We start from the raw sequence: 144,179 nt of genomic DNA, 5'->3' as shown, positions 1-144,179 counted from the left end.
GGCCCTAGTATATGTATGTATGAATGTAAGTTAGGGACCTTAGATTGTACACCCCTTGAGGGTTAGGGACTGATGTGAATGTATAATATATATATATATGTGTGTGAAGTGCTGTGTAAAATTGACAGTGCTATATAAGTACATGAAATAAATAAATCTGAGGATCACTACTTCAGCAAAATAGTCCAGGACACAAAAAAGCTACTTGTGATTATCCTCATAAACCTCTCTCCTGTGAAACCTGCTCTCGGTGCAGTCCATGGTAGCTCTGGTAACACAGGTGAAAAGTTGGAGGGATCCCAGGCCTTAGAATGTAGTGGGCCACTGCACTGGAACTAAAGTACTTTGGTAGTTGTTTGGGAGGTGCTTCCCACAGTAGCTGTGTTTACATGTTATTAGGCTCCTGCCCAGCTGAAGTAAAACTGGTTCTGACCGTGGAGGGTCTCTCACCTGGTTTCAGATCACTTTCCTAGCTACCTCTCTCTCTTTAGGTCTGAGAAGCAGAGAAATTCTATCTTCTCTGGGTGTGTCCAGAAATCCAGATAGCTACATGAAAAGCATGTAAATGGAAGCAGGATGCTTCTGTTAGGAGCTGTGTAGGACACCAGAAATGAAACCAGAATTGTCATCACACCAGTGAGGGCCACAATGTGGGGAGGGTGGCTACATGTTTTGGAGCATAACTGCTCCTTTTTCAAGCCTTCCAGTCTTGTGCAGTCCATGCACTCCAAGGTGTCTCCAGGATTTCTGGTTTCGTTTTTGGTGTCCTACACAGTTCCTGACAGCAGCATATGCTTCCTGGCTTCTGAAAACACACTGAGGCCCAACAGCTAAAAGTAACTAATTACTCTAAAAGGTGTGCAAAAACAGCTAACAGCACTGAGTGTATGTCATGCTCTTGTAACCCCCTCCTAGTTTAGCTAGGGGAGAGCTAGATCCTTATGGTCCAGACCTAAATTCAACTGAGAATCTGTGGCAAGACTGTTCACAAATTACTGTTCACAGACGCTCTCCATCCAATCTGACAGAGCTTGAGCTATTTTGCAAAGAAGAATGGGCAAAAATGTCACTGTCTAGATGTGCAAAGCTGGGAAAGACATCCCCAAAAAGACTTGCAGCTGTAATTGCAGAGAAAGGTAGTTCTACAAAGTATTGACTCAGGGGGCTGAATACAAATGCACGCCACACTAAAAACCATTTATCATTTTCCTTCCACTTCACAATTATGTACCATTTTGTGTTGGTCTATCACATAAAATCCTAATAATATACATTTATGTTTTTGGTTGTAACATGAAAAAATTTGAAAAATATCAAGGGGTAGAAATACTTTTTCAAGGCACTGTAGACCTGGTAGAAGCAGCCAACCCAGAAGCGGTACAGCAGAGGATCTAAGTGAGTACACCTGCACCCCCTGGATGGATAGGGGAAGGCGTACTCTGGTGGGAAACCAGATTAGCCCCCTACTAGTGGCTTTCACCTCACTTTAAGAGACAGGAGCCAGATCCCCTGCTCAGGAAAAGTCCTCAGATTGCTGGGTGAAGAGCAGTTCATCTATGGTCTGGGCTGGTACAACTAGGAGATGCTGGCTAGCACTCCAACAGAGACTGTGTTGCAGAAGAAGAAGAAGCTTGTGAATAGCTTCAAGAAGTTTGTCCTCAGTTATCTGTTCCCTTGGGCATCCTATACACCCCTTAACTTATTCCAGTTAAATCCCCTCATTAAATAACAAAACCAAAGCTCAAGGACTGATTTTCTGACTCCGGATGCAATCTTGTGTGGAGAATGTTGATTTCCTGCCTGTGCAGGACTAAAGGGGGACCCAATTCATCAACAACCCTTAAGGGGGTAGTGCTACATGTGGGGGCTCATCCAGGATTCTTCTATAGTTACCTGATGAATAACAGGTGGAGACAGCGCCTCTGGACCAATAGTACACCAAAAGAAAAAAATATATATATCTATAGCTATAAAGCAAGAGATATAGAAGAGCAGCTATCTCACCCCGTGAACAGGGTATAAATGCAAAGACAAAGAAAGAGAGCAGCGCTCTTCAAATTAATATATCTCAAAACAGGTGAAATATGTATCGTGAATAAATAATATACCAGATATAATGTATGTAAATAAATATGTTACATAAATTAATCAAGCTTCAATAATATATATATATGTGAAATAGTGTCCATAATTAAAATATGGTTCCTTCTGCTCCTTAGGACGTCGGATGATGAAACGCATAGGGAGGGGCCTTGGAGGTGACGTCACCACATATGGGTGAGCTGCCTTTGTCTGCTTAGACCAGAGCAATACCTATTATATTGATGCCTTATGCTTGTAATGTGAGTGTTGGCTCTGACACTGACTAATGTGAGTGGTTTTAACACGTTTTTGAGTTGAATAAAGCCTGGATGGTTTTATACTATGTGGATTCCCCTTGACCTATAGTTACCTGCCTGCTGTTACCCTTAGCAACGAATGAGCCAAAAGAAGTACCGTGGAACTTAGTCAGCCATGCTAGGGCACATATAAGAGTCTTTGTGCTGCTCCCCAGGTGGCTCCTAATAAAGACTGTGCCTTGTATGTGCTTTTGAACACATGTAGAATGTTCACTACGCTTTCTCCCCTGCCTGCCATTGAATGGAGCAACCAGGACAGCTTATCAGTCCACATATGTCCCTCTGCTGCTCCCCAAGTGGCTACCAATAGAGACTATATGACTGTATGGGACAGTGGAATGTTTACCGTTCATGTGCTGGTCATTGCCTGGAGCAACTGGGACTGTTTATTGCTTCCTATCAGTCTGTACACTGCTCAACAAGTGGCGATTACAAATGACATTGTCCCTAACAGTAATTTGCAATGACCAATGGATTACAATTGTGTTGCTGTTTTGTATCAATGGACTTTGATGCTAACTTTGCAGGGGAGGGTATGCTTCATGCCCCGCTGTCACCTATGGCAACTGCTGTAAAGCTGCATCATTTCCAACACTTATATTGCCAGTACTACCCAGCTATTCAGCAATGGCTGGAAACCAATATCCAGTGTCAGCCAGAAAACTGTCTAAGCCCTGCCATCAGGATACAGCCATCACTGTGTCTGCAGTTCAGCACCTACATCCCCAGCCAGAACATCAGGGGATTAATCCAGTGGCGGTAAAGTCCCAGTACGGCAGTCTGGCTGCCACCAAGAGACCACGAGAAGGGGCATGGCCATGCCTACCAGCCTGCCTAAACATATGCCCTTAAAACCGCCATCTACACCCACCACGTGACGAGAGAGCCTGGGTGGAGAAAGATGGAGGGCATCTTGCCAGTATACTCGGAAGTCTACCAACCCGAACTGACCTTGGATGACACGGGAATTATCTCGAAGGGGATATTAGCGATAGCAATTATGACTTTAAATAAATATCTGTAATACCCACTGTCACAGTAGACAGGAATATTCAGAGATTTGCAATATAGTAGAGCCCTGCGAAGAGACAGAGATTCTTTATGTTCTGTGTTAACACTTTTCAAAATAATGTAATATAATAGATAAAATGGTGCAAATGAAATATTTACATAAAAAGGGTATTACACTTTCATTTCTCTTTCCTTTCTTTTTCCCTTACTCTTTAATTTCCTTCTTGTTTTCTCTTTCTTTTTCTTCCTTGTTGCTGATCTACCTCAGCTGAAAACAGTACATAAGTAGTTGTACCGCGCTCCAAAATTAATAAATCTAAGTGCTCTAAATAAATAAATAAATATTGTATATAACTAAAAATTCAATAATAATCTATATCCATAATACTTAAATTCATAATTGCATAATACTTGAATCCATAATTGAAGTGAATCAAAAAAATTTCATTAATATTTGTAAATCAATGCAAAAAAACTGCGTGCCTGAAAAACTATTCAAAAGTGAAAAAATATATAATGATATATAATGAAAATATAAAAAATAGTTCAGTTCATACGAATTGAGATGGTAATGTGAATCAATCTGATTGGCGTGGTAAGTCTATGTTCATGACATGAACCTCTCTCTCCTTCCTCCTCTCCTTTCTCCTCAATTCAGCTTTTCTCAATTAGGATTTTCTCCTCTATCTGCTTGGCTTATTCCTCCATGAACGATACATACCTTTTACACTCTCCTTCTTTTTTTGTTTATGTTTTCTTCCTCCTCTGTTTCCCCTCTTTCTGCAATGTTTTGATTTGCTTCTGCAGGATGTTGATTCAACTCTAAAAAAGGGTTTGGTAGAGGTGTGTATGATTCCTCTGATTCTAGTGGAGAATACCTTTCTTGTGTAAAGAAATTATTTTCTCTCTCAAGCCTTATGACGTTTCTCTTCCATGTGGTGCCATTGCTGACAGCATGAAATGGGACTTGCATTTCATGCTGTCAGCAATGGCACCACATGGAAGAGAAACGTCATAAGGCTTGAGAGAGAAAATAATTTCTTTACACAAGAAAGGTATTCTCCACTAGAATCAGAGGAATCATACACACCTCTACCAAACCCTTTTTTAGAGTTGAATCAACATCCTGCAGAAGCAAATCAAAACATTGCAGAAAGAGGGGAAACAGAGGAGGAAGAAAACATAAACAAAAAAAGAAGGAGAGTGTAAAAGGTATGTATCGTTCATGGAGGAATAAGCCAAGCAGATAGAGGAGAAAATCCTAATTGAGAAAAGCTGAATTGAGGAGAAAGGAGAGGAGGAAGGAGAGAGAGGTTCATGTCATGAACATAGACTTACCACGCCAATCAGATTGATTCACATTACCATCTCAATTCGTATGAACTGAACTATTTTTTATATTTTCATTATATATCATTATATATTTTTTCACTTTTGAATAGTTTTTCAGGCACGCAGTTTTTTTGCATTGATTTACAAATATTAATGAAATTTTTTTGATTCACTTCAATTATGGATTCAAGTATTATGCAATTATGAATTTAAGTATTATGGATATAGATTATTATTGAATTTTTAGTTATATACAATATTTATTTATTTATTTAGAGCACTTAGATTTATTAATTTTGGAGCGCGGTACAATATAGATATATGAAATTAACATCCATACACCTGGAGAGGGTGTAAAAAGTACCTGGCGATCTAAATACTTAATTATTTAATCAAGCACGTCAATTGATTTATTAGTCGTTCACTTTATTCATAAATTCAATATTATTAGTATTTTTATACACTGAATTTATTGCTTTATAAGTAAGAAAACTTCTAGTGGCTCACAAGTATTTCATTAATTTGCATTTTTAGTACATAAGTAGGCCACACTTTTGTGTGATATTTCTAGTGAAGAGTTGATTATATTCTTCCTTGGAATTGTCTTTTATGTGCCATTGATGTTCCATTGATTCCCTATGGATAACAGCCTACATGTTGTGTGTCACTATAGTTGTGTTGGGCCCATGCCAAAACTGCTCATTTCAATTTTACTGTGCATTGGACTGTGTACAACTTGTCTTTCTTTTTTTTTGTCATTTCTTGTCATCTTAATCTTTTTAAAATAAAATATTTGAAGCACAAAAAAGAGGGTATAACAAAGGAAAAGGAGACAATAATGCAACAGAAAAACTAAAAGGTTTTAAGAAAGAAAATACTTACCAAGGTCCAGGTTCTGAGCTCAGCAAAGTCTAGTCAATGAGCATAAGGTGGATCAGAGGCTCTCATAAATCTTGGCTTCATATATTGAATACGAAGCAGGTGCTGTAATACTATTGAAAGATAAAAACATTTATTTTGTACCACTTGCATCCAGGAGGTGTAACAAAGCCACAGCTTCATATGCAAACCACTGCTGGTGAAGTGAGGTACCATCTACGTCACCTGTGGCCACCAGGAGAACAAAGGATGTGAGAAAGGATGGACCAGCCAAAAGGAAAAAATGTCAATGGTATATAGTGTGTATTCCAAACCAGGAAGAGCTGCTGACCAGACTGGAAATGACCCCACAGGAAATGATCTTGTAGGACATGACATCTCAACAACCAGAATTCAGGAAGGTAGAAGACATCTAGTCTGCCTCCTGAACATGATAACCTAGTTGTGTGTGATCTTGATCCATTAAATTACAATTTATCCTCATGCGCTGCCACAACCTAACCAAAAAGAAATTAGTTGTTGCAGACACTTAACTGTGTTCCCATAAACAAAAATATGTGAAGTAGAGATGAATGCTGCGCTACAGTATAAAGCACAATAAACACCCAACTGAGTAAAAAAAAATGGGTAAACTAAAAACTCCCAGCTGATCACCTAAAAAACGATAAAATGTGCCTTGTAGATAACCTGCATAGATTAACGCACAAAAAAAAAAATAATAATAATAATAACCGCCTGGCTGAGTGCTGTAATCTCAAATAATATAAGGCAAAGTGGTCTATTAATACATAAGTGTGATGAAATAAATAAATATCAGTGAAAAACACAAATCATAATGATAATACAACAATAGTAAACACCCAGCTGAGTGTCTAGCAAAAATGAAAAATAAAAAATCCCAACTGTTAATAAAACATGAGCCTTAAAAAATACCATTCCACATATAAACAATCGCAAGTAGTGAAAAAATAAGTAAACACCCGGCTGAGCAACACACTCCCAAGTAATAAATAATGAATTGCAAAGTGATGTGAAAAATGCAGAGATGCAGTTAAATTATAAGTGAAAACAGATAAAACATATTCGTGATATTAATAATAAACACCCAGCTGAGTGCTTCACAAATAGCAAGTAATGATCAATTTCAATAGTGCAAAAACAAACAAAACAAATATATCATTAGAATAAATACAACATAGTCTCTTGCTGAAAAAACTTCACACTGAAATCAATCCACCTGTGATCTTCAAGTTAAACAATAAATGTGGTCCTCCACCAGCTGGTGTGCATGCTCACCTCAGGGTTAGACCTATAGGTTTTATAGGTCAGATACGCTTTTGATCAGTGAACCTGTCAGTAAATGTCTCCTATATCACCTCATCTATGGTTCCTTTGGGATCTCCTTCCATCGATACAATACTAAAAATATAAGCAACAAGAGTAATAGGTTCACATTTATTCAGTAAAAGCCAAATGAAAAGCTACTCACATTTTTAAATAGGGTCTACAGTCCCTTACAAGCATGTTTAATGCTAGGTAAAGGACTGGGTGTAACAAAATGGCCGCTGCCATTCGTAACCAGATATGATGTCCCCACTCTTCTTTCCGATGTGTTGCATTACGAATCATGTCACTTCCTCAGGGAAAGGAAGTTTTCACAGATTTGTCTATTCCTTAACCTCAGAACAGCAATATTTTTGTTTCACCACACCGCATCTTTGATTTAGAACAGTGCCACTTCCATTTAGGTCAGCGCATGCTGGAGCTCACAGTGCGCAGAAGTCACCAACTGTCTTCAGAATCGATAGCTAAAGACCTCCAAACTTCGTGTGGCCTTCAGATTAGCACAACAGTGTGTAGAGAGCTTCATGGAATGGGTTTCCATGGCTGAGCAGCTGCATCCAAGCCTTACATCACCAAGTGCAATGCAAAGCTTCGGATGCAGTGGAGTAAAGCACGCCACCACTGGACTCTAGAGCAGTGGAGAAGTGTTCTCTGGAGTGACAAATCACGCTTCTCTGTCTGGCAATCCGATGGACCTGACTGGGTTTGGCGGTTGCCAGAAAAACGGTACTTGCCTGACTGCATTGTGCCAAGTGTAAAGTTTGCTGGAGGGAGGATTATGGTGTGGGGCTGTTTTTCAGGGGTTGGGCTTGGCCCCTTAATTCCAGTGAAGGGAATTCTTAAGGTGTCAGCATACCAAGACATTTTGGACAATTTCATGCTCCCAACTTTGTAGGAACAGTTTGGGGATGGCCCCTTCCTGCTCTAACATGACTGCGCAACAGTGCACAAAGCAAGGTCCATAAAGACAAGTCTGGCAATCCGATGGACCTGTCTGGGTTTGGCAGTTGCCAGAAAAACGGAACTTGCCTGACTGCATTGTGCCAAGTGTAAAGTTTGCTGGAGGGAGGATTATGGTGTGGAGTTGTTTTTCAGGGGTTGGGCTTGGCCCCTTAGTTCCAGTGAAGGGAATTCTTAAGGTGTCAGCATACCAAGATATTTTGGACAATTTCATGCTCCCAAATTTGTGGGAACAGTTTGGGGATGGCCCCTTCCTGTTCCAACATGACTGTGCAACAGTGCACAAAGCAAGGTCCATAAAGACATGGATGAGCGAGTTTGGGGTGGAGGAACTTGACTGAACTGCACCAATAGAACACCTTTGGGATGAATTAGAGCGGAGACTGCGAACCAGGCCTTCTCTTGTTCCGACATCAGTGCCTGACCTCACAAATGCACTTCTGGAAGAATGTTCAAACATTCCCATAGACACACTCCTAAACCTTTTGGACAGCCTTCTCAGAAGAGTTGAAGCTGTTATAGCTACAAAGGGTGGGCCAAATCAATATTGAACCCTATGGACTAAGACTGGGATGCCATTAAAGTTCATGTTTGTTTAAAGCCAGGTATCCCAATACTTTTGGCAATATAGCGTAAATAAGAAAAGATTAATAATAGTACATACATCCAACGTACAAATAGGTATCATTAGCAAAGAACCTAACAGGAGTCCTTGTGATATGTTGTGCATATACCTGGGTGTATATATTGTAGTTAATAATAGGGATGCCTCCAGATAAATGTTGCAGCAAAGACCAGTTTCAGGGACCCCTGAAAATGATCATGATGTGGCATTTGACTTGGTGTTGGACACCTGAAGACAAGATCTGTGGTGATGGAGAGATGCTCCAGCCCTTGTCCAAACAACCTGGAACATAGCTCCTCACAGAGAGAAATCATGGTGTGGCACTGGAAGTCAGAGTCAGCCTATATGCCTCTTGTTGCATTCCTTGTAAATGTGCAATGACAAGGGTGTTCCTTCTTCTTTGTGCTTTTTAAAGTTCTATTTTTTCTATACTAGAATGTAACTACATAGGTTCAAATTTTGTTTGTTTGTGTTTGTGACCCAGTAGAATATGTAGCCACCGTGTCGTAAGCAGGAGTGTCTTGTCACATTTAGACTGCTTGGCAGTAATCAGTCAATGCTAGTTTGTAGTTTGTCTTGGTTCAGTTCCCTATAAATTCAACCTAGCTGTCAGTTCTCTCTTCTGGGCTTGGATTGGGAATATTCAAACCTTTTCCCAGCCAACCACTATGAGTTTTCTTGTCAGTGAAGCATCATGGGAAAGGGTATAAATATTTGGGGTGAGCTGGAGCAAGCTCCCTATCCCCCGGTCTGTGGCCAGGGGATGTGCATGTGATTCTGGGCTGTCTTTTTAGGCTTCATGTACACTAGCAGCTCCTAAATTTGAGTTTAGATACTTTTGCCATTTTTTTGCCAGAGCTCCTAAACTCAAATTACATAAAATCCTATGTGTCCATGTACACACAGGCTTTTAGCAGAGTTCGGAGCTGCCACATTTAGGTGAGGTTAAGCCTCTCGCTCCTGAATGTGGAAGAATCAGTTTCAGGATAACAATGTTTTGACCACATTAAATAACCTAATAATATAAATTTTTAAGCTATAACCTGATTCTACTGCAATTGTATTGGACTGGGTTGATATGCAATTTCTATGCAGTCTAGGTTGAGCCCTACCCCCTGACACTATTCCACTCTCTCTATACCCTGTTCTCCCGTTGATCCTTGCTCTCTATATGGCACAGACTTTTCTGATCCCTCTCAACCCCCCCCCCCCAAGGCCCTAGTTTAAAAGCTCCTCTAATCTTCAAATCATTTATTCCTCTAGCAGAATTCTCCAACCCCCCCCCCCCCCCCTTCTTATACCAATTTCTCAGCCACTTGTCTAGCTCCCTAGACTCCATCTACCTCTCTGGTGTAGCTTGTGGTACAGGATGTATTTCTGAAATTACTACCTTAGAAGTCCTTTTTTTAAACTTTTCTTGTACTAAGTCTTGGAAAACATTTTTTAGGACACTCCATCTTCCTTTAACAGTTTCATCTGTACTAAAGTGTACAATAACAGCTGGGTCTTCTCCAGCCCACCCAACAATTTGACAATCCAATCTGCAATACATTGAGCCCAAGCACCCAGCAAATAGTAATCTGTCAAAATTAGAGTATGATTTAACTGAAGAAAACAGAAATATTGTACTGATTCAATACACAGTATGTAAGTCCTTTTTTGCTAGGCCACATTTTCACAGTTAGAGACCAACCAGGTTTATAATTTGAGTGTATTATTTTGTGGGGGAAAAAATCCAACATTATTGTACTAATTCCATGCACAATATTGAACCCTTTTTTGTTGTATTTTCAGAGGAGGAGATCAAGTAGCCTTTAATCAAAAGTGTGTTATTTCATAGAACAAATTACGGAAATAATGCACTGACCCCATGCACAATAGTTAGGCAACTTTTACTAGGCTGCATTTTCAGAGGGAGACACCAGGCCGTTTTTAAATTGGAAATCAAAATTCAAATGTTCTATTTTACAGAAAACATCCAGTAATATTTACTGACTCCATGAACAATATTTAAGCATTGTTGTTAGGTTTCATTCATACAGTTATAGATGATTAAAAGAAGGTAACTGTCAGGGTTTACATACACTTTAATAAGTTCTATAATAAAATAGATTTCCAATCTGCTTCAACTGACATTAGAAACTGATTAGAAACAACCAACTTGAGGAAAACATTAGGAAAATAATATGACTTACTCTAGGTAGGCAGTAATGGTGCTCACTTATTATCTAAATCATTTTATTGTGAACCCTGAGGCAGCATGATAACACACCACCTGTCGGAGATCACCGCCGCGATGGGCTTGGCGCAGGCGCAGTGCACCGCCCTTGCAGGAATGCGGGAACTGGGACCTGGTCGACCGCAACGAGCGAGTTTGCGCATGCGCAGTAGGGACCGCGGGCGCACGCGTGGCACCAATGACAGCGCAGGGCGGGATATTTAAATGGCCCTGAGCTGTCATTCAGTGCCTTCTGGTCTTCCCTGTATCCTGTATCTGCAAACCTGTGAATTGTAAGTTGCTGACCCAGATTGTGCTCTGACCTTGCTATATTCTCCTGCCCAGACCCTGGCTTTGCCTGACCTCTCTCTATGATGCCCCCTATTGGATCTGACCTGCTGTTGCTGACCTGGCATGTGACCCGACTATTCTCTGCCCGCTGCCTTGTACCGTACCGTCCTCTCTGTTACGGACCCGGCCTGTCTGACTTCGCACCTGCTCAGCCATCCATCCCTCCCAGTGGGGTCTTCAGACCTCCTCATATCAGGCTCTCCCCCATGGGAGCCCTCGGCGTATACTGCTACCACTGACGGGTATACCTAGTAGTCACGACCTGGTCTCAGGGTGCTCCAAGTCCATCCCCACCATCAGGGGCCCTGGTGAACAAGCACCTTGGAACTTAGATTTTGTGCTCTGGGGACGCCTATTGAGTGGAGTGCTAGTGGTACCGCTGGGCAGTCCCTTACAGTACCAGAAGGCCATGACTGAGCCTCGAGGAGGACCCTCCCCGCTGGAGGAAGTTTGTAGACACCTGTCTATCCTGACACAAGCCGTAAACGTATTACAGGACAGATGTTTACAGATTGAAAATCGGCCTGCACTATATCTGTCCCTGCACCACAGGACCCGGTCCCCGCACCCCCGCCCGTAGCGGCCCATGAGCCCGCTTCAGGGGCCCCCGCACCACTTCCTATGGCGGAACCCCGAGTACCCTTACCAGAGCGCTTTCACGGGGACCGCACACGCTTCAGGTCATTCCGTGAGTCCTGCCTTCTTTATTTCGAGTTACAACCTCGCACCTTTTTGACGGAATCAGTGAAGGTGGGGTTTGTCATCTCCCTCCTGCAGGGTGAACCCCAAGACTGGGCCCACCGACTGAGGGGAAACAACGACCCCCACCTAGGTTCGGGTATCGTTTTTTTTGACGCGATGGCCATCTTATACGATGATCCACAGCGGGCAGCCTCGGCCGAAGCAAGTTTGTACACGCTCCGGCAGGGCCGACGAGCGGCAGAGGAATACGCCTCCGATTTTAGGCGTTGGATGGGGGACACACGCTGGAACGAGTTTGCACTAGTGCATCAGTTCCGTATGGGCCTGTCAGAGGCCCTGAAAGACGAGCTCGCCCGGGTGGAGATGCCTGAGGCATTAGAAGACTTAATTGCGCTAACCATTAAGATTGACCGTAGACTGCGGGAACGCAGGTTTGAGAGGTCCGGTCAGGGTCGTGGAAGTACCTGGGGGTCATTCCAGGGTCCCAGCCAATCCACTAGGCCAAATTTCCAGAACCTGCTGCCTGGAGATACTCCTGAACCCATGCAGCTAGGCCTGGCACGGTCTAAGTTATCTCCAAAGGAACGCCAGCTCAGACACTCCCAGAACCTGTGCCTCTACTGTGGTGAAGCTGGTCACATGGTACGATCCTGCCCGCAGAAACTGAGTAAGTGCACCTCTTCTTCCTTGTCTATTGGCGATGTTAGTCCTTCCCAATATTTAGTTGTGCCCCTCTCCTTTCAGCTTCCAGAAAGGACCGTGGAAGTGACGGCCATGATTGACTCGGGGGCATGCAGCTGTTTTGTAGATATTAATTTTGCTCACCAGCAGGGTATTCCCCTCCAACCAAAAGAAAAGGGGTTCAACATATTTTTGGCCGATGGTTCCTGGATAAAATCAGGGGTGGTTAACCAGGAGACCCTTTCCATTGCCACCGCCATTGCCAGCCAACACCAGGAACTCCTCCGCCTGGATGCTATCGCATCACCCCTTTTCCCAGTCATTCTGGGGCTCCCATGGTTATGGGCCCATAACCCCCAGATTGACTGGGAGACCAGGGTAATCTCATTCCCTTCCCCATACTGTCGGGAACACTGCCGCACTTCGGGCCCGGGGGTCCCCCAGGTCCTCATGTGCTCGGAAGGGGATGCCGACTTAAAGCAGGTCATTCCTGCAGCCTATCATGAGTTCCTAGATGTGTTCAGTAAACGGGGAGCAGATACTCTACCCCCCCACCGCCCGTATGACTGTACCATTAACCTGTTACCTGGCTCAGAGATTCCTTTTGGGTGAATCTTCCCCCTTTTGGAGCTCGAATTGGGGGCCCTGAAGGAATACATTGAGGATAGCATCCAGAAGGGATTCATCCGCCCCTCTACTTCTCCGGCAGGGGCGGGAATTTTCTTTGTAGAAAAAAAGGACAAAACCTTGAGACCATGTATTGATTACGGGGAGTTGAATAGAGTCACAATCAAAAATCGTTACCCACTGCCATTGGTACCAGAGTTATTCCAGAGTTTAAAGGCTGCAGTGGTGTTCACAAAGCAGGATTTAAGGGGAGCTTACAACTTGGTTCGCATAAGGGAGGGGGATGAGTGGAAAACAGCATTCCGCACCCGTTTTGGCCATTTTGAATATTTGGTCATGCCTTTCGGGTTGTGCAATGCACCGGCCACTTTTCAACACTTTGTGAACGATATTTTTAGGGACTTCCTGGATGTCTTTGTTATCGTCTACTTAGACGATATTTTGATTTTCTCACCTTCCCTGGGGGAGCACAGAATACATGTAGCAAGGGTGTTGGGGCGGTTGCGGCAGCACGGGTTGTACGCCAAAGCCGATAAATGTTGTTTTGAACAATCCAGCATTACTTTTCTGGGCCTGATTATCTCCACCGCGGGGGTCGCGATGGACCCTCAGAAAATCTCTGCAATTCTGGATTGGCCTGAACCCACGGACAGGAAAGGCGTCCAACGGTTTGTCGGGTTCGCAAACTTTTACCGCAAGTTCATCAAGAACTTCTCGGGTCTGGTCTCCCCCATTACTCAGCTAACCAAGCTTGGAACTCGGTTCAGATGGACGCCAGAGGCTCAGGAAGCTTTTGAAGCATTGAAGAAGCTATTCACCTCGGCACCCATTCTGGGTCACCCAGACGCCGCCTTACCCTACATCTTGGAGGTAGATGCATCGGAGAATGCGGTAGGTTCCATTCTATCCCAGCGAAAGGGCACCAAGGAATTGTTCCATCCTGTAGCTTTTTTCTCACGGAAACTCACCCCGGCGGAGAGAAACTACGATATCGGTGATCGTGAACTACTGGCTATTAAGACAGCGTTAGAGGAATAGAGGTACCTGCTGGAAGGTGCCTCACACCCCATCTTGATATTTACAGATCACAAGAATCTGGAGTACCTGAGGACCGCCAAACGCTTACGCCCACGACAGGCAAGATGGGCATTATTCTTCTCAAGATTTAATTTCCATATTACGTACAGGCCTGGATCAAAGAATACGAAGCCAGATGCGTTATCACGCATGTACGAGGACGCCAAGGAGGTCCCAGTGCCCAACACTATCCTGTCTTCGGGAAACTTCTTGGCACTCCAGACGGACCTTCGTTCCAAGATAATGGAGGCATCCACGGCCGTGTCAATCCCAGTTGGGGTGCCCCTCCAGAACAAGGGGGGACTCCTATGGAAGGAAGATCGGATTATGGTGCCAGTGGAAACCCGAACCCTGGTCTTGGGACATTGCCATGACCACCCGATGGCAGGGCACTTTGGCCCAGCCAAGACCCTAGAGCTCCTATGACGCTCGTTCTGGTGGCCAGACATGGCTAAAGATTGTAAGCACTATGTAAGATCCTGCATCACCTGCCAGAAGAACAAACCATCGAGGAACAAAGCTTGGGGTCTGCTGCAGCCTTTACCGATTCCCGAACGGCCCTGGTAAAAAATTTCGATGGATTTTATAGTCGAGCTTCCACCATCACTAGACCACACAGCAATCCTTGTGGTCGTGGACCGTTTCTCTAAGATGGCCCACTTCATACCATTAAGGAAGACTCCGTCGGCAGCCGAGACCCAGTAGTCACGACCTGGTCTCAGGGTGCTCCAAGTCCATCCCCACCATCAGGGGCCCTGGTGAACAAGCACCTTGGAACTTAGATTCCGTGCTCTGGGGACGCCTATTCAGTGGAGTGCTAGTGGTACCGCCGGGTGGTCCCTTACACCACCAAGGAGTGGCTTGGGCCCATTAAAGTGTTACTAATCCCAGGACCCTGCATCCACTATATCTGGTCTCCCACAGTACACGGAACATGGAAGTGCAATTATATTAGTAAATACAAATTGTTAAATACCTTTTCTCAGCAGCAGTTAGAGCAGTCTTGTGGCTTCTATCTGTGTCCAGCCCAGCATTAGCTAAAGCTTGTAGGAGGAGCTTTCTTTTTGCCCTAGGAGGATGGAAATCCCCTTACCTCTGTCTGGACAATGCTGATTGGCTCTGTGCTGATCACATCTGTGCACTTTCCAAAGAAAAAAAAAACCTCTCTAGCAATATACACCAAACTGAGCACGTGCATGCCTGCTGTTCAGCCTGGAGATAGGTGGTGGTCGCTTGAAAAAGGGGAGGAACAGAAGAAAGGATCAAACAGTGTTTTTACACAATGCAGAGGATTATCCCCTTAGGTTCCACAGTGAGTACAGTCAGGTCCATAAATATTGGGACATCGACACAATTCTAACATTTTTGGCTCTATACACCACCACAATGGATTTGAAATGAACAAGATGCGCTTTAACTGCAGACTGTCAGCTTTAATTTGAGTGTATTTACATAAAAATCAGGTGAACGGTGTAGGAATTGCAACAGTTTGCATATGTGCCTCCCACTTATTAAGGGACCAAAAGTAATGGGACAGAATATTAATCATAAATCAAACTTTCACTTTTTAATACTTGGTTGCAAATCCTTTGCAGTCAATTACAGCCTGAAGTCTGGAACGCATAGACATCACCAGACGCTGGGTTTCATCCCTGGTGATGCTCTGCCAGGCCTCTACTGCAACTGTCTTCAGTTCCTGCTTGTTCTTGGGGCATTTTCCCTTCAGTTTTGTCTTCAGCAAGTGAAATGCATGCTCAAAGGGATTCAGATAAGGTGATTGACTTAGCCATTGCATAACATTCCACTTCTTTCCCTTAAAAAACTCTTTGGTTGCTTTTGCAGTATGCTTTGGGTCATTGTTCATCTGCACTGTGAAGCAGCGTCCAATGAGTTCTGAAGCATTTGGCTGAATATGAGCAGATAATATTGCCCGAAACACTTCAGAATTCATCCTGCTGCTTTTGTCAGCAGTCACATCATCAATAAATTCAAGAGAACCAGTTCCATTGGCAGCCATACATGCCCACGCCATGACACTACCACCACCATGCTTCACTGATGAGGTGGTATGCTTAGGATCATGAGCAGTTCCTTTCCTTCTCCATACTCTTCTCTTCCCATCACTCTTGTACAAGTTGATCTCGGTCTCATCTGTCCATAGGATGTTGTTCCAGAACTGTGAAGGCTTTTTTAGATGTCGTTTGGCAAACTCTAATCTGGCCTTCCTGTTTTTGAGGCTCACCAATGGTTTCCATCTTGTGGTGAACCCTCTGTATTCACTCTGGTGAAGTCTTCTCTTGATTGGTGACTTTGAAACACATACACCTACCTCCTGGAGAGTGTTCTTGATCTGGTCAACTGTTGTGAAGGGTGTTTTTCTTCACCAGGGAAAGAATTCTTCAGTCATCCACCACAGTTGTTTTCCGTGGTCTTTCGGGTCTTTTGGTGTTGCTGAGCTCACTGGTGCGTTCGTTCTTTTTAAGAATGTTCCAAACAGTTGTTTTGGCCACGCCTAATGTTTTTGCTATCTCTCTGATGGGTTTGTTTTGTTTTTTCAGCCTAATGATAGCTTGCTTCACTGATAGTGACAGCTCTTTGTATCTCATCTTGAGAGTTGACAGCAACAGATTCCAAATGCAAATAGCACACTTGAAATTAACTCTGGACCTTTTATCTGCCCATTGTAATTGGGATAATGAGGGAATAACACACCTGGCCATGGAACAGCTGAGAAGCCAATTGTCCCATTACTTTTGGTCCCTTAATAAGTGGGAGGCACATATGCAAACTGTTGTAATTCCTACACCGTTCACCTGATTTAGATGTAAATACCCTCAAATTAAAGCTGACAGTCTGCAGTTAAAGCACATCTTGTTCGTTTCATTTCAAATCCATTGTGGTGGTGTATAGAGCCAAAAATGTTAGAATTGTGTCGATGTCCCAATATTTATGGACCTGACTGTATAACAAGCATGCTTTACTGCATGTACAGACTGGTTTTAGTGTTGTGGGTTTAGTAACACTTTAGAGTTTTGCCTTAAGAAATCAGTCCACCCAAAAGCAATGCTAGTATGGTATACATTCTTTATTCTTGGGGAAGAGTTTTGTTATATCAGCATTTTTGTGTCCTGCTTCCACAACATTAAGAATTGGACTTGCTCTCATTGTTAGATTTTCTTTTTTGCATTATGTAGCATTTAGCAGGAGGATTTAAGACTCCCACTACTGAAACCAAAGAACTGACACTCCAAGGAGCCATGATCTGCTAAGGCAGGTATCAGCAATGGCATTCCAGAGACACAAAAGCCAGCATGCAATGCATTTATGAAAAAAATAAATAAATAAACATGAGATAAAAACCTTGCAGACTATGTAAATTGCATGTGCAAGGGAGTTCCAAAGAAATGATGCAACACATGAGAAATCAAGTAGGTGAAAGTGAAACGTAGTGACCAGCTTTTACTTTGTATTTTGCTCTTCAAAGGGTATAGCTAGAAATGAATAGTTGCTAAAAGCAATGCAATCATTATGCTCCATCATAAGTCAGTCATTATATGTAGATAACAAAGCACCCCATTGTTTTCCTATAAAACACAGAACGGTGACACAGATGTAGCTGCAATAAGAATAAGGACACTATTCTGGAGTGGGCATGTTCAAAATTGACTGGTTTCTGGCAAGAGGTCCGTAGGTTGACTCAAATATTTACTGATTGTTTGATGCCGGACAACCCGGCTTTTTTTCTTCTCCATGTCTCCACCATAGCCGCCAAAGTCTATAAAAAGTCCATTGTCAGATACTTGTTTAACACTGCTAAATCTTGTATTCCTCTTGCATGGAAAAGTACATGACCTCCATCCATCAGATAGTTGCTCATAAAAGTGGAGGATCTGAATCAGATAGACGACTTAGTCCTGACTTCTCAACACAAACAAGAAGTATATTCTAAAACATGGAGTCTGTGGAATACGTGTATCTATCCTGAGGAGGGCAAAGCTCTCTTTGAGATGAGTCCTCCTGAGTAGGTAGACACTCTCCATCCGCCTTTGGATTGAACCAGTTTTTTTCTTTTCTTCGCTTTTATATCTCTTCTTTGTTTCCCATTTAATTCTGCTATATTATATCACCTGGTTTTATGTAATATGTGATAAAAACTGTCAGGAGCAGTACCCTTCTCCCCGTTAGGGGAGTTACAATCAGCTATTCTGTGGATCCGGAGTTACAAGGACCAGGGCACACTTTTTTTATTCCTCTTAGTGACATTTCTGTACATTGTACTTAATTGTTTTCTTCCATTTCCGATATGGGAACTCTAGATGTGAATATTCGACCTGTTTATTCATGTTGCTACTTCTTTTACCCATTTTTAAGACTGAATCCTGCCTTACTATTTGGAATTTGACATATTTTCTGTAATGGATACTGCCTTCTGTTAATAAAAGTAAATTTGAAAAAAAAAAAAAAGAAAGAATAGGGACACTAGGACATCTAAAGCTATCCCTGTAATAAAGAGCAATATGTTTCCAGAACTACTTGGCCATATAAATCAAGGACTGCTACTAGGGCAGACTGGGACTTTTACTCCCTGAACATGCAGTCAAATTACTGATTAGGATTTCAAATTTTGTTTCTAAGAAAAACAAGAAATTAAAGTGGTTGTATACAATAAATACCAGTGGCTGTATACAATAAATAATATTCAATACCTGTTAAATTCAGTAATCTAATTACATGAAGATACGATTGCAAGTCCTTTATCTGATACATATTTACCAGCTGCTCTTCTTGTTCTGTCAATTATGATAGCCACTACCATGCTTTGCAACCTCCTGCCGTATCTGGCACATACTCGTACCCACAGGTCAAGTGCCCACCTTAAACAACATCCACAGCCAATAGTGCCAAATATTCTCCCTCCCCAGCTACAAAAGGGTTAATCACTAAATATTCATGACTGCCCTACATACACCAACACACACCTGACCCCAGGATGAGAGGAGAGTTCCTTCTGCTCATCTTCCCCCCTCCCATCACAGGCAGCTGCCCTTCTGCCAGCTTATGGTGCCAGTGGGATCCTCTGCCTGCAATTTACCCCCAGCGGGCCCTGCAGCTTCTGCCACCAGAAGGCAGAGGGAGAGAGACTGAAGCAGTGATGCAGGAGAAGAAGGAACCAGCTGTGTTACTGTATATACATGTCAGCACTAACTTCCCATATATACATGCTACATTTTTACCATCTATACTGCAAAGGGATTTCTTCCTATGTATTTTATATCAATACCCCATAGCACAATCTTTCATATCATCAAAGTGCTTAACAGCAATCAACAGCAAAAAAAAAAAAAAATAGAAATAGAAAAAGACAATGGTTAAAAACCAATTATTCACTGCAATGAAAGAAGATCTGTAGGCGTCTAAATGCTGTACACATCTAAAGGCGTCTAAATTCACCTATTCAGGCTCACATTTTATGCAGGATCTTCTGCCAGCAAAAGCCTGCATTCCGTGCAGAAAATATGCATATGCCCATGTGAATGAGCCCTAATAAACAAAATTCTGTGATATAGCAACCAATTAGCATTTTTAATTTCCTATAATAACTACAAAGAGAGAAAGACGATTGGCTGCTGATGATTTTGCAGTTTGTTCCCTGTTCTTTGCACTGCCTAATTAATATACTGTAAGTATAATTTTCTATTGCATTCTATCTTAGATTGTAAGCTCCAAGGAGCAGGGTCCTCCTAACCCTCTTGTATTGAACTGTAGTGTTGCTGTATTGTCTCCCGTTATATTGTAAAGTGCTGAGCAAACTGCTGGCGCTATATAAATCCTGTATAATAATAATAATAATATAGTGAAAGGAAGAGCTAGCCTTGGTTCACCCGATGAATCACCTAAGAATTGCACAGGAAAAGCACTGCATTCCTGTGCAATTCACATGTGAATCAGTGCAGTGCGATTTGAGCCCATTTATTCACACCAAAGTCCTGCATGTATCAATTTTTTGGGAAACTCATTGCAACGGGATCACTTGGTCATTTTTTACCATGAGATCAGGAGCAGGAAAATACACTGCTTTTGGAGTGCCGTTAACATTGCACTGACACCTGCTGCAGATCGCAAGGGTAGTGCGATTTGAATGCGATGTGTGAAACGCACATGGATAGGGGGATTCATTCTAGTATGAACTGGGGCTTAGGCTGCTTAAATATTTGAAAAATAAGAAAATTTTAATGTTAACGTAATCCAAAATCAACCAATTTGATTTTACTTTCTGTTTTCCAAAATGAAGTAGATTGCAAGCTGATTGCTGAAATCTAACTGGTTGCTATAAACAATATAATCTGTTTTCAATTAAACACAATTCAGATTTTTGATAAATAGAGGTTGATATATAAGGAGTACCCACAATTCTGCTTTTTTATATAGTGTAGACAGGACTTTTTTTCAGCGGGAACACGGGGGAACGCAGTTCCGGTACATCTGGAGCTAAATGTATGTAATAGCAAGGGGTGCTGGGGTGTGACGGAGGGTCTATTGATGCTGGCTGCTGGGGGATCTATTGTCACTCGAGGGAATCTATTTTTGCTGGGAGGTCAATTGCCAGAAGGGACCTACTGTTGAGGAAGGGGTCTATTGTTGCTTGCTGGTGGGATAGCTGTTGTTGCTGCTAGGGGGTCTATTGTTGCTGGGGTGGTATTTTGTTGTGGGGGGCCATTGTTCCTATGGGAATATATTGTTGCTAGGGGGCTATTGTTGTTGGTTGCAGGGGTTGCATATATTTTACTGATTTTCTAGTTATCCTTAACAAATTCCATGGCTCTGTATTCTCTGAAAGGAGCCATACTGAGAGGTGGGAAGGGGTTGGAACCAAGGGATGGTGCTCGAAGGTGGGCAGGGGACGGAAAGAGAGGGTGACTCAGAAGGGGGAGTTCCTGCACCTATTCTCTGAGAAAAAAAGCCCTGAGAGCAGACGACGTATAAGGAGTAATGACGGGCTGCATGTTCAAGTTGAATGTAAGTTCGACTCGAACGTGGGCCATTCGTGTATTCGGTGAACACACGAATGGTATGGGCATTTGGCCAGCTGTTTGCCCACCGTGCCTCACAATGCACTGCGCCCTGACACCAGCTTTGGCCAATCACAGGGCATGATGACGTCAAAAGGGGGCATGGGTGATCCTGCCCCCTCGTGATGTCATCACCCTATTTAAGAACTGTCATAGCGGCTCAGCTGTCAGATTATGGGAGCCAGCATCGAGAGCTGATTTTTTTTCTTTTTTTGGGTCGGCGGTGGTGGCAGGCATTGTGATTGATGTTGGATCTACTTCGGGGGACATTTTTAAATTTATTTTTTTTTTGTGAATGGGTAGTGTTACCATGTACCCCATACTCATTCACATAGGAGGGGCCCTTCATAAAGAGGATTCCAGGTTCTGATAAGCCCCCACTCGCAGACCCCCACAACCACTAGCCAGGGTTGTGGGGAAAAGCCCCTTGTCTCCATCAACAGGGGTACCCCCTGCCCCAAAGCACCCCCCCATGTTGAGGGCATGTGGCCTGGTATGGTTCAGGAGGGGAGGCGCTCGCTTGTCCCCTGCTTTCCTGACCAGCCAGGCTGCATGCTCGGATAAGGGTCTGGTATGGTTTTGGGGGGGACCCCCATGCAATTTCTTTTTAAATTTTGGCGTGGGATTTTCCCCTCAAAATCCATACCAGACCCGAAGGGCTTGGTATGGATGGGAGGGAGGACTCCATGCCATTTTTTTTTTTTTTAATTGTCGGGCAATGCTGACTATTCTTTTTACATTCAGCTGTCAGTGAATGAATGTTTCACTACTAAAATACCTCATGACTTAATAATATAAATCATGCAGTATTTTAGTAACTGAGTGATATCATACCGCATACTCAGATGTGGTAAGATACCACTCAGTAAACTGTCCCTGTTCAAAGTTCGCAGTCGAACTTTCAGTAGGTTCGAATGTTCGACTGCAAACCGAACAAAGGGGTGTTCAGCCTATCACTAATAAGGAGTGCCAATAATTCTGCTTTTTATACATAGAGAACAATGTATAAGGAGTATCCTATTTGGAAAAAAATGTTGTTGTGTATAGCAACCAATAATTTCACAGCTATCATTTTGGCAGTTCAGGTTTACAAAGGAAACAAGGATTCTGATTGTTTTCTATAGACAGCAAGAAATGTTCCCCTTTGCACACAATAAAATGGTTTATTTATCCAAAACTGGAGGAAATCAATAATGGGACATTTACCCCTAGCAACCAGTCAGGTTTTTACTTCCCTTCTCTAGCCTAGCACACACATACTGGTTGAACTGGATGGACTGGTGTCTTTATTCCACCTTACCAACTATGTAACTTGCACTTTGAAGGAACGAATAGTAGTGTGATGATACACACTTATCTGCTTCAGTCTTATTAAATCAACCTATCGATCTTAAACTTAAATATGAAGGATAGCCAGGGACGAGAAGGTGCAGGATGGTTATGAAAACAGACACAAAGTTAGAGCCATAACAGTCAATTAGCTAGAACCAATTTGGTCCCACATTTAATTATTACACTTAAAAATAAAACAAGGAATCTGGTTAGCGTTTATGTTCAAAAACGTTACTTACACCCCAGTTTCAACCTCTGGGTACAGTTGGCTGTCTTGGTTTGTGCTTCTGCTGTAAAGTTTTACGACAGCACTGGCTGCTTTGATACTTGGGTGGCACAGTATGTGCATATTTGGAAGGTCTCAAGCGAGTGTCATATATGCTGGGGTTGGCACACAGAGCTATGGGCTGCTACGCCTTTCCGGGATGTTAACTGTCTGCTGCACATCCCTGGCACACTGGCAAGCATTGAAAGTGCCATGTGATTGATGACAGAGCCTGCATTTAAGCGCACCCAGTGGTCCAATCCTCGTACCTCTCCCAATTCCTCCCCAACCCCTATTCAGGGATCAAATTGGTCTCATGTCGGTCTCAGGAGCCCCATTAATTAAAAATACATCCAATTAAAAGGCAGGTGAAAACGTGCCACCCCCTCCCTTTCTCTGGCTCAGCTGCTCTTGAAGTAAGAAAAAAAAAGAGAGAGATGCAAGTGCCAAATAACAGTGTGCCAATCTGCCCTAGTGCCCACGCCCCACGGCTGCATTCTGGAATTATTACATCTTCTCAGCTGGGTCCTACTGCTATTAGAAAATCTAACCCCAACCTCATACCAGAGCCTTGCCGTGCCAAGGGGGCATAGTCTGGCTATCAAAAAGACAGCAGGGTCCCAGTGACTCTTCATGGCCAGAACAATAAACGAGGAAAGAATATGTAGAACTAACCTCAGCTTAATATTCATTGCATCACAGTTATGCTACGCCTGTTTTCTTTTCCGCAACATAATGTTTTATAATTGTATTTTGAGAGGCTGACTATAAAAAAACTGCAGTAAAGGGTAAATAAGGTGTTCAAATGCATTCTTCAGCTTATACTAGAAAAATGACAGATGGAACTTGACAGGGTTGCTATAAGCAATGCCTTGCCTTTACATTCCTTTGCTCTAGCTCATCTAAATTGGCCCCCTGTTTTTACTTAGCTTTTTTTTATTGTTGGCATATTATGACACTTATTTTAGCAATTATAAATAAAGGATTTTGGACGTTTTTTCACTGGGGCTTTTTGCCCTAGCTATGGAACCCTTGTCGGCTACCTTGCAAGTGTCATCTGCTGTTCAGGGTATTCAGGTGGGTTAATTGGTGGAGAAGGAGACTTTGCACACAGACAAGGCCCTTCTATTTTTAAATGACCCCTTTTCTTTTCTACAAGCCGTACTCCAGCTGGCGAATGAATTTGATGCCTTCTCTGGGATAGGGATCAAGTCCATTCTTTTCCCCATTGGCTGCTGGCCTTCACCACCTGCCACTATCACCCCCTTGAAGTGAGTTACGTAGTTTAAATATCTTGGGATCTGTATCAGTAGTACTATCCAAACTTATGTGGGTCTTAATTTGTTACCCCTGCTACAATCCCTCTCCCAGAGATGCACCACATGGCGTACTCTCCCACTGTCCTCAATAGGCAGAAATAACCTGTTGAATATTATTATTATTATTATACAGTATTTATAAAGCGCCAATAGTTCACTCAGCGCTGATATGATTTACTTGCCCAAATTCTCTAATTTGTTTTCATAATACTCCTGTCTGCATACCCAAATTATTCTTCAATAGATTGGATGGTATCATTGGCTCATTTGTCTGGGCAGGGAAGACCCCTCGGTTAGCTAAGTCTACATTAAAACTTTCCCTATCTTGAGGGGGTCCTTTCCTTCCAGGCTTTCGCTGATATTATTGGACAGCAGCATCGGTCACTGTACAATGGTGGTTTTCGCAACCCAGAGATAACCCTCCGGATGCTTTGGAGGTGGCTGTTGTAGGTTCTTATGCAACTTTAAGCAACTTAGTCTTTCGAGGTCTTTGTGCCCACCCTGCACTCACTTGTCTGATGAAAACCACCATTATGGTTTGGCAACAGGCGAGGGCGCAGAATTACAAACCTCACATTCTCTCTTCACGTACCTCTCTGTGCTAATTCTATTGCATATGTTACCTGATCCCCACCTATGGGCTTCACGAGGGATAGTGGGCCTCAAACACATCCTATCTAGTCCTATTTCATTTACCCAATAGGATGTTGTTTAGATACCTGCAGCTTAGGCATGTGGTGCTCACGCAATTGCCTGTTAGTGTTACCCTAGTATCTGACCCCCTGGAGCATCTTCTGACATCTAGAGCAATGGGGAAACCCCTGTTATCAATCTATCTTCGACTCTCCATTGTTTACTCTGTGAAATTGTGTAAATTATTCTACAAATGGCAGGCTGATCTGCCGGACCTCCTGGGGCATGTGACTCTGTTTCTACTTTACTATATGTGGAGTTTATTATTGGCATATCTCTGTTGTCCTGGTTTCCTCTCCTCTGTTCCCTCCTCTCCACTCTATTCCTCCCTCCTCCTTCTCCTTTGCACTCCTATGTTTCCTTTTTCTTCTATTCACTCTCCTGGTTCCTCTCATTCCTTCCTTGTGGGCAGTACTGAGGCTGCTTTGCATGTGGCCATCATGTGCAGCTGGCTCACCACCTAACATCCAGGTTCCAGGGCTCCCTGAACTTCTTAGACCAACCTGTTACTGTCCTGTGCCCAGATGGTGACCAGAGGCCAAAGCTCCTCATCCAGGGTAGGGGCAAGGGGGGAAATGAGCCACAGATGTTGAGGGGGCATTCTCTGATGATCTGGTTGGTTGTCCTGCTCCTCACTAACAGGAGTGACTGCAGCATTTCTTCTGTCAGATAGAGCAGCAGCCAATGACTGTTAGAAGGAAGATTCTGTCTTTCTCATCCTTCCAGGCTGCAGGGGGCAGAAGAGAGTCAGCGCTAAGACTGAGAACTCACCTCAGGCTCAGCACGGCACTGATGAGGTCGAGGGAAAACTGCTCTTCCTCTCTCCCCTTGTCATGTCACATATCACATGACAGGAGAGGGGAAAGAGAAGCTGCCTCTTCATTCTAGGTATCTTGCTTGTGCTAAAGACTGCGCTGGACTGACTGGATCAGTCACTTGTCGTAGGTGGGTGGTTGCGTGGGTGGGTAGGGAGAAGTCTCTCTAGTCAGTTGTACCCAGTGGTGGATATCAGCGGTAAACCCTCTTAGGGTTTAGGCTGCTGCCTTTCTGATACGGTCTTTAGGTCATTTCCACACGAATACTTGGAATAGTAGAAAATAAGGCATGCCTGATGTCCAAAAGAATGCACTTTTGATGGTAGATTAGGAGGCATTTATTGAGAGTAATGACAAGTACATCAAGCCAACGTGTTTCGGGAGAAAAGACTCTCTTTTCTTCAGGGCTATTAAACAAATATGAAAAAATATACAGAAAAACAAATATATGAGAAATAAAAAGAAAAAAAAAAATATATATATATATATATATAAAAAATGTGAAGATTATGTTGATTATGTAGAGGCAAAAATACCAAGGTAAAATATGCAATATATTGCAAAAAAATTTTATATACATATATATATATTAAAATACAGTACATATCCAGAGTTCCTGATCATGATCAAAATAATCAGAATAGAAATAATCAAAATAGAAATAATCAAAATAGAAATAAAATCAATAGTAATGATAATAATAGCAATAGTAATTGTAATCACTGACCTGAGAGGAAATCTGCAGATAAACCAGATTATTATTTATCTGCAGATTTCCTCTCAGCTCAATGATTACAATTACTATTGCCATTATTATCATTACTATTGATTTTACTTCTATTTAGAATATTTCTATTCTGCCTATTTTGATCATGATCAAGAACTCTTGATTTATATATATTTTCTTGTAATTTTAATATATATTTTTTTCTTGTAATTATACTTGCAATTTTCTTGTAATTTTAATATATATATATATATATATATATATATATATATATATATATATATATATAGTATTTTTTTGCAATTTTAAGACATATTTTACCTAGGTGTTTTTGCCTCTACATATTTGACATAATGTTCACATTTTTGTTATATATATATAATACACTGCTCAAAACAATTAAAGGAACATTTGAAAACTCATCAGATCTCAATAGGGAAAAATATCATGCTGGATATCTGTACTGATATGGACAGGGTAATGTGTTCGGAACGTAAGGATGCACCATCGTTTGATGGAAATGAAAATGATCAACCTACAGAAGACTGATTTCAAAGACAACCCGAAAATCAAAGTGGAAAAATGATGCAGCAGGCTAGTCCATTTTGCTGAAATTTCATTGCAGCAAATCAAACTGGTACTCAGTAGTTTGTATGGCCCCCACGAGCTTGTATGCATGCCTGACATTAGGGGCATGCTCCTAATGAGATGATGGATGGTGTCCTAAGGTATTTCTTCCCAGATCTGAGGTGCAACATGGTGGTGTCGGATGGACTGAAACATGATATCCCAGAGTTGTTCTATTGGATTTAAGTCAGACGAGCGTGAGGGCCATTCAATGGTATCAGTTGTTGTGCATTGTCATGCACCAGGAGGAACCCAGGACCCAGTGCACCAGTGTAGGGTCTGACATTGGGTCCAAGGATTTCATCCCGATACCTAATGGCAGTCAGGGTGCCATTTTGTTTGTTTTGTGTAAGGTTTTCTCTGTGCAGATCTGGTCAAATCTATTCTGCAGGATACTACTGTAGAACATGGTGTCCTAACATAATGCTGTGGTCAGTAGCCGATTGGCTGCACATTGGATTTATTATTATTATTATTATTATTATTATTATGTACGCATTTGGGGATGTATTTATAAAAAAAATTGTATAGCTGTTAGGCTATCAAAACTACATATAAAATCATTCTGTGCCAATGGGGAAAAATATTCTTGGGCTATATTCTCTGCAATTAGAATGCATGAATGCAGAAAACACCGCATTATGGCCACTTGATGGCGAAGAGGAGCGTACCTATTTCCTATTATAGTTAGTGCCATCTACTGGCAATAATGTGATATTTTCCACATTGCCACATTCGAACTGCACAGATTATAGCCTGAGAACTTTTGTTTATGTCCGTTTCACACAAAACAAATGTAATGAAATTTCAATGTAATGAAATTTCAATGGACGATCAGTATTCTATAAACACAATATGCTATTTTCTTGTTTCAAGATTCACCCAGATGACATTTTTTACTATGGGATGTATTTATAATACATTGCAGAGCTATTCATCCTGTGAAACTGCATGTACATTTGTTTTCTGCAAATGCTATTTTTTCTTCAGGGTGAATGTTACTTATTCATAAGAATAGGGTGAATCAGAAAATGACTGCATTATGCCCACTAGATGGAGCTGGCGATTGTAGTAAATATTTATTTCCTATGATCATCAGTTCCATCTAATTACCATAATGCAGTAGTTTCCTGACACACTCTGTTCTTATGAATGAATAACATCCGACCTGGAGAAAAAATAGCCTAGTAACATTCAATTTTGCTAGCCTTCAGACAGAAAAAATGTACATGCAGTTTTGTGATATATTTTTTGTTACAATGTATGTAGCACACTGCATTAATACTGGTTGTAGGATGTTAATTAAACACAAGATGGCAGTGTTCTGTGGTTCAGTTATCCAGACTCTATTGAAGCAAAACCTTGTTGAACTTGTATGCTGGTAGCAGGACTTCTGCGCTCAGACAAGGAGTGAACAGACTATATTTCCCAGAAGAGCAGGCAAAGAGGTGGGAGCTTATATATTGAGAAGCCCAGGAACTTTACAGGAAGGAAGAATATGGTGAGAGGTGAACGATGGGTGTGTGTGTGTGGATGTATGAAGAAGGCCTTGTGAGGCTCCGGAGATCCGGGCTGAATTGGACCATTTTGTGGAGAAGGAAACAAGGACTGCAGACCACTGGTATCACTGATGAGCAGGACTGTAAATTCTGCGGGCAGGTAGATCGTGGTGTTGTCATTGGCATCACTTCTCAACAGAGGGACCAAAAAGAACATGGGGACCCCCGAACTGAGAGACTACTTTTTACACTGCAAAGGCTACAAATCGTGTGAGAGAGTTCCATATCCCAGATTATCATAAATTGCAAGTGACTGTGTTCATTTCAATTGTTCAGTTCAGTTCACCTTACACCACAGATTAGCACACTAAGACCCAGACTGCCTAGCCCAATCTGTTTTGCAGCCTACTGCTTTAGTGTTTCACTAGAATCCTGAAACTGCAGGACTTTGGTTACAGCACGTGTCCACTGCAGACAGGACTACACTAGTATTTCATTTCAAGCCTCTTTCAGCTTCAAAGGAACTTGCTTCACCAGATTAGTTCACCATCTTTAGGGGTACAACCTCTGTTGAAGTCTGCTTGTGTCCCTTCCTAAAGTTTAGCCAATTCTGGCCTTCATTCTTTGTGTTAAAGAGACCTTATCCAGTTTCAACATCATACAAAGGGGGATTCTTACTTTGACTATACCATCTTGAGTAAATCTTGCTCTTACAGAAGCAAGGATCTAAACCTTAATGTGCACCAACTAGGGCCCCATCAAGAACGCAGATTTGTTACCATCTATTAAAGAGATAGAAAGAGATAGAAAAGGGAACACTACTGCTTATAACAAAAGTATTCATCTCAAGAGTTAACCCAGTTACCGGCAACCGAGAACCCAAAAGTGAGTTAGCCTGACATTTTGATATTTCCTTTCAGCTCACTTGGGGAGAGACATCTCAGAAGCTGGAATTGATGTTTAAATTCTGATCCTGCAGGACATTTGAGTTTGCTTAAAGTGATACTGTCCTTTATTACTTTGTGGAACCTTTTAGAGTGGTTACTTTTTCTTGTATGCACATCTACTGTCACTCTTGTTGTGCTTGCACTCTTTATGTTCTGACCTCAATACAATCAAAATACTTACCTTAAACTGTGTGTTTATTTTATGGTTCAATGCCAGGGAGTCTTCCTGGTCAAAGTTTCAGCAGGAGCTGTACTTTCAAAGCTAGATTGGAACAGAAAGGGAACCCAAAATTACTCAGCCTACCTTTAAGAGGGTAGCTTTGCACGTATAAATACACCTTTTAGCACTGCTTGCAACAGAGGAAAATAAGTTATTACCATCAGATATTACAGGGACAAACTAGTAAATTTCTGCTGGAATGCATTCCTGTTGCTCATACTTGTTGATCAGGGCAGAGTTTCATTTGGTGAATTCAGATGTGCTCTGAGCTTGCTTTACCTGATAACTCTTGTAGCGCTACCCCTGTGGGGGCCGCTGGTTGATGCTTGTCCCCGATTGTTGCCCTAACCTTGCAGGCTTCTCACCCTTCTGACACTCTAGGTTCAGACATGCTTAGACACAGAATTGATGTTCACCAAATTAGAGATTGAGACTATTGGCACAGAGTTTAATGAAAGCAAGAAACACAAATCTATAGTAACCGCTGTGCTGTGTTACTAACGGTCAGCTGACAGCTAGCTAATAAAACTGACAGAAGCAGCGTTGTGTTTCATTCCAAAACTGAATTTACTTCTATGAAAAGTTCTGTAAAACTGCAATGCTATTACATAAACTGAAGTTACAATATGCTTGAATATATGTCTCTCACAAATGCGTACAATGAACACATTTCTTGCAAACAGCTACCTACAAATCACATTAAATACATTTAAATGTGATCTGAATATATACTTGAATTTCACAAACACAATGAATGAACTTACAGGCATATGTGTATCAAAGAGAGAATGGAGGAGACCTTCACTGGTGTTCTTCAGGAAGTTAAAATGGCTATAGTGGTAGATGGGAAATCTTTATTAACACACTCCCTATACTTGTTGAAAGAAAAATTAAAAATAGGTGCAGTAGCAGTGACCACCCAATAGGTGGCTGCCTACTCAACGCAATGATGATATACAAAAAAAAAACACTGTTATACTGAATACTGGTAAGCAAGGACTCATATTAACAGTTGAATAGATCTCAAACAATCATGAAGCATAAAAGATTGGTGGACTCCAGGTATAACACCAATAACACAATAACAATATCTGTATATATCTATAAAAGACAGATTAGATGCAATTAAAGATGACCATCAAAGTGCAACACTGGTTGAAGGGGAAGAGACTTAGAAACTCATCAGCTCATTCTGGACCACTGGCACATTATGTTAATTACCACTAAAATACCCCTTTAGTTTAGTAATAGTATACAGGGGTAGTGTGCTTCCTTAAATGAATATGTAGTTTTCCAGGACCTGTATAGGAGACAGTTCCAGTTTGGGGAGGCAAGTTGTCTTTTGCTAGCAAAGTTGGGGCCTGTAGATGATGTTGGATAATTATAGAACAGTAATGTTAAGCAGGTAAACAACTGAAGTGCTAAAGGAAAGGATTTTTTTTTATAGCTGAAGTATGAAAATGTCTTCATGCAGTGTCTCTAAGTAGTAACAGTTGTCTATTGATCTGCGATAAAGCTATGCAGATCCATCATCTGTAATGTCACTGTAGCCAACTAGGCCGCAAAGGTCCGCTTAGACCTTGTGCTGGACAGCAGCCTACAGCCTGTCTGAAGTCCCAAGCCAGTAGTGGGAGCCCGCCAATCGCAGTCAAATATATAAGCTCTCCCACAGTTCTCCTCTGTAGGTCAACTCTCTGGAAAGTGTAGTTCAAATGATGTTTGAGGGTACAGTGCCAGATGACTACAAAACTACAGGTCTCAAGATCCCCTGCTGTCAACCCTCCTAGTTTGCCAAGAGGAATTGATGTATTAGTCTGGATACTGGGCAGTAAAGGGAAAATATATACTCCATTGTTTCATTTGTCAGTGTCCCCTAGTTTACATAGCTAGCACCCGGCTGCACTCTTTTAGTGATCATTTTTTATTTCCCTTTAGTGTGTCTCAGGCTGTGTCTCTGGTGTGGCTGTTAGAGAATGTTTGTTGAATATTATTCAGTCTATTCACAAGAGGATCTGCAGCATATTATCCATTCCAACAGGGAAATTGCAAGCTGAGTTTTGTTCAACGCCCACCCCAAGCTTGGTCAGACATATTATTCCCAGACATAGCTATTTTACACCAATCCATTTCTGCCTCTAGTCACCAGCCTCGTGTTGATGTCATCGCGCCCTACTACGTGAAAGGATTGTTTGGATGCCAGCCCGGTATTATTATTGCATGTATTGCTTTTACAAGCGAGTGTAATGTGTGGGTTTGATAAAAGCTTTTAAGAGGTTTTTACACTATGGAGAGGTTCTCTCTTTTTTATCCTACATAAAAAATGTGATGTACACCGATTTATATGCTCTTGAATGACACCAGTCCTAAAAGCCATTCTTTCCAGCATTGAAGGGGACTTGGAAGCCCTGAAAGAGCTTATTCAAGCACTTTGTGACCATTCTTTTAATCAACAAGGTTATGGGGAGTTGGTAAGAGACCATCTTATATCACTTTGGGTGTACTCCTTGGTGTTTGGTGGCACAACAATTAAAAAACCTGGAGAAGAAGTCTGTTCTCATTGTTCTTCAATATAAAGAACTCTCCCAGTGTACTAGAGACTCATATCCTGTAAATATACAAAAGTCCATAAGTCCATAATGTCCAGAACTGTATAACCGCTTAGGTGGTAACCATCCCAGAGTAGCGCTGCACTTTATATATATATTTATTTACTTTGGTTGGTAAGGAGTTTTGTGTCAGCAGCTTGGTGAATAGGGCCCCATTCCTAGCGCAGGAAGTTCTTGCATTTGCATCCCAGAGTAAGCCAACTCTATAAGGATATCTCTAGGTATGCTGCCGTCATCCACATCCTGCAGAGATCTGTCTGACTTTGCACATATTAACATTTGTGGCTTATTAAACTGTGTAATACTGCACTTAGAAGGCGCCTCTCTCTTTTTCTTTCCACATATTCTCATGGTTCTTCACATTTCCTTATGGGACTGATTGCGGGCTTTTTTTTAAATATTTGAATGTAATATTGTTCTGTTATGTGATACTTTGTATTTAGTATTTATTTGATCACTTTGTTTTTAGTACAACACAAGTTATTATAATTTATATACACTAGCTAGGATATTATCTAGTTTTTGTGTGCAGCTTACTTTTTTACTTCATTTAGCACTAGTTCCCAGTTTCTTTTTATTTGATATGTTTCTGCACTAGCCTCCAACTAACCAGTGTGTGCCACCACCAGCTTCCATCAAGCCTGTGTTATTGCCAGCCTTCGACCAACCAGCTTACTTTCCCACTCGTGCCCAGCTTGCTTGCCTGCTGACCTTGGTCTCTGATCAACTAATGGTCCAGTTTGCCTGCTTACCAGCTGCTCTAGGTTAGCCTGTCTCTATGTTCTGGTCCAGCCTGACCCCATCCCAGCTGATCCAGGCAAGCCTACCTGTGTGTCAGCAGCTCCACTCCAACTGTTTCAGTGCAGTTGTTCCTGCCCGCACTGTTTCTGAGCTAGCTGCTCAAATTCAGCCTGCTATTCTATTAGCTGTTCTTTTCCAGCCTGTTCCAGTGCCAGATAAACAAGACAAATAGCAAAATAAGAGGGCACAGTATTATAAAAAGCAGTGTCCTTCCTAGGAACTGTAACTCTGAAGAGGGGAGGGCAGCCAGTGGGTACATAAAATCTTGCTGCTCCAATGAACATTTCCAAACAACTACAAGACAGTGTCTTCCCATGATAATTACTATGGCTTTTATGGATAAATATACTTTCACTTTGTATTTTCAATATTATATATATTTATATGTAGTGCCCCTCTAGTTAGCCAGGGGGAGCTAGCTAGGTTTTTAGTTAGAGGCTGGATAGCAGCCTGGTATGAGACAGCTTAGGATGAGTCAGCGAGGTTACTCTGGGTCAGGGCTGAGGGCTCTGCAGGTCAGTTCCCTGATACCTCGCCCTGCTCTAGAAGCTTGAGAAGTTTCTAGAAGGCAGTGGGTTGGGGTGAGGAGGGGCTGATCTGCATACTCAAGGGATTCTGAACAATCCCCAAGCAAGATGCTTGGCATGGGGTCAGGACAACCCTTAAGTATGAGAGAGCCTTACCAGAAAGTGGTAAGTGTTTGATGGAAGATGATGTGAGAAGGCTCTAGTGTGAAGCCTGGGAGGGCGTCCAGGGAAACTTTGTGGTCCAGACATTCACTTCAGACATTCACTTCAGAACTGGTAGTAATATGCAGAAGGAAAGCCCTAGTAGCAGTAATACTCTGAGGGATGAAGGAGTTCTATTTGAGATTCCCTGGGACCCATATGGAATCAGCGTGACTCCAGGTGCAATAGGGAACCTGGGTTGGGTAACTAGCTCCCTGGAAAGACCTTAGTGGCTTTTAATGTTCTAGCAACTAAGCAAGCTATGCAGAAATGGTGTGCCCCCGAATGTTACCTATGCTGTTGAAGGATCTCAGTACAGAATTCTTAAATGAGTCATATTATCCCTGCATTGGGATATGTGCTGCTTTGAAGGACTTGAATGGTCCAGTCAATTGGGAACCAAGTCTGTTGACAGACCTCAGCAGTGGGGACTCAATTTATTGCCAGAACCCCATGACGAAGCATTCACTTTGTTGCCTGACCCTGACAGTGAGATACCCAGCCATGGGGCACCTTTCCTGTTACCCAGCCTGGTGACAGCGAGCCTTCCCAGTGTACATGTTCAAAAGTCCCCAGAAACTTCTGGTATTATGGTATAAGGACTTGGACTATTAGCTTTTTTAATACAAGTAGATTTCAAAGGACTGCCTGTTTGCAGAGCATTATGCAGGAGTGTCAGGGAACAAAACAGATTTTCTTTGCCAAAGCCTAGTGTGGCTTCCTGAGACCGCCCCTTAGAGGGGGACACTGTTAAGAGCAGAAGTACCTGCTGGTGGCACTGTTGTCATGGACCCAAAGGGTGCAGTTCCTATATCTATGAGCAAGTGTCTCCTAGTAACCCCAGGTCCCAGGAATTAGTCTACCTGGTGCTGGCTGCTAGGAGGATATCTAGCTCCACCTCATTTATCTCTCAGGGCCTTCAGTATATCTGTGTGCCCATTTGCTCAGTTTCATTGTTCTCAAATACCAATTATCCTGATCCTGCCTGAACCTGCTCTTCATTCTGACCCACTGTTCCTTGCTCCTCCAGTCTGATCCTGTGCTGCCTAATTCTCCCAGCTGTCTTGTACACCGATCAGCTATAACGCTTTGACCCCTAATAGGGTCATAATCTTGTTAAAATTACATCTGAAAGTCAGTGGGTTATATCAGGCAGCAAGTAAACATGTTGTCCCTGAAGTTAATGTGTTGAAAGGAGAAACAAAGGGCATCGTAGTTTGTTGTTTATGGGCTGTGTAGCCGCAGACCAGTCATGGTGCCCATGCTGATCTGTGTCCACAGCCAAAAGTGCCTACAATGGGCACATGAGCATCAGAACTGGATCACAGAGCAGTGGAAGAAGGTTGCCTGGTCTGATAGATCCCATTTTCTTTTACACATGTGCATGGCTGGGTGTGTGTGCTTCACTTACCTGGGGAAGAGATGGCAAATGGATGTAGTATGGGAAGAAGGCAAGCAAGCAGAGGCAGTGTGATGCTTTGGACAATGTTCTGCTGGGAAACCTTAGGTCCTGCCATTCATGTGGATGTTGCTTGACATGCACCACCTACCTAAACATTGTTGCTAACCCACTTCATGGAAATGGTGTTCCCTGATGGCAGTGGCCTCTTTCATCATGATAATGAACCCTGCCACAGTGTAAAAATGGTTGAAGAATGATTTGAGAAACACAACAAGTTTGAGATGCTGACTTAGCCTTTAAATTCTCCAGATCTCAAATCAATCAAGCATCTGTGGGATGTGTAGGAAAAACAAGTCTAATCCATGGAGGCCCCACCTCGCAACTTACAGGACTTAAAGAATCTGCTACTGACAGCTTGGTTCCAGATACCACAGCATACCTTCAGAAGTCTAATGGCGTCCATGCCTTGACAAGTCAGGACTGTTTTGGCAGCAAAAGGGGCTGCTTTGGTGGCACAAGGGGGACCTACTCAATATTAGGTGGGTGGTCATAAAGTTATATCTGATCAGTATAACATTTAGGGGTTTAAAATGAATTTTCAGGTCTAAAGTGTACATGTTATGCGTGCAAAAAAAAAACATCTTTGGCAGTGTAAGTATTAATAGAGTGTTTCATTATTAAACTTATTTGCATAATGAGTCATTTTCTGAGAGTGTTCTCCTTATAAATTCCTGGAAACCCTTCATGAATTCTATGCCTGTTCCTTACATAAGTTCTCCTTATATACAGGTGAAACTCGAAAAATTAGAATATCGTGCAAAAGTTCATTTATTTCAGTAATGCAACTTAAAAGGTGAAACTAATATATGGGATAGACTCATTACATGCAAAGCAAGATAGTTCAAGCCGTGATTTGTCATAATTGTGATGATTATGGCTTACAGCTCATGAAAACCCCAAATCCACAATCTCAGAAAATTAGAATATTACATGCAATCAATAAAACAAAGATTGTACATAGAACAATATTGGACCTCTGAAAAGTATAAGCATGCATATGTACTCAGTACTTGGTTTGGGCTCCTTTTGTATCAATTACTACCTCAATGCGGCGTGGCATGGAAACTATCAGCCTGTGGCACTGCTGAGGTGTTATGGAAGACCACGATGCTTCAATAGCGGCCTTCAGCTCTTCTGCATTGTTCGGTCTCATGTCTCTGATCGATGCCCCATAGATTCTCTATGGGGTTCAGGTCAGGCGAGTTTGCTGGCCAATCAAGCACAGTAATCCCACGGTCATTGAACCAGGTTTTGGTGCTTTTGGCAGTGTGGGCAGGTGCCAAGTCCTGCTGGAAAATGAAGTCAGCATCCCCATAAAGCTCATCTGTGGAAGGAAGCATGAAGTGCTCCAAAATCTCCTGGTAGACGGTTGCGTTGACCCTGGACTTAATGAAGCACAGTGGACCAACACCAGCAGATGACATGGCTCCCAAAATCAATACAGACTGTGGAAACTTCACACTGGACTTCAAGCATCTTGCAGTGTGTGCCTCTCCATTCTTCCTCCATACTCTGGGTCCTTGGTTTCCAAATGAGATGCAAAAGTTGCACTCATCAGAAAAGAGGACTTTGGACCACTGAGCAACAGACCAGGTCTGTTTTTCTTTAGCCCAGGTAAGACGCTTCTGGCGTTGTTTGTTGTTCAGGAGCTGCTTGAATACAAGGAGGAATACAACATTTGAAGCCCATGTCCAGGATCCGTCTGTGTGTGGTGGCTCTTGATGCACTGACTCCAGCCTCAGTCCATTTCCCTGTGAAAGTCCCCAACACTTTTGAATGGCCTTTTCCTGACAATCCTCTCCAGGCTGCGGTCATCCCTGCTGCTTGTGCACCTTTTTCTTCCACACTTTTCCCTTCCACATAACTTTTTATTAATGTGCTTTGATATAGCACTTTGGGAAGATCCAACTTCTTTTGCAATTACCTCTTGAGGCTTTCCCTCCTTATGGAGGGTGTCAATGATGGACTGATAGACCATTTAAAGGCTCAGGAACCCATTGCAGGGGTTATGGCTTAATTAGCTGATTAGAGTGCGACACTTTGAGCATAGAATATTGCACCTTTTCACAATATTCTAATTTTCTCAGATTGTGGATTTGGGGTTTTCATGAGCTGTAAGCCATAATCATCACAATTATGACAAATCACGGCTTGAACTATCTTGCTTTGCATGTAATGAGTCTATCTCATATATTAATTTAACCTTTTAAGTTGCATTACTGAAATAAATGAACTTTTGCATGATATTCTAATTTTTCGAGTTTCACCTGTACTTTCTATATTCCCTTAGTTTGCTGGCTGCCATTTCATTTATTTTCTGAGGCTCTTTTCTTCTTCTTATTTATTATTGACGCATACATTGTTTATATCCTATTATGTGTAGTCCAGTACTGTACCATTTTTATTTTATACTGTTCATTTAGATCGGGGGGCAGTAATCCATAGATCTACTGGTAGATAGCGGCCAGGGGACTGGTAGATCGCGGCCTGGGCTTGCTGACCTGCCATCCCAGAGCATCAGAGTACAATGCAGAGGGACTATTTGTAAAGTTGGAGCTGTAGTAGGGAGCAAGAGCCACATAAGCTGATGCCTTCTCTGTAGTGCCGGCTCCTGTTCCATGTCCCATACCAACTGCACTCCACCTCTTATCCCGGAGGTCTCCAGAGTGGTGCCAGCAGCAGGAAAGAATATATCTTCAGGTCAATGTGAAGCAATACACTGAGCATAATTCAGTAGCATAGGGATGCTTTCACACTGATAAGCTGAGAGCTACCCACACTGCGGGTGCAGTGCACCTGTGAATTTCCTGCCGGTTTGCTGTGCTTAGCCATAGACTTCTATTATATTCTGTGGGTTTGGTGCGCTTTCAGAATCTATAGAAGTCTATAGCAAAGTGCAGCTAGCCCAGGCAAGTTGCAGATGCACTGCACTGCACCCACCTGTGGTGTCGATAAACCGCAGCACATCAGTGTAAAACAGCCCTATAGGAGGCTCAGAACAGTAAGGGTTCATTTACAGTTTTCAGTTTGGGGGGGTGGTAAGATGTGTTTTACAGGGGTGTACATGTGTCGCAGCCACAGCAGGAGTTACAGAATATGCCCTGTCATGGTTGGTGGGTGTAGCACCAAGCTAGACCCATTCAAGTAAATAATTTCTCTTAAAGTGCAATGCAACCTTCTGCAGTACAGCATACAAGGGATTAAAGCAGGCAGCATTGTATTACTTTCTCACCACCTGCTTTAACCCCTTGGACCCCAGAGAAGCATGCAGTTGTGGGGTGCTTGCAGAGTGGCCCCATTTACTTGAATGGGCCGTGATTGGCAGGCGGTAGCACCCACCAAGCACAACAGGGGGTTGAATTCCTGCTGTGGTATGTATGCACCTTTTGCTGCTGCCTTAGCAGCTAAAGGGGGTAGATACTGGGGGTGGTAAAACAGCGATTAAACTGTAGGGTTTTACACCCCCCCAACTTCATGTGTGAACAAACCCTAAGGGTGTCGCTGCCAAATGCAACTAAGGGCTCATTCACAAGCTGCTCCTCTGAAAACTGATCCGAGCGTGTTTGACAGGTGATCATATCACGACTTGACTACTGCAACGTCCTCCTCACCGGCTTACCCCAACACAGGCTATCCCCGCTTCAGTCTATCCTGAATTCTGCGGCCAGACTCATCCACCTTACCAACCACTCCATATCCACCACCCCCCCTTGTCAATCCCTCCACTGGCTTCCGATTGCCCAACGCATAAAATTCAAAATATTAACATTGACGTACAAAGCTGTTCATAACACTGCCCCAAACTACCTCACCGACCTGATATCCATCTACCACCCAAAACACACTCTCCACTCCTCACAAGACCTCCTACTCTCCAGTTCCCTGGTCTCCTCCTCCCATGCCCGACTGCAGGACTTCTCCAGGGCTTCCCCCATCCTCTGGAACTCATTACCCCAATCCATCAGACTGTCACCTACCCTCCTCACCTTTAGGCACACCCTAAAAACCCATCTCTTTAGAGAAGCCTACCCCACCCTCACCTAATTGCTGATCTCCTCCGCTCTTCCCACCACTCCATCCCCCACAGCTATTTCCTCCTGTACCACTCTCCCCTCCCTCCTAGATTGTAAGCTCCAAGGAGCAGGGCCCTCGAACCCCTCGTGTATTGTATTGTATTGTTACTGTACTGTCTCCCATTATAATGTACAGCGCTGAGCAAACTGTTGGCGCTATATATATACTGTATAATAATAATGAGGAGGCAATTATGTTGCCTCCTCACCACTTGATTTAAACCCATGATTGCCATGCAATGCAACGCAGTTGCGACACAGTCAGTTTGGAATCCTCAACTGACAGCTGAAAATGTCGGGCAGGGTGAAGTCACTGGTTTTTAGAATTAGTGATAGCCTTGATGGTCAAGTCGAACATTAAACGACAGGTCAGGCTGAATGCTTTGGCCAATCACAGCACAATTGGGCAGAGACGTCACCACCCAATTGTTTGCATCTGACCGGCAAATGTCAGATAGGGGCGAGTGTTTGGCGGGCACAAACGGGTCGACAGGCGTCAGGTTTTGTTTTATTTTGGCGAGCCGGCATCTTGGTGACAGTGCTGAACACCATGATTGACAATGAATTACAACGATGGAACCATTTTACTACATCAAAGTGTGCGGCATGACCTGAGCTGAGGTGGAGGGGAGCAGTCACGCAGGCCCAACACAACACTACGGAAGCCAAATACCATGCTTCTGTTAGGACTGCCCCTTCCAGTGGCCATTATTAATCCTGCCACCCGGCACAGGCAGTGCATGCGGAATTTAGGGCCGGGAGATCTCTGAACTACCCACTATCATTCTCGGAGATATTAACATCCCTATTAATGTCAACAACCCGGCTACATCCCAACTCTTCAACTTAACCTCATCTTTTGCATTAGCACAATGTATACAGGCCTCCACTCACTCTGATGGGAATACATTAGACCTTGTTTTCTCCCATCTTTGCACTCCCTACAACCTCACAAACACCACCTTTCCTCTCTCTGATCACAATCTCATCACCTTCACAGTGTCCTCGTCTTCAAACACTTATCCCTCCAAGCAGCAAACAATTACCCGCAGAAACCTTCACAACTTGAACTTTTCTCTTTTCCACTCTGCAACTGACCAACTCTATGACAGAATCTCTCCCCTGTCCTGCCCTGACCTGGCCACTACTGTCTACAACAGTTCACTTTCATCCACATTAGACTCACTTGCTCCTCTAACAACACGAAGCATCAGGCCCTGATCATTACAACGGTGGCAGACTGACAACACCAGAAATCTTAAGCAACATAGTCGTTCGCTGGAGCGATTGTGGCGTAAAACCAAATCTCACCAAGCATTCACCTTATATAAATCTGCTTTCTTAACATACAATTCCTCCCTCCATGCTGCCAAACAAGCCTACTTTGTCACTCTCATCAATAGCTTGTCATCTAGTCCTTGTTGTCTCTTCTCTACTTTTAACTCTCTACTTTCTCTACCTCCACCCAGTACCTCACTCACTGCTCACGAGATTGCAAATCATTTCAATACAAGATTGGCGCAATTCATAGGGTCATCGCCACTGCACAGACATCCATCCCTCTTAGCATACCTTATACTAAACCTCCCTCAACACTTTCCTCTTTTGACCTTGCTACTACCGAAGAGGTCACTAGGGTTTTCTCAGAAGCCCGTCTCACTACCTGCCCCCTGGATCCTGTCCCCTCACAACTACTACGGTCACCCTCTTCTTCCATCCTATACTCCCTCACTCACATCTTTAATCTTTCCCTCTCTACTGGTGCCTTCCCCTCCCCTCTAAAGCATGCACACATCACTCCCATACTTAAAAAGCCCTCCCTGGACCCCACCAACCTGAACAACTTAAGACCCATCTCCCTGCTTCCATTTACCTCTAAACCCCTAGAACGCTTAGTCTACAATCGCCTGAGCTCCCACCTCACCGACAACAACCTTCTTGACCCTTTACAGTCTGGCTTTCGCTCACTACACTGCACTGAAACTGCCCTACTTAAACTCACTAATGATCTACTAACTGCTAAAACCAATGGCCACTACTCCGTACTCTTACTACTTGACCTCTCTGCGGCTTTTGATATGGTTGACCACCCTCTCCTCCTCAAAAAACTACACTCTCTTGGCCTCAGAGACTCTGCTCTCTCCTGGTTCTCCTCCTACCTATCGCAGCGCTCCTTCAGCGTTACCTATAACTCTGCCTCTTCCTCTCCACTTCCTCTTTCTGTAGGGGTCCCTCAAGGTTCTGTCCTTGGACCCCTTCTCTTCTCCATCTACACCTCCTCCCTTGGTCACTTGATAAACTCCCATGGCTTAAAGTACCATCGTTATACTGATGACACACAAATCTATCTTTCTACCCCTCACCTCACCCCTTCAGTCTCCTCTCACATTACTAACCTACTAAGCGACATATCAGCATGGATGTCACTCCACTTCTTCAAACTCAATGTTTCCAAAACTGAGCTCTTAGTATTTCCCCCACTCCGTGCCCCCTCCCCTGACTTCTCCATCAAGATCAATAACACAATAATCAGTCCCTCCCCTCATGCCAGGGTGCTAGGTGTAATCCTAGACTCCCATCTGTCCAATCACTGTCCAAATCTTGTAGACTTCACCTCCGCAACGTCTCCAAGATACCGCCGTTCCTAACCTCGGAAACCACTAAGCAACTTATTCACTCCCTTGTTATATCTTGCCTTGACTATTGTAACTCCCTCCTCATTGGCCTACCTAATCGCAGGCTATCCCCTCTTCAGTCTATCATGAATGCTGCTGTCAGACTCATCCACCTTACTAACTGTTCTGTATCAGCCACCCCTCTCTGCCAATCCCTCCACTGGCTTCCCATTGCCCAACGGATAAAATTTAAAACATTAGCAATAACATATAAAGCCATTTATAACTCTGCCCCAAATTACATCACCGATCTTATCTCTAAATATCACCCAAACCGTACTCTCTGGTCCTCGCACGACCTCCTGCTCTCTAGCTCCCTTGTCTCCTCCTCCCATGCTCGTCTCCAGGACTTCTCCAGAGCTTCCCCCATCCTCTAGAATTCTCTACCCCAATTTATCAGACTATCGCCTACTCTGCTCACTTTTAGGCGATCTCTGAAAACCTCTCTCTTCAGGGAAGCCTATCCTGCCCTCAGCTAATAATGGAATCTTCTACTCTTCCTACCAGTCCATCCCCCACAGTTACTACTTTTTGTACCACTAGCCCCTCTCTCCTAGATTGTAAGCTCCAAGGAGCAGGGCCCTCCTATCCCTCTTGTATTGAACTGTATTGTTGCTGTATTGTCTCCCATTATATTGTAAAGCTGTTGGCGCTATATAAATCCTCTATAATAATAATAATAATAATAATAAAATAAATTGGCCCATTGCTTTTCATGTGCGGCCTGTTCTTTTTGGGCAGCTGGGCATGTATTAAGGTAGGGGTCTGGAGCTGCAGCTCTAATAGCTCCCATGTTAATTCGGCCCTGCCTTCACCTGAAGCTGCGCATTATTGGGCACATATATCCTGGATTCGTAAAGGGTACACAAACATTGCAACAACACCCACTATGTTTAGGAAATCTAGGTTTTTGTGGGAGATGTATGCATAAATAAAAATGGCAACACATCAAGTAAACTAGCTTTTAAAGTACAGTGAGGTGCACATGGAAGGGCTTTGCACAAGAAAAACAAAAACGTTTTTCCTGCACACTTACCAGCTAGTGCCCCCCCACTAGTGCACTGTCTACAAATGCATTTTAAAAACAGATGTTTTAGTTGAACAACATTTGCAAATATACAGTCAGGTCCATAAATATTGGGACATTGACACAATTCTAACATTTTTGGCTCTATACACCCCCACAATGGATTTGAAATGAAACGAACAAGATGTGCTTTAACTGCAGACTGTCAGCTTTAATTTGAGGGTATTTACATCCAAATCAGGTGAACGGTGTAGGAATTACAACAGTTTGCATATGTGCCTCCCACTTGTTAAGGGACCAAAAGTAATGGGACAGAATAATAATCATAAATCAAACTTTCACTTTTTAATACTTGGTTGCAAATCCTTTGCAGTCAATTACAGCCTGAAGTCTGGAACGCATAGACATCACCAGACGCTGGGTTTCATCCCTGGTGATGCTCTGCCAGGCCTCTACTGCAACTGTCTTCAGTTCCTGCTTGTTCTTGGGGCATTTTCCCTTCAGTTTTGTCTTCAGCTAGTGAAATGCATGTTCAATTGGATTCAGGTCAGGTGATTGACTTGTCCATTGCATAACATTCCACTTCTTTCCCTTAAAAAACTCTTTGGTTGCTTTTGCAGTATGCTTTGGGTCATTGTCCATCTGCACTGTGAAGCGGCGTCCAATGAGTTGTGAAGCATTTGGCTGAATATGAGCAGATAATATTGCCTGAAACACTTCAGAATTCATCCTGCTGCTTTTGTCAGCAGTCACATCATCAATAAATACAAGAGAACCAGTTCCATTGGCAGCCATACATGCCCACGCCATGACACTACCACCACCATGCTTCACTGATGAGGTGGTATGCTTAGGATCATGAGCAGTTCCTTTCCTTCTCCATACTCTTCTCTTCCCATCCCTCTGGTACAAGTTGATCTTGGTCTCATCTGTCCATAGGATGTTGTTCCAGAACTGTGAAGGCTTTTTTAGATGTCATTTGGCAAACTATAATCTGGCCTTCCTGTTTTTGAGGCTCACCAATGGTTTACATCTTGTGGTGAACCCTCTGTATTCACTCTGGTGAAGTCTTCTCTTGATTGTTGACTTTGACACACATACACCTACCTCCTGGAGAGTGTTCTTGATCTGGCCAACTGTTGTGAAGGGTGTTTTCTTCACCAGGGAAAGAATTCTTCGGTCATCCACCACAGTTGTTTTCCGTGGTCTTCCGGGTCTTTTGGTGTTGCTGAGCTCACCGGTGCGTTCCTTCTTTTGAAGAATGTTCCAAACCGTTGTTTTGGCCACGCCTAATGTTTTTGCTATCTCTCTGATGGGTTTGTTTTGTTTTTTCAGCCTAATGATGGCTTGCTTCACTGATAGTGACAGCTCTTTGGATCTCATCTTGAGAGTTGACAGCAACAGATTCCAAATGCAAATAGCACACTTGAAATGAACTCTGGACCTTTTATCTGCTCATTGTAATTGGGATAATGAGGGAATAACACACACCTGGCCATGGAAAAGCTGAGAAGCCAATTGTCCCATTACTTTTGGTCCCTTAACAAGTGGGAGGCACGTATGCAAACTGTTGTAATTCCTACACCGTTCACCTGATTTGGATGTAAATACCCTCAAATTAAAGCTGACAGTCTGCAGTTAAAGCACATCTTGTCCGTTTCATTTCAAATCCATTGTGGGGGTGTATAGAGCCAAAAATGTTAGAATTGTGTCGATGTCCCAATATTTATGGACCTGACTGTATGTGTGTTGGGTAGGTGCAGTGTGGTGTTGCAGGCAGTAAGCACACAATTTGCAAAATGTATTGTTAAAGTGCACTGCAAAAATAATTCAACAGCACAACCAGACCTGGTGGGGAGGCTGACCTGTTCAGAAACACTCACAAAACTGCATTGTACAGTGGGGATCGAAAGTTTGGGCACCCCAGCTAAAAATTTGTATTAATGTGCATAAAGAAGCCAAGGAGAGATGGGAAAATCTCCAAAAGGCATCAAATTACAGATTAGACATTCTTATAATATGTCAACAAAAGTTAGATTTTATTTCCATCATTTACACTTTCAAAATAACAGAAAACAAAAAAATGGCGTCTGCAAAAGTTTGGGCACCCTGCAGAATTTATAGCATGCACTGCCCCCTTTGCAAAGCTGAGACCTGCCAGTGTCATGGATTGTTCTCAATCATCGTCTGGGAAGACCAGGTGATGTCAATCTCAAAGGTTTTAAATGCCCAGACTCATCTGACCTTGCCCCAACAATCAGCACCATGGGTTCTTCTAAGCAGTTGTCTAGAAAACTAAAACTGAAAATAGTTGATGCTCACAAAGCTGGAGAAGGCTATAAGAAGATAGCAAAGCGTTTTCAGATGTCAATATCCTCTGTTCGGAATGTAATTAAGAAATGGCAGTCATCAGGAACAGTGGAAGTTAAAGCAAGATCTGGAAGACCAAGAAAAATATCAGACAGAACAGCTCGCAGGATTGTGAGAAAAACAATTCAAAACCCACGTTTGACTGCACGATCCCTCCAGAAAGATCTGGCAGACACTGGAGTTGTGGTACACTATTCCACTATAAAGAGATACTTGTACAAATATGGTCTTCATGGAAGAGTCAGAAGAAAACCTCTTCTACGTCCTCACCACAAAAATCATCGTTTGAACTTTGCAAATGAACATATACACAAGCCTGATGCATTTTGGAAACAAGTTCTGTGGACCGATGAGGTGAAAATTGAACTTTGTGGCCGGAATGAGCAAAGGTACGTTTGGAGAAGAAGGGGCACAGAATTTAATGAAAAGAACCTCTGTCCAACTGTTAAGCATGGGGTTGGATCAATCATGCTTTGGGGTTGTGTTGCAGCCAGTGGCACAGGGAACATCTCACGAGTAGAAGGAAAAATGGATTCAATAAAATTTCAGCAAATTTTGGATGGTAACTTGATGCCATCTGTGAAAAAGCTGAAGTTAAAGAGAGGATGGCTTCTACAAATGGATAATGATCCTAAACACACCTCGAAATCCACGGGGGATTGCATCAAGAGGCGTAAACTGAAGGTTTTGCCATGGCCTTCCCAATCTCCTGACCTCAACATAATTGAAAATCTATGGATAGAGCAGTGCATGACAGACAACCCAGATATCTCAAAGAACTGGAAGACTTTTGTAAGGAAGAATGGGCAAAGATACCTCAAACAAGAATTGAAAGACTCTTGGCTGGCTACAAAAAGCATTTACAAGCTGTGATACTTGCCAAAGGGGGCAGTACAAGATATTAACTCTGCAGGGTGCCCAAACTTTTGCAGACGCCATTTTTTTGTTTTCTGTTATTTTGAAAGTGTAAATGATGGAAATAAAATCTAACTTTTGTTGACATATTATAAGAATGTCTAATCTGTAATTTGATGCCTTTTGGAGATTTTTCCATCTTTCCTTGGCTTCTTTATGCACATTAATACAAATTTTTAGCTGGGGTGCCCAAACTTTTGATCCCCACTGTAGCAACAGCGGTATGTAGACTCTGCTCCAGATTGGAGCAGATTTTAAGACAATTCCAGTACAATCTCCCAATCATTCACCCCCTAAGATCAAATGTATGCTTCCAGCAGCCCATGAAGCCCTTTCCACCAGATCCTTGTACCTGACAGTCACCAGAGCTGGATGAAGGCAGAGTAGCTGTGGGAGACTGAGAGGAGCACAACAGCAGGAGCCTGCTCCTGAGCCCCACAACAGCTTGCTTCTGAGAACCACCACTGCATGTTCCTGAGGCCCACCACTGTCTGCTCCTGAGCCCCACCACTGTCTGCTCCTGAGCCCCACCACTGTCTGCTCCTGAGCCCCACCACTGTCTGCTTCTGAGCCCCACCACTGTCTGCTCCTGAGCCCCACCACTGTCTGCTCCAGAGCCCCATCACTGTCTGCTCCATAGCCCCACCACTCTCTACTCCAGAGCCCCACCACTCTCTACTCCTGAATCCCACCACTGCCTGCTCCTGAGCCCCACCACTCTCTACTCTTGAATCCCACCACTGCCTGTTCCTGAGCACCACCACTGTCTGCTCCTGAGCCCCACCACTGTCTGCTCCTGAGTCCCACCAAACTCTGCTCCAGAATCCCACCACTGCCTGCTGCTGAGCCCCACCACTCTCTGCTCCTGAGTCCCACCACTGTCTGCTTCTGATCCCCACCACTATCTGCTCCTGAGCCCCATCACTGTCTGCTCCTGAATTTCACTACTGTCTGCTCCTCAATCCCACCATTCTCTGCACCTGAGCACCACCACTGTCTGTTCTTGAGCCTCACTATTGCCGATTCCTTTCTCACAACAGTCTGCTCCTGAGCCCCACAACAGCTTGCTTCTGAGCACCACCACTGCCTGCTTCCAAGCCTCACAACAGTCTGCTCCTAAGCCCTACCACTACTTGCTCATCACCCTCCACACTTACATCCCCCCCCCATCTTTCACCAACCAGCACGCCTGCTCCCCTCCTTGTCTCGATAGTTTAGTCCCTTTTCTCACCACCCACCATGCCCACACTACCTCTTTCAGCACTGCATCTGTGCCCTGCCTCTCACCACTGTATCTGTACATACTTACCATAGCCATAGCGCTCTTCCACATAGGTGGTAAAAACAGGTGTCTGAGACACAAATTTACAGTACCCCAACCACCCATCCAATTTATAACATTATAGCCTGAAAGGGCTGTACACACACCGCAGCCTTGATCTTCTGCTTTGCAACCACAACATTTTTATTTCAGGCTACAGAGTTTGACAAGTGGCACCACTTGTTAAACGTGCCCATTGAGATCGATGTCGCAGCACCGCAACCATGAACCAAAAACTTGGCTCACAGTTGCAGCAAAGTCCAGGAATGTAAAATTGCCTTTGCAAACAAAAACAGGCATTATATTATACAAAAATGCAGCGCAATACTATATTCTCAAAAAAAGTTGTATATAATGAATTATATATATGATGAATAAATAAACATAAATCTTGCTGTTTAACAATGTGGTATGCTTAATTGGCCTTATTTGTGCATAATCTGTGCTCCATATACAGTATATAATGTATCACAATATAATAATATCAATGATGCACGATTCTCATATTGCTGCCCATATTAACCATGCGTTATATGAACCATATCCACTGTGCGTTTAATATCTACTGTCAATGACCCAATATAAAATAATAACAATCCTTGGTCAACCGTCCCTTTACAACTCAGTGCTCCAAGTGCTTATGTGCAATCTCTCCACTGCTTATATTCATCCAGTGATTTGTGTGACCCCCAGTGCTTATTCCACCTCTGACACACTTATGCGTTCACCTTGTGGATTGACCTGAACCGTCAGGTCAAACCGCGCCTTTCCCTTTAACCCAAGTGGGCATGCTGGTATACAAATCTCCAACTCCTCCTGCACCTCCAAACTCCAAAATGTACCACTTGAGGATTGACCCGAACCGTCAGGTCAAACCACGCCTTTCCATTTAACCCGAGTGGGTATGCTGGTATATAAATCTCCAACTCCTCCTGCACCTCCAAACTCCAAAACGTACCACTTGAGGATTGACCCGAACCGTCATGTCAAACCGCGCCTTTCCCTTTAACCCGAGTGGGTATGCTGGTATATAAATCTCCAACTCCTCCTGCACCTCCAAACTCCAAAGCGTACCACTTGAGGATTGACCCAAACCGTCAGGTCAAACCGCGCCTTTCCCTTTAACCCAAGTGGGTATGCTGGTATACAAATCTCCAACTCCTCCTGCACCTCCAAACTCCAAAACGTACCACTTGAGGATTGACCCGAACCGTTAGGTCAAAGTGCGCCTTTCCCTTTAACCCGGGTGGGTATGCTGGTATACAAATCTCCAACTCCTCCTGCACCTCCAAACTCCAAAATGCATCACAGATATATGGAAAAAAATGCTCCAAATAGTGAAGTATATCAAAAATAAAAAATATAGTATTGCGCTGCTTTTTTGTATAATATTATTATTTGTATGTGGGAACACTTTACATGTTAGCTGCAATATTTGTTTAATATTGGTTTAGATAGGTCATATTGCGCTGTAGGTTTTCACCTATTACTTAAAAACAGGCATTAGGAAGGGAAGTAGTGCCTCCTGACACCTATCAGCTGACTTCAGCCATCTTCACCTTCTGGGTCTAAGATACTGAAAAGCCTTTCACCTGATGTAGAGTTTTCTCACTGGTAAACCAGCTGTATGTCGTTGTGACCCCAGTCCCTACACAAGGAAGATCTATTCAAAATTGTAAGGAAAAGACACCAGGATGATTACCCTCCAACCGATTTAATGCCAATATGGAAGCCGTGTAGGGATCTTCTGCCCTCTACTGTAATCTGCTAGTTTCACACTGTAATGTATAATTATGTATGTCAATTCCTGCCTCTGGGGTTGTTGAGAAAAGATCCTGGAAGGAGAAAATGGAGAATGAGAAGGTCTTAGCCATATGTCCTGTCCATGCTGCTAATACCAGATGAAAAGAGATGATTATGCAAGTATTTCTATGTTCCAATAGTTTGACTGCAGCTGCTCATAGCTTCTTCAGTGTATTGCTCAATCCTTGTGACAAACACTTACTATTACTATCTCACGTGCTCATTGCCAGATAACTAGGACTGTGTTCTAGGCTGGTTGAGTAACAGTTGGAGGGTCTCCTTCTCACCACAGATCTTGTCTTCAGATCTCTGCCACTAAAACAGAAGCTGCATCATCCTCAGGGACCCTAGCAATGGGACTTTGCTGCAACATTCATCTGAAGGTATCTTTAAAAATAACTACGTATAGCTGGGTATATGTGCACAATTCCATCAGGACTCGCTTTCAACTAAACCTATCTACTACTAGTGTTGGGCATGAAGTTCAACTCGAACATTGGCTATTCATGTGTTTGGCGAACACACGAATGGTTAGGGTGTTCAGCGGCTGATCGCCCACCGCACCCCACAATGCACTTCGCCCTGACAGTGCATTGTGATTGGCCAAAGTGCAATGCTTTGGCCAATCACAGCGCATGATGATGTCACATGGGGACGGGGGTGACCCTGCTCCCCTATGACATCATCACAGTATTGAAGAACTGTCATTCTAGTGCAGTGCCAGCATCGAGAGCGAAGCGTTTTCTTTTTTTTTCTTTTTTAGTGGCAGCAGGCATCGTGATTGACATTCAGTCTACTTTGGGGGACATTTTTTTTTTTTTGTTTTTAATAAAGGACTTTTCACAGACTGTCTCCTGTCATTTTTACACTACACTTTTGTGGTATGTACCCCATACTCATATTCACAAAGGGGGCTTCCATATTCCGATAAGGCTCCCATCCTTAGGCCCCCACAATAACCAGTGACATTGTGGGGAAGAGGCCCTTGCCCCCATCAACATGGGGACAAGGTGCTTTGGGGGGGGGGACTGCCCCAAAGAACACCCCCCCATGTTAAGGGCATGTGGTCTGGTGTGGTTCAGGAGGAAGAAGATAGTAGAATCTAACTGGCCAGATCAGCCTATCTGTGTTGAGTTTGATATTAACTGCTTCCCGTCCACTCAATAGCAGATATACTGCTACAGGGCAGCACAGTGTGCAAAATCACGTATATATAAGTGATTTTGCATTTTCGGGTAGGGGAGCGTGTGCGTCCTACCTGAGCCGCCATTCGCGGCCATGGCTGTCAATCACCGGGCACTTGCCGGTGCCCGGTGATTACCAAGGATCTCCGATGGGGGGGGAGGAGAACTGTTAGTAAACAAAACAGTTCTCCTCCCTGTCAGCTCTTGCACACTGCGTTGCAAAGCAGTGTGCTTACAGTGAAGCACACAGACACAGCCCCTAGTAAAACACACCCAGCACACCCATTGATCGCCCCTCATGTTAACCCCTTCCTTGCCAGTGCCATTAGTATAGTGTCAGTGATTTTTTATTAGCACTGAGCACTGTATTAGTGTCACTAGGGATGTCAGTGGCAGTCAGTCAGTTCCCCCCCCCAGTGTCAGAATGCCTGCCGCGGTTCTGCTATAAGTCGCTGATCGGCGCCATTACTAGTATAAAAAAAAAATTCTAGTATATATACCGCTATTTGTAAACGCTATAACTTTCACGTAAACTAATTCATTTACACGTATTGGGAATTTTTTTTAGCAAAGACATGTAGCAGCAAACATTTTGGCATAAATTTATGACAAAATTAGATTTTTTAAATTTGTTTACTGGACATGTTTATTAGCAAATAGCATTTGGGTGCAGCGTTGCATGATCGCGCAATTGTCAGTTAAAGTAACGCAGCGCCGTAACGCAAAAAATGGCCTGGCCAAGAAGGGGGGTAAATCCTCTGCAGGGCAAGTGGTTAAACCCAAAAGCAAAAATTATTATATTGCAGCTTACTAATTCTTAGATGTGATGGCTGTATTAGTTTTCTTTTTTAGGGTTTCTGTCTTCTTTTTTCATCCAGTAATTCTGTTGTTTTTCAAAAGGACAAGCTCTCCAGCAGAATATGTCAGTTACAGAGATAAGATAAACCATTTAACACTAGCAGGGGTGCTTACAATGATCAGCTTTTATTTATTTATGCAAAAAAAACAAAACTGTTTGCTGGAGCATTAACTGGAGTTTGCCTTCAATTTTTTAGTGTATTTAAATCTGCTAATACATCTAACTCTCTCTTCTAATCTGAGCTGCAATATATTTAATTTTTTTGGTGTTGGGCTTAATACCACTTTAAGAAGTGCAAAGTGGTGCACATTCTCTTTAAAGCGGAGCTCCACTCAAAAGTGGAAGCTCCACTTTTCTGCCTCCTCCCCACCACCACTCACACATCTGGCACCTTTTTGGAGGAGGGGGGAGCAGGTACCTGCTGCCACTTCCAGCTGAGTTCGATGCGGTGAACTGAGCCAGAAGTTTGGCACCCCCCCACTTCCAATGTCCCAGAGAACTGCAGCCCATTCACAAAGCACAGGGGCAGTAGGAAACCGGTTGTGAACAAGCTTCACTGTCGGTTTCCCTTAGTCAAGATGGCAGCAGCAGCATCCAACAGCCGATTGAAGATGCTGGATGCCTGGACAAGTAAGTGCACTACTGTTAAAAGTCAGCAGCCACAGTATTTGTAGCTGCTTACGTTTAATTTTTTATTTTTTTTGGGGGGGTGGCGGGGGCCAGGACTCTGCTTTAAGCTAGTTTAGGTTTTGATTAACATGCACCTCGCTAAAATGAAGCTATAACATTACTTAATCAGGGGATCATATATAGAAATCTAAGGAACATAATAACTACAAACAATCCAGTGGATATGTGGAATTCTGCATGTGAATGACTAGAAACCTTTTGGAATTTGCCTTCTAAAAAGTCATCATGCAAAGATTTTTTTTCTAAAGCCTCTCAAAAAATTCTCTCCCATTCTTCCTTGGGCTTTTTCAACATTTTGTCCCATTTCTAACATTCAGGAATTATTTCAGGTTTTGCTACAGACGAAGAAGTGACTTGATACCTTTAGGAAATATAAATGTTTCTTTCTCTCTTCTTTTGTTTTTGTTTTGTCTTGACAGGAGCCATTCATGTATACAGTATGGACTTGATTATCATGCAATAAGAACGTTGGATGTAGTAAGGGGATTGGGTGGAGGCCTCCACTAATGCCAACAGGTAATGCCAAGTTATGTTACCTTGGTGATCACTCCATCAGGTTATTTTCTTGGGAATGGAGCCTCATGTTTGTTAAGTCACAATCCCTTTCTTCAGATTAAATCAAGGAGTCATATGACTGCTTATTTACTGCTGGCACTAGGTGAAGTCCAACACGTGTCTTCTATTATTGGCTTTAGGTGTCATCTTTTGGAAGCCTGTATCAGATTCAGACACAGGGTTCTCATGAGATGTGCTAAAATAATACAATTTGTGTCACGGAGGGGATCTGGATTGGGAAAGTGTAGGTAGGAACAGCAGCCTGTCTGGTGAGGACAGCAAGGCTTCATACAAGGTTTCACTCCTTCAGTCAGGAGTGGGTTGGAGACCTGGGACCTCAGTACAGCCTATGTGCTGGATTTCCTAAGGGAAGTTTTGACTACCACCTGTGTTGCCAGAAGAGTTTTCCGGTAATTAGAGGAGTTATTGCTGCAAAATGGATAGAGGAGACATTAATGGATAATGTCCAGTGTTATATGCCCATAAGTCCCAAGTCTATGGCTAGTAACCGCTTCAGATGGCAGCCATCCCACAGTAAGCCAACTCTGTATGCAAAATGAAAAAAAAGAAGAGAGGCGCCCTCTGAGTGCAGTATGAAGGAAATATTTAATGAACCACAATCAAAAAACTTGCCTTGTGTCCTCCCTCCAGTTCACCACATCTCTTCCTGTGTGACGTCACGTCCTCCCAGCCTGTGGTTCACGCTGGTCACAGGCACTTCTGGTTCTGGTTGGAAGATGAAGCCTGGGATTCCCTATCACTCCCAGCAGCCCGGGACCCTGTCACCATCCACTATGGGACCGTGAGATCCTCCACCATCTCTGGCAGCCCGGGACCCTGTCACCATCTAAAGCGGCCAGCACCCTACGGGATGGACTCCTGCAGGGCACAGAAATGGTTTTACTGATGGGCTTTTTAAACATCTTCACATTGTGAGTTTTATGATTGTGGTTCATTAACTATTTCCTTCATACTGCACTCAGAAGGCACTTTTCTTCTTCTTTTTCATATTGCTGCATAGTGAACTGCTATATTTAAAAGTTTAAGGAAGGTATGCATTGAATGATCTCACTTATATAAGTATATAAGTTACTTACAGTATTCTGAACTTGTGTCTGTTGTTAAATTTACCCTTCTGTTTCGAAGTGGAATTGCCAGAAGAGCTGTCCAGTAGTTAAAGGGGTTGCTTCACGTGGTCACCTTTACACAAGAAGTGGTTTCTTATTCTGAGCTGTTAATTTACTGCTGGCAAAATTACCTTACTGTTTCAGACATGGAATTGACGAAGCTCAGAGTGTTACTGTATTTTTCAGTGTTTGGGTTAAAGGCTACCTTACAGAAATAGTTGTTTTGCCCTCTTCCCCTGATACCTTTGCAATGGGGATCAAGGTGTTCTCATTAGCATACCAGTTTCTTCCCAATGTTCTTTCTATAGCTCTGCCCAGCTCGCCATTCTCCCAGATGGAACTCTTGTTTCCAGGCTTCCACCTTTACTTACATCAGAGGACTCTGTCTAGGCCTCTAAGGCCTAAAGCACCCCACTGCAGGGCCCACAGAAGAAGATCAAGATAGGTTGACTACAGCTATTTCTTCCATGTTTTGTACCACCTAACCTGGGGCTTCAGCCCTGCAAAGGGCCGTTTAGAGCAATATTGTGGGCTGTTGTTTTGGGAAGGGGGATTTTAAGGCTTCCATTTTTTGTGGGGTATATTAGTTTTATTATATGTTGATAGGACATTTTTTAAGTTTTGGGGTGCTCAAAGCCTAGCATTCAATTGTTGCTGAACAAAATAAAGGATTATAGCTCCCTATCTCTCTTATCCTCCAAAAAAGTAAACAGAAAAGCATACTAATTCTCTGGCACACTGTACATAGTACAGTATTCTAGGTTGGTGAGAGCACAAGTGAGCTGTGATCCTTTGTTACACAAAAAGTGAATGCTGTGCCACTGCATTGTTTGAAAGAAAATAAAGTGCAAACACAATGTGCAACTAAACCAACTCACATTATTTCACTCACATTTACCACAACCTCCATGTCCCATAGTAAAAATAAAAGTTAGGCCTAATAACTGTGAATAGTACTCCTGCTGCTGGACAATCTCATAATTCTTTAGTGAAAACACCTGCCTGTGATCTGTGTCTCTAGTATATTTGGGCTTAGTCCTGCTCATTTAAACTATTCTGCCATTGACCAGATTAGCACTGTTGTATCATCTGTGGTCTTTTACTTTTTAATGAACTTTTGATAGAAATTTCCTTGTGACAGAGCAGTGTGAGAATGTGGACTGCCTTAATAAGCTGCTGGCTGATTTTGATCCACCAATCACAGCAGGTCTAGTAAAGCTAGATGAAAAAGCATGTCACTAATAAAACTACCTGAAAAAAGCCCTTTTTTTGCATTGGTACATGTCTTTCCTGGCAGTGTGATTTTTCCCATATATTTTTTTAATAGCTTACCTATTAGCTTTAAAAAGGCCAGAATTTATTTACAGTAGTGTTTGGAGATGACACAAAGATATGCAGTGGAATAACGTCCTTTCAGGATGTCTCCAACTTACAGGTCGACCTCAATGTATTATTTAGTTGGGCAACTAAGTGGCAAATGAGGTTTAATGTTGATAAATATAAAGTTATGCAGTTGGGAGCTGAAAACATGCATGAATCATATACGCTAGGAGAAGAACAGCTGGGAGAATCAATGGTGGAGAAGGGTCTGAGTGTTCTGGTAGACTTTTCCGCCACTTGGATCATGCTTAATTGTTTTTTTTTTTCTTGCCTTCCTCTCGATCAACTGTGCTTATAGGAGTGTGTATATGGGGGTTTTCTATATCATTTTTTTCTCTGCTGGTTGAACTAGATAGACTGGTGTCTTTTTTAACCTCACTATGTAACTATTCACCATTCATATACCCCAATGGGAACCAACAATAAGTTCAGGTTCTCCAAATTTCACACTTTGACAAATTAATCCCAGACAAATTTGCTCATCCATATGCAGGAAGCTACTTACCTCTACTGTCTGATTTTTTAAATGCCTGTAAATATATTGTGTGCACTAATTGTTTCTGGTTTATGGAATTCCTATGATCTAATGGTTAAACTGCTGCTACTGAGTGTATATCTAAATCCTTATGAAAGACAGAGTATCTCTGCCCTGTCCATGTTATTATATCAGATGCAGAGTGCCAGATCGCTATGTCTGTGCTACTGTATGTATGTAGTAGTAACCTTTCAGTATATTGGTAGGTGAAGAAAAGCAAAAACAGGGCGCACTCTCTTCATGCATTACCGTGGCGAAACACAAGTTTATTTAAAAGCATAAAAGTGCATACTCACAAACCAAGGGGATTAAAACAGAGATAAAGAGTCAGTGGTGATGGTCCAAAGTAACGGTAGAGCCTTAATGAAGTAGGCTAACTCGGTTCGGGAGACGTAATTCCTTCTTCAGGGCTCTGGTTGGTTGTCCTCACATGGGAATCAAAGGAGAGTGTTGCTTAAGATGTTGTCACCACTTTGCTACCTTTCACCATAGTGGGAAATCAGTTGGGGTTCCAACATGGACTTTCTGGTAAATGGACTATTGTACTTTCTCAGCTATCTAAGGTATGGCAACCTCATGTGTCTCAAGGGAGCAACAGGGACATGCTAAAAGGGCACTTAGAGGACTTTGTATAACAATGTGTATGGAAAAAGATGCCGAGAACTGGTCATCTGTTATATTTAACCTCCATGGCGGTATTAACTTTCAGTACCCAAAGCGGTAACCCCGAGCTATACTCGGAATTACCCTGCAGCATTGCTCTGGGATTTCCTGTTTCACTTACCTTGTCCTGCGCTCCCGCGATATCCCCTCTGCAGCGTCCCCAGCCATTTCCTCCGGCCGATGCCGGCATCCGTCTTCTGGGTTCCGGTCCCTGCGAGTGTTGGGACGTACAGGACGTATGGGGGCCGGAACCATAGGGAAATTTAAAGATTTTAAAAAGTGACATTTACTAAATACACTATAATCACATAGTAAAACATTACTGTATCAAACCATTTCACATACATTTTGCCCCTACTGCTTTGTCCTGTGCCCTGCCTGCATTTTTACTGTTCTTTCTGCCTTGAAACTGAGAAAAGTCCATGGCGTCCAAAAAGCATCCCTTTATGTCAAAAGCGGTTTTAGACCAGCTAGAGAACAGTGCAGAATTGAGTGACAATGATTCGTGGGGAAATTCATCATCAGGCACTGAAAAAAATTTTGCGACTAAGCTCAGTGATGTGCAAACTTGGCGCTATATTTCAAATTTCAGTGTTTTTGGTTTGATTATATTATTGAATAAATTATAATTTATGATTTCGTGTTTCAAATTTTATCATACCTGGGATGTTTACTAGACTCTTGTTTGGACAGATTTCAGTGAGTTATTCCTAAAAATTACAGGTCTACAATAAAGAAACAACATATTTCCATGCAAAAAAAGTACCGCTTTGAGCACAGAAATATTGACATAATCATACCGCTAGGGATGATTTTAAATCAATTTGCCCATTCCGAAGTCACCAAAGGGGTGCACATAAGGTGTATCAAAGAACAGGGTGTGGAAGGGGGATGAAGAGATGTCAGTGTGAACACATTACAAGGTTCTAACCTGCAGTAGAAGGAGAAGAGGCTACATTGTCTTTGGCAGGGGCAACAGGAGTTTTGTCAGGAGCTTAACCAGCCAACTGGCAGGAGTTGTAGTCACATGGCAGGGGTGATGGAGCGCACTGGTAGTGAGGGGGTTTGCAAGTTTGGCCCCCTCCCTGGCAACCAGTTCCCTACTTACAGGGACTGATATCTCAGCACAGAGTGCCTAGCCTGAGAGGTCTCGGAAGAGGGGAAGTGAGTGAGAGGCCACAGGAATCAGTCTCAGGAACATGTGAAGACATGATCTCTATGTGTCAGGGAGAAGACTCATAGTGTCACTGGGAGTGAGGTGACATGAATAAGTGGGGTACAAGCTTCATGGTACCCCCTTGGAATTGCTGCATCCATTGGGAGAAGCTAAAGGAAGTGAAACATACACAAAAGATTAACTGTGCAAGAGGAACCCACTCGCTTCTAGGTTAGAGTGCTGGCTTAATGGTGATTTCACGTGACCACAGCCAAAGCCTGTAGTGCAGGCATTGGAGAGAGTTATACTGTGACTGTACTGGGGTCTGGAGAGTTAACCAAATGAGTGGAGTAAAGTGTGCTTTCTTCTAAGTTGGAGCACTGCCTTTACAATGATTTCACCTGTTGACAGCCTCTACCTGTAGTGCAGGCATTAGCAAGCACTACTAGTGAGTCCCGAATTGGGCACAATAAGCTCCGCCCACACCATTGCCACTTCAGGATCATCAGCTTAGAGGTCTGGTTACATGTCAGATTAGAAACTATTAAGGAGGAACTAATGGACGGAATTGATAGGCTGACTCTGAGTTCCAGGGCCACATCACAGTTCCTGCAGGTGAGAAGCTCTGTTCCTGGCTTGATGGACAACAGTTGGAATATCTCCCCATGACTGCAGATCTTGCCTTCTGGTCTCCGAGACAAAGAAACAAAGTTGCATCATCCTCAGGGCCCCTACAACTGAACTTTGCTGCAACATTCATCTGGCTGTATCTCTATCAACAACTATATATACCTGGGTATATATCCACAATTCCACCAGGACTCCTATAAGGCCTTTTGCTGATAATACCTGTTTGTACATTGGATGTACGTCCTGTTATTAATCTCTTCTTATTTTAAGTTTGTATTATTTCTATACTGGTGTCTATCTATATACTTATGGTTAATGTTATATGCTGGTTGCTGTAGTTTCTCTGCTCCTAATTACTGGATAGATTACTGGTTAATTACCACGGAAATCCCTTCTATTCACAGAGGTCCTGTCCTGGGTGGAGGCACTGACAACTTTATTATCAAACCCATTATTCCACTTAGCGAAGGTTCAGGTACTCTTATGTACCTACAGGTTTACTGCCAAATCCTGTTTGGGGAGGGCCATTTCTCATAAGCCCCCCTTCCCCACCCCAAAAAGAAGGCTACACCTATTCACAACTACATGTACACCATCAGCAACTATTCTTCAATAGGAAAATGTGACCCAAATTTAACAAAATAATTATTACAATACCTGCTCATTCACCAGACTTTCCCCAAACATTTTTTAGAAAACATTTGCCAGGCTGAGTTGTCAAATCACTTTATAAATAAAATGCAATTGTTGCCTATGGAGAGCGAGAGTATGCCACTGAGCAGTTTATAAATATTCCCCTTGGCCCGTTTTGTTAAATTAGTCCTTGTGGTGTAGCATGTTTCCAATCTATTAATTAAACTAATGTGACTAATTATTCTGCATGTGTTTCTGGAGGGGTAACATTTAAAATCTAAAACTCTTTCATGCTACTTAAAATTCAAAGTAGCCATCTAAAAGTAAATCTGCTTTTGAGCAGAGTACAAATTTATATATACTGATAAACAGGGCTTTTTTTTCTTGGGGAATAGCTGTAGGTACTCCCTGCTTCTGAGTTACCCCTTGTTTCCGCCCCTATACACCTCTGAGCATCACTACTTGGTTCCACCACCTCTCAGTACGGCCCTTTTAGAGAATACATAACAAAGTTTCATTCTGTGCATTGGTATGGAATTTGTTGTTGACAACAAGAAAAGTAATAAAATAGATCCCCTGCATCCGGCAACAGTAGACCCCCTGGCAACAAAATACCCCCCCCCCCCCTCCAGTAACCATCTAAAAGTAAATTTGCTTTTGAGCAGTGATCAAATTTATTTATATATATATATATATATATATATATATATATATATATATATATATATGATAAGCAGGGATTTTTTTTCTTGGGGAATGAGTACAGGTACTCCCTGCTTCTGAGTCACCCCTTGTTTCTGCCCCCTACCCACCTCTGAACATCACCCCTTGGTTTCACCACCTCTTAGTACGGCTCTTTTAAAGAATACATGACCAAGTATCATTCTGTGTATTTGTATGTAATTTGATGTTGACAGCAAGAAAAGTAATAAACTAGATCCCCTGCAGCCAGCAACAGCAGCAAAATATCCCCCCAAGTAACATTAGATCCAACCCAGCAACAATATATCTCTCAGCAGCCAGCAACAATAGACCCCTCACTTAACAATAGATCCCTCGCCACAACAAATGACTCCCCCAGCAACAATAGATCCCCCACAAGCAACAATAGAGATTCACACTACAATAGACCCCTCACTTAACAATAGATCCCTCCCTGCATCAAATGACCCCCCAGCAACAATAGATCCCTCACAAGCAACAATAGAGATTCACACTACAATAGGTCCCCCAGCAGCCAGCAACAATAAAAACCCTCCAGAATACCCCATCACTCCTTGCCATTACATATTTTCAATGCTGGAGGTGCTGGAGATGCCGGAACTGCATTCCCGCTGAAAAAAAGGAATGCTGATAAAGAAGAATAGTATTTAGTACCTAAAAAGCAATAGTATTTAGTACCTGAAAAGCACATTAGAATTCTTGAACTGTATCTGGGTATTAGGGCCAATGAGGAGTAAAAAAAACATTGAAAGAGGTCATGACAGGCTCAACCACATCCAACACAATAGCTCTGCACATATATATTTTCCAAAATGCTTCAGTCTCAAAAACAGCAAAATCATGGGTTCTACTGCCCTCTTGTGTTCAGAATGTAGAAAGGCTTGTCTGTTATAGATCACACTTGATCTCTGAGAGATCCTTTGAAATTTTAGAGCAGAAGCATAGTATGGGATTTGACCATAGCAGTCGATGAAATCCCAGAAGACTTTCGCAGTAAATGAAAGCTGACATGCTAGTCCATACATACAACACACCTCATCTTCCTCAAAAGAACTAACATACTGTACATGTTTTAGCAATGTGTTCATACACATTTTGAGGTTTTTTTAAACAAAATGTACCCAAAAGTATTTTTTGTGATTTTCATAGGTGATCCTTCACACTACATAAGTGTTGGCACACCTAAAAACAGATTGTATTGTGTGTGACCACCTTAATACAAAAGGTCTAATGGCTTTTGTCCCTCATTTGGAGGAACTGACCCTCTTTTGAGAACTATCTCTTTTTGTAGGTAAAAAAAATGTGCATTTATTATTTTTTACTGTACAACCTGTAAGGCATTGCACAAGCGTTCAGTAGATGGCGGATGCAATGCAAGGATCCTGCAGACACTCAGTATAGTTGTCTGCCAGTACCTTGAATGACAGGAAGGATCAATTAACCAGTTGCCTGCCGCCCTGTAGCAGAAATACTGCTATAGGGTGGTAGGGCTGCACAAACTCACATATATATAGGTGATTTGCATTTCCAGGTAGAGTGCACGCGCTCACGCACCACCCTACCCGTGGGCCGCCATTGGCGCCTACAGATGTCAATCACCGGGTCCCGGCCGGAGATTCTCCACTGGCACCCGGCGATCACTGTGTAACACTGACAGGGGAGAGATCTGTGTGTAAACAACACAGGTCTCTCTCCTGCCAGCAATAACATGCTGCTGTGTATTTCTCTGCACAGCAGAGAAATACACAGCAGCATGTTTCCCAAGTAAAACACATACACAGCACATGTTGTAAAACGCAACGCAGCACACAGTTAACCTTTGATTGCCCCAGATGTTAACCCCTTCCTGCCCAGTGTCATTAGTACAGTGTCAGTGCTTTTTATTAGCTCTGATCACTGTATTAGTGTCACTGGGGATGTCAGTGTCAGAATGCCCGCCACAGTCCCGCTATAAGTTGCTGATCGCCGCCATTACTAGTATTAAAAAAAAATTCCAATATATATACCCACATGGATTTTTTTTAACATAAAAAAGTCATTTTAACATATATTTTTACATATATTTGTAAATGCATTCCAAAAATGTAGATTTGAAATGTATTTTTAAAAATATTTTTCATATATTTTGGAATAAAAACGCATTTCAACATACTGTATATATATATATGTGTATATTTATTGAAATATATTGAATACAGACAAAATTGTAGTATTTCAAATATATGTCAATATATTTGGGAAGAATATTTTTAAAATATATTTCAAATATATTTTTCTTCCATATGGGTACCGCTATTTGTAGATACTTTCACGTAAAAAAATAATACATTTACATGTACTGGGATTTTTTTTTTATCAAAGACATGTAGCAGAATACATTTTGGCCTAAATTTATGAAGAAATTAGATTTTTTTTTAAAAATTGGATGTGTTTTATAACAAAAAGTCAAAAATATTGTTTTTTTTTCTAAACTGTCGATCTTTGTTTATAGCGCAAAAAATAAAAAACGCACAGATGATCAAATATCACTGAAAGAAAGCTCTATTTGTGGGAACAAAAAGAACATAAATTTCACTTGGGTGCAGCATTGCATGACTGCCCAATTGTCAGTTACAGTAACACAGTGCCGTAACACAAAAAATGGCCTGGTCAGGAAGGGGGGTAAATCCTCTGGAGGGCAAGTGGTTAACTATGAGAGTGCTCACTAGCGCCCTCACAGGTCATTGAGAACTGCAAGCTGTCGCCTGCTGAGGCTGATAGTTGATGTAGTTCATTCATTCACAGAACTCTGTGAACGAATGTTGCAGCCGTGTGGGCAGAGCCCCGCATGGCCGTGCTGTTTTTAAATTGTGACAGAGAGTGCGGGAGGAAAATCCCCCGCCCAAATGTCACATGGAGGGGGATCGGGGGGGGAGAGCACGCAGGAGCTGGAATGTTACATGTTCCACCCTAAATATGGGTAGAACATGTATCATGATCCCAAGCTGAACTTATCCTTTAACTCAGTGATGGTGAACCTTTTTGAGCTCAAGTGCCCAAACTGCAACACAAAACCAACTTATTTATTTCAAAGTGCCAACACTGCAATTAGACCTGAATATTGAGGTTTTAGTTTAGAAAAAAACTCATACAGTTGTCTGAACTAATTAACATCTTTTGTCTTAAAAGAAAAATACAATAATGGAGCTTTCAATGATACAGTTTTTTATTGAAAAAAAAACGTAATTTCTATATGTAAATTCAAAACATGGGTGGTATGGATGGTGCCACACCCTATTAGTTACAATCACAGAATCCCAAATTATTTGGGCTTTTAAGGCACCAGATATCAAATAATGACAACTACATAACATACAAATTTTTATTTTTATACAATAAAAATAGAATTATACATAAAACACATAAAAAAGGAATGGTCCAGTGTCTTGCTTTGGGGATGGTGCATGGTTCCAGGGATGTCTTTCCCTCACTGGGCGGTTTTGGGCTGATGGATACGCCTGGATAACCACATGCATCTTGGGTAAGAAAATGATGTGGTAAAGAGAAAATGGGATGTGTATGTGTATCTGTTAGAAATTTTCATTGTACATACTTACTGTTTTTTGTATTATAGATTGTAATAGATTCTAATATGTACTCTCCTGATGAAGCGGCTTGCACCGTGAAACGCATAGAGCTCAACTGTGACCCTCTTTCCTCCCTCTTTGTGTAAATTGTAATTATAGTATTGTACATGGTCCTTCTTTGGACAGAGCAATTGGCTATCTTGATCTACAAGTGTAATATGGTTATAGAGGGTTGGATATTTGTTTTGGGTGCACCTATATTAATGATTCAGAATCTTTTCTCTTTTTCATGTGTTTTATGTATAATTATGTTTTTATTGTGTAAAAATAAAAAATTTTTATGTAGTTGTCATTATTTGATATCTGGTGCCTTAAAAGCCCACATAATTTGGGATTCTGTGATCATTTCTACATGTGAGTGTATTTTTCCAAATGACTTCATCCAGGCCTCTTGGAATGATCTTCCACTATCTGTTTTCAGTTTGGCTTTTTTTGCTGTGCTCATTTTTTGGTGTTCAACACTTGGAGTCTAGAAAAACACAAAAATAACCAAAATGATTTGCTAACCCACCCATATAAGATATGTCTGTAAATGTTTGCAAAATATGGCTATATACAAGTTATACAAAAGCAACTTACATTTTTGTAGACAGATATAGGCATTGCCATAGTCCAAAATGTGGGTAATTTAATGAGTTTGTTTGTCCTAAAATTCACTTTTGTGCAATTTTTACAGAAAGTTTGCGTTTCCTAGACCTTTGCAAAAACACTGTGTGACATAAACAATTGGAACTACTACTATTTTATTCTCTAGGGTGTCTGCTTTCAGAAAATATATAATGTTTGGGGGTTTTGTGTAATGTTCAAGGCCTAAAATAATTTTTTTAAACATGTGTGCAAAAGATGCAAAAACGGCTCTGGCAGCGAAAAGATTAAAGGAAAAGAAAAAAAAGAATCATTGTGTAGGACTAATAAAAAGGGAGCACAGCCTGCCTATATAATGAACAAAAATTGCTGTACCTATTTAAATACAAAGTTATCACACCTTATCCCTAACACAGGTGGTCAGACAACATAGTTGGCTTCTGTGTTCTTCACCTATAGCACCCCCCTTTCCCATAAGGCAATCAGGCCTACGAGTACTCAGTTGTCCCCAGGACTTATACACAATGCTATAGTGCCTGGCCACCATGCTGGAGCAGGTGCGGACTGAGCACAGCAAACAGGTACTAGCGGTTAGCAGACAGAGTAGTTCAGTGACAGTCCAGGTATGAGGCAGCAAGGTTCAGAATAGTCATGGTCAGATCTGTAGTCAAAAGGTAGGCAGACTTCAGAGAGTAGTTGATGTATGATCCAAGGTTGTCAATGAGGGAATCCAAACTAACAGGATAGTCAAACAGGGAGCTTGGAGCACGTATTACAAACACAATATCACAAGCATAAGACTGCAGGCTTGGCTGGCTTAAATCAAGTTTCGTCTGCACCCAGAGACTGGGAAGAAGAAAAAAGCAACTGAATGCATGTACTCCTGCACTGGACAATGGACTCCACAATGTCAATATCCCCACATGAGTAAAAAAGGAATGCAAGCCTTGCTGCCCTCAATGGACCAGGGAAATCCAAAGAGAACTGTATATAGGAAACAAAAAGAGGGCTCACTGGCCTAGTGCATTACCTTTAATGGCCTCTAGGGGAGTCACTGGCTCTGAGGAAGAGGTACAACCTCAAAACACGTCAGCTACCAGCTATCCAGAGGTCTACAGTCCCCCACTAGACCACCGTCAGGGGTTTTTGGACCACATTGCATCCTTTGTGACATGCTTTCCATTTGATTTTATTTCTCTTGTATTTTAGTATTTATAAATAAATCTCATTTTTAAAGGTAATGCACTAGGCCCGTGCGCCCTCTTTTTGTTTCCTATTTACTGAACCCAGAGACTGACCACATCGATCACCTCACAGGTTGACAGACAGACATTGAGAATGTATCACAGCCAAAACCAGGATGCTGGAATGAGACCGGCAGCTGTGATGGAGTAGGATGGCTACAAGCTTCTGACAAAAGTACTTTGAAAAAAAGTATTTAAACCCTTGACTAATTTCCTCTTTTTGTATAAAAAAAAAACATTCACCTAAACCTGGGAAGAAAGGACACCTTTCAGCTCAGAAAGTTTAGGCACGCCTTTTCCACAACCCTGATCATTCATACCATGATGACTGAGAGCAGCATTAAACCCAAAAACAAAAGTGCAATATATGGCAGCCTATCAATCCTTAAAGTAACATTAAACTTTAAAAATAAAAAATTCTATTCAAATATGTATTTTTAGTTTGAAAAAGTACCATCCATTGCTCTAAGCCTCCTTCAAATATCCAAATTTGTTTTTGCCCGTTAGAGGGTGACTATGTCTGTTTTCCATGGTTCTACTGTATACAGAAATGTGGCCACCCTTTCCTGCTCACTCCTAAGATGGACTAGTGATTATGCACTGATATGTAGCGTACATAGGGTAATGTACATGTGCATTGCTCATTTCAAACAAACAGAAATTAAGTGGAAAAGGAGAGATTCGGGAGCTCGCAGAGAACATTACAGGGATGCAGAAAAACACAGTAAGAAACAAGTTCATAAACAATGACATACAGGGCTATTAAATAGTGGATTTGTATGAGTTATTTTTAGAAAATAAGGATGTTGTTTGGTGTCATTCAGTTGTCCCCAACTGAGGTAAATACTGTAGATACCCAACATTCAGAACCTTAAATTTGTGTGCGCCTATGAAATGGAAACAAACTTCAGTACCCTATATTTTCTATAGGCGATGTTTCAAAAGCCCCTTTAGGTCATCAGTTTAGCGTTACAGAGGAGATCTGGTACAAGAATTATTGTTCTCACTCCGTTGTGCATGGTGATATGTAACGTGTTTTGCAACCAATGTTTTCATGTGTAGGCACCTGACATGTGCGTTTACGTTCGTTCCTGCGTATATGTGGGGATGAGGAGGGCCTCAATATTTCTTTGGGATGGAAGGGGGATGTTATGTGCTTGGGTGTAACTATTTTTTTACAAAAAATAAATTTGTTTACTTACCTTCTTTTTTCATCACTAATGTGATTAATTTTTTGGTGACAGGTTCTCTTGATTGAGACATGCAGGGTCTAAAAGACCCCCAACTTGCACACCTACATTCATCCAACGTGAACCAATGCATACCTCCCCAAACTCCCTCATTAGGAGCCAAATCCCTCTGTCCCTCTCTCCTTCTCAGTTGTCCCTCATTTTGGACAGATGCATAGACCTTTATAATAAAAGCTAACTACCAAACGTTTTACACTACACTAATCCTTTCACAAGCCTTTTTATTATCACATCAGTGTTTAAAAAAAACAGTATAAAAGGGCACATTGTGATGAAACAAGCACTTTTGGATTTAGGTAGCAATTTTTTGCTTCCTGGGCCTTCATAATTCTTCATGGGTCACATAACTGGCGGCATTGCAGGGGATGTGTCCTTTGCTTATACACTTTGTTCCTAAAGGGTGTCCCTCCTTCCCATCTCATTACATTGGTATGTCAGTGTAAGTATGTATGTGCCATACCTGCTTTATCCTTGTGGAAGCTGGAAATCACTGTTGTAGGCACCACTATGACAGTGATCACCTGTCTCCCAGATGCCATTCCCAGTGGCTGCCTAATTGCATAGTGAACACAGGTCATCTCTCACTTGGTCATCTAATCCTTTTGGAAGCTGGAAATCACTGTAGCAGTCACGCTACTACAGTGATTTTCACTGCATTCTGGATTTCATGTCGAGCAGCTGCCCTACTGCATAGGAGGTCACTCCCTCAGCAAAGGCGCCCTTCTGAGAACACTTTGCATTTTCTTAATAAACTGATGTGGTTGTAGGAGTTGTAGTGATGGGAGGGGCAGAACTTAATCTTAAATAAAGTGACAACTATTTCTGCGCCAATAAAAAACTACAAAGTCTAAACTTCCGCTGTGCAATGTGAAAAAACACAAATAATACCAAATATACATAAACAGCGCAAAAATAGACCTCTAAATGAAATAAAACTTTTTTACATAAAGTGAACAATACTAATAAATATATCATAAACCATAAATTAATAGTGAATGTCCCCAATAATAATAAACACCAAAAGTCAGTGTATAATGAAAATAGAAATTTCCAAAATTCTTCAAATGTAAAGAAGCTTCCACCTTCCACCCGTGAAAACCAACATCAAATGTACTCACCAGATATTGGTGAATGAGAAGCCTTTAGGAATTTTAAATGGATCCTAAACCCTCTTTAGCATCCACTCTATGGAATTCTTCACCATCAGAATAGGCTCCACCGTTCAACCGAGAGAAAAAAATCTCAAATAGTGTAATATTGCTAATCAACAATATAATTAAAAGCAAAGATTAAGGCCACTCACATGTCAGCAACTTTAAAAAGCACATTTATTGAAACCATGGCCTCCAAATGGAAAATGAGCACTTTACAGCCTCCTAATTCAGGAATCCTACATCACAGCCACAGGATAAAGCAGAGGATCCACACAGAGACCAGCACAGTTCCCAAAGATGGCCGCTGGAACGCACCGCTCAGCATGCACTCCACTCACCGGAAATTACGTCAGACGCAGACCGGAAATACGTCAATGCGTTTCGCCCCTCCCATCGGGCGTTCTCAAGGTCTTGACTCTGTCTGGTAATCTGATGGACATGTCTGAGTTTGGTGGTTGCCAGGAGAATGATACTTGCCTGACTGCATTGTGCCAAGTGTAAAGTTTGGTGGAAGTGGGTGGGGGGTTATGGTGTGGGGTTGTTTTTCAGGGGTTGGACCCGGCCCCTTAATTCCAGTGAAGGTAACTTTTAAGGCATCAGCAAACCAAGACATTTTGGACAATTTCATGCTCCCAACTTTGTGGGAACAGTTTGGGGATGGCCCCTTCTTGTTCCATCATGACTGCGCACCAGTGCACAAAGCAAGGTCCATAAAGACATGGATGAGTGAGTATGAGGTGGAGAAACTTGATTGGTCTGCACAGAGTCCTGACCTGAACCCAATAGAACACCTTTGGGATGAATTAGAGAAGAGACTTCGAGCCAGGCCTTCACGTCCGACATCAGTGCCTGACCTTATAAATGCGCTTCTGGAAAAATGGTCAAACATTCCCATAGACACACTCCTAAACCTTGTGGACAGCCTTCCCAGAAGAGTCAATGCTATTATAGCTGCATAGGGTGGGCCAACTCAATATTGAATCCTATGGACTAAGATTGGGATGCCAATAAAGTTCATGTGCGTGTAAAAGCAGGCGTCCTAATACCTTTGGCAATATATTACAAACTTAAAATACAAGTATCTCCAAGTATATCATATCAGTGATGGATGGAAAAAGAGAGAGTTTCTTCCCAGAGTGTTTCATGCACATGCCACTTCCTCAGGAGATTAATGGGGAATGTCACTCATGTACAGAACAAAAAATGACTGAAAAATTTAAGGGTAATATAAACTAGTTACAGTATAATATTAGAGTTAGCACATTCAACTAAAAAACAAGCAGGCCCACACTGGGACAAAAAATAAACCTGGGCATTTTAAACTGAGCAGTCCAGATTCCCTGCAGCAGCGGGAGGGGAGGGGGGAACCCAGCAGTACTGTGGGGGAGGAGGGAGGCCGGGAGAGAGCACTGGGGGACCAGGAGAGAGGAAAGGGGCCTGGAGGCAGCAGAAAAAAGATAAATAGGAGCAGAGACATAACTAGAACCTTCCTGTCTCTTGTGCAAGAAACCATGAAGGTCTCCCCTGACTTAGGGCCCTTCTCTCTGGGGTCATTTCCACTGATCTCAGGACCCTTTACTCCCAGATGGTGGGAATCGCTGAAGGAGTCGCTCACCACATGGATGGAGGTGAAGACTCTCAGGGTCGCCATCTATGCTGCTCCTCCCAGTCCTCTACTATCTTCAGCAAGAGCAGCCACTTGTGCTTGTAAATGAAGATGACCACACCCTCACCCCACCCACAGCTCAGTCAGCCAGTGGAGGAGCTGCCAGCTGGGAGAGAGACCATTGGGTCTGCCAGCCAGATGAGGCTACACATCTGTGGCTGCACTGCACCCGGGGTAGAAACCAGAGGCAGCTTGTTGCAGAGATAGAGTTGCCTGCATGGGCCTCCTGCAGAATGGCCGGGGCTTCGTTGGGTAGGAGGGGTGGCTGGGTAACCATAGAGGAACCGATCCTTCCATTCCTCTCCTGCCACCTCTGAATGTCTGCAGGAAGGAGAGGAGGAGAAGCGGGCATTCAGTGGTGGCAGCAGAAGAATGGATGGATCAGCTTCTCTGCCCCTCCTGCCCAGGTGTCCCAGCCCACTGAGCAAATGCCCGATGTGCTCTATGGCCAGTATGGGTATGTATACAAGTGATGTATGCCCTAAAGCATGTGCATCCAGCCCATCCAGAGGAAGCCAACAAAGCTTCAAGGGACAGCAAGAGTCCAAAGCATAAACAGGGCACTGGGTTCATATTTTCTAAAGGTCACTGAAACTGTCACTGTGCACACTAACTGCTGTTCGGCAGCACCCCAAAAAAACATGGAGCACCCTTAGGGAAAAGGAAAAGGACCCAGGTTTGAGAATACATACAATTCAATGAGAGCTTGGAAAATTTCAGGAGCGCAGGTTACACCACTGTTAGTAAATTTAGCAAAGGAAAGTAATCAGGTTAACATAAACTACTTATGTAATACAACATCAGAGTTAGGCCAGTCCATTAAAAGCATATACAGGTGAAACTTGAAAAAATTAGAATATAGTGCAAAAGTTCATTTATTTCAGTAATGCAACTTAAAAGGTGAAACTAATATATGAGATAGACTCATTACATGCAAAGCAAGATAGTTCAAGCTGTGATTTGTCATATGTGTGATAATTATGGCTTACAGCTCATGAAAACCCCAAATCCACAATCTCAGAAAATTAGAATATTGTGAAAAGGTGCAATATTCTAGGCTCAAAGTGTCCCACTCTAATCAGCTAATTAAGCCATAACACCTGCAAAGGGTTCCTGAGCCTTTAAATGGTCTCTCAGTCTGGTTCAGTAAGAATCACAATCATGGGAAAGACTGCTGACCTGACAGTGCAGAAAACCATCATTGACACCCTCCATAAGGAGGGAAAGCCTCAAGAGGTAATTGCAAAAGAAGTTGGATGTTCCCAAAGTGCTGTATAAAAGCACATTAATAGAAAGTTATGTGGAAGGAAAAAGTGTGGAAGAAAAAGGTGCACAAGCAGCAGGGATGACTGCAGCCTGGAGAAGATTGTCGGGAAAAGGCCATTCAAAAGTGTTGGGGACTTTCACAAGGAGTGGACTTAGGCTGGAGTCAGTGCATCAAGAGCCACCACACACAGACGGATCCTGGACATGGGCTTCAAATGTCGTATTCCTCTTGTCAAGCCGCTCCTGAACAAGAACAACAAACAACATCAGAAGCGTCTTACCTGGGCTACAGAAAAATAGACCTGGTCTGTTGCTCAGTGGTCCAAAGTCCTATTTTCTGATGAGAGCAACTTTTGCATCTCATTTGGAAACCAAGGACCCAGAGTATGGAGAAAGAATGGAGAGGCACACACTGCAAGATGCTTGAAGTCCAGTGTGAAGTTTCCACAGTCTGTGTTGATTTGGGGATCCCTGTCATCTGCTGGTGTTGGTCCACTGTGCTTCATTAACTCCAGGGTCAACACAGCCGTCTACCAGGAGATTTTGGAGCACTTCATGCTTCCTTCCGCAGATGAGCATTATGGGGATGCTGACTTCATTTTCCAGCAGGACTTGGCACTTGATCTATCTTTGCAGTAATGAGTCTATCTCATATATTAGTTTCACTTTTTAAGTTGCATTACTGAAATAAATGAACTTTTGCACAATATTCTAATTTTTTGAGTTTCACCTGTATATTGCTAAAAGTATCGGGACACCCCTCCAAATCATTGGATTCAGGTGTTCCAATCACCTCCATGGCCACAGGTGTATAGAATCAAGCCCCTAGGCATGCAGACTGCTTCTACAAACATTTGTGAAAGAATGGGTCACTCTCAGGAGCTCAGTGAATTCAAGTGTGGTACAGTGACAGGTTGCCACCTGTGCAATAAGTCCATCCGTGAAATTTCCTTGCTACTAAATATTCCACAGTCAACTGTTAGTGGTATTATAAGAAAGTGGAAGCAACTGGGAACAACAGCAACTCAGCCACTAAGTGGTAGGCCACGGAAAATGCTAGAGCGGGGGCAGCACATGGTGAAGCGTACAGTACGCAGAAGTCACCAACTGTCTGCAAAGGCAATAGCTAAAGACCTCCAAGGTTTGTGTGGCCTTCAGATTAGCACAACAGTCCATAGAGAGCTTCATGGAATGGGTTTCCATGGCCGAGCAGCTGCATCCAAGCCTTACATCACCAAGTGCAATGCAAAGTGTCGGATGCAGTTGTGTAAAGCATGCCACCACTGGACTCTAGGGCAGTGGAGACCTGTTCTCTGGAGTGATGAATCACTCTCTGTCTGGCAATCCAATGGACGTGCCTGGGTTTGGCGGTTGCCAGGAGAATAGTACTTGCCTGACTACATTGTGACAAGTGTAAAGTTTGGTGGAGGGGGAATTATGGTGTGGAGTGGTACCACCAAAAGAAAGCTCTATTTGTGTGAAACAATGATAAAAAAGTCATATGGGTACAATGTTGCATGATCGCGCAATTGTCACTCAAAGTGCGGCAGCAATCTTTGAATGAAAATTGGCCAGGGCAGGAAGGAGCTAAAAGTGCCCAGTAGGCAAGTGGTTAAAATAGCTGTGGGAGGCTGATATGCTTCGGGAATAGATATGATCACTTATAGTTTATGTGAACCTTTATCTTGTAAACAACCCATTCAATTTAAATAGGAATGCAAGGCAAAACTTCAGTGTATATTATATACAGTATTTATGTATTAAAAGCCTTATAACTACAATTTTCTTGTTTTATAAGTGATTCACTTCTTTTTCGCAGCTGCATAAGGGGCTTAGAGAGATGGGGGTGAAGATTGCAGGTGGTGTGTCAGTAGTAGGCAGAGAAACAGCAGTACACTGATCTTCCCAGTAATTAGCTGTGGAGTGGGGGATGTCAGCACAAGCCTGACCATTTGAAGATTGACAAGCAGTGCTTCCAAGTAGAATGCAAAGATGAAAATTGATCATACTGTAAAGCATGTGCTTCCATGCCTGACATGGTCAGTTTGAAATAGTAAAGCAGGGTGACTGGCAGGGATTTCACACAAAGGAAGCAATGCAAAGGGAACAGGATACTTTTTCATACAAGTACATAGTAACACAGACACATATCAGGAGTATGAAATGTTGGGACAACATACATTTTAAAGCTAAGTTCACATTTAATTAGATTGCACAATAGCTATAAAGAAAATAATTCCACTTTGTGTGCATCAAATGCCCTTTCAAACTCAGATATTATCTTTTAAAAGTAGCAATGATATAATCATTGTGCTCAGAACAGAAAGGTGGGAAAGGTGGGGGTGAATACAAGACCAGTTACCCTGAACAGGGAAAGAAAGCTGCAGTGAGAGGTCTTATAAGACAGGAAACTCATGCACGGAGGCAAAGTGGAGTCATTTAATGCGGAAGAATCAGGAAGAAATACACAAAAGATTCCAAAATACACAAAAGTATACTTACAAAATGTATTTTGCCTGGAGTTCAGCTTAAAATAAATACTATACTGTATGCTAGATCATAGATAGTAGTCAGATGTTTTATACAATATATTGCAAAAAGTATTGGGACGCCCCTCCAAATCATTGGATTCAGGTGTTCCAATCACCTCCATGGCCACAGGTGTATAAAAACATGCAGACTGCTTCTATGGTTTTCCATGGCCAAGCAGCTGTATCCAAGCCTTACATCACCAAGTGCAATGCAAAGCGTCGGATGCAGTGGTGTAAAGCAAGTCTCTAGAGCAGTGGAAATATGTTCTCTGGAGTGACCAGTCATGCTTCTCTGTCTGGCAGTGTGTCTGGTTTTGTCAGGAGAACGGCACTTTCCTGACTGCATTGTGCCAAGTGTAAAGTTTGGTGGAGGGGGGATTATGGTGTGGGGTTGTTTTCCAGGGGTTGGGCTTGGCCCCCTACTTTCAGTGAAGGGAACTCTTAAGGCGTCAGCATACCAAGACATTTTGGCCAATTTCATGCTCCCAACTTTGTAAGAACAGTTTGGGGATGTCCCCTTCCTGTTCCAACATGACTAAGCACCAGTGCACAAAGCAAGATCCATAAAGATATGGATGAGCGAGCCTGGGGTGGAGGAACTTGACTGGCCTGCACAGAGTCCTGACCTCAACCCGATAGAACACCTTTGCGATGAATTAGAACAGAGACTGAGAAGCAGGTTTTCCCATACAACATTAGTGCCTGACCTCACAAATGCGCTTCTGGAAAAATGGTCAAACATTCCCATAGACACTCCTAAACCTTGTATACATTTTTACTTTCAAAACAAACATAGTTTTTTTTTTTATATATATAGTTTGTATAGCGGTCATATAGCGATGAAGTCAAAAGGCAACATACATCTATTTAGAATTTTATATTTCTCTTATATCTGTTCCACTTGTCTTGGACTAACAAAATAGTGGTGGCTTCTGTTTACTCTAAATATTACAGAGCTCTCAAAGAAAACATGAAAATATTCCTTTTGGTAGTGATAACTTTGTTGGTAATGGTATGAGATAACTTTATACTTTAGGCTGATCCTTTTTTTATCTCATTATATAAGGGTGTGGTGGACTTTTTTTATATAATTAGTAAAAAAATATTAATAGCCTATTAATATAGTTGGAAATTGGAATACATCTGTGGTACATATTATAGAAATTGCAGGACTCCAAATAAAAGTTTTCTTTCCAATAGTTAAACAACCCCCCTGACAAAGGTGTGGAATACATTGTAATTTAATTAATGTGGGACAATAGCATAGTGATGACAGAAAGAAATTTCTAAAACTATCTAGGTACAATAGAGGGTGTCACCTCAGGTTGGGCAGCAAAATGTGTAAGCACCTGCATTTTAGATTAACATATAAATATACAGACTGTTAATGCAGGGAGGAGAGGGGAGCTATTTAAAACTGTGAGAAAACAAAACAAAGAAAAAAAAGTCAAACTGTTTGGGCTATGTTTCTTCACAAATTCTAATCTTTTCATTTTTAGAACTAATACAAATATAACAAATGAACTAGTAGTAAATAGTAGTAGCAAGTAAGTTGCAAAATATACAAGAACATGATCAGTACATCTTGACTATCAGGAGTTAAGATGTTACCTAGAATAATTAAAAAAATATATAATATTACTAAGATATTAGGTATTACTTGTATAAAGAAACATTGGTGACTAATTTTTCCTGGGACAGCTGAATCATCCATGAAATGCATAGAAAAAGAAGCAGCCACTTTTCAAGTTTAAGAATATAGACCTGTATCCTACCTGATACATGGGAAATGTTTTGCTTGATGGTAATTAAACTTTGAAAAGAACTCATCTGTGGGTAAATTATATGGACTAGTGATATTGGATGTAAAGCACAGTGTATGTATACACCAGTAGTTCTTGACACAAGGCTTTCAGCACAAAAAAATTATATTTGTATAATGCCAGGAAACACCTGGACAATTAATTTAGTCAGCTAACAGTGCCTCCCAATATAAAGATAATTTATAAAACTAATTTAACTAACTTAATTAAAAATTCGGAGTTAATTTTGAGCCAAACAAAATTCATTTTTAAAAACACAAATTTGATCAGTGTAAGATGGACTGAAAATTACTACATACATTAATATTTATTTACAATAAGTCACATACAAACACATTATATAATAGTCTAATTGTGATGCATATAGACACCCAGATAATTTGCATAACAGTACCAAACTTTTCTGACCAAAGATGATATATACAGTATATAATGGATAAGTTTGATAATTAATTTAAATAACCAATAATAACTAATTATCATACAATAGTCTGTGTGTGTTCAATTGTTGTTCCAATGCAGAAGGAATAGGCATCAAACTACACAACACTGTATGCCAATATCGCCTGAGAAAAAAAAATACCCTGCAAGTATCAGATAAACCAAAGATGGTTGCTGATTGATGAGTAGAGTTAAGCTCTCACAAAATGGCATCTAGACAGGCTGGAATTGTGAGTCCTGAGTATGATCAGATATGCAGTCTCCTGGATGGGCAGATGGAGTCAGATGGGTGCAGTCTTATCTTCTCTCTACCTGACTTCCGCTTTTATCTATTGGCACACAATACATTCATAAAATGTAAATAAACCATCCCAGAAGGTGGCCTGGAAGGTAGAACTTTCTTCTTATTGGTAAATTTTTCTAATAACCCAGCCAACATTTTTTTTTGTTATTACCACCATTTTGCCACTGAGTGTCACTCTAAGATAAGTCCTGACTATTTTGAGTTTACTTGGAAACTGAAGTAACTAGTTTGTTAAAGGGAATGATTATTTATTATTGGACTTTGTTAAAACTGTATAAATGCCTTGAAGGGTAGATATGTTATTCCTAATTACTTGTATTCTAGTATTTTAAATGTAAAACCTTAACTGTTGAGAGTTTTAGTTTTATATGTAAAGATTAAAATATTATTTATGTACATAGAGGATATATATATATATATATATATATATATACACACACACACACAGGTGAAACTCAAAAAATTAGCATATCGTGCAAAAGTTCATTTATTTCAGTAATGAAACTTAAAAGATGAAACTAATATATGAGATAGACTCATTACATGCAAAGCAAGATAGTTCAATCCATGATTTGTCATAATTGTGATGATTATGGTGTACAGCTCATGAAAACCCCAAATCCACAATCTCAGAAAATTAGAATATTACATGCAATCAATAAAACAAGGATTGTACACAGAACAATATCGGACCTCTGAAAAGTATAAGCATGCATATGTACTCAGTACTTGGTTTAGGTCCCTTTTGCAGCAATTACTGCCTCAATGCGGCATGGCATGGAAGCTATCAGCCTGTGGCACTGCTGAGGTGTTATGGAAGACCAGGATGCTTCAATAGCGGCCTTCAGCTCTTCTGCATTGTTCGGTCTCATGTCTCTCATCGTTCTCTTGGCAATGCCCCATAGATTCTCTATGGGGTTCAGGTCAGGCGAGTTTGCTGGCCAATCAAGCACAGTAATCTCACGGTCATTGAACCAGGTTTTGGTGCTTTTGCAGTGTGGGCAGGTGCCAAGTCCTGCTGGAAAATGAAGTCAGCATCCCCATAAAGCTTGTCTGCAGAAGGAAGCATGAAGTGCTCCAAAATCTCCCGGTAGACGGCTGCGTTGACCCTAGACTTAATGAAGCACAGTGGACCAACACCAGCAGATGACATGGCTTCCCAAATCAACACAGTCTGTAGAAATTTCACACTGGACTTCAAGCATCTTGCAGTGTGTGCCTCTCCATTCCTCCTCCATACTCTGGGTCCTTGGTTTCCAAATGAGATGCAAAAGTTGTTCTCATCAGAAAATAGGACTTTGGACCACTGAGCAACAGACCAGGTCTGTTTTTCTTAGCCCAGGTAAGACGCATCTGATGTTGTTTGTTGTTTAGGAGTGGCTTGACAAGAGGAATACGACATTTGAAGCCAATGTCCAGGATCCTTCTGTGTGTGGTGGCTCTTGATGCACTGACTCCAGCCTCAGTCCATTCCTTGTGAAAGTCCCCAACACTTTTGAATGGCCTTTTCCTGACAATCTTCTCCAGGCTGCGGTCATCCCTGCTGCTTGTGCACCTTTTTCTTCCACACTTTTCCCTTCCACATAACTTTCTATTAATGTGCTTTTATACAGCACTTTGGGAACATAAAACTTTTTTTGCATTTATCTTTTGAGGCTTTCCCTCCTTATGGAGGGTGTCAATGATGGTTTTCTGCATAACTGTCAGGTCAGCAGTCTTTCCCATGATTGTGATTCCTACTGAACCAGACTGAGAGACCATTTAAAGGCTCAGGAACCCTTTGCAGGTGTTATGGCTTAATTAGCTAATTAAAGTGGGACACTTTGAGCCTAGAATATTGCACCTTTTCACAATATTCTAATTTTCTGAGATTGTGGATTTGGGGTTTTCATGAGCTGTAAGCCATAATCATCACAATTATGACAAATCACGGCTTGAACTATCTTGCTTTGCATGAAATGTAACATTTGACAAGATTGACCTTTGATAGATTTTCATTGTGAGAAACTAAAATGAACTATCTTGCTTTGCATGAAATGTAACATTTGACAGGATTGACCTTTGATAGATTTTCATTGTGAGAAACTAAAATACATTCTTAATTTTATAAAGTTCAGAATAAATGACACCTTATAAGGAACATAAGATGGTGATAGCTAATACAGACAAACCCAGTCATAAAAGTCAAATAAATCACATAAAGTACAGATAAGAAAATCCCTAACAGAAATTAATATTATGCAGGGCAACAGAGATAAATAGAGAACAAACAAAAGCCCTGGAGGCAGAACATAATCTGAGTTCAGAAGAGATTACTTGAGGTGGGAATTCACACTTGAACACTTCTATATTTAAGTCACCTTGGTCTACTGTGGGCATTGGGGCAACTCTTACACCTTTCCAAACTTTCACTCTTACACCTTTCCAAACTTTTTTTAGAGGGAAACTAGATGTTAGAGCAGGCACCCAATTTAGACATAAGTCAGAAAGTCGAGCGCAAATAATCCACTTTAAGGGGTCACTACTTACTGCTGCTGTTGAACACTAAAGGAAGTGAAGCATATTAATCCAAGAAAACAGTGCTGTAAGAATATGACTGAGTAATATTCACCTCCCAAGGAGGTATACCTTTAATTGGTGTATAGTAAATCATAAATGAATGACATGAAAAAGTGGCAACCAGGATGGTGCGGTCTCAGGCAGGGAGAACTCTGTTGCAGTATACAGCTGACTCAGCCGAGGATCGTGGCGATCCGGAAGTGTCGTCACCGCGACAAAGGTGAGGGCGGAAGCTGGATCCTGGCCTTGGAACGTAAACAGAGCTGGTAACCGTGACAACGCATTTCACGTGAATGCCCTTTATCAAGACTTCCGCCCTCACCTTGGTCACGGTGACGTCACTTCCGGATTGCCGTAATGCTCGGCTGACTCAGCCGCATACTGCAACTAAGGTCTTCTCCCTGCTTGAGACTCGTGAGGAGCAGACGGTTCCACCGCACCACCCTGGCTGATTTTTCTAGTCTTTTTTTGAAAAGTGGTCTCTGTCAGCCACAAGGACGCATTCAATATAAAGTTATTAATAATACTGTCTTGTTTATTGCACTTTTCATTGGTATAAACTGGGGAAAAGAATACATTTAATACAGTTACCTTCTCCATATCACTCATGACCAACTTGCACTGATTATCTTTTTGGGTGTCAGTATGTTCTGGCCTTGCCTTTTTACCTTATTATATATTTGAAAAAAATTTCAGCATAAGCACTCCAAATAATATATTCTATACACATTAGATATGCAAAGGTCTTCCCCATTTGACTATACTTCTTCAAGTGCAGTTATTATAGAGCAGAGTTTATATAATTAATGTTATAAGTATTTGCCTATTACACAAGTATAGCTTTTATGGAGGTCATATATAGATGATGTCAGAAGGCAACATACAGTTTCATCTACATCTATTTGGCATTTTAGATTTCTCTTATGTTATCCTTTCCACTGTCTTGCAAAAAAAAATAGTGGGGGTTTCTGTTTACTTTAAATGTTCCAGATCACTCAAAGAATACATGAAAATATACTGAACTACTGTACCTCATTATACAACTGCACCAGGAGATACAATTCCATAAATTCAGTAAAAACCAATATTATAACACTCTAATAATATGATACTATGGTACCCTTCTTTGAAATGTTCAGCGTAGTATTTCGTTTAGTGTTATAAGTATAAGGATTACCTCCTCACTGCTTAGAAATACATATTTTAAGAGTGGGCATTTTGTCCCCTTTTTGTTGTAATTACTTTTTCAGTCACTGGTATGGGATAACAACTTTATGCTGATCCTTTCTTTATGTACCTCATTATATAAGGCTGTGGTGGACTTTTATATATATTTAGATAAATATATATTTCTTGCCTGTTAATATATTTTGGATAAACCAGTGGAATATACTATATGTTCCAGTCGTCAAGGATTACTGTTTCCTTTTTCAATGTTTTATGAAGTAAAGCACCTTACATCAGTAATATATATTATAGAAATAGCAACAGACTCCAAGAAACAGTTTTCTTTGGAATAGTTAAACAATCCTCTTCTTCCCCAGCAGAGTAAAGGTGAGCAATGTATTGTTATTTAATTAGTGTGGGACAATAGCATGGTGGTCATGGAAAGAAATGCCTAGAAATATCTAGATACAATAATAGAGGGTGTCACCCCAGGCTGGGTGGCAAAATATGTAAATATCTGAATTTTAAATTAACATACAAATATAGAGAATGTTAATGCATGGGAGGCCAATTTTAAAAAAGTGAGAAAACCAAAGGAAGAATAAGTTAATCTGCTTGGTCTGTTTGGGCAACTGCCTACTTTTGTTCACAATTTCTAATCTGCTCATCTTTCGAAATAAGGCAAATACAATGTATGAATTAGAAGTAAATAGTAGTAGCAAGCAAGTTGTAAAATATACAAGAAAATACTATTACTATGGCAATTAGGTACTACTTGTATAAAGATACGTTGATGACTATTATCTTCTGAAAAAGCTGATTTATCCATGAAATGCATAGAAAAAGAAGCAGCCATTTTTCAAGTATAAGAAATAGGACACAGTGAATTTCGGTTCCCAGTACCGAGCTTCATTGAGTGGAATGGGGATCACAGTGAAACTTCATCACATTCACTAAGCTCTGGGGCAAACATAAATATGGGAATAGATGCATTATCAATTTTTTTTCCATAATCAATTTTTATTATTGAAAATAAGACTTACATCCGCAAGATCGTCATTACAGCCGATATCATAATCATCAACAATAGAAAAACGCACAATAAAGTATTATTGCAGCAAGAACTAAACCATAAGGCACTCTAGCACCATCTGGACATATCAAATTGAACAAAACATATAGTCAAGGGTTCAACATAAAAATTTTGAACAGTGTGTTCCCAACTATGTAAGAGACATAAACTGTACAAACGCATTGAACCCGTGGGGATTCATTACGGAAAATTTGTCAGGTTGTGTTACATGGCATTATCCTTTTTTATTCTTATAGTAAGATACCAGCAGTAAAATAAATTAAAGTGTGAAATGGGTAGAAGAGGTCACTGCTGGAATGTTCTTAATGCCCTGTGTCTATAAGACACTGAAGATGATGAAGACAAGCTGTTGCAGGATCAAAACCTTGTATAGTATTACTTTTAATAAGGCATGGAAAAAACAGGAATATACTGTATATATAAAATTATTGTTTCTTTTGTTTTTGCAAAATTTGTTTTTCCCAAAGCTGTTTTTTTACTTTGTTTCTATCATCTCTAGTCAACAATCACATAACTTTTGCCATTGCATATTTCTTAAAACGTGAGACATTGATGATGTAAAATGATTTCACTTTATTGGTTTGCAAAGCAAATATTCATCATGTTACATTATTCAGTAAAGTGCTGAAATTTCCAGATTTTCACTGTGCGCATGTTTAATTATTTCTTCCTCACCTATCTCCCTTTACACAATTGTCTGCCAATGTATGAAACTGATTAGGAGCTGCTATTGGTCAGTGAGGACAGTCCCCATATTTACATGTGAAAGAAAAAAAGTTTCTACCCTCATGGACATAAATACCAGCCAGAGGAAAACAACATGCAGACATCTGGAGAGAGCTAAGGCTAAGGTAAGCTAATGGAATTTCTACAATTTATTTTCTCTTGTAAATGTGATACAACCTTGTAAAAGTTTGTGAAGCCTGAACAAATATTTATTTGCTATTGTAAGGGATTTAATCATTTCAAAATTTTAGATTTTCAAAATACATTGTAGTATGCTAATCATTTGTGGCTATATCGGCTGAGGTTCTTTAAAGTGTATTTCTTTTTTTGCAGCTACATTAGGATAACATACTTTATATTTGTTACATGTTCCCATTCACATGACATGGATTAATAGTAATAATAAATAAGTTAAAAAGAAATGTAGTTATTTCATCCCTGAAGGAAATCTGTTTGGCTTTCTTAATAGCTGCTGTTCCTCTCTGATCCCACCAAATGTATTTTCATGCATTTTGCTGGAATTTTATCAGCACAGAAAAAATGTATTGACTCCATAAGGCCAGCCATGTCAATGAAATACTTTGGATCTGCTTCTGCTCTCCTATAGACAATCTGCCCATTTACAAAAGCAGCTAGATAAAAGTTGTTTGACCAAACCAACTGTAAGGTACATTGCCATTTACAAATAGGAGATGTACACACATGTTTTGTGCAGAAATCAACTACAAAAAATGAACTCAGAACTATACCATCCCCAATAAATTCTCATGTTGCCATGGCAAAGAACATAGGAAAGTACCTATTTTGAAAGTCTGTTTCACATCTGAATAAGAGATTCAAATCTGGGAATACAAACGTACTAAAATTTGAATACACTATAATAAGGGTTAAATCTAGGGATGGGCATGACACCTTATGTAAATTAATTTTCATGAGTATCTCAATACACTAGGACTTTCTGATTCTTCACACTGCGGCACTAATGAGGGACCCATTGAAACTTGCCAGTTTATTGTTTATATGTCATCTTTTATTATCCTATTTAAATTTTAACTGTATACTATGCCTCTGATGAGAATATATATATATCATTGGTTATAATGTCATAATACTAGAAGAGGGAGGTTTATACTTTGTTAGACACTAAAAGATATCACTGCCACCTTTTTGCCTTCTATACCTCTGTAAATCCTGTATGCTGTATTTTGGATGTATTAGGCTGTATTTTGCCATTCAAATGAATTGAAATGGAGTCTTTAAAAAAATGCAAAACGACTCCTATGGTCACATGACAATGCCATAAAACATGCCTCCTGGTGTCCATTAGCTCTAACACCAGGTTGGGTCTGTGGAGTATAGAGATACAAACTGTGCATGTGTATATGAAATGTGTTTAAAGTCAGATCTCTCAGCACTCAGACAGTACACAGCTGATCGCAGTCTTATGCATATGACTATTTTACGACCTCCGGAAAGTGTGCTCGTGCACACTTGGTCAAATAACAAGAGCTGGGTTCCAACAAACTTTGTTAAAAGTTTAAAAATGTCAATGTGTTTGTTTCATTTCAGGTAAAAATAGACTATATCACAATAGTGCAAGTCTCCCACTTTGACAATGGTTCCAGAAGTGATGTTCCCCTTCCCCACCTCATCTTCAAGACATGTTTCACCAAACGTCTGGTATCCACCATCACCAAACGTCTGGTTTCCACCATCACAGCACTGGTGCAACAAGAATGGAACACCCCATCAGGGTGGCAGAAACCCTTACAACAACCAATGGCATAGTCCCCAAGGGTACTGGGGTCCACCTAGGCAATGGTCTCCAAACAGATGGGAGCCATCTCGCTATTGTCGCCGTAGTTGGGGACCAAGCCCAAGAGCACACCAAACTTCTCATTTTAAGCACAGTCCAGAGCACATGTCAGTGTATCGTGAAAGGAGGGATGAAAAGACACAGGTAAGAATAATTGCATTTTCACTGTGTTTGCAAAGATGTTTTCACAATGAAATTGGGGGAATAGTGGGGGAACTGGCATTTTCAGAAGGAGATATCAACATTAGTAAGCCCCATATTTCTAAAAAAAAATGGCTTATAGGTTAATTTGCAAACAGTATTGCCCGTTCTCTCTGAATTATAGGCAAGTTAATGAGTTTGAAGGTTTGGTCCTTAAATATTTGTACTTTATTTTCAAAATTGGCCTGCTGTGCCAAAAAATTTCTTTATAGGTTTCAATTACATTAACTGAATCCATAATAATATTAAAGAAGTATGGCTAAAGTTTTTTGGGCCATACTTCTTCTAGGAATCACAGGAGTGCTCTTAGTTCTGTACTCCTGTGTCCTAGATTCAGCCAACAGCGGGCTTTAGTCCAGCCTCTGCACGGATCCTGACAATAAGATCCGCACAGATGCCACATCACTAGTTGGTTCAGCCTCTCAGCAGGCATCGGATTGATGCTGCAGCCATCTAGGCTAGTAAATATGTTTTTTTTTTTTGTCAACCCATACTTCCCTTTTAATTAACATATTGGAAGGAAATTATGGTTAACTGAATATTTAGTGAGTTGTAAAATTAGAAAGAAAGAAAAATAGTTGATTAAACAGACTTACAGTTTTTATATAAGAGGAACTTGTGGAGAACGTAGATGCCCTCATTCAACAGTAAAGTGTTTCTGGAACTTAGCATGAATGTTGGCAAACATTGTTTGAGGCTTTTTCTAATGCTGAAATTATTTTCTTTCCAGGTTTCTTTCAAACAGAAAAGAGGTTATACTAAAGATATCAGTCACTACTACAGCCCATCAATGGTGGAAGACCCCTGGGCAGAACTGCAACCCAAAGACCCTAAATCAACACCACAAAATTCTGCCAGAGTACATCACAGCATTACTGCTGGCTCACAGACACCTAAGTTAAATATTTAGATGGATATTATAAGGTTTGAACATTGTATTATATTTGCATATTTACATGGCTCTTAAAGTCCTACTGTGGCTCTTTTATGTAGATTTAAAAAATTCTTAATAAACATGATGTTTTATTCTATGATACTGTGTTTGTTTGTTTGTCCAGATCTCTCTTGCATATACTGTATATCTCTATATGAAATTAAAGGGGGTACCAAAATATTTAGAAAAGAATATTATAATATCAGCATTAGGGCCCCTATTAGTATACTCTGTACACATAATATTAGTGGTTGAAGATTCTATCCCACTATGGCAGGCTTTCTCAGCCTTTTCAAAACTGAGGAACCCTTGAGATAAGTTTCCACTCTCAGGTAATCCCTGCTAATAATTTTTTTAACTATAACTCACAGTAAATTAGCATGATGGTCAGTGGGAAAATTCCCCACTTATTTATAGCCAAACAGATCATTTATGTCAATGATTACTTATTTTATAGACAGACATTATTCAAAGAAACCTCCGCAGCTTCTGGAGGAACCAAACCGTTCCACAGAAACCTAAACATAAAATGTGTAGTGCAGCGCTATAGGAATCTAAAAACATATATAAGATGCAAACGCCTGAGGCTAAAATTCATAATAAGATTGCTGGTATAGCATAGAATAAAATAGCAAAATGGTGACATATATATATATATATATATATATATATATATATATAATGTCCGTATCCGATGTGAAATAATGTATCCCAACAACCATGCACTATATATAACCAAAATGCAACAATAAATGTCCAATAAGTGTTGGAAGTGATGTTGGTACATGAAAATAATAAGCTGGACAGGTGACTTCTCTACTCCCAGTGACACATGTGATCCGGTGACATGCGGGGAAGAACGGTAAAATTGCACACTCACCAGAGGCACAATGTAAATGCCCATTTACATCAAATAAGCCAGAGGTCCCCTCTGTCCTGGGAAGGATGCAGACTGGAATGGATAACTCTTCTGTGGATAAGGGTGATGGAAAGACACTTCTAGAGGTCCCCTTTAAAGCTGGCTGCGGTGGGGGTCTGCTTTGAGATTTCTCTCCTCTGTGCCCTGGGATGGTCACCTGGGGATACTGGGGGATTAAGTGCTTGTGTGGAGCAAAAATAGTATTCATAGTGTAGTAATTATTCATAGAAAAATGAATTTATTGTTATAGGAATTAAAAATGCAAATAAACACACTTAGGCAAAATAATTCACATGGGTAAAGATTGACAATAATATAATCCTTAGAAAATAGATATATGCAGCATAAAGCTGCTCTGTGCACTGACCAGTATGATGTTATCTTTAAGGGATCAAGTTAAGGTTTGTTTTTTTGTGTTAGTTTAAGAGTTAATGTGAGGCTGAGGATTAAGTGAGGGTCTTCAAACCTTCTAAACAAAGGGCCACTTCACTGTCCTACAAACTTTGGGGGGGCTGACTAGGGCCAGTGAGAGTAAACAATGCCTTATCTTTGGTGTCAGTGGAAGGACTAGTGCCTTGGTGTCAGTGGTAGGAATAATGCCTCATCATTGGAGTTAGTGGGAGGAATAGTGCACTGACTGGCACTGCCTGGCACTGATAGGCGACACTGACTGGCACTGATAGGTGACACTGATTGGCAGCACTGATAGGTGGCACTGATTGGCATTGATAGGTGGCACTGACTGGCACTGATGGGTGATATTGAAAGGCAGCTCAGATGGGCACTGATATATGGCATTGATATACACTGATATGTGGCACTGATGGGCACTGGCACGTGGCACTAATCGGCACTGGCACTGATTAGCACTGACAGGTGGCACTTCTGGGGCCACACTGATCATCAGTGCCCTGATGATCAGTGTACATGTCCCCTCCGTGGAAAGCCGATTACTGGCTCTCCTCTCCCCTCGAACTGTCAGCGTGACAGCTCGAGAGGAGAGAAATGCCGATAACCGGCATTTCCGTGTTTACATGTGATCAGCTGTGATTGGACACAGCTGATCACATGACCGAGCCGACATCTTCGGCTCTTTCCGTGACACAGCGGACCGGCGATCACCACGCTGCGCGCTCCCTGAGCCGCGCATTCGCAGTGAGATTCAGAGGATCGCAGCTATTCTCTGATCATTCACAGTTCATGACACTCAGGAGATCAGCGGAGAACATGTTCAGCCCTTCACTGGAGATCTGTGTTCTCCCTCCAGATTCTCCAGCCCAGAGCAGGAGAATCGGAGGGACCGCAAACTAAGCAGAGATAATTTACCTCTACTTAGTAAACTGATCTTTTACGGTAATCTCGTGAGATTATAGTAAAAGCAGCCGTTTTCCAGCGTATGTAGACCGTTCTCCCTTAGTTCGGAGAACTGATCTACACCGCTTCATAAACGGCATTCACAGGAGAACGGTGTTCTCCGAGAATTCCGGAGAACTGAGCAGCGATCATTTACCGCTGGTTCATAAACGGACACCTAAATTAGTTATTCCAGGTCGACTTCTTGGAACTCAGTGACTCACAAAGTAGTTAAGCAAACTTAAAGTGTATCTAAACTCAAAGACAAAAGTTTAATACTGTATATTACAGTTTACTAATCCTTAGATGTGGTGGCTGCATTAGTTTTCATTTTTAGGCTAAGCACATTTTCAGTAAGTACAAAAATACCTTGTTGATCCAACCAGAAATGTTATAGTGGTCTATTGCTGGCTGATTTCAGCATTGAAGTTGTTGAATCTGCTTTCCTGTCAGCTGATCTAGATCGTATATATGGTCATCACAAACCTAGGCAAATTTCACTATTCTTGCTACTTTGATTCATTGAACCTACCACTGGAAATTAATCCTTAACTACTTAATCCAGTGGTCTCCAAACTGTGGCCCGAGGGCTGGATGTGGCTCGTTGCTTGCCTTTATCTGGCCCTTGAGGCTCTATTCCTCCCACTGGCACCAATGATGTGAAACTTTTCCTCCCACACTGATAACAATGATGGGACACTATTCCTCCAACTCACACCAACAATGGGGCATTATTCCTCCCACTAACATCAAAGAAAGGGCACAATTCCTCCCACTGACAACAACAATGGGGCAGGATTTCTTCCATTGATGCCAACAATTGGGCACTATTTCTCCCACTGATACCAATGATAGGGCACTATTCCTCCCACTAACTCCAATGATGGGGCATTATTCCTTCCACTGACACCAAAGATACGGCATTGTTTACTCTCACTGGACTCCAGGACATTTTCTACTCCCATTGGCCCTAGTCTGCCCCCCCCCCCAAAGTTTGTAGGACAGTGAAGTGGCCCTTTGTTTAGAAGGTTTGAAGACCCTCACTTAATCCTCAGCCTCACATTAACTCTTAAACTAACACAAAAAAACAAACCTTAACTTGATCCCTTAAAGATAACATCATACTGGTCAGTGCACAGAGCAGCTTTATGCTGCATATATCTATTTTCTAAGGATTATATTATCGCCAATCTTTAGCCAGTGTGTTTATTTGCATTTTTAATACCTATAACAATAAATTCATTTTTTATGAATAATTACTACACTATGAATACTATTTTTTGCTCCACACGAGCAGTTAATCCCCCAGGATCCCCAGGTGACCATCCCAGGGCACAGAGGAGAGAAATCTAAAAGCAGACCCCCACCACAGCCAGCTTTAAAGGGGACCTCTAGAAGTGTCTTTCCATCACCCTTATCCATAGAAGAGTTATCCATTCCAGTCTGCATCCTTCCCAGGACAGAGGGGACCTCTGGCTTATTTGATGTAAATGGGCATTTACATTGTGCCTCTGGTGAGTGTGCAATTTTACCATTTTTCCCCGCACGTCACCGGATCACATGTGTCACTGGGAGTAGAGAAGTCACCTGTCCAGCTTATTATTTTCCTCTACCAACATCACTTCCAGCACTTATTGGACATTTATTGTTGCATTTTGGTTATATATAGTGCATGGTTGTTGGGATACATTATTTCACATCGGATACGGACATTATATATATATATATATATATATATATATATATATATATATATGTCACCATTTTGCTATTTTATTATATGCTATACCAGCAATCTTATTATGAATTTTAGCCTCAGGCATTTGCATCTTATATATGTTTTTAGATTCCTATAGCACTGCACTACACATTTTATGTTTAGGGTTCTGTGGAACGCTTTGGTTCCTCCAGAAGCTGCAGAGGTTTCTTTGAATAATGTCTGTCTATAAAATAAGTAATCATTGACATAAATGATCTGTTTGGCTATAAATAAGTGGGGAATTTTCCCACTGACCATCATGCTAATTTACTGTGAGTTATAGTTAAAATAATTATTAGCAGGGATTACCTGAGAGTGGAAACTTATCTCAAGGGTTCCTCAGTTTTGAAAAGGCTGAGAAAGCCTGCCATAGTGGGATAGAATCTTCAACCACTAATATTATGTGTACAGAGTATACTAATAGGGGCCCTAATGCTGATATTATAATGTTCTTTTCTAAATATTTTGGTACCCCCTTTAATTTCATATAGAGATATACAGTATATGCAAGAGAGATCTGGACAAACAAACACAGTATCATAGAATAAAACATCACGATTAATACAAATTTTTTAAATTTACATAAAAGAGCTACAGTAGGACCTTAAGAGCCATGGAAATAGGCAAATAATAATACAATGTTCAAACCTTATAATTCTTATATTGAAAAGAGGCCACAAAATATCCTGTTCACAGGACCACAATGCAAAGATAAATGTGTACAAAACATCCTCATGAAAAGAGCAATCATAGTATGAAAAGTAATTCCCGGCAAAATTATGTGTAAAGTAAAATATAGAGCTTCTCAAGAAGAAATGGAGTCAAATATAAATGGAAGCCGAAGTTCTTCATTTTACTGATACGTGAGCTACTAATATGGATTACTGAGCCATGGTAGATATAGTCACATGTGGGCAGATCAATTGACGATTAACATGGGATGCAGATAAAGCTTATGCAATTATTATAAAGACAAAGCTGATTTTAAGGTCCATCCTGTCTCCTTTCCCTTCAATCATAAGACCACAGACATTGTAAGTCAGCATACAAGCAACTTGAACTTGTTGAAGGTGGCATTTACACCTCACCAGAATCTTGACTTGTTCTGCTGTCTCTAGATTTAATCTCTGTAATAGGGGAAATGTTTACTCTGTGCTGACTTACATGGAGGACAGGATTACTTGCATTTCTTTTCCTGAAAGTTATATTTGTGGTATCCTTAAATGCCATTTATCTTGTCTTCTCTCAAGGTATAATATCCATCTAAATATTTAACTTGGGTGTCTGTGAGCCAGCAGTAATGCTGTGATGTACTCTGGCAGAATTTTGTGGTGTTGATTTAGGTTCTTTGGGTTGCAGTTCTGCCCAGGGGTCTTCCACCATTGATGGGCTGTAGTAGTGACTGATATCTTTAGTATAACCTCTTTTCTGTTTGAAAGAAACCTGGAAAAAAAATAATTTCAGCATTAGAAAAAGCCTTAAACAATGTTTGCAACATTCATGCTAAGTTCCAGAAACACTTTACTGTTGAATGAGGGCATCTATGTTCTCCACAAGTTCCTTTTATATAAAAACTGTAAGTCTGTTTAATCAACTATTTTTCTTTCTTTCTAATTTTACAACTCACTAAATATTCAATTAACCATAATTTCCTTCCAATATGTTAATTAAAAGGGAAGTATAGGTTCACAAAAAAACAAACATGTACTAGCCTAGATGGCTGCAGCATCAATCCGATGCCTGCTGAGAGGCTGAACCAACTACTGATGTGGCATCTGTGCGGATCCTCAAATTATTGTCAGGATCCGTGCAGAGGCTGGACTAAAGCCCGCTGTTGGCTGAATCTAGGACACAGGAGTACAGAACTAAGAGCACTCCTGTGATTCCTAGAAGACGTATGGCCCAAAAGACTTTAGCCATACTTCTTTAATATTATTATGGATTCAGTTAATGTAATTGAAACCTATAAAGAAATTTTTTGGCACAGCAGGCCAATTTTGAAAATGAAGTATAAATATTTAAGGACCAAACCTTCAAACTCATTAACTTGCCTATAATTCAGAGAGAACGGGCAATACTGTTTGCAAATTAACCTATATGGCATTTTTTTTTAGAAATATGGGGCTTACTAATGTTGATATCTCCTTCTGAAAATGCCAGTTCCCCCACTATTTCCCCAATTTCATTGTGAAAACATCTTTGCAAACACAGTGAAAATGCAATTATTCTTACCTGTGTCTTTTCATCCCTCCTTTCACGATACACTGACACGTGCTCTGGACTGTGCTTAAAATGAGAAGTTTGGTGTGCTCTTGGGCTTGGTCCCCAACTACGGCGACAATAGCGAGATGGCTCCCATCTGTTTGCAGACCATTGCCTAGGTGGACCCCAGTACCCTTGGGGACTATGCCATTGGTTGTTGTAAGGGTTTCTGCCAACCTGATGAGGTGTTCTGTTCTTGTTGCACCAGTGCTGTGATGGTGGATACCAGACGTTTGGTGATGGTGGATACCAGACGTTTGGTGAAACATGTCTTGGAGATGAGGTGGGGAAGGGGAACATCACTTCTGGACCCATTGTCAAAGTGGGAGACTTGCACTATTGTGATATAGTCTATTTTTACCTGAAATGAAACAAACACATTGACATTTTTAAACTTTTAACAAAGTTTGCTGGAACCCAGTTCTTGTTATTTGACCAAGTGTGCACGAGCACACTTTGCTGAGGTCCTAAAATAGTCATATGCATAAGATTGCGATCAGCTGTGTACTGTCTGAGTGCTAAGAGATCTAACTTTAAACACATTTTCATATACACATGCACAGTTTGTATCTCTATACTCCACAGACACAACCTGGTGTTAGAGCTAATGGACACCAGGAGGCATGTTTTATGGCATTGTCATGTGACCATAGGAGTTGTTTTGCATTTTTTTAAAGACTCCATTTCAATTCATTTGAATGGCAAAGTACAGCCCAATACATCCAAAATACAGCATACAGGATTTACAGAGGTATAGAAGGCAAAAAGGTGGCAGTGATATATTTTAGTGTCTAACAAAGTATAAACCTCCCTCTTCTAGTATTATGACATTATAACCAATGATATATATAAATATTATTATATCAGCATTAGGGCATTAGGGCTCCTATTAGTATACTCTGTACACATAATATTAGTGGTTGAAGATTCTATCCCACTATGGCAGGCTTTCTCAGCCTTTTTCACTGACCAATAGCAGCTCCTAATCAGTTTCATACATTGGCAGACAATTGTGTAAAGGGAGATAGGAGAGGAGAAATAATTAAACATGCGCACAGTGAAAATCTGGAAATTTCAGCACTTTACTGAATAATGTAACATGATGAATATTTGCTTTGCAAACTAATAAAGTGCAATCATTTTACATCATAAATATCTGACATTTTAAGAAATATGCAATGGCAAAAGTTATGGGATTGTTGACTAGAGTAAATTTCAAAAAGATGATATAAACAAAGTAAAAAAACAGCTTTGGGAAAAACAAATTTTGCACAAACAAAAGACACAATAATTTTATATATACAGTATATTCCTGTTTTTTCCATGCCTTATTAAAAGTAATACTAAACAAGGTTTTGATCCTGCAACAGCTTGTCTTCATCATCCTCAGTGTCTTATAGACACACGCCATTAAAACATTCCAGCAGTGACCTCTTCTACAGATTTCACACTTTCATTTCTTTTACTGCTGGTATCTCACTGTAAGAATAAAAATTGATAATACCATGTAACACAAGTAACCTGATGAATTTTCCATAATGAATCCCCACGGGTTCAATGCGTTGTACTGTTTATGTCTCTTACGTAGTTGGGAACACACTGTTCAAATTTTTTATGTTGAACCCTTGATTATATGTTTTGTTAAATTTGATATGTCCAGATGGTGCTAGAGTGCCTTATGAGGAAATGATTATTTCTATTCTAATATGGTTTGTTCTGCAATAATCCTTTATTGTGTTTTTCTATTGTTGGTGATTATGATATGGGCTGTAATGACGATCTTGCGGATGTAAGTCTTATTTTCAATAATAAAAATTGATTATGGAAAAAAAATTGATAATGCATCTATTCCCATATTTATGTTTGCCCCAGAGCTTAGTGAATGTGATGAAGTTTCACTGTGATCCCCAATCCGCTCAATGAAGCTCGGTACTGGGAACTGAAATCCACGGTGTCCTATTTCTTATACTGGAAAAATGGCTGCTTCTTTTTCTATGCATTTCATGGATAAATCAGCTTTCTCAGAAGAAAATAGTCATCAATGTATCTTTATACAAGTAGTACCTAATAGCCATAGTAATATTTGACTTGTTTCTAAAGATGAGAAGATTAGAAACTATGAACAAAAGTAGGCAGTTGCCCAAACAGACCAAGCAGATTAACCTTTTCTTCCTTTGGTTTTATCACTTTTTTTTTGAATTGGCCTCCCATGCATTAACATTCTCTATATTTGTATGTTAATTTAAAATGCAGATATTTATACATTTTGCCACCCAGCCTGGGGTGACACCCTCTATTATTGTATCTAGATATTTTTAGGCATTTCTTTCCATCACCACCATGCTATTGTCCCACACTAATTAAATAACAATACATTGCTCACCTTTACTCTGCTGGGGAAGAAGGGGATTGTTTAACTATTCCAAAGAAAACTGTTCTTTGGAGTCTGTTGCTATTTCTATAATATATATTACTGATGTAAGGTGCTTTACTTCATAAAACATTGAAAAAGGAAACGGTAATCCTTGATGACTGGAACATATAGTATATTCCACTGATCTATCCAAAATATATTAACAGGAAAGAAATATATATTTATCTAAATATATATAAAAGTCCGCCACAGCCCTATACAATGAGGTACATAAAGAACGGATCAGCATAAAGTTGTTATCCCATACCAGTGTCTGAAAAAGTTATTACAACAAAAAGGGGACAAAATGTCCACTCTTAAAATATGTATTTCTAAGCAGTGAGGAGGTAAGCTTTATACTTAGAAGACTAACCTAAATACTACACTGAATTCTTGGATTAATATGCTTCACTTACTTTAGTGTTCAAAAGCAGCAGTAAGTAGTGACCCCTTAAGGTGGATTATTTGCTCTCGACTTTCTGACATGTCTAAATTGGGTGCCTGCTCTAATATCTATTTTCTCTTCAAAAAATGTGTATTGATCATATGTGTGAAAGTCTGGGAAGTTGTAAGAGTTGCCCCAATGCCCACAGTAGACCAAGGTGACTTAAATATAGAAGTGTTCAAGTGTGAATTCCCACCTTAAGTAATCTCTTCTGATCTCTGATTATGTTCTGCCTCCAGGGCTTTTGTTTGTTCTCTATTTATCTATGTTGCTCTGCATATTATTAATTTTTGTTAGGGATTTCTTATCTGTACTTTATGTGATTTATCTGACTTTTATGACTGGGTTTGTCTGTATTAGCTATCACTATCTTATGTTCCCTATAAGGTATCATTCATTTAGAACTTTCTAAATTTAAGAATGTATTAATTTTAGTTTCTCACAATGAAAATCTATCAAAGGTCAATCATGTTAAAACTACAAGACTACACATTTCCAGATATGTTTCCTATTAATTTTTAATCCATCTTTTACATTTCTAATGTTTGGAAAGATCTGTATTCTAAGTCCCCGAGTGCAAGTGTATGATTTAATACTGTACATCTATTCAAATAAACAATGCTACACTACATTGCTGGAGATCCCACACATGAATGATACAGAGGACCCTTTGGACCTTTATCACCTTGCTGCTCAGAGGTGTTCGCCTAAATAATTATTGCATAAACACTATCTGCGTCCCATACATATGTCCAGTTCAGCCATGTTGACAGTTTTTTGATCTGCCCGCACATGTATATATTGACTAGGGTCCAGCAATCTATATTGGTAGTTCACATTATGGTATTCTGAAATCTTCAGCTTCATTTATATTTAACTGCATTTTAAATGGGTAGAGAATACATGGTGGATGTAAAAAAAATGTTTTTTTAGGGTAAAAACTTTTTGCATTATGGTTGTCATTTTCAAGCAGACTTTTTGTTACATATCATGAGGATGTTGTGTTTTTAACATGTCCTGTGCATAAGCCATGTTGCGACCAGTCCAAAATAATATTCACTATTGGGTAAACATTAGTAAAACATTTAAATATTAACATCCCTGTTGGTGCCCAATAGTATATTTTTATGTAACAGTATTTAGTAATGAATGTTATTATTTCAGCATCTGTGCTCCAAATAATATATTCCATGCACATTCAATACACAAAAGTCATCAACGTTTGACCTCATCAAGTATAGTTAATATGGAGTAAGGACTTATAAAAACTTGTATAAGTTTTTACTTTCAAAATAAATATCATTTTTATAGATATATAAATGGATAAAATCAAAAGGCAACATACAGTTTATAATTTCAAAACAAATCTAATTTTTATAGAGGTCATATAGGCATGAAATCAAAAGACAACATACAATTTCATCTAAGATTTGGAATTTTATATTTCTCTTATGTTGTCTCCTCCGCTTGTCTTGGACTAACAAAATAGTGGTGGCTTCTGTTTACTTTAAATATTACAGATCTCGCAAAGAATGCATGGAAATATACTGAAATAACTCATTATACAACTGTGTCAGGAGATAAATATTCCATCAATCAGTACAAAAAAATGATGGCACTCCAATGATATGATACTATGGTGTCCTTTTAAATATATGAGTGAGTAAAAGGCTTACCTCCTCACAACTTGGGAATATCAATTTTACCAGTCAACATTTTTGTCACCTGGTAGTGATAACTTTGTTGGTACTGCTTTGGGATAAAATAAAACTTTATGCTGATCCTTTCTTTATCCCATTAAACTGTAGAAGGATGTGGCGGACTTTTTTATATAGTTTGTTAAAATATTAGTTGCCCGTTAATATAATTGGAATACACCAATGGTACATATTATAGAAATTGCAATAGACTGCAAATAAAAGTTTTCTTTTGAATATTTAAACAACCCCACCTGACAAAGGTGTGGAATACATTGTAATTTAACTAATGTGGGACAATAGCATGGTGATGACAGAAAGAAAGAAATTGCTGATACTAGCTAGATACAATAATAGAGGGTGTCAACTCAGGCTGGGTGAAAAAAAACATGTAAACACCTACATTTTAAATGAATATATAAATATACAGAAGGTTAATTCATGGGGGGTATTTAACAATGTGAGAAAACAAACAAAGGAAAAAAAGTCAATCTGCTTGGTCTGTTTGGGCAACTGCCTACTTTTCTTTACAATTTCTAATCTTCTCATCTTTAGAATTAATACAAATGCAACAAATGAAGTAGTAGTACACAGTAGTAGCATGTAAGTTGTAAAACATACAAGGAAAATATTATTACTATTTCTATTAGGTTCTACTATTATAAAGATACATTTGCGACTATTTTTTTTATTGGGACATCTGAGTCATCCACGAAATGCATAGAAAAAGAAGCAGCCACTTTTCAAGTTTAAAAATATAAACCTGCATCCTACCTGATCCATGGGACATGTTTTGCTTGATGGTAATTCAACTTTGAAAAGGACTCATCTGTAGGTATATGGACTAGTAATGATATTGGATGTAAAGCACAGTGTATGTATGCACAAGTAGTCCTTGACATGAAGCTTTCAGCACAAAAACAAATGATACTTGTTAAGTTGGGTTAAGTTAGGTATCCCAAGTCAACTTCTTGGAACTCAGTGACTTACCAAGTAGTTAAGCAAGCTTAAAGTGTATCTAAACGCAAAGACAAATGTTTAATACTGTATATTACAGCTTACTAATCCTTAGATGTGGTGGCTACATTAATTTTCATTTTTAGGCTAAGCACATTTTCAGTAAGTACAAAAATACCTTGTTGATCCAACCAGAAATGTTATAGTGGTCTATTGCTGGCTGATTTCAACATTGAAGTTGTTGAATCTGCTTTCCTCTCAGCTGATCTAGACCGTATATATGGTCATCACAAACCTAGGCAAATGTCACTATTCTTGCTACTTTGATTCCTTGAACCTACCACTGAAAATGAATCCTTAACTACTTAATCCAGTGGTCTCCAAACTGTGGCCCGAGGGCCGGATGTGGCTCGTTGCTTGCCTTTATCTGGCCCTTGAGGCTCTATTCCTCCCACTGGCACCAAATATGTGAAACTTTTCCTCCCACATTAGTAACAATGATGGGACACTATTCCTCCAACTCACACCAACAATGGGGCACTATTCCTCCTGCTGACATCAAAGAAAGGGCACAATTCCTCCCACTGACACCAAAAATGGGGCAGGATTTCTTTCATTGATGCCAACAATTGGGCACTATTTCTCCCACTGATACCAGTGATGGGGCAATATTCCTCTCACTGATACCAATGATGGGACACTATTCCTTCTTATAATACCAATGATATGGCACTATTCCTCCCACTAACTCCAATGATGGGGCATTATTCCTTCTTATAATACCAATGATGGGACACTATTCCTTCTTATAATACCAATGATATGGCACTATTCCTCCCACTAACTCCAATGATGGGGCATTATTCCTTCTTATAATACCAATGATGGGACACTATTCCTTCTTATAATACCAATGATATGGCACTATTCCTCCCACTAACTCCAATGATGGGACACTATTCCTTCTTATATTACCAATGATAGGGCACTATTCCTCCCACTAACTCCAATAATGGGGCATTATTCCTACCACTGACACCAAGGCATTAGTCCTTCTGCTGACACCAAAGATAAGGCATTGTTTACTCTCATTGGATTCCAGGACATTTTCTACTCCCACTGGCCCTAGTCTGCCACCCCTAAAGTTTGAAGGACAGTGAACTGGCCCTTTGTTTAGAAAGTTTGAAGACCCCTGACTTAATCCTCAGCCTCACATTAACTCTTAAACTAACACAAAAAAACAAACCTTAACTTGATCCCTTAACGTTAACATCATACTTAACCCCTGTAAACCTATGCATACCTTTTCAGTGCCAAAAAAATTCTCATCAAAAGCTTCCTCTCCTAAATCTTCCAATGCCTGGATCTCCATATTACAACACTGATTTGATAGAAAGGACAAGACGACCAGACATTTTATAACTGTTCAGTGCTGAAATGATTCCATCCAACCTTCCCATACATGGGCACACTCACATCTCATGCATGTGAAGCATGAACCCTTCTTGTGCTACTATTATGTTTGCAGAAAGGGTAAACAATGGATCACCCATTGAAAATGTCCCACTCAGATAAAGGGGGTCTCCTGTGCAAAACTGACAACTTTATTGCAATCTGGTCCTACCAAAAACACACATTTATAATGTCTCTGGCGCCTTTACTTTCATTAAAATGGAGATATTGAGCCAATCAGTGGCGACTTCGGATTGATTTGCTAAAGAGAAAAGGGATGTTCACTTTGCAAGGTAAACTGCACTTTGTGAAGGAATCTGCCCCAGAGCTTAGTGAATGAGGTGAAGCTCTGCAAAACTTCCATCATTCTATGATTTGTAAGTAAAAATGCATTTTTTTTTCATATTCTTTCATTTGATTAAGCATACTTTGCACAGTGAAACTTCACCGCATTCACTAAGCTCCAGGGCAAATTGTCTTGCAATGTGAACAGCAATTTTGACTTTAGTAAATTGAACCATTCAAGTAAAAAAATTGACAGAAATCATAAATATGGGAATATCAGCATTATCAGTTTTTATGCTTAAAGTGAGATACCAGCAGTAAAAGAAATTCAATTAAAATGTGAAATGGATAGAGGAGATCACTCCTGGAATGTAATGAACGGTGTGTGTCTTTAAGATACTGAGGATGTTGAAGACAAGCTGTTGCAAAGGCAAAATGATAAATAGTATTAAGTTTTCGCTCATCCCATCAAGAAAAAAAAACCAGGAATATACAATATATATATGAAATTAATGTGACTTATTAATTACAAAATATGTTTTTCCTGAAGCTGTATATTGTTTCTATTATCTTTTTGAAATTTACTCTAGTCTACAACCAAGTAACTTTTGCCATTGCATATTCCTTTTTGAAATGTGAGACATTTATAATCTATAATGTAAAATGCTTGCACTTTATTTAATAATTTGTCATTTTGCATATTTCAGTAAAGTGCTGACATTTCCAGATTTTCTCCGTGTGCATGTTTAATTATTTGTTCCTCTGTACCTCTTTTTACACAATTGTCTGCTAATGTATGAAACTGCATAGGTGTGGCTATTTGGTCAGTGAAAACAATCCCCACATTTACATGTGAAAGAAAGCAAAAAAAAGTTTCTGCCCTCATGGACATAAATACCAGCCAGAGTAAAACAACATGCAGACATCTGGAGAGAGCTAAGACTAAGGTAAGCCAATTATATTTATTCCCTAGCCAGTGAACAATTGCACAGCCACTTATTTTTTTTTCCTTGCTGTTTTGTCACCTTTCACTTTTGTGTGTGTTTCTCCTCACTAGGATGATGGGTGTGGGTCCTCAGGCCTGCCCCGAAGTCTAGGGGGAGGATGCCTGGCCATTAGGTTCCTTTCTCCCCTGTTCCTGGGGGGGGGTCTCTCTCTTCGAGAGAGATCCTTGACCTAGTACTTCAGCTAGCCACAAGGAAAGGGGTCCACCATGCCTTTTGGCTAGGAGGACCATGTTGGAAACCCTTTGTCCCTGTCAGGAGACTTGCGCCCCGGGGGATCATGGTAGAGGTCCTACCCCTTCGGGGGTGGTCAAAAACTCACCCTTAACTGCACTTTTTTGTGTTTCTGTTTTTGCACCTTTGTATGTTTTTTTGTACACTTATGGGTTTTAGTTTTTTCGCACCTCTGCAGGCAAAAGAATAAAAAAATAATAAATTAAATATCCCTGGATCTCCTTCTGCTATCCTATAGACAATCTTCCAATTTACAAAAGCAGCTAGTCAGATGTGCTTTGACAAAACCAACTGTATATATAACTATATATATATATATATATATATATATTATAGCCTACATTGCCGTTTTCAACATTTCATTGGCCATAATGTCATAATACCTGAAGAGGAAGCTCTGAAAGTTTGTATTTTGTTAGTACTTTTAGTTAGCCACTAAACAATAATCACTTGGACCACTTTTTTGCCTTCTATACCACTGCATTGTTTTGGGGAAAAATCCTGCATGCTGCGTTTTGGATGTGTTGGACTGTACTTTACCATTCAAGGAAATTGAACTGGAATTTAAAAAAAAATGCAATACAACACACATGGTAACATGACAATACCTCATTATAATTCATCTTAAAACATGCCTTCTATTAGCTCTAACGCCTGGTTGTGTCTGCTAAGTATAGAGATGCACACTTGTGCAATACATAAAAACTGTACATGTGTACATAAAAACTTGTTTAAAGTCAGATCTCTCGGCACTCAGACAGTGCACAGGAAAGTGTGCTCGTGCACAAGAGTTACAGGTCTTACTGTCCTATACACATTCATAGGACAGAAAGGTATATGTTCATATGCAAAGTGTGGGGTAGGGGGTTATAAGGAGTCAAGATGTTACCTAGAATTTCTCCATTCTATATTCTGTCAATTACATTATTAATCTGGTAAAAATCAAGAGCTGAGTTGCAACAAAGTTTATTGAAAGTTTAAAAATGTGAATGTGTTTGTTTCATTTCAGGTAAACATAGACTATATCACATCAGTGCAAATCTCCCACTTTGACAATGGGTCCAGAAGTGATGTCCCCATTCCACACCTCATCTTCAAGGCATGTTTCACCAAACGTTTGGTATCCACTATCACAGCCCTGGTGCAAGTATGGAACAACCCCTCAGGGAGGCAGAAACCCTTACTACAACCAATGGCATAATCCCAATGGGTACTGGGGTCCACCTAGGCAATGGTCTCCAAACAGATGGGAGCCATCTCACTATTGTCGCCGTAGTTGGGGACCAAGCCCAAGAGCACACCACACTTCTCATTTTAAGCACAGTCCACAGCATGTGTCAGTGTATCGTGAAAGGAGGGATGAAAAGACACAGGTAAGAATAATTGCATTTTCACTGTGTGTGCAAAGATGTTTTCATAATGAAATAGGGGAAACAGTGGAAGAACTATTAGTAAGACCCATATTTCTCATTTTCTTCAAAAAAATGGCTTGCAGGTTAATTTGCAAATACTATTGCCAGTTCTCTCTGACTTTTAAGCAAGCCAATAAGTTTTGAAGGTTAGGTCTTGAAATATTAGTACTTCATTTTCAAAACTGGCCTGCTGCTTTCATAAATTTCATTTATAGGTTTGAATTACATTAACTGAATCCATAATAATATCAAAGGAGAAGTATAGCCAAAGCCTTTTGGGCCATACTTCTCCTGGGGATCACAGGCGTGCACTTAGTTCTGTACTCCTGTGACCTAGATTCAGCCAACAACGGGCTTTATTACAGCCTCTGCACGGATCCTAACAATAATTTTGGGATCCACACAGATGCCTCACCAGCAGTTGTTTCAGCCTCTCAGCAGGCATCAGATCAATGCTGCAGCCATCTAGGCAAGTATATAAGTTTGTTTATTTGTGAACCCATACTTCCCTTTTAATTAACATATTGGAAGTAAATTATGGCTAACTGAATATTTAGTGAGTTGTAAAATTAGAAATAAGGAAAAATAATTGATTATATAGACTTACAGTTTTTATATAAGAGGAACTTGTGGAGAACGTAGATACCCTCATTCAACAGTAAAGTGTTTCTGGAACTTAGCATGAATGTTGGCATTTTTTTTCTAAAACACTGTTTGAGGCTTTTTCTAATGCTGCATTTTTTTTCCAGGTCTCTTTCAAACAGAAAAGAGGTTATACTAAAGATATCAGTCATTACTACAGCCCAGCGATGGTGGAAGACCCCTGGGCAGAACTGCAAGCCAAAAACCCTAAATCAACACCACAAAATTCTGCCAGAGTACATCACAGCATTACTGCTGGCTCACAGGCACCTAAGTGAAATATTTAGATAGATATAATACCTTGAGAGAAGACAAGATAAATGGCATTTAAGGAAACCACAAATATAACTTTCAGGAAAAGAAATGCAAGTAACTCTTTCCCCCATGTAAGTCAGTACAGAGTAAATATTTCCTCTATTACAGAGCTTAAATACAGAGAGCGCAAAACAAGTCAAGATTCCGGATTCTGGCGACGTGTAAATTCCACCTTCAAAAAGTTCAAGTTGCTTGTATGCTGACTTACAATGTGTGTGGTCTTATGACTAAAGGAAAAGGCGACAGGATGGACCTTAAAATCAGCGTTGTCTTTATAATAATTGCATAAGTCCTATCTGCATCCCATATGCATGTCTAATCCACTCATGTTGATTGTCAATTGATCTGCCCTCATGTGGATTTATCTACCAAGGTCAACTAATCCATATTGGTGTTTCACATATCAGTACAATGAAGAACTTTGGCTTCCATTTATATTTGACTCCATTTCTTCATGAGAGCTCTATATTTTACTCCACACATAACCTTGTGAGAGGACCTGTCTGCATCCCATATGCATGTATAATCCACCCATGTTGATGGTCAATTGATCTGTCCATATGTGGATTTATCTACCATGGTCAAGTAATCCATATTGGTGGTTCACATATCAGTACAATGAAGAACTTCGGCTTCCATTTATATTTGACTCCATTTCTTCATGAGAGCTCTATATTTTACTCCACACATAACCTTGTGAGAGGACATTATATGCACATTGTTTTCCCGGGAATTACTTTTCATACTATGGTTGCTCTTTTCATGAGGATATTTTTGTACACATGTATCTTTGCATTGGGGTCCTGTGAAAAGGATATTTTGTGGCCTCTTTTCAATACAAGAATTATAGTGTAGAACATTGTATTACATTTGCACATTTACATGACTTGAGGCCCTACAGTACATCTTTTATGTAGATTTAAAAAATTCCTATTAAATGTGATGTTTTATTCTATGTGTTTGTTTGTTTGTCCAGATACCACTTGCATATACTGTATTATTATATCAGCATTAGGGCTCCTATTAGTATACTCTGTACACATAACATTAGTGGTTGAAGGTTCTCTCCCACTATGGCAGGCTTTCTCAGCCTTTTTAAAACTGAGGAACCCTTGAGATAAGTTTCCACTCTCAGGTAATCCCTGCTAATAATTATTTTAACTATAACTCACAGTAAATTAGCATGATGGTCAGTGGGAAAATTCCCCACTTATGGATAGGCAAACAGATCATTTATGCCAATGGTTACTTTTTTTATAAACAGACATTACTCAAAGAAACCTCAACAGCCTCTGGAGGAACCAAAGAGTAGAGAAAGCTACTCTAAAAGCTATTGTTGTGTTCTGTAACATTATCTCCATCAAAAAAAATGTTTTTTATCTTCCCTCCCCCTCCAACATTTTTAAATGTACTACAATTTTTTTTCATAATATAAAAACAAGATCGAAAATGGAAATAAAAGGCACAAGCAAGGGACTTGGACTATTAATCAAAATCATCAGGACAATTAGAGACTTAACATCTTTCCAAACATTATCAAAGTAAAAGATTGGTTCAAAATGAATAGGAAAGAAATATGCAATCCTGTATATAGTTACATATAGTTATATAGTTGGTAAGGTTGAATAAAGACACTGGTCCATCCAGTTCAACCTGTGTCGGTGTGGATGTGTGTGTTTATGCCAATACCATTTCACTATGGTTGGTGTCACCTGGTGCAGTAAAACATGGTGTCACCCCTCCCCCACACACCCCCTGCTAGCCTGCCACAGTGTTCTGTCCTGCCACTGTGGAGTGACAGCATGGCCAAAAAAACCCAGAGATGGCATTCCCCTGTGCTGCATTGCTGCTAGGACATTGCTAAGACACTTTCAGCTGTTACTGCTCAACCACACCATCACAAGAGTGAACCCTCAAACTCTGACACATCTGTGGTCCACTATCTTCTCCATGACATCATTGCTGGGCTTAGAGCTGCTGCAACGGGGGGTTACAGCTCATGTGAAGGGGTTTGCATCAGCTGGGAGTGTCTTAGCCGCATTCTAACAACAAGGCAGGAAAGGGGATGGCATCTCTGGAAGTTTTTTGGCCCAGCTTCAGGGTGGTGGTGGTGGGGGGGTGTACGTAAATGGCCTACACCTATAGCAAGGGCATTATTGAACTTTAGTCAGAGCTGCGCAGATTATTTTTTGTCCCCTTATCTGCTTAGACAGTTTTCTGGGCAAAGGTAAACTAACTCTTTAAAATCGTGTTAGTGTTCAATCAGTTGCTAATTTATTTTGGGCTGTTCTATCACTAAAATTATATTTTTTTCACTTTTACGCCCATTTTCTATGGATAACAAAAAAGAAATATCCATATGTAATGGCTGTATGCATGTCTGAGTACCACTCAGTCACTGTTTTCAGCCTCCTATTGATTTTAGCAAGCCACTGACAACTCAAGTTTTACACTGATTGGGCAAATGCATCCATGTGCATGAGCCCCCTTGCAGACAGTGTGAGAGCCTATTCACACCAGCTTCTGCATTGAAACACAATGGCTGGTGTGCAGTGTGATGCAGTGGGATCACTGCACTGCAAATGTGGCGTTCATGGCACATCGCATTGGTCCCTTTTTTTTTTTTTTTTTTTAAACAACTTTGTGAAATTGTCATAAAGTGACATTTCATTAAGTTGTATTGGCTGACACTCTGTGCTAGGCAGTGGATTGCTTCACATTGCGCTATGTCAAAAAGATACGGGCTATCATAGGTTTGTTTTTTTCATCGCACAACACCGCAAAGCAGTAGTGTGAACAGGGCAGATAGTAAACAAGGCAATTTGGCATGTCTTGCTGTGGGACTGTGCTGGAATAGCTGCCAAACATAGTCCCACCATCTGGTGAGAATGGACCCTAAAGGGGCACAGGGGTGATGAAGAAGCACAGGGTGAAGATTATGGAGCAGAGGACTTGTCTTTTCTGTCTATGTAGTCTGCCCCCCCTTACCCCAGGGTTAACCCTCACAATGCTGGCCCATGCACTCATCATACACCGCGGACCCTCCAGTCTCATGCAGAAACCTGAAGCATCTGTTCTTAAAGAGTCAGATGATGAGGATGAGCAGAAAGTTGAACACCAGCAGCTCCAGTGCTCCCTGGTACTGGAAGAGCACTAGAGTCTGGAAAGATGTCGCTGTCCTGTCAGCCTTGCACTTACTCTGGACCATACTTTGGGCTCACTTTCATATAGCCCAGCTCCTAAGAAGTAGCAGTCATAGCCAGCAGTGATAGGCAAACCTGCCTGCTTGTTCAATGACTGGGAAGCTCGTGCTGCATGCTAGGAGTTGTAGCTCTCCACCTGTCAGTGTTCTCTTTCTGTCAGTGTACGCCAGCCTATGAGCATGGACGTGGCTCTCCTACCCTAGCCTGTCACATGCTACTTAATGGTGTCACCCCTCTGGCAGGTTTCACCAGGGTGCAGTCCGCACCCCTATAGCGACATTACTGATACTAAGACGCCCATCTAAGAGTTTTTCTTTAACTATAAATGCTTCCCACTGACACTACTAATTTGTAGAAGGGAGTTCCATATCCTTACCGCTCTGACCCCCTACGCAGTTGAAGGTTAAACCACTTCTCCAATTTAATTGAGCGGTTGCATGTCTTCTTACGCTCCCTGAAACTTAATATTTTTTTCCCCTATGCTACAATCATTAATGAGGCATTTGTACATCACTATCATATCTCCTCTCAAGCGTCTCTTCCCCAGGGAGAATAACTTTAATGCTTGTAGTCGTTCCTTGTAATAGGTAATCCAGTTCCCTTATTACTTTTGTTGCCCTTCTCTGGACTCTCCAGTTCCAGCACTAGGAACACAGCACTGGATGGCATACTCCAGATGTGGCCGGACCAGACTTTTGTAAAGTAGTAAAATTACAGTTTTATCTCTTGAGTAAATACCCTTTTTAATGCATATGAACAGTCTGCTAGCTTTGTTTGCTGCAGCTGTGATCTACTAAGACCCCCAGATCTTTCTCCATCCTGGATTCCCCCACAATTTCTCCCCTAACAAGTAACTTGAATTTATATTTATAGCCCCCAAGTGAATTACTTTACATTTTTCAACATTAAACTTCATTTGCCATGTAGTTGCCACCCCTTTATTTTATTGAGGTCTTCTTGTAAAGTTTCTATATCCTGCTGTGAAGTTATTACCCTGCTTAGCTTTGTATTGTCAGCAAACACTGAAATTGAACTATTTATGCCAACCTCTATATCATTTATGAATAAATTGAACATAAGTGGTCCCAAGACAAAGCCTTGGGGCACCCCATTTACCACTCCAAAACATTCTGAGTACAAGCTATTCATCACCACCCTTTGGACACACCCTCGTAACCAGTTTTATACCCTATGGCCCATGCCAAAAGACCTCAATTTGTAAATTAAGTGTTTATGAGAAACTATATTAAAAGCTTTTGCATAATCCAGATACACCACATCCACAGGCCTTCATATATGTAGATTACAGCTCACTTCTTAGAATGTGAACAGATTGGTCTGGCAAGAACGATCATTCATAAATCTATGCTGATTACTACTAATGATACTGTTTTTATCAGCAAATGATAGTAGTTTCTTCATGATTAATCTTCAATAGATTTTCATAGAGAGAAACTACAATAAATACATCTTGAGTTTTAGAAAGTTCAAAATAAAATGACACTTTATAAAGAACAGGAGATAGTGATAAAGAGAAGTGCTAAAACAGAAGAACCCGGTCATAAAACAGTCCGATAAATCACAATAAGGTACGAATAAAAAATTTCCCTAAAGAAATAAATATTACATGAGGCAACACAGATTAATAGAGAACAAACTAAAGATCAGGAGGTAGAAATTAATCAGAGTATAGCAGTTGAGACTTATAAATGCAGGAGTTCAGACTTCTTTATTTGGGCCATCTTGATTGCATTGTTGAACTCTACCTTTAGTGTTTATTGAATGCCCAAGCAGCAAGGCTCTTTTCAGACAGGCTTACACTACTCAGAATCATTTTCTGGACTCAGATCCCATGCAGCACACAATCCTTTTTTTGGCCAACTGCCTATTTAGTTGTTCTGTCATTGTGCATTATTTGTAATCCTGCACCGGGGAATGATACCCTTTGGACCTTTATTAACTTGCTGCTCAGGGGTGTTTGCCTAAATAATTATTGCATAAACACTATCTGCAGCCCATATATATATATATATATACAGTCATGGCCGAAATTGTTGGCACCCTTGATATTTCTCCAGGAAATCATGTATTTCTCACGAAACGTATTGCATTAACACATGTTTTGCTATACACATGTTTATTCCCTTTGTGTGTATTGGGACAAAACAAAAAAAGGGAGGAAAGAAAGCAAATTCGACATAATGTCACACAAACCTCCAAAAATGGGCTGGACAAAAGTATTGGCACCCTTTCACAACTGCGGATAAATAAGAATGTTACAAGCATGTGATGCTCCTGTAAACTCACCTGGGGCAAGTAACAGGTGTGGGCAATATAGAAATCACACCTGAAAGCAGATAAAAAGGAGAGACGTTCACTTAACCTTTGCATTGTGTGTCTGTCTGTGCCACACTAAGCATGGACAACAGAAAGAGGAGACGAGAACTGTCTGAGGACCTGAGAACCAAAATTGTGGCAAAATATCAACAATCTCAAGGTTACAAGTCCATCTCCAGAGAACTAGATTTGCCTTTGTCCACAGTGCGCAACATTATCAAGAAGTTTGCAACCCATGGCACTGTAGCTAATCTCCCTGGTCGTGGACGGATGAGGAAAATTGATGAAAGATTGCAACGCAGAATAGTCCGGATGGTGGATAAGCAGCCCCAAACATGTTCCAAAGACATTCAAGCTGTCCTGCAGGCTCAGGGAGCATCAGTGTCAGCGCGAACTATCCGTCGACATTTAAATGAAATGAAACGCTATGGCAGGAGACCCAGGAGGACCCCACTGCTGACACAGAGACATAAAAAAGCAAGACTACAGTTTGCCAAAATGTACTTGAGTAAGCCAAAAGCCTTCTGGGAAAACGTCTTGTGGACAGATGAGACCAAGATAGAGCTTTTCGGTAAAGCACATCATTCTACTGTTTACCGAAAACGGAATGAGGCCTACAAAGAACAAAACACAGTACCTACGGTAAAATATGGTGGAGGTTCAATGATGTTTTGGGGTTGTTTTGCTGCCTCTGGCACTGGGTGCCTTGACTGTGTGCAAGGCATCATGAAATCTGAGGATTACCAAAGGATTTTGGGTCGCACTGTAGGGCCCAGTGTCAGAAAGCTGGGTTTGCGTCCAAGATCCTGGGTCTTCCAGCAGGACAATGACCCCAAACATACGTCAAAAAGCACTCAGAAATGGATGGCAAAGAAGCGCTGGAGAGTTCTGAAGTGGCCAGCAATGAGCCCAGATCTAAATCCCATTGAACACCTGTGGAGAGATCTTAAAATTGCTGTTGGGAAAAGGTGTCCTTCCAATAAGAGAGACCTGGAGCTGTTTGCAAAGGAAGAGTGGTCCAAAATTCCGGGTGAGAGGTGTCAGAAGCTTATTGATGGTTATAGGAAGCGACTGATTTCAGTTATGTTTTCCAAAGGGTGTGCAACCAAATATTAACTTAAGGGTGCCAATACTTTTGTCCAGCCCATTTTGGGGGTTTTGTGTGACATTATGTCATATTTGCTTTTCTGCCTCTGTTTTATATTTGTTCCAATACATACAAAGGGAATAAACATGTGTATAGCAAAACATGTGTTAATGCAATACCTTTTTTGTGTGAAATACTTGATTTTCAGGAAAAATATCAAGGGTGCCAACAATTTCGGCCATGACTGTATATATATATACACACATACATATATATGTGTCCAGTTCAGTCACATGAGAGCTGTTTGATCTGCCCGCACATGCATATATTGGCTAGGGTCCAACAATCTATATTGGTAATTCACATTGTGTTCTATTGAAAACCTTCAGCTTACATGTATATTTGACTGCATTTTTATATGGGTAGAGGCTCCATATTTGCTTTTATAAGTAACTTTTCAAGTGGATGTTTTAAAAACATTTTTTGTCAGGAGAAAAACTTTTTACATTATGGATGCCATTTTCAAGCAGACTTTTTGTTACATATCAGGAGGAAATTTTGTGACTAGTCCAAAATAATATTTACTATTTGGTGAATACTAGTAAAACAATTGCATATTAACACATATATATATATATATATATATATATATATATATATATATTCTTTTATATATATATATATATATATATATATATATATATATACACACACACAGTGAGGAACAGAAGTATTTGAACACCCTGCGATTTTACAAGTTCTCCCACTTAGAAATCATGGAGGGGTCTGAAATTCACATAGTAGGTGCATTCCCACTCTGAGAGACAGAATTTAAAAAAAAATTCAGGAAATCACATTGTATGATTTTTAAAGAATTTATTTGTCTTGCACTGCTGAACATAAGTATTTGAACACCTAAGAAACAGCAAGAATTCTGGCTCTCGAAGACCTGTTACTGTGCCTTTAAAAAGTCCACCTCAACTCCACTCATTAATCTATTTTAGTAGCACCTGTCTGAGCTCTTTAAAGACACCTGCCCACTCCACAGTCAGTCAGACACCAACTACTACCATGGGCAAGACCAAAGACAAAATTGTGGACCTCCACAAGGCTGGAAAGGGCTACGGGGCAATTGCCAAGCAGCTTGGTGAAAATAGATCAACTGGTGGAGCAATTGTTAGAAAATGGAAGAGGCTAAAGACGAATGTCAGTCTCCCTCGGACTGGGGCTCCATGCAAGATCTCACCTCGTGGGGTATCACTGATGATAAGAAAGGTGAGGAATCAGCCCAGAACTACAAGGGAGGAGCTGGTCAATGACATGAAGAGAGCTGGGACCACAGTTTCAAAGGTCACTGTCGGTAGAACACTACGCCGTCATGGTTTCAAATCATACATTGCACGGAAGGTTCCCCTGCTCAAGTTATCACATGTCCAGGTCCGTCTGAAATTTGCCAATGACCATCTGGATAATACAGAGGAGGCATGGGAGAAAGTCATGTGGTCAGTGGAACTTTTTGGTCTAAACGTCACTTGTCGTGTTTGGAGGAAAAAGAAGGATGAGTTGCATCCCAAGAACACCATCCCTACTGTGAAGCATGGGGGTGGTAACATCATGCTTTGGGGATGCTTTTCTGCGAAGGGGACAGGACGACTGCACTGTATTAAGGAGAGGATGAATGGGGTCATTTATTGTGAGATTTTGAGCAACAACCTCCTTCCCTCAGTCAGAGCATTGAAGATGGGTCGTGGCTGGGTCTTCCAACATGACAACGACCTGAAACACACAGCCAGGATAACCAAGGAGTGGCTCCGTAAGAAGCATATCAAGGTTCTGGAGTGGCCTAGCCAGTCTCCAGACCTAAATCCAATAGAACATCTTTGAAAGGAACTGAAACTCTGTGTTGCTCAACGACAGCCCCGAAACCTGACAGATCTAGAGGAGATCTGTGTGGAGGAGTGGGCCAAAATCACTGTTGCAGTGTGTGCAAACCTGGTCAAGAACTACAGGAAACGTTTGACTTCTGTAATTCCAAACAAAGGCTTATGTACCAAATATTAACACTGATTTTCTCAGGTGTTCAAATACTTATGTTCAGCAGTGCAAGAGAAATAAATTCTTTAAAAATCATACAATGTGATTTCCTGAATTTTTTTTTTTTAATTCTGTCTCTCAGAGTGGGAATGCACCTATGTGAATTTCAGACCCCTCCATGATTTCTAAGTGGCAAAATCGCAGGGTGTTCAAATACTTCTGTTCCTCACTGTATATATATATATATATATATATATATATATATATACATACAGTGGGGATCGAAAGTTTGTGCACCCCAGCTAAAAAAGTGTATTAATGTGCATAAAGAAGCCAAGGAAACATGGAAAAATCTCCAAAAGGCATCAAATTACAGATTAGACATTCTTATAATATGTCAACAAAAGTTAGATTTTATTTCCATCATTTACACTTTCAAAATAACAGAAAACATAAAAATGGCGTCTGCAAAAGTTTGGGCACCCTGCAGAGTTAATATCTTGTACTGCCCCCTTTGGCAAGTATCACAGCTTGTAAACGCTTTTTGTAGCCAGCCAAGAGTCTTTCAATTATTGTTTGAGGTATCTTTGCCCATTCTTCCTTACAAAAGTCTTCTAGTTCTTTGAGATTTCTGGGCTGTCTGTCACGCAGTGCTTTTTTAAGGTCTATCCATAGATTTTCAATTATGTTGAGGTCAGGAGATTGTGAAGGCCATGGCAAAACCTTCAGTTTATTTCGAGGTGTGTTTAGGATCATTATCCATTTGTAGAAGCCATCCTCTCTTAAACTTCAGCTTTTTCACAGATGGCATCAAGTTACCATCCAAAATTTGCTGAAATTTTATTGAATCCATTTTTCCTTCTACTCGTGAGATGTTCCCTGTGCCACTGGCTGCAACACAACCCCAAAGCATGATTAATCCAACCCCATGCTTAACAGTTGGACAGAAGTTCTTTTCATTAAATTCTGTGCCCCTTCTTCTCCAAACGTACCTTTGCTCATTCCGGCCAAAAAGTTCAATTGTAACCTCATCGGTCCACAGAACTTGTTTCCAAAATTCATCAGGCTTGTCTATATGTTCATTTGCAAAGTTCAAACGATGATTTTTGTGGTGAGGACATAGAAGAGGTTTTCTTCTGATGACTCTTCCATGAAGACCATATTTGTACAAGTATCTCTTTATAGTGGAATAGTGTACCACAATTCCAGTGTCTGCCAGATCTTTCTGGAGGGATCATGCAGTCAAACGTGGGTTTTGAATTGTTTTTCTCACAATCCTGCCTTCTCCAGCTTTGTGAGCGTCAACTATTTTCAGTTTCAGTTTTCTAGACAACTGCTTAGAAGAACCCATGGTGCTGATTGTTGGGGCAAGGACAGATGAGTCTGGGCATTTAAAACCTTTGAGATTGACATCACCTGGTCTTCCCAGACGATGATTGAGAACAATCCATGACACTGGCAGGTCTCAGCTTTGCAAAGGGGGCAGTGCATGCTATAAATTCTGCAGGGTGCCCAAACTTTTGCAGACGCCATATTTTTGTTTTCTGTTATTTTGAAAGTGTAAATGATGGAAATAAAATCTAACTTTTGTTGACATATTATAAGAATGTCTAATCTGTAATTTGATGCCTTTTGGAGATTTTTCCATCTTTCCTTGGCTTCTTTATGCACATTAATACAAATTTTTAGCTGGGGTGCCCAAACTTTCGATCCCCACTGTATATATATATATATACATATTTATTTGAGTGGGTACCAAAGTATTTAGTAAAGAATGTTATTATTTCAGCATGTGTGCTCCAAATAATATATTCCATACACATTTGATACACAAATGTCTTACATATTTCTGGCACTTACAAATATCTGTCATGAGAGGATGGCCTGTGGATGTTCCAAGTATTGATGGGGAAATTTGGCACTCTATTCTAAAACAAGTTCCTTTGGTTCCTATCTCTCCGACCTAGCAACTGTCAGAACATTTTGTTATACATCAGTCTATCTCCCTAGCACACCATTTGCATGTCTTTTGGAAATGCCCAAAACTAGTGCATTACTGCAGTAATCTAGAGCGCCATGGTAGTTTATTGAGAACTAAAAGTTAACAGCCGCTAAGGCTGTCGGCACTTGTAGTTCATTCATTCATGGAACTCAGTGAATGAATTACGCAAAGCTCCACATGGCTGCACTGTTTTTAAATGCTGACAGCTAGTAGGGGGGAACTTCTCCCCGTACTTCTTACACAGGGAGGGGGGGAAGCAGGCAGTGGCTGCAGCACTGGGAACATGCTACGTGTTCCACCCTAAGAAAGGGTGGCACAGTTAACATGTTCCCTAAGGTGGTCTTATCCTTTAACCTTTTACCTCCCTAAATGAGGATTGTGCTAGTACATAATCAGATTACATAAACCGATAAAATCTTCAATAAAAAAAGTTATTTGGGAAAAAAAACTAATAAAATAAACCTTTGATAGATTTTCATAGTGAGAAACTAAAATGAATACATCCTGAAATTTAGGAAGTTCAAAATAAAATGACACCTTATAAGGAACATAAGATTGTGATAACTAACCCAGTCATAAAAGTCAGATAAATCACATAAAGTACACATAAAAAATGCCTAACAGAAATGAATATTACGCATGGGCAACATAGATAAATAGAGAACAAACAAAAGCCCCGGAGGCAGAACATAATCAGAGTTCAGAAGAGATTACTTAATGTGGGAAATCCCATTTGGATACTTCTTTATTTAAGTCACCTTGGTCTACTGTGGGCACTCATATACCTTCCCAGACTTTCACACCTATGACGGATACACTTTTTTTTAGAGGGAAACTGGATGTCACAGCAGGCACCCAATTTAGGCAGTACATAGAAGGGACACACACAGACATTGTAACAAAGGTTGTCATGAAGGAGAATGGGTCAATATTTAACCTCTCGCAAAAAGATATGGGGGGGTTTCAAGTCAATGGTCTTTCAGATGTCCACCTATTTGAAACTAAGGTCCTGAAAAAAAGGTTTAACTGTCTGGTCAAGTAATGGACTTATTGATGATTAAAAACATACATTTGATTGTAAGGAGACTGGATTTACAAATTGGGATTCCTTTCCTCAACATCCTCTTAAAGCGTTGTTTCCATTTTTCCCTTGTCATTTTTCTGTCCCTTTAGTTTACCATTAATCAGTACTTAATTTTGGCTTGCAGTATTATTGGGGGTTTTTCCCTAATTTAGTTGATTTACATAATTGCTCATTATTTTGTTGTACATGACTATATAATTTTAGCCATTAATTTTTTTGTAAAGTAGGATTTATCACGTATGTTTCATCCCACGTTGCTTTACTGTATGAGGTTGCTTTGTTGAACTCTATATACAGTATACTGCTTATTGAATGCCTAAGCAGCAGGGCTATTTACAGAAAGACTGACATTATGTTGAAATTTATTTTGTGCACTCTGGTCCCATGAAGTATACAGTGCTTCTTTTGGCCAACTGCCTATTTACTGTATATGTGCTATCACTATGCCTAAGTTTTCATCCCACACAAGTATGACAATGTGAACCCTTTGGACCTTTATTACCTTTCTGATCAGGGGTCTTTGTCTAAATAATTATTACATAAACACCATCTACATCCCATATATAGGTCTGATTCAGTCATACTGAAGGCTGATCTGCCTGCATGTTCACATATACACCAGGGTCCAGCGATCTTTATGGTAATTCATATTTTAATCCTTTGAAGACCTTCAGCTTTCAAGTATATTTGATATTTTTTAGGGGTAGAAGCTCTATATTTACCTTTATAAGAAGCCTTGCAAATGGATATTACAGAAACATTTTATTGTTTGGAAACTTAAATTGTTACTTTATGCCTATTAATCTATTTTCAAGTAGACCTTTTGTTACATCAAGGGGACATTGAGTTTTTTTAACATGTGCTTTGGGGTCCTGTGCACAGACCATTTTGTGACCAGTCTAAAAAATGTTTTCAATGAAGAAAGTATTGGATGAAAAATTGTAAAACAGTATATATTATTTGTGGGTTTTAGCACATTTTTATAATTATGTCACACAATTTAATGGAGGATATTATATTTGTGTGCCCTCATCTTACTTGCATATAAACTCCTATAGTAATTCTTTTTGAGTGGATACCACAATATTTAGTAAAGAATATTATTTCTGCTATTACATATTTGTACTATTATATTGTTGGTAAGGGTGAATACAGACACTAGTCTATCCAGTTCAAGTTGAAAGTGTGTGTGTCTACTGTTTTCCAAATCCCTGTACATTGTGTTTGCTAAGAAACACATGTAAAGGTTGTTTTAACCCAGTGTTTCTCAATTCCAGTCCTCATGGACCCCCAACAGGTCATGTTTTCAGGATTTCCATTATTTTGCACAGGTGATTTGATCAGTTTCACTGCCTTAGTAATTACCACAGCTGTTTCATCTGAGGGAAATCCTGAAAACATGACCTGTTGGGGGTCCATGAGGACTGGAGTTGAGAAACACTGTTTTAACCTAACTACACTCCCCAGTGATACCATCAACTGTGGAAGGGAGTTCCAAATTTTTACCAACTTAACAGTAAAGTGTCCCTTACGCAGTTTAAGCTTGAACTGTTTCTTATCCAACTTCATTGTTTGACCACATGTCCTCTTTAGAGACCTAAGATTAAAAATGTTCCTTCCAATGTTAGAACCACCATTCAAGGATCTGTATATGTCTATAAAATACCCTCTTAAGTGCCACTTCTCCAGCAAGAAAAAAGTTAATGTTTGTCGTTGTTCAACCCTTATAAGCATTATTACCCTTCGCTTGACTCTCTCTAGTTCAAGGACATTCTTGAGGATTGACAACCAGAACTGGATGGCATAATTAAGATGTGGCTGAACTAGAGTTTTGTAAAGTGTTAAAATTATAGATTTCTCTTGATTACATACCATTTTTAATACATGCAATAGTCTGCTGGCCTTGCATGCTGCAGCTTGCCATTACATTCTATTGCTGAGTCTGTTCCCCCAGTGTGTAACTTGCACACATATTTTTGGCTCCGTAGTGCATTACGTTACATTTTCTTACATGTAACCTCATCTGCCATATATGTACTGTAGCTGTCCACCCCTCTATACTAACTAGGTCTTATTTTAACCACTTGCCCTCCTTCCTGACCAGTCCATTTTTTGCGATACAGCGCTGCGTTACTTTAACTGACAATTGCGCGGTCATGCAATGTTGCACCCAAATTAAATTTACGTTCTTTTTTTCCCACAAACTGAGCTTTCTTGGTATTTGATCGCCTGTGCATTTTTAATTTTTGCACTATAAAAAAAAGAAAAGATGGATAGTCAACAATCACGTAACTTTTGCCATTTCATATTTCTTGAAATGTAAGACATTATAATGTAAAAAAGCTTGCACTTTATTAAATACCCTGGATCTGCTTCTGCTCGCCTATAGACAACCTCCCAATTTACAAAAGCAGCTAGATAAAAGTTGTTTGACCAAACCAACTGTAAGGTACATTGCCATTTACAAATAGGAGATGTAGGACATGCACACACGTTTTGTGCAGAAATCAAATACAAAAATTGAACTCAGAACTATACCATTCCCAATAAATTCTCATGTTGCCACGGCAAAGAACATAGGAAAGCCCCTATTTTGAAAATCTGTTTCACATCTGAGTAAGAGATTCAAATCTGGGGTACAAATGAATTGAAATTTTAATACACTGTAGTAAGGGTTAAATCTAGGGATGGGTATGACACCTTATGTAAATTAATTTTTATGAGTATCTCAATACACTAAGACTTTGATTCTTCACACTGCAGTGCTAATGACCCTTTGAAACTTGCCAGTTTATTGTGTGTACATATATTATATTATTAGTATTTCATTGGTCATAATGTTGTAATACTAGAAAAGGAAGCTTTATATATACTTTTAGGTAAACACTAAAATATATCACTGACCACTTTTTTTGCCTTCTATACCTCTGTAAATCATGTATGCTGTGTTTTGGATGTGTTGGATTGTACTTTGCCATTCAAATGAATTAAAATGGAGTCTTTAAAAAAATGCAAAACAATACATATGGTCACATGACAATGCCATAAAACATTCCTTCTGATGTCCATTAACCACTTCAAGTCTGGATACTTTTACCCCCTTCCTGTCCAGGTCAATTTTCAGCTTTCAGTGCTATCACACTTTGAATGACAATTGCGCGGTCATGCACCACTGTACCCGTATGAATTTAACATTTTTTTTTAGATAAAACTTTATTTTGGTGGTATTTATTCACCACTGGGATTTTAATTTTTTTTGCTATATAAATGAAAAAGTCCAAACATTTTGAAAAAAAAAAGTGTTTTTGTTATACAATTTTGCAAATAAACTTTCTTCATAAATCTTGGCCAAAATGTATTCAGCTATCTTTTTCGTAACAAAAAATAAAATAACCCGGTCGTGCACCACTGTACCCGTATGAATTTAACATTTTTTTTTTAGATAAAACTTTATTTTGGTGGTATTTATTCACCACTGGGATTTTAATTTTTTTGCTATATAAATGAAAAAGTCCAAACATTTTGAAAAAAAAAAGTGTTTTTGTTATACAATTTTGCAAATAAACTTTCTCCATAAATCTTGGCCAAAATGTATTCAGCTATCTTTTTCGTAACAAAAAAAAAAAATAACCCAAATTAGTTTATAACCAAAAATTATAATTTTTCAAAAATTTTATTTACATTTTTATTTAATTTTTTTATATTATTAAATTATGGGGTTTTTTTTTTTACATACTGCCACCCTAGCAGTATGTGGGGGGTGATGAAGATTTTTTTTTTACACTGATTGCTTTTACACCCATAACGGCTGTAAAAGCAATCATTTCTCCTTCTCTCTGGCTGCATTCTTGCAGCCATTGAGAAATACTGTGAGAGCTGTGATTGGTCACAGCTTGGCACATGTTTATTTGTGTCTATTGATGGAACTTATTTATTATTTATATGATTAGCGCTGCACCTTTTTGAGATTTGTTGTTACTACGGAGGTACTGTGGTTACCTTAAGTGCAATAGCTGCTATACATTAAGAGTGCTCACTATATATTTTGTGGTTAAGAGGAGTGATTGCTACGCTGGCTAGTGAGGAACAAATGTGTGCGGTACCTGGGAGAACAATTTGCAAGAGTTTGGTATGTCTGAGGGATGCATTGTGGGATTGTAAGGAAGGCAAACAAGTAGCGGCTGTATTAACGATTGACTTTAAAATAGGGTATGATCGGGTGGCGCATTGGGTTCATGTTTAAAGTGCTGTAGAGAATGGGGGTGCCTGAGAAGATGGCTGGATGGGTGAAATGTCTGTATACGGAGATTGGGAGCAAAGTGCAAGTGAATGGATAGCTGACTGAGGGAGTGGATGCAAGATCAGGGGTAAGGCAGGGGTGTCCCTTGTCCTCTGTATTATTTATTTGCATGATAGAACCTTTGATTAGAATGATTGCGAAGGGCAAGTGTGTTAGTGGGTTGGTGGTGCCTGGGAGTGGTAGCAGACTGTTGAAAGTAATTGGCTATATGGATGATGTGACTGTGATTTGTAGGAATGTGATGAGTGAGACTGTTAATTAATATTTTTTGTATGATGAGTGGTTTTAAAATCAATATGGATAAGAGTGAATGCAAGTTTTTTGGAGAATGGGGAGAGGTTGAGCAGTATGAATGGAGGGTGTGTAGGGGTAGTGTGAGAGTTTTGGGTGTGAGGTTTGAGCGTGACTTATATGGGAGGGAGAGTTGGGAAGAAGTAGTGGGGAAAATAGAAAAAAATAAAAAACTTACCTTTTGGTCTTTAACCTCCCTAGCGGTCTGATTATGTCAGTATTTCTGTGCTCAAAGCGGTACATTTTTTTGCATGGAAATATGTATTTTTTTTATTGTAGGCCTATAATTTTTAGGAATAACTCACTGAAATCTGTCCGAACAAGAATCTAGTAAACATCCCAGGTATGTTAAAATTTGAAACACGAAATCATAAATTATAATTTAATAATCATAAAAAATAATAATATAATAATAAATTTAATTCAATATTATAATCAAACCAAAAACACAGAAATTTTAAATATAGCGCCAAGTTCGCACATCACTGAGCAAAGTCGCAAAATCGTTTTCAGTGTCTGATGACGAATTTCCCCACGAATCATTATCACTCAATTCTGCAAGTGGTTCTAATTTACTATCACTGTTCTCTAGTCGGTCTAAAACCGCTTTTGACCTAAAGGGACGCTTTTTGGACGCCATGGACATTTCTCAGTTTCCAGGCAGAAAGAACGGTAAAAATGCAGGCAGGGCACAGGACAAAGCACTAGGGACAAAATGTATGTGAAATGGTTTGATACAGTAATGTTTCACTATGTGATTTTAGTGTATTTAGTGAATGTCACTTTTTCACATTTTTTAATTTCCTGCCGTTCCATCCCCGTACATCCTGACGTCGCAGGGAACGGAACCCAGAAGGCGGATGCCGGCATCGGCCAGAGAATATTGCCGGGGACACTGCAGGAGGGACATCGTGGGAGCGAAGAACAAGGTAAGTGAAGAAGAGATCCCGGAGCAATGCTGCAAGGTATTCTTGAGTGTAGCTTGGGGTTACCGCTTGTGGCGCTGAAACTTTACCCCGAGCTACACTCAGGAATACCTCCAGGAAGGTTAAGGACTTTGACTTTAGAAGAAAAGAACCTAATCATGAAAGCAGTTGTGATGCCCATCTTGCTGTTTGTATATTATGTTTTTCTAGCTCAGGGCAGGATACTGAGGAAGATAGTCAGGCTGGTCTTCCAGTTTTTCTGGTCATCCAAGTCTGAGAAGCTGAGGAGGGAAAAAATTATAAAAAGAGGATGAATGGGGGAAACGGAATGGTGTGGGTGGAGAGATTTTTGTTTGTGAGGTATGTAGATATGAGTGTAAGGTTGTGTAAGAAAGAGAGTTTGGCAGGATGTATGGCGAGGTACTGTTGTGGGAGTGTGCTGTGTAAGTTTGGATGATGTGATGTGGACCTAAGGAAGCAGGTCTGCTTTAAGGCTCCTTAGTTTTACGTGAGAATAGAAAGAGGTGTGGGAAAAATTTGGTTTGAGTGAGGTAACGAGAGATGTGGGATCATTGTAAGAAGGTGTGTAAGTGGATGGATGAGAAGGAAGAGATGGAGGGGAAAGGTGGATTGAGGACGGTTGAGTGTGCGAAAGTGTGGAAGAACGTGAATTGGACAATAGACAGAGACATCGCATGTATGGGTGTACATAGGTGTTTGCCTGTTAGAGTGTTTTAGAGGAGGTGTGGGATGTGTGATTCAGGGAGATGTCCGAGGGACGGATATATGGGCCTGGAGAGTTTAGAACATATGTTTTGGGAGTGTGGTTTTGATGTGGAAGTATGGGAATGTCTGAAGAGTATGATTGAGGGACTGTCAGGTGTGAAGAATATGTCATATGATATGGTGATGAACGGTGTATGGAATTTGGGAAAGAATGAGGCAAGGGTGTTATGCGTGCTAGTGAATTGTGTGAAAGAGTGCCTGTGGGACGTAAGGAATATTTTAGTTTTCAAGAAGGATGTGTTGAGTGTGCGTGAGTGTGTGGCCATGGTCCGTGGATGGACAGTTACGGGTATTTAGATTGTATAAAGCTGGGAATGGAGGAGGCAAACAAGTTCTGGCAATTTAAATCCTGGAAGAGGTGGACTTTGTAATTTTTGTGTGCGAAGAAGCTCTAATATTTTTTTTTGGCATAATGAAGGATCTTAACCTCCTATTTTTTCAGGTGTCTTGGGACCTGGGTCATAATATGGTTGTTATCTTTGCTTTGTACTAGTACATGAGCATTTCCTTTAAGATACAGAAGTTGTAAAGTTTTTTGTTTTACAATTTATCTCTTGGCTGATGACGATTCTCATTTTTTCCCTGTTATAGGTAGCGTTATGACAGTGGAGGGACAGCATTTTCGAAGGACTGGATAGTTGATCTTTGTCTAGATGTGAGGGAGAGGTGGAGGGACAGTGTTGAGTGAAGATATATATTTATGTGTTTTTTTTCTAGAAAAACCCTTTTTGTGGGGGTTTCATGTGTTGAATTGTAAAATCTTATTGTGTGAAATTTGTGTCAAATGGAAAATTCTTTGATTTTGTGTCAAAATAGACTTAGTTTTTTTTTTAATTAATTTTTCTAACAAAAGAATAAAAAAAAAAGTTATTCTCATCAGTGTCCAGTAGGGGTGCTCTTCTGTCATTCTTGCTTTTTGGCAAGGATGGCTGGCTGTATAGTACCTCTGCTGGTATGATGGGGGCTCTGAAGGTTAGTAGCGGCTGAAGGAAGCAACCACAGGCTGTTGGGGCCCGGGAGTAATTCCACTGGGAAAACTGGAGGGGCCCAGTTCCTCCTGATTTGAATGGGTCTATCTTGTCCGGCCAAGGGTCAGGGAGGCCGAGAGTCCGCGGACCAGTACCCCCTGGGAGTGGTCGCCTTATGGGTGCTCTTAGTAACACAAGGAGGTGGGATTTCCAGTGTGAAACGTGCACATGGTCAATTCTAAACACTTTTTCTGCACTGCACCTTTTAGGGCTAGGCCTTTTGGCTAAGTCCAGGGCAATTTTTTTTTGCTACGGGCCTCAGGGTCTAGCCAGTGCACAATCGCACAGCCACTTATTTATTTTTTCCCTCACTGTTTTGTCACCTTTCACTTTGTATGTGTTTTTTTTTCTCACTAGGATGGAGCTTTGTGGGTCCTCGAGCCTGCCCTGAAGTGTAGGGAGAGGATGCATGGCCATTAGGTTCCTTTCTCCCCTGTTTCTGGGGGGGGTCTCTCTTCTGGAGAGCTCTCTGATCTAGTACTTGGTGGTCAGCTTTGGCTAGCCACAAGGAAGGGATCCGCCAGGCCTTTAGGCTAGGTGGACCATGTTGGAAATTCTTTGCCCCTGTCAGGAGCCTTGCACCCCAGGGGATCAGGGTAGAGGTCCTACCCTTTCGGGGGGTGAACAAAAGTACACCCTTAAATGCACTTTTTTGTGTTTGTGTTCCTGCACTTGCACATTTTTTGTACACTTACAGGTTTTTGTTTTTTCGCACCTCCTTGGACTTAAAAGAAAAAAAAAGGTATTTATTCTATATAGATTCATACTCCGTAACACAAAATGGCAGTTTTCATTTAATAAATTAAATACAACCTTGTAAAAGTTTTTTTAAGCCAATCATTTACTTGCTATTGGAAAGGAATGAAAATAAATAATAAATGTTGAAAATAGCATGTTAATAACTTTGTGTATAACAGAGAATGAATGACTCGAGTCAGGTGATAAAGTTACTGCCAACATCCCACAACATAATGAAAAAAAATACCCTGGGACTTTAGAGGCAGAACCACAAATGGAGTATATCTAAAAGGCAAAATGCCAATTTTTATTGTAGAGAAAGGACATAAAATCATAGGAGACCATGTGTCTTCAGAGACGAAATAGCCATAAGGTTTTTTTTTTTTTACACAGTGTAAATGTACATATACAATGATATACAGTAGTAAATGTATCCCATCCTTTTAAATTACACCCAAAAGATGGTACGATGAAATCAATGTGGGTGAAGAGGACTCCAAGGGTATTCCAACATGTTTCAGAAAAGTATCCTTCTTCAGGAAGGAGTATGAGTATGTCTACAATGTAACAAATCAATTAAATGTAAAAAAAAAAAAAAAAATACACATATTGCTCTAGTATAAAACAGTACATATGTGGAAAAAATAGTCCATGGGTGTTTTATTACATTACAGTATATATGTATGAATTGTACAAAAAATTCTTAATAAGATGGGGCTGCTGTTCATCCAGATGCACTGTGGTCGTTCGTATGATCCCCAAGGAACACACCAAAAGCCACAAGGACCTCCCAATAAACCCAGAAAAATGTATAAAGAATAAAGGCCATACAGGACTATAGTAAAACATGAATCTGTCAGTACAAACACTTCTCACCAGTCCCTTGGGTGTATGTTGACACATAGAGTTGAAAATGTCCAGACAGATCAGTCAACTATTATAGTGGATCCACTTTGGTGAATACCAGTGAATGTGAAAGCCCCCAGGGTGATGTAATAGTGTCGGGCAGCCTGCCAAGTACCGCATGGAGACCGTGCGCTTATATAGGGATGTCCTCTGGTGTCTGTGGCACATGGCGTAACCCCACCCTCCAGCGGAATGACATTATGGCGTCAATGTCCACCAGCGGAATGATGTCATGGTTTGTTTGTTTTTTCATTATGTTAACAGCTTTGTGCTATATCTGCTAAGACTCTTAAGTGTTTCCTCTTTTGCATCTAAATTGAGATAATATCACCTTTATATTTGTTACATGTTCCCATTCACATAACTTATAAAATATGTAAAAGGACTGCTTACTATTGACAGGCCTAAAAATCGCAGATCACATCTACAGTAGTTTTCTCCTATGTAATATTATAGCTCCCAACTGTCCCTGATTTTGAGGGACTGTACCTCATTTGGAACATTCTGTCCCTCCTTCCCCATCATTTGTCCCTCATTTTGGTCTGATCTATATACAGTTGTATTTATCTATTAAAAAGTGTTTCCCAGTGCTAAACCTTTTAATCCAATTTATAAACTGCTGCATTTGTAAATTTTAAAAGCCATTATAGGAATAGTAGTGGTAAAGAAAAGAACTTCTGGGTTTACCCAACCATTTTTTGTACAATTCTCTTTTAAGAGGGGGCATGGCAGGGGTGTGTCCTATGCCTACATACTTTTGCTAATAGGTGTCCCTCGCTCCCAACTTAGAAAGTTTGAAGATATGGTAATATTAATGAGAGGTATGTGGAGTTATTATTATAGTCACAATTAATTTTGTCACAACAGATATATAGTGGGGATTTCTCAAACTGGACTGCAGAAGTGGAAATACACTTCTGTGACCATTGGGAAATGTTACAATATTGGGAGCAGAAGATAAACACACTACTACTCAGACCTACCAGTACTACAGGTCCACGATTTATAGAAACTGATGTTTGTTGCCAAGTCTTGCCAAAATGCCAATGATAAAGTCTGTAGGCCCTAAGCATCCTCAGCAGATAACCTTAGAGTTATTTGGTCCCTGAGGGAAATCTGGCTTTTTTGAGTAATAGCTGCTGTTCCTCTGAGATCTCATCAAATGCATTTTATGCATTTTGCTGAATTTTTCAGCACAGATAATTTTTTAAAGAAATTCATTATTTTCCAGAGAAACCCCAGCATAATTCCTTGAGGAAATTTTCTAATGAATTGCAACCCATACTCCATAAAACTGGTCACCTAAATGAAATATCCCTTGATCCCCCAGTGCTCTCCTCTATACAATCTACTAATCTACAAAAGCAGCTAGTTAAAAGTGTTTTGATCAAGCCAACTAACAGACCCACTACCATGCAGAAATAAGAGATGCAAGATACAGTGAAAAAGTATTCATACCCCTTGAAATTTTCCACATTTTGTCATGTTATATTCAAAAACGTAAATGTATTTTATTTGGATTTCATGTGATAGACAACACAAAGTGGCACATATCTGTAAAGTGGAAGGAAAATTAAAAAATGTTTTTCAAGTTTTTTACAAATAAATATCTGAAAAGTGTGGGGTGCATTTGTATTCAGCCCCCGGAGCCAATACTTTGTAGAATCACCTTTTGCTGCAATTACAGCTGCAAGTCTTTTTGGGGATGTCTCTACCAGCTTTGCACATCTAGAGAGTGACATTTTTTCCCATTCATCTTTGACAAATAGCTCAAGCTCTGTCAGTTTGGATGGACAACGTATGTGAACAGCAATTTCCAAGTCTTGCCACAGATTCTCAATTGGATTTAGGCCTGGACTTTGACTGGGCCATTCTAACACCTGAATATGCTTTGATCTAAACCATTCCATTGTAGCTCTGGCTGTATGTTTAGGGTCGTTGTCCTGCTGGAAGGTGAACCTCCATCCCAGTCTCAAATCTTCTGCAGACTCTAACAGGTTTTCTTCTAAGATTACCCTGATATCCATCATGTCATACCATCAGGGAGGCATGTGATTGGCCCCAAATTTATTCTGCAGCAGGACAATGACCCCAAACATACAGCCAATTAAGCATTCAGCGTAAAGAAGAGCTATAAAGTCCTGGAGGTGATTGTTTGGCCCCCACAGAGCCCTGATCTCAACATCATCAAGTCTGTCTGGGAGCACAGGAAGAGACAGCAGAATTTGAGGCAGCCTACATAAACAAAAGATCTGTGGTTAGTTATCCAACTTACCTGCTGAATTTCTTCAAAAACTAATGCTGTTTTGCAGGAACGAGACAGTTACATCAAATATTGATTGGACTTGGCTTTCTCTTCTGTTCATTATTATTATACAGGATTTATATAGCACCAACAGTTTTCATTTCACAGCACTTTAAAATATAAGGGGAGACAATACAGCAACAATACAATTCAATTCAAGAGTGTTTGGAGGGCCCTGCTCCTGGGAGCTTACAATCTAATAGGGAGAAGCTGGTGGAACAAAAGGTAATAACTATGAGGGATGAACTGCTGGGAGAGATAGAAGATTTGTTTATTAGCTGAAGGCAGGATAGGCTTCTCTGAAGACATGAGTTTTCAAGGATCGCCAAAAAGTGGACAGAGTAGGACATAGCCAAAGAGATTGGGGTAGGGAGTTCCAGAGGATGGGAGAGACTCTGAAGAAGTCCTGGAGATGAGCATGGAAGGAGACATGGGAGCTAGAGAGTAGGAGGTCATGGGAGGAGTGGAGAGGACAGTTTGGGTGATATCTGGAGACAAGATTGGTGATGTAGATCAGGGCAGAGTTGTAAATCGCTTTGTATGTTATAGTTAATATTTAGAATTTTATTTGTTGGGCAATGGGAAGCTGGTGGAGGGATTGGCAGACACTGAATGGTTGGTAAGGTGGATGAATCTGGCCACAGCATTCATGATAGACTGAGTAGGGGATAGCCTATGAAGAGGTAACCAATGAGGAGGGAGTTACAATACTCAAGGTGAAAGATAACAAGGGAGTGAATAAGTTGCTTAGCGGTTTCAAAAGTTAAAAAGGGGCATATTTTGGAGATGTTACAGAGGTGAAGTCTACAAGATTTGGACAGTGATTGGATTTGGGACTGAAAGGACAGGTCAGAGTCCAGGATTACACCTAGTACCCTGGCATGAGGGGAGGGACTGATGGTTATATTATTAATCTTGATTGAGAAGTCAGGGGAGGGGGCACAGGCTGGAGTGAATAGTATGAGTAAGTTTGTAATGCGAGAGGGGACCGAAGGAGTGAGGTGAGGAGTAGAGAGATTTGTGTGTCATTAGCATAGAGATGGAACTGGAAGCCATAGGAGTTTATCAAGTCAAAAAGGGAGGAGGTGTAGATGAAGAAGAGGAGGGGTCCAAGGACTCAACCTTGGGGGACCTCTACTTTCCATTTTATTAAATGATAAAAAATAAACTTTTAACACTTCTATTTCTGAAAGCATTCTTAATTTACAGCATTTTTCTGCACCTGCCTAAGACCTTTGAACAGTACTGTATATATATATATATAATTTTTTTTGCAAACTTTTAAGCAGGGCTGTGTGTATATATACAGTCATAGCCAAAAATATTGGCACCCCTGCATTTCTGTCAAATAATGCACCAATTACAAATGTTTTGATATTCTCGTTTATTTCTTTTGTTTGTATTGGAATGGCACAAAAAAGTGGAGAAACAAAAAGCCGAATCTGATACATTCCAGGCAAAACCCTAAAAATGGACTGGACAAAATTATTGGCACCCTCAATTTAATATTTGGTAGCACACCCCTTGGAAAAAATAAATGAAATCAATGAGTTTCTTACACCTCTCTACCAGAATTGTGGACCACTCTTCTTTCACCAACTGCTCCAGGTCTCTCAGATTGTAAGGGTTCCTTTTCCCAACTGCTGTTTTGAGATCTCTCCACAGGAGCTCTATGGAACTGAGATCTGGACTCATTGCTGGCCAGTTCAGTACTCTCCAGCGCTTTGTCTGAAACCATTTCTGGGAGTTTTTTGGCATGTGCTTTGGGTCATTGTCCTGCTGTAAGATGCATGACCTCTGATGGAGACCCAACTTACTGACCCTGGGTCCTACATTTCACCCCGAAATTTTTTGGTAGTCTTCAGATTTCATAATGCCATTCACATGGTCAAGACATCCAGTGTCTGAAGAAGCAGAGCAACCCCAAAACATCAGTGAGCCTCCACCAATGTTTACTGTAGGGACGGTATTCTTTTCTTTAAAGGCCTCATTTCTTTTTCTGAAACCAGTAGAATAATGGGATTTGCCAAAAAGCAAAAGTAATTTTGTTTCGTCTTTCCATAGCACATTCTCCCAAAAGGATTTTGGCTTCCTCAGGTAAGTTTTGGCAAACTTCAAGCTGACTTTTTTATGTTTCTGTGTCAGCAGTGGGGTCCTCCTGGGTCTCCTACCATAGGGTCCCTTTTCATTCAGATGGCGAATTAAAGTGCAAGCTGACACAATTGCACCCTGTGCCTGAAGGTCAGCTTAAATTTGTCTGGAAGTTGATCGAGGTTCTTTATCCACAATTCGGACAATCCTTCGTAGCAATCTTTGATCAAGTTTTTCTCTTTTGTCTATGTCCAGGGAGATTAACTACAGTGCCATGGGCTTTAAACATCTAGACAAGGTTGCACACAGTGGTCACAGGAACATTAAGATCTGTTAATTGATACAGCTGAGTTTAATTACAAATTACAGGAGCATTACAAAGTTGGAATGCAATTATTTCTTACAATTTTGGGAAGATGCCAATAATTGTGTTCAGTCAATTTCTGGGGTTTTGCACGGAATATGTCAGATTTGGCTTTTTCTTTCTCCACTTTTTTGTGTCATACCAATACAAACAAATTAAATAAACATGAGAACGCCTAAACATTTGTAATTGCAACAATTTTCTTGGTGAAGTGGTGCATTATCTGGCAGAAATGCAAGGGTGCTAATATTTTTGGCCATGACTGTAAATATATTACAGTATACTGTATATACACACAGCGCTGCTCAAACGTTTGCAAACTCTGGCAGAAATCATGAAATTTTGTCAATAAAATTGAAAATATGACTGATCATGCGACTGAACCCATTTATGACCACATCAGTAGTCGTTTGGCTCCTTTTTAAATCATAATGATAACAAAAATCACCCAAATGGCCCTATTCCAAAGTTTACAAACCCTGGAATGTTGGCCTTGGTACAGAGATACAAGGTGACACACACACACAGGTTAAAATAGAAATTAAAGGTTATTCCTCACATCTGTGGCTTTTTAAATTGCAATTAGTGCCTCTGTATAAATAGTCAATGAGTTTGTTAGCTCTCACTTGGATTCTCTGAGCAGACTAGATACTGAGCCACAGGGAGTGGAAAAGAACCTTTGTAACAAGGTAATGGAACTTTATAAAGATGGAAAAGGATATAAAAAGATAAGCCAGTCAGTACTGTTTAATCACTCATTAACTTCTTCAGCCCCAGCCACTGCATTAGTACGTTTGCAGGGCGGCACGGCTTCGCAAAACCACGTTTTAAAACGTGGTTTTGCAAAACAGGTAGGGGACGCGCGCCCGCCCACCTGTCCCGCGGGTGTCAGCAGCAGGTCTCCGCCGCCGGGTCACGGCCAGTCATTACCGGCCGTTTCCCCGCGATTAGCGGTGATCACTGACAGAGAGCAGGGCTGCATTGTTTATATACAGCCCTGCTATCTGTCAGCTCCTGACAAGCTGAAGAGGGAGAGAAGAGTTTCTCTCTCTCGATCAGCCTGTCCCCGTCCAGCACACACCCCCGCCCCCTAGTAAAACACTCCCCTCACACAGTTAACACTAAAAATGTTAACCTCTTCCTCCCCAGTGCCATTAGTACAGTGTCAGTGTGTTTTTTTTTCACTGATCACTGTATTGGTGTCACTGGGGATGTCAGTGACCCCAAGTCAGTTCCCCCCCAGTGTCAAAATGTCCGCCGCAGTCCTGCCATAAGTCGCTGATCGCCGCCATTATTAGTATAAAAAAAATTTAAAATCCCAGTATCTTTCCCGCCATTTGTAAACGTTATAACTTTCATGTAAACCAATTAATTTACACGTATTGGGATTTTTTTTAGCAGAGACATGTCGCAGAATGCATTTTGGATGAAATTTGTGATAAAATTAGTTTTAATTTTTTTTACTGGACATGTTTTATAGCAAAAAGTCCAAAATATTGTTTTTTTTTTCTCAAAATTGTCAGCCTTTTTTTTTTATAGCGCAAAAAATTAAAAACGCACAGGCGATCAAATACCACCAAAAGAAAGCTCAATTTGTGGGAAAAAAGGATGTAAATTTAATTTGGGTGCAGTGTTGCATGACTGCGCAATTGTCAGTTAAAGTAACGCAGCGCCGTAACACAAACCTCTTCTGTAACCGCTCCCTGACCACCCTACAGCAGAAATACTGCTACAGGGCGGCATGGGTACACAAAATCATATATATATATATATATATATATATACGTGATTCGCGCTCCCGTGGTTTTCACACCCCTCCCAGATAGCGTCAGATTGCCCGTCAGTACACCAGTTATCACATTTAACCCCTTGATTGCCAGGAGCACACTCATGTACAATAAACCTCCATTGATAGTGTAGTGTCTGAACGGGTCAATATCTTTGATCAGGTCAGCACTATACCAGCGTTCACATTAGTATAGCGTCCCCAAAAACACAGCGTTAGTGGGATCAGCCCCGGCACCTGCCAACACCTGCGTTTAGCCCCTACGCTTACCCCCCTTCTCCCCCAGCAAGTGCAGTGTCAGCAGGTCACTGTCACTTGATACATTGCACACAAAACCGCAGTGTTCGCAGAATCAGGCCTGATCTCTGTTAGTACTTGCCGGTAAATTTTGATGACTCATATGCAGCAGAGTGCCAGTACTAGTGCAGCTCTACCTTTTGGTGAACTGTTGAGTACCAGCTGTCTAGTACATCTTGGTCTTTCACATACCTCCTTGATTTTTGGAGCTGTTTTTCACAGAATATCTGTATGCGTTGATTGTGGATCAAAGCAGTTTATATGCACAACAATTTATTGCCGCCAACCCAAATTCAAACCTTGCCAGACCATTCGCATGGAAACTCATTACGGTTTTCAAATTTACATTTTTTTTGGGCCTAACCCTCAACATGGGCATTACTAAAAGAAATATGAATTGCGGTTGTATTGGTCCACAGACCCGATTCATCATATACCATGTTCTCTGCTGCCATGGGTAGGCATAGGTATGAGAGTATAATGTGTTTTATGCATTTCAGCGACAATACACTCTGTCAACCTCGGGGTAACCCTGAATTTGACCGGCTCCACAAAATTCAGCCCCTCGCAAATCACCTTGCAGATGTCTATACTCCCCAGCAAAACATCTGCGTTGAGGAGTCCCTTATGTGTAGTTTTGTGATAGAAATAATACACCTTGTATGGAGGTGTGTCTTTAATAAGTCATATGGTAAAACAATAATAAATAACCAGCCTGTGGCTTTAGGAAGCCAGGTTCCAAGATGGACGGCCCGTCCGCTCAGAGGGAAGCAGTGGAGTAGAATGCCTGTCAGTGCAGGGACCACGTTTACCCGACGTCCCAGCGTCCTGGATGACGTCACCACGATGTGGAGAGACAGAGGGGGGGAACTCTTGCTGGAGCCGCAGCTTTAGAAGGAAGAGGCCGGTTGCTGGGACAACATGTTTCGCGCGCATGCGCTTTGTCAAGTCTGTGAAAAGTCCAGCAATCGGCCATTTTATAGGAGACCTGCACGGCAGAAGGGGCCGGCTTAACAACCAAGGGGATAATCAAGAGCAGACGGCTCGTCTCACAACAGGATCAGATTGCAATTGAAATATGAAAACACATTATAAGGACAGGAACAAAGTGTGATTAAAACCTAAATATGACCATATTAAAAACCTTTTGGGCTTAATTGTGTCAAAATGGCATGTGCAAGATTATCAAGGGGGGAAAAAAAAAAAAAAAAAAATGGGGGGGGGGGGGGGAAGGCTGCTTAATGAAGCTTCATTAGCCAGCTGGATGAGTTCACATCTCAAAAACATTGCTGACAGCAATAAAACACAGGAATGGTGGGAAAGATTGTCAATAATCCTATTCATATCTATAATAGTGAATAGGAAAATTATCATTATATTGGTGCTAATAATATTCATAAATATAATAAAACTACATACATATTTTATAAAACAAACTTGCATAGGTATATATAATAAAACAATATAATGAAAAAATAAAATATACACACATATATATATATATACATACATATACATAAAAAAAAAAAAAATATATATATATATATACATACATACATGTGGTAATAAACAGGAAAAAAAAAAAATTATAAATACATTTCAGTAATTACTCTTATGGACCGAATAAACAGAGTGGTATTAGATATATAAAATATGAAAAATAATGTATGAAATATCAAAGATAATAATCATGTAATAATAGTGATGTGTGTTTTATTATAAAATATATGGAGAACCCTAAGTTACCACTTAGATGATACTATGTACTTCAAGGTCCTCATTAAGGCCATTCGGTACCATAGATCCAAATTTATAGATCCAAAAGGTTTCCCTTTTACATAGGAGGGCTAACCTCTCATTGTCAGTAAGGGTTCCTTTGGGAATGTGTTCTATGGCCATCACTTCTAGGACACTAAAATTCTTGTTGTGATGGCAAAGAAAATGCCTAGGGACACTGTATTTGTCACATCCATCTTTTATGAGCCTTCTATGTTCTCCAATGCGTTTACGTAGAGGACGTATTGTGCGGCCCACATATATCAATTTACAGGGACATGTGAGCACATAAACCACATGATCTGTGGCACAAGTAATAAAATGTCGAATGTCATAAGAGATCCCTTTCGGATCAGTAATTTCTGATTTACCATGGGTGATAAATTGGCATGTCAAGCAACCTTTCTTTTTACATTTGTAAATACCAACTCTGTTATCGAAAAAGGAACAAATGTCCTGTTTGTTTTGAGAGGACATGGACAGTTTACTGGGAGCTAGAATATTTTTGAGTGTACGGGCTTTTCTGAATGTGACCTGGGGAGCAGATGGAAGACTGGGTGCCAGACGGGGATCAAGTTGCAAAATGTGCCAATGTTTTCGTATAATCTTGGTAATCTTACGATATGCCGTATTATAACCAGTTACAAACCTAACGGAGTTTGACTGGTCATGGGCACGTGTTTTTGTAGTGGCTGAGTTTTTGCCATGTTTGGTGAAAGCCTCATTAATGAGTGTAGGGGGGTAACCTTTTTCACAGAATTTGGCAGACAATTCGGTGCCCAATTCCTTATAATCATTGAGTTTAGAACAATTTCTTTTAAGTCGCTGGAATTGGCCACTCGGAATGTTGTTTTTCCATGCCGGGTGGTGACAGCTTGAATAGTGAAGATATGAGTTACCACTGGTGGGTTTGGTGTGATTTGTGGTATGAATAGTGTCACCCTCAAATGATAAAACTAAGTCTAAAAAAATTATACTAATAGGATCAAACACGTGAGTGAATGATAAACCAAACTTGTTGGAATTACAATGCAGTACGAAAGGTAAAAACGTGTCAAGAGCACCATCCCAGATTAAAATAATATCATCAATATATCTTCCAAAGAAGACAATATGTTGGGCAAAGGGGTTGTTTGACCATATAAATTATTTCTCCCAGAGGCCCATAGTTAGATTAGCGTAACATGGAGCAAAATTTGCCCCCATAGCTGTGCCGTTTATTTGCAAGTAAAACTGATTTAAAAAGGTAAAATAATTATGTTGTAAACAGAATTCCGTGCAATCAATAATAAAATTAGCCTGAACGGAGTTCATGTGGGCATCTGATGATAAAAAGTGTTGAAGGGCAGACAAACCTACTCTGTGGGGGATGGACGTGTAGAGTGACGACACATCCAATGATGCCCAATGGTATCCTGATTGCCATCTATATTTGCTTAAAACCTCTATAATGTGACTAGAGTCCCTGATGAACGATGGCAATTCCATGACTATTGGTTGAAGGAAAAAGTCAATATATTTGGACAGGCCATTAATAAAACTATTAGTGCTGGCTACTATAGGACGCCCAGGGGGATTAGTAATGGATTTATGGATCTTGGGAAGGTGATAAAAATAGGGTGTACTACACACTGTAGGAAATAAAAATGATTTTTCTCTTTTATTGATTACTCCGTTATTGAAAGCAGTGTCAATCAATATTTTGAGTGCTTTCTGGTACTCGGGTAAAGGGTCTTCTTTCAATTTCTGATAGGTGCTAGAGTCGGACAGGAGACGGGTGGATTCTTTTATGTAGTCTGAGGTGTGTTGTATTACTAGGCTACCACCCTTGTCCGCTTGTCTGATAGTAAGATTTTTGTTGAGTTCCAAATTTTTCAGGGCTTTGAGTTCCGAGTTTGTCAGGTTTCGGCTGGTTGCCGGAACATCGCATAGAGTCAAAAGATCTCTATAGACCACTTGGTAGAAAGTTTCAATGTAGGGCCCTTTTGATTGTACTGGGTAAAATGTGGATTTGGGTCTAAAATGAGTATGTGTAATGTCAGGATCAAGAAAAATGGGGGGGATCTCAAAATTTTGAAAATGACTTTCAGACCATAGTTCCTCTAAAATTTGAATAAGTTCTATATCTTCATCTTGAAAGGAAGAATTTATAGATGGAGTGTGTAGTACAGTGGAAGGTTGTGGATCATTCGAAAAATGACGTTTTATAGTAAGAGATCGAATAAACCGATTTAGATCCTGAAATAATTTAAATTTATTGGGGCCTATAGCTGGTGAAAAGCTTAAGCCCTTTTGCAGTAAGGATACCTCAACATCAGAAAAAATATAAGAGGAGAGATTAAAAATTTTTATTGTGCTGTGAAATTTGGTTGTTCTATTCTCTCTTTCTTTTTTAGCCTGATGTCTTTTTCCGCTTCGTCTGCCTCGTCTAATTTTCGTTTTTCTTTTAGGGTCCCCATTGGGAGAGTCTCTAAAAAAACAAGGGATGGGGGGTTATTCTCGATGGATGTTGGAATAGTAGTACCATTGTTTAAAAAAGAATCTAAGTCTTTGGAGAGCGGGCTATATCGATTGTGAGTGGGTATGGAAAAAGGATTACCTGATGGATCTGTGTTGTTCTGTGTAGTAAAAGGTATGTCAAGGGGCTGGGAAGAGGGTGTGTTGGGTTCTATCTCTATGGTAGGGAGAAGGGTAGTGGAAAGATTCACTGAATTAGCAGAGACTAAATGAGGTGGTGTGGTGGGTTTGGGTTGAGTAATTGATGTGGACAGGTTGTTAGGCATGTGGTAAGATGTCTGAACTAACGAGTGGGTAAGGGAAGAGGGTTTAAAGAACTGTCTATTGGGTTTGCGCTTATTATAATTGTGTCCTGGTTTGGGCTTGGGATGGTGATTGTCACGAGTGACAGTACTCTTGGTAAGCTCTTTTTTCCATGAAAAAATACGACCTATTTTATAGTCTTCAATGTCTCTTTCTAGTTTTCCAATTTTTTTGGAAACTATCTGATCCTCATTTTTCAATACATTGGAATCTAGTACTTCACGCCACTTGGAATAGAGGCAAGATGAACTGTATTCCTTGACTATAGTCTCTTTTTCTAGGACTTTCGTTTCAGCATATTGGAGTTTGCGCTCTCTTTGTTGTATAATAATTTTTATCCATTTCATAGTGCAAAATTCTGAGATAAGGCCCCAGTCCTTTTTAAGGTCATCATCTAGGAAACTACATTGTTTTTTAATACGTAGACCTCTTGGGGTGATACCTAACTCCAGATATTTTTTGAGAAAAGAAAGATCCCACCATTGAACATTTTCAAATTGTTTAGCGTATTGTAATTGGAAAAAAGCCCTCCTCATATCAGTTTCATAACTCTCCGTGTGGGGGGGTCTATTGTTATCTCCATTGGATAGTGATTTATCATATAATTGTTTTTTCTCTGATTCCTCATGTGGGTTAAGTTGGAACCGGTCAAAAATAGATTGGAATCTAGTGATCCTATCTTTGGTCATTATAATAAACAAAAAAAAAAAAAAAACGATACCAGGCATCATCCTGGTATCGTTTTTTTCAGCCAGTGATCGGCTTTCATGTAAAAGCAATCCTAGTGGCTAATTAGCTGCAAGATTGCTTTTACAAGCAGTGGGAGATGATGTCCCCCCTCCCCCGCTGCCTTCCACGGCCTTCTCGGGCAGTCCCGTGCCATCAGGGGAACCTGAGAATGCAGCCGGTGTTTCTGCCAGCTGACCATAGAGCTGATTGGAGACCAGAATGGTGCCAATCATCCCTATAGTCTAAGAATTCGGAAGCTATAAGAATTTCATCACTTCAGTTTCGCAGGATATAAACAGCGCCATTTGTAAATTGGGAAAGCATCTGATCACACCGATTTTGGTTTGATTAGATAATGTAAGGGCAGAGGAGATATCTAGAGTCTGATAGACCCCAGATTTCTCAAAAAAGAATATGACAATGCCCATTGAAGTTACATGGGTTATTTGCATTCCGTTATAGCATTAAAAGTGCTAAAAAAAAAAAAAAAAAAAAAAAAAAATGAAAGGTACAATGTAAAAATAATAAAAAAAAATCAAAATAACTAAAAAAAAAATTGCCCCTCCCATGCGTGCACACCTGTGTGCACAAGCCTTGACCCTGTGCCGTTATGTAAACAGTGGTTGCACCATGCATGTGAGTTATTGCCATGAAGGTCAGATCAAGGGCAGTAATTCTAACACTAGACCTCCTCTGTAAATCTAAAATGGTGGCTTTTAAAGGCTTTTAAAGCGCTGCCTATGGATATTAAAAATGTTTGCAGTTTGTCGCCATTGAACGGGGCATGCGCAGTTTTAAAGCATGTCCTGTTTGGTATCTAATTACTCGGCATACCATTATCTTTTATATTTTACCAAACAATTGGGCAATATATTGTGTTTTTGTGCATTAAAAGTAAAAAAAGTGTATTTTTTTTTTAAAAATTGCTTTTGAAAAATCGCTGCGTGTGTACTATGTGCCATATAAAATTGTAGTACCCGCCATTTTATTCACTAGGGTGTCTGCTTTAAAAAAATATATAATGTTTGGGGGTTTAAATTAATTTGCTAGCAAAAAATACTGATTTTTTTCATGTGAACAAAAAGGCTTGGTCTTCAGGTGGTTAGAAGAGTGAATGATGTGTAGCATAAACTTCTAATGCTGGGCATAAAACGCCCCCACCCCCCAAAATGACCCCTTTTTGGAAAGTAGTCACCCCAAACTATTTGCTGAGAGGAATGTTGAATCAATAGAAGAATTTATTTTTTTACCACAAGTTTTTGGAAAATGACAAAAATAAATATATATATTTTTTTTTTTTACACAAAATTGTCACTTAAATGATTTACTGCTCACACATGCCATGGTTATATGTGGAATTACTCCCCAAAATACATTTTGCTACTTCTCCCGAGTATGGGGGTACCACATGTGAGAGACTTTTTGGCAGTCTAGCCAAGTACAGGACCCCAAAATCCAATAGGCACCTTCAGGCTTTTAAAGGGCTTTATTTCCTCATTACACTTCCAGACTACCTATCACAGTTTCGGAGGCCCTGAAATGCCAGGATAGCACTTAATAAAAAAACTTAAGAAATAAATCATTTAAATGAAAACTTTGTGTAAAAACAAAAGTTTTTGTCATTTTCCAGAAACTTGTGGAAAAAAATAAATCTTCTATGGACTCAATATGCCTCTCAGCAGATAGCTTAGGGTGTCTTATTTCCAAAAAGGGGTCATTTGAGGGTGTTTGTACTATCCTGGTATTTTAGCACCTCAAGAAATGTGATGGGCATTCAGAAAGTCAAAGCTATGTAAATTCCATTATCTATACCATAGTTTGTAGACGCTATAACTTTCACAAAAAGCAATCAATATACACTTATTGGGATTTTTTTAACCAAAAACATGTAGCAGAATACATTTTGCCCTAAATTTATGACACAATTTTAGTTTTTTTAGATATTTTTTATGACCAAAATGAGAAAATAGTTTTTTTCAAAAAAATTTTCTTCAAAATTTTTCTGGTTATAGCGCCAAAAATAAAAAGTGCACAGGTGATCAAATACCACCAAAAGAATGCTCTATTTGTGTTAAAAAAAGGACATAAATTTCATTTATGTACCGTATTGCATGACCGCGCAATCGTCCGTTAAACTAGCGCAGCGCTGTATAGCAAAAAAATGTTGTAAATTGCAGTATCTATACCATAGTTTGTAGACGCTATAACTGTCACACAAAGCAATCAATATACACTTATTGGGATTTTTTTTACCAAAAACATGTAGCAGAATACATTTTGGCCTAAATTTATAACTAACTTTGAGTTTACTATATATTTTTTATAGCTGAAAGTAAAATATATTGCTTTTCGTCAAAATATTTGGTCTTTTTTTGTTTATAGCGTGAAAAATACAAAGCGCACAGGTGATCAAATACCACCGAAAGCTCTATTTGTGTGAAAAAAAAGGACGTAAATTTCGTTTAGGTGCAGCATTGCATGACCGTACAATTATCAGTTGAATTAGTGCAGCGCCGAGTAGCAAAAAGAGGCCTGGTCATTAAGGGGGGACATCCTCAGGAGCTCAAGTGGTTAAGAAATAGAAAAATTTGAGGATTTCTTGACACCAAGCCAAGGTCAGGTAAAAGAAAGATTGCAACCACAAATGCCAGAATTGTTAGGGATACAAAGAAAAGCCCACATCTCTGTGCCAATGCCACAAAAAATAACATGTTGAAATACGGCCGACAACACCATTACACGCCTCACAGCTTCTGGCACACTGTAACTGGAGTGGTGAGATCGAAATAGAGCTTTGTGGTCACAACCATGAGCACTACGTTTAGAGATGGGTCAACAAGGCCAATATAGACAAGAATACCATGCCCACTGTGAAGCATGGTGGTGGCTCACTGATGTTTTGGGGGTCTGTGAGCTCTAAAAGGTACAGGAAATCTTGTGAAAATTAATGGTAAGATGAATGCACCCGTGTTATCAGAAAATACTGGCAGGCAATTTACATTCTGCTGCACGAATGTTGCGCATGGAAGATACTGGAGTGGCCAGTACAGCCTCCTGACCTTAATATCATCAAGTCACTTTGGGGAGATCTAAAAAGTACAGTTCATGGAAGACAACCAAAGACTTTGCATGACCTGGAAGCATTTTTCCAAGGTGAATGGAAAGCTATACCACCTGCAAGAATTCGGGGCCTCATAGATATCTATTGCAAATGACAGCATGCTGTCATTGATGCTAAAGGTGGCAATACACCGTTTTAAGATCTAAGGGTATGCAGACTTTTGAACAGGGGTAATTTCATTTGTTTACTGGTTGCCTTGTTTTGTTTTATGATTGTACCATTCTGTTATGGCCTACAACTGAATATGAATCCCATGAGAAATAAAAGAAATGTTCTTTGCCTGCTCACTCGTGTTTTCTTTAAAAATGGTACAAACTGCATATTACCATTTCTCAAAGGGGATGCAAACTTTTAAGCACAACTGTATATATTTCCATTGCCAGCATTTCATCAATTATAATAGCTGAAGAGAAAGCCTCAGAGCTCTGAAAGCTTGAATTTTGTTAATACTTTTAGTTAGCCACTAAAAGACAACACTGCGATCACATTTTGCCTTCTATATAGTTGTGTTCCATCGACGTTAAGAGGTTGTTTGCAACCAATGTATTGAATTGCTTTAGGGGGAAATCATGTATGCTGCCTTTTAGATCTGTTGGGCTGTAGTTTGCCATTTAAGTGAATTGAAATTGAGTCTTTAAAAAACACAATACAAAACACATGGTCACATGAAAATACCTTAACGCAATTCATGTCAAAAGCTGCTTTCTGGTGTCCATCAACTATAACACTGGGGAGTGTCTGCTTAGTATAAAGCTGCACACTTGTGCAATACATATAAAACTGTTCATGTGCACAGTACGTGAAAACTTGTTTACTATCAGATCTCTCTGCACTCAGTGCACAGCTCATAGCTATCCTATGCCTATTGTAAAGCCAGCCGTATAAGGACCCTGCTGAACCAGCCGAGATTTGAAAAAGATCTCAACAGATTTTGTTAAAAGTTCCAAAATGTAAATGTATTTGTTTCATTAAAAATAGACTATTTTACATCTCACCGCTGGCAATAATAACATGTAAATGTAGCTCCCTCCTAGGTAGGTTGCTAGGATGTATATAGTCTAGTTTAGTATAGTGTAGTCTCCTACTTATCAGGAGACTGATGGGTAAAACCTAGCCGCTTCTCTTCCTAATAGCAAGCTACAATTGTTTAGTGAGAGATCCTGTGTGGCTCAAAGGGCTGCTGCTGTGATTGGCTCATCTGTGTCCAGGAGACCTTGGAAGATTCTGAGTGACCTATGCAGATCAGCAGCATGAATATGGATGTAGTTCCAGCCACCTACAGGGAGGGGTGCCCCTGAGAATGCTGGGTACTAGTATTTATATTCAGTGAGCACATATGATCTGGGTTCTTCCTCTTCCCATGAGAAGGGAGTTCCAGCCAGGGAAGGTGACTGCCTCCCCTGGCACATGCTGCCAGGAGACCTCGAGTGGGCAACCTGAAGGCAAGAATGCTGAAACTGGTGCTTTTGAGAGCTGACTGAGGGGGATGTCTATAGATCCTGATATCACAGAGGAAGGTGACCTGCAGCAAGGGCCTTGTGAGAACAGACTGTTCTACATGGATGCTGGGACCTGTATATCTACTAACTCTGCATATCTATGATGGATTTTGCTTTATTCTTGCACAATCTGCTACAGAGTTCCATTTTGAGGAAGTTGTCCTTAATTTAGAGTATCCTACTATATCCCTTTTCTATCCCAGTTCCAAAAAGAAAGAAAAAAAAACTACAACCCCTAGACTAAGCACTGGAGTAATGAGCGGAAGTTGTGTGCACCTAACTAAGGAAATGTGGCTGAAGGAGAAAATATAGGGGAAAGCCTGAGCAAGACACAAGCAGCTCCCTGTGGGGGTAAGCGCAGCATAAACAATTGTATGGATCAACTTGGGTATAATCAGCCTGGCCATAGATGGTTCGAATCTCAGCCAGTCTCTACTGAACCCCCAAGATTTAAACCATCTATGGCCATCTTTAGATTACTACCATAACCTACCACCAAAGAACAATCCAAAATAAATTCTCCAGATCTTGACAATCGCAGCGATACCATATATGTGTATGTTATTTTTTGTTTGTACATGTAGTACAGCCCAGAAACAATAGCACACATTTTTTTTTTGTTTTTTTTTTACCTTAAACACACTGACACTAACACCAATTTTTGTTTAAATCCTGACCTTTGACCCTGACCCACACACTTACCCTGGCACTGAACTAGATCAAACCTTGATCTAGGTATTTTTCTTTTTTTTATATATATTTTATTTATCTTGTTCTTTTTTACAAACTTTTTTTTGCCCTCTATGCCAGGAGTTAGAGAGATACAATGTATCTCTCTCCTCCATTCATAGAGAGAGAAAAAAAACAAGGGGGCCAGGCTGTACAGTGACTGGTCAGTGTGATAGCCAATCAGAGGCTATCACAGCGATCATGTGACCCGGAATCGGGAGTCCCAGGTCCCGATCATTAGAACGGGACCCGGTGCTCTAAGTGACACCACAGTCTTTGTGCTGGGAGCGCGCCATGCGGCACGTTCCCAGAAGAAAGACAGGTACGCAAATATGTGGCCCCACAGAAAAAAGACCAGTTCTGTGAGGCCGCATATTTGTGTTACGTCTGCATCAAGGAATTAAACATTATACAATCGGTGATTAATTCTATAGGCTACATTGTTTCAGGGGTAATCAAATGAGTATCTAGGGGGTAGCATGTTTTCATTTATGGTATACAGTGCTCAGCATAAATGAGTGCACCCCAACAGATTTGTCAGAAAACCTTTACTTTCCTTTCAGAATCAAAATTTTCTATGGAACCCTATACTGCAAAATACTCCCACATGCCAGACATTGATTGCAAACAAGATTTGTTAATTTGCACACACAAAAACAAGTATTTTTCCTAACAAATTAATTCAAGACCATGTTGCAAAAATGAATAAACCCCAATGAAAGTCTTAGGCGCAAAGCTAAATTTTAGACAAAATCCTTTCTAACAATAATTCAACTACAGGTGAGTCTAATTATTAATTAAACAACTGTCCAGCAGACAGCTGATTATAAAAGGGTATTAACAAAGAAAACCCCTTTCCATTTCATGTTGTTTGAAATGGTACCACATGGAAGAGAAATGTCACAAGGCCTGAGAAAGAAAATAATTTCTTTACACAAGAAAGGTGAAGGCTACAAGATCAGCAAAGATTAACTGATCAGTAAGAATACTGTAGCAAAAATGATACAAAAATGTAACAAAGATGGAACTGCAACCATTTCACAGAGATGTCCAGGCCGTCCACTGAAGTTAACACCTCGACAGGAGCGTCTTCTGATGAGGATTGAAGAAAATCACAAAATGCAAGTTCACTGCAGTTAGCTAAAGAAGTAGAAAGCCAAACTGGGGCGATTGTTTCTGTGACACAATACAGCGTACACTGCAGAGGAATGGCATGCATGGGTGTCATCCATGAAGGAAGCCTCTCCTAAAGCCAATTCACAAAAAAAACACTTAGAACTTGCCAGGGCCCATGCTGAAAAAGAAGACTACTGGGACTCTGTACTCTGGAGTGATGAGACCAAGATAAATGTTTTTGGAACTGATATTTAAATACTGTATGGCTTCACAAAGGTGAGTAGTACAAAGAAAAATGCATGGTGCTAACAGTGAAACATGGTGGTGGCAGTGGCCTTCTGTGGGGCTGCATGAGTGCTGATGGTGTCGGGGAGCTGCATTTCATTGATTGTATAATGAATTCACAGATGTACTACTCTATATTGAAAGAGAAGATGCTACCATCACTCGGCATCCTTGGTCATCGTGCACTTTTCCAACATGACAATGATCCAGAACACACATCTAAAGCCACTGTTGCATTTCTGAAAAAGAACAGGGTGGAAGTGATTCAATGGCCAAGTATTTCTCCTGACCTGAATCCAATCGAACGCCTATGGGGAATTCTGAAGAGACAAGTTGAGCATCACTCTCCATCCAGCATCCAGGCTCTAAAAGAGGTCATTCTTGAACAATGGAAAAGGACATATGTTGCAATATGCCATCAACTTGTTCATTCCATGCCTAGAAGACTTGGTGCTGTCCTTACAAATCATGGAGGAGATACGAAATGCTAGATGTAATAGTTTTTGTTGTGGGGTGTATTAATTTTTGCATCAACGAATTTGAGTAAAACTCGAGACTTTGTAATCTAGGTTACATTATTAACCTTACTTTCATGTAATAAATGAGCTGAACAAATGTGCCATAAAACTCAGTTTTGTCAAAATTTTGGAAATTGTTCTTGTTTTCAATGAGATATTGATTAAAATCTTACTTTTCAAAAGGGGTGTACTCATTTATGCTGCACACTGTACCTTGTTTGTGTGGTTTTTAGTCAATAAATGGTCTTTACTAAACTGCTGGTTGTTGTTTATTATTTAAATACAGCCCATACCCAAGAATTTTCTGATGAAAATAGTAACATTAGCAGTTACCAGCATGGATTTATAAAAGATCATTCTTGCCAGACCAATCTGTTAACATTCTATGAGGAGGTGAGCTGTAATCTGGATAGAGGAAGGCCTGTAGATGTGGTGTATATGGATTTCACCAAAGCATTTGATTAATTTACAAACTGAGGTCTGTTGGCACTGACAACATTCTATATACCTGGATAGAAAACTATTTACAGGAGCGTATCCAGAGGGTAGTGATAAATAGCATACCTTCAGAATGATCTGGAAGTGGGGTACCTCAAGGATCTGTTCTGGGATCAATTCTGTTTAACCTATTCATAAATAATATTGAGGTTGGTATAAATAGCTCAATCTCTGTGTTTACTGATAATGCAAAACAAAACAGCGTGATAATTTCACAACAGGATTTAGCACCTTTATGAGAAGAACTCTAAAATAAAGGGGTGAGCAGCTACATGGCAAATGGGGTTTAATACTGAAACATGTAAAGTAATGCAATTAGGGGATAACAATATGAATGCAAGTTACTCTTTAGGGGGAGAACCCCTGGGGTAATCCAGGATGGAAAATAATCTGGGGGGTCAAAGTCGATCACAGGCTCAGCAATACCATGCAATGCTAAGATGCAGCAAGCAAGGCTAGCAAACTATTAGCATGTATTAAAATGGGTATTTATTCAAGAGAAAAAACTATAATCCTGGTACTTTACAAAACTCTGGATTGACCAGAGCTGGAGTATGCTGTCCAGTTCTGGTCACCAGTCTTCAGAAAAGATATGCTGGAACTGGAGAGAAGAAATGTTTAAGAGGAGATATAATATCAAAATACACATATCTAAATAATGATTCTAGGATAGGGGGTAAACTATTCAATCTAAGTTCTCTTAACAAGACACATGACCACTCTATGAAGTTGGATAAGAAGTGGTTTACCCTAAAACTGTATAAGGGGTTCTTTACTGTTAGAGTGGCAAGAATGTGGAATTCCCTTTCACTGATGATGGGGTTAGCAGGGAGTGTTGATAATTTCAAAAGACTTTTGGATGGGCATCTTAGCGCGCACAACAAACAAGAATATGGGAAAGGGTTGTGACAAACACATACATGTTGAACTGGATGAACTGGTGTCTTTATTCAACATTACCAACTATGTAAATACAGTGGGGAAAATTATTTGATCCATTGCAGATTTTGTAAGTTGGCCCACTTACAAAGAAATTAAGGGTCTATAATTTTTATTATAGGTGTATTTTGAATGATAGAGACAGAATATCAACAAAAAATCCAGAAAAAACATGATACAAATGTTATAAATTGAGTTGCAGTTCAGTGAGTAAAATAGGTATTAGGTCCCCAAGCAAAACATGACTTAGTACTTGGTAGAGAAACCCTTGTTGGCAAGCACAGAGGTAAGACGTTTCTTGTAGTTGGTTACCAGGTTTGCACACATCTCAGAAGGGATTTTGGTCCACTCTTCTTTACAGATCTTCTCTAAATCCCTAAGGTTTCTTGGCTGTCGCTTGAAAAATCAAAGTTTAAGCTCCCGCCATAAATTTTCTATATGATTAAAGTCTGGAGACTGGCTAGGCCTCTCCATGACCTTAATGGGCTTCTTCTTGAACCACTCCTTTTGCTGCCTTGGCGGTAAGTTTTGGGTCATTGTCATGCTGGAACACCCATCCACGACCAATCTTTAGTGTTCTGGCTGAGGGAAGAAGGTTCTCATCCAGGATTTTACAATACATGGCCCTTTCCATTGACCCCTCAATGCGGCAAAGTAAGCCTGTACCTTTACCAAAGAAACCAGCCCAAAGCATAATGTTTCCACGTGCATGTTTGACTGTAGGGATGGCGTTCTTAGGACCATAGTCAGCATTTTTCTTCCTCCAAACACGGTGAATCAAGTTAATGCCACAGAGCTCAATTTTGGTCTCATCTGACCACAGCACTTTCTCCCAATCCTGCTCTGGATCATTTAGATGTTCACTGGCAAACTTCAGATGGGCCTGAACATGTGCCTTCTTGAGGAAGGAGAGCTGCAGGATTTCAGTCCATGGTGTAGTATTGTGTTACCAATGGTTTGTTTGGTGACTGTGGTCTCAACTGTCTTGAGTTCATTCACAAGCTTCTCTCATGTAGTTCTGGGCTGATCCCTCACTTTTCTCATGATAATTTACCCCATGAGGCGAAATCTTGCATGGAGCTTCAAACCAAAGGCGATTGATGTTTTTTTTGTATTTCTTCCATTTGCAAATAATCACTCCAATAGTTGTCTCCTTTCTCACTAGCTGCTTGCTGATGGTCTTATATCCCATTCCAGCCTTGTGCAATCTACAAACTCGTCCGAGATCCTTTGACAGCTCTTTGGTCTTGCACATGGTGGTGCCCAAGAAAGATATTCTGTGTACCACATGAGCACATAGCCAGTCTGTGGGAGGCAGAATTATTGTTGGTTGTTAGGGGATCAAATACTTATTTTACTCCATGAACTGTAACTCAATTTATAACATTTTTATCATGTGTTTTTTCTGGATTT

At 40.5% G+C, this 144,179-nt stretch overlaps 3 protein-coding genes across 3 annotated transcripts; 2 read left to right on the top strand and 1 right to left on the bottom strand.

Moving 5' to 3' along the window:
- The first annotated feature begins 52,122 nt into the window (after window positions 1-52,122).
- On the top strand, window positions 52,123-83,998 carry LOC149453979 (gastrula-specific protein 17-like). The gene is made up of 4 exons (XM_089687965.1): window positions 52,123-52,174; window positions 55,058-55,128; window positions 82,666-83,031; window positions 83,819-83,998. The coding sequence occupies exons 1-4, from the start codon at window positions 52,123-52,125 to the stop codon at window positions 83,996-83,998; spliced, it is 669 nt and encodes a 222-aa protein (XP_089544091.1).
- Window positions 83,999-88,593: 4,595 nt separating this feature from the next.
- LOC149453978 (gastrula-specific protein 17-like) lies at window positions 88,594-97,199 on the bottom strand. The gene is made up of 3 exons (XM_089687964.1): window positions 97,131-97,199; window positions 90,286-90,651; window positions 88,594-89,496 (listed from the first exon to the last, which is right to left on the bottom strand). The coding sequence occupies exons 1-3, from the start codon at window positions 97,197-97,199 to the stop codon at window positions 89,317-89,319; spliced, it is 615 nt and encodes a 204-aa protein (XP_089544090.1). The 3' UTR covers window positions 88,594-89,316.
- A 122-nt stretch (window positions 97,200-97,321) lies between these two features.
- On the top strand, window positions 97,322-101,134 carry LOC149453977 (gastrula-specific protein 17-like). Its single transcript, XM_089687963.1, has 3 exons — window positions 97,322-97,360; window positions 99,822-100,175; window positions 100,964-101,134. The coding sequence occupies exons 1-3, from the start codon at window positions 97,322-97,324 to the stop codon at window positions 101,132-101,134; spliced, it is 564 nt and encodes a 187-aa protein (XP_089544089.1).
- The last annotated feature ends 43,045 nt before the right edge of the window (window positions 101,135-144,179 follow it).

The sequence above is a fragment of the Staurois parvus genome, unplaced genomic scaffold (genome assembly GCF_062004578.1).
Source record: "Staurois parvus isolate SC_StPar_1 unplaced genomic scaffold, SC_StPar_1.0 ptg000442l, whole genome shotgun sequence".
NCBI classification, from domain to species: domain Eukaryota; kingdom Metazoa; phylum Chordata; class Amphibia; order Anura; family Ranidae; genus Staurois; species Staurois parvus.
This window is presented reverse-complemented; position numbering and strand designations above follow the sequence as displayed.

Excerpts from the sequence above, each read along its gene's own strand:
- LOC149453979 (XM_089687965.1), top strand. The coding sequence starts at position 52,123 with ATGGCAGCAGCAGCATCCAACAGCCGATTGAAGATGCTGGATGCCTGG. Across the intron at positions 55,129-82,665 it reads CACCAATCACAGCAGGTCTA|TGCAAGTCTCCCACTTTGAC; the intron begins GTAAAGCTAGAT and ends ATATCACAATAG. Across the intron at positions 83,032-83,818 it reads GGAGGGATGAAAAGACACAG|GTTTCTTTCAAACAGAAAAG; the intron begins GTAAGAATAATT and ends TTTTCTTTCCAG.
- LOC149453978 (XM_089687964.1), bottom strand. The coding sequence starts at position 97,199 with ATGGAGATCCAGGCATTGGAAGATTTAGGAGAGGAAGCTTTTGATGAG. Across the intron at positions 90,652-97,130 it reads ATTTTTTTGGCACTGAAAAG|TGCAAGTCTCCCACTTTGAC; the intron begins GTATGCATAGGT and ends ATATCACAATAG. Across the intron at positions 89,497-90,285 it reads GGAGGGATGAAAAGACACAG|GTTTCTTTCAAACAGAAAAG; the intron begins GTAAGAATAATT and ends TTTTTTTTCCAG.
- LOC149453977 (XM_089687963.1), top strand. The coding sequence starts at position 97,322 with ATGAACCCTTCTTGTGCTACTATTATGTTTGCAGAAAGG. Across the intron at positions 97,361-99,821 it reads CTATTATGTTTGCAGAAAGG|ACTATATCACATCAGTGCAA; the intron begins GTAAACAATGGA and ends AGGTAAACATAG. Across the intron at positions 100,176-100,963 it reads GGAGGGATGAAAAGACACAG|GTCTCTTTCAAACAGAAAAG; the intron begins GTAAGAATAATT and ends TTTTTTTTCCAG.